Raw genomic sequence first — 121,896 nt, forward strand, 5'->3', positions numbered from 1 at the left:
AAAATACATGGTGTATTGCATGCAGTTATAGACACAAATATAGTTACCAGCTTGCACACCCTGGCTCTCCAAAACGTGTATTGCCCGGTGCTCGGCCGAGAGGGCTTCGGAAACCCACAAACTTCCAGCACGAATAATTCCACCGGCACACAGGTCTTTAGTTGCAAGCAGGGATAACCCTTGCTAAATTTTTATTTGCGTGATGCAACGTTTCGGGGTGATCCCCTTTGTCAAGCATCATGCTTGACAAAGGGGATCACCCCGAAACGTTGCATCACGCAAATAAAATTACCAGTACCAGAGTTTATAAAGGATATCTTTAAGGAACAAATAAAACATTATCCTAGAAGAGGTGCCTTTGTCCCACAGTGGATGTGATACTACAGGTCATGACATATCTGTTGTCACAGTGGGTGTTGTGTTACCAATACCAGAGAGAATGTATTGTTATTTCACAGCCTTCTATATAATTATTTCTATCCATTATTGTCAAATATAGATCAAATAAATGGTAATTTGTAATGGTAACGGTAATAAACATAACAGTTCCAGTAACATTTGTTCTAATTTTACTAAATGCACAGTTAAAAAAGGAGCATTTTTAAAGTCAAGTCTGCTTAAAAAGCCAGTGAAAATAAACAATTTAGTCACTCTGATGAAGACTATCTTATGTTTTTCCCAATTACATAAACTATACTCATTACTAATTTTCAAGGTGTAGAAAAAAAAACAAGAGCAACAGAAAAAAGAACAACAAAACTCACCAATTTTTTTCTTAAACACTAACTTATTTAAAGAAAAAAATTGATTAAATATTTTTGCGTGTTTTTTCCCAGAACAAAATTGCACACCAGCAAGAATATCATTGTTCAGTTCACTTTAATAAGGCTAAAAAAAACTATTTTTAATGAACTGGGAAAATAAATTTAGTTGTAAGAGACTATTCCTGTTGACTTCTTTTTATGTTGTATTACAACCCCGCTTTTCTACCTAGCATTAGTGTCTGTAATAAGTTTGATGGCATTGGTATCAAGTTATACTATGGTGTGTAGCTCTGCTCCTTAAACAGAAAAATCATAAGTCCAATTTATATAGGAAAAGAAAAGTACAGTGGTCTCATCCCAGACAACCCTCAGTCCAAGGTGTTATCAATGGTTTAGGAGAGTAAATGAAAAATCAAAATAGGAAGAGACCCACTACTAGTAAAGCAGTACTCAAAGTATAAAAAAGTTAAAAAAATCTTTATTAGGACATGCATTAGCCTAATGCGTTTCATACCAAAATGGGCACTTACTCATAGACTGTCGGTCTCCCCTCCATATATTTTGGCACGAAACATGTTACGCTAATGCATGTCCTAATAAAGATTTATTTAACTTGATTTTTAATTTATGGCATTGGTATCTCTCAAATAAGCAGAGTCAAATAAATTGACTAAATTTAAAGTGTTAAAGGAACAGTAACACCAAAAAAATAAAAGTGTCTTAAAGTACTTAAAATATAATGTACTGTTACTCTGCACTGGTAAAACTGGCAGGTTTGCTTCAGAAAGACTACTATAGTTTATATAAACAAGCTGCTGTATAGCAGTGGGGGCAGCCATTCAAACTTAAAAAAAAAAGAGAAAAGGTACAAGTCACACAGTAAATAACAGACATAACACCTACAGATTATGTTATCTGCTATATAACCTGTTCCTTTTCTCCTTTTCCATCTTAGATACCTGCCCCATGGCTACACAGCTGCTTGTTTATATAAACTATAGTAGTCTAACATACAGACACAAATTGAAGGGGCAAAAGTACACAAGGTAAAGGCATTGTCTAATAGGTGCATGATTAGACCCTTTATACCGGTTTGATGATTAGACAGGTAGCAAACTTTGCTCCTTTTATTACATATTCCTGTAAGTTTTTTCTTGAAGAGAATGGGAGAGCACTCCTAACGGAGGAATTTAGGGATGGAATTCCAGAGGTAAAGAGCAGCAAGATTGAAAGGTTTGAGATGAGAGCCGGCAGTGGATGGTGTGAAAAGAAGGTGGCTCTGAGAGGAGCGGAGAAGATGGCCAAGAACCTACAGTGAGACAAGTGAAGAAACATAGAGAGGAGCTGAGAAGTGAAGGGCTTTGAATGTTAGCAGAAGGAATTTATATGCTATCCTTTCCTCTTAGGAGATAGCTGGAGGATCCTAGTAGCAGAGGATATGGAAGTACCAAGGCAGGCCTTAAGAAATTTATAGTACGGGATTTCCTCCACATGTACTCTGCTATTTGCGTACAGGAACACAGAAATCACATCTGAAAGTTCATCCAGGAATGGGGATTGCGGGTCAAATTGCATTGTGGCTGGGCATGGGTAGTAGGTATTTACCATTACCATTACCACTGATGGATGAGAAGCTAGAACAGAGAGAATGTGACAGAGCAGTTATATCAACAATGCGGGCATTATGAACCAGAATTTTTGTCTGAGGGTTAGCAGAGGGGAAGACTGCGAAATAGAAAAAGATATAAGATGGTGATCTGAAAAAGGAAAAGGATCACCGTTGAATGCAAAAAGGTTTAGATTTTTAGTAAAGACCAGAACTATTTAATGGGCTTTTAAATAAAAAAACAAGGATTTATTCTGTCATCTGTGTTATAGTCCTACCAGTACCAGTGAATCATTTTGAAAATAAAAGTCTGTTTTTATAGTAGAACCACTTTCCATATGGTCTATAAAAAAAATTTAAAAAAAATGGTTTAAAATGCAGAAAAATGTAAAATTAGGGAAAAGTATTATGCAATATATATATATATATATATATATATATATATATATATATATATATATATATATATATATATATATATATATATAGAGGTGGGACCAGATGTAAAATGAGGGAAAACATAAATGAATGTCTCACTGTGCCAAAATTGATTTATGGTTATTTGTTTAAAAACTTGGAATTTATGTGATTTTAATAAAAACAAGTATGTATATACATACATACATACATACATATATATATATATATATATATATATATATATATATATATATATATATATATATATATATATATATGTGAGTATAAATTATTGGGGAATCCATCTAAATAAGGGATGGAAGAAAATCTGCCTTGGTGTGGATTTTACTATATCATTTCTATATATATAATGCAAGGCAGCGGCGACGGTGGGTCTTTGCTGTAGTGGGACGAGCTGAAGACATCAGGGGTGGGGCTATGACGTGGTGATTGGTTGATCACAACGTCAATCTCAGGGAATCCTGCCTGGTTTTCCTAATTTGGAAAACTGGGCAGGCAGTTTTGACGTAGACAGCCCTTCAAAAAATGTTGCAACTCTACTTGGTACTGCCCCCTGCACTACCTGTTGACCTTATACTGTACATTTTAATCTATAATTAAAACCATTTCTATATGGCTGGGGTTTACTTTGACTCTGTAAAAACATTGGAGCAATTTTAGACTTACAAAGTAAGAGACCTGGAAACAAGATATACTCTACAACTGAATAAGTTCAGCTCTTGCCTTTTTTACTACGATACTGACAAAGAAAAATGAGGCTCTATGTTTACACATAAAAAAGCAAATTGATGGGTGAAAAAAATGGGACTGTGCTGAAGTGAACTTGTATCTTGTCTGACAGTTTGCAGCTGAGATGCAGCCCAATGAACAGAAGGAGTGCATATTACCAATGTCAAAGAGACTTCATCCAGGCAACAACAACAACAAAAAGAAAGAAAGAAAAGAAGCAAATTTGCTACAAGCTTTATAATGACCACATATTTTCAGCCACAGCAGGTTTCTGTTGTTCCCTGCAGGAACATGACAAATGAGGGCTGTTCAATATTTTGCTTGAACAGTTTTTCCTTTCAGAAAACTATTTGCAATGCGATAATGAGAGCCACAGAACAGCAAAGGGTAGCATTTTGTAAGGCTGACTACCTTTCTAGGACATATCATCTGATACATATTTTGTTTATCTAAAGTAAATTCAGAGGTTATAATGATTAATTGAGCTTATTTTGTACTACCTTTTGAAGCTTTGCTAAGGAGGTGATTGCAGTTTTTTTTGTTGCTGTTGTTATAGTGATTCATACATAGACCTTTATAAATAATATCCTGGGTGGTTGAAAATGACACAGCTAAATCTAGCAGAAAATAGATCATAGAAAATGGCAGACATAAGAAGGAGTATTTCTTTCCTCTTTATAACCACAAATTGTGCTAACAAAATTATTTGCTTTCTTGAATTGGAGTTTTATAATACGTGCCAAAAGAATTTTAAGTAATAACTGTTGTACATTTGTAGCCTGAGAAACTGTTTCATATAAGTGCAAATACAATACAAAGTATATGCCAATCAGATTTCTGAAATACAAGAGGTGAAGCAGCATGGGGTCATTCAGGGAGGTCAGAAAACAGTGACAGAATTAGAAAAAGAAAAATCTGATTGGCATAATTTGTAGACAAAATGCTCTTTTTTTATTATTTTATAAGATAATGAATGTCAATCTGATTAAGAATCCACAGGTTAATCGGTTATTAGTAATAATACAAATGTTGTTAATATTAGAGAGGCAGCTTAGACACAACCTACAAAGCTTTCATAAAAAAAATAAAAAATGTACATTTTAAACATGTTAACCATTGATAACAGCCCTACAGCTAGAACATGTCATGCCATTATCAGTAGCCACAACAAATTAGTCCCTTTAATATTGGATTGACAACTACAATCACTGCCAAATTTCCAATACCTCTCTCACATTACAAATAGTAATCTTAAAACATATACATTCTATTATTGCAATCACAAATACATGTTTATGATAAATCCAGTATATTATACTCTTTAAGAATTTAAATATCAAGTATGAGTATGAACTTAAACAAATCCAACACGTGTCTAAATCACTATAATATCAGCTATAATTTCAATAACATAACTATACTCTTCTAGTTCTTTTTCTTCTACTTACTTTACATTTTCAAAATAGAAATGCAACAGCTGAAATAAATCTGCTATATTACTAACCAAAGCAAAATATAATAATAATAATAATAATAATAATAATAATAATAATAATAAAGTATCTCACCCTCTACCTCTACAGCAACAAGCCATCTCCATCACATGCCACAACAGAGGTTGGATGAAAAGTTCTTACTGCAGCACAAAGAAAATCTACAGTAGATTTGCAAAGAATAGTAAAGAATTCAAGTGGCACATAATCATAGATCTTTGGCTTGCCAAAATTGCAATGAAATTTGTCTAAAATGGAATCATAGCATTCAGATATCAAAGAATTATCCCTTGTCACAGCTATCACCATTTGCTTTTATAATGTGCAGGTGTATTAAGATAATGGTTAAAGAAAACAACTGAAGGGCAACTGAATCCTTAATTTCTTTTTATCATGTAAAGCTATATGGGTACTAGTATTGTTTATAAAAGTATACTCTCATACAGTATTTGCAAAAATAAATGGAACTTTCAGGCAAAAAACAGATTGCGTACATTACTATTGGCAAGAGAAAGTTTAACAGATTCCAGCTTTGATGTCTGGACCTGCAGGATATTTGATGGATGTTTACCCATGCTTCAGGACTATGTAGTAGCCCATGGCACAGTTGGGTGCTATCTTTGTTCTGCTTCTTTTGACCCAAACCAACTGATCTTATTTGTTGGTATATTTTATTCAGACACTATTTGCTTCGTCATCATTATGTTACCCGGGCCCGGTAAAAAAGCGATCCCAGCCGCAGCAGCGCGCAACCAAGTACGCCCGTGCGTAACCGTGCGCACCCGAGGACGCGCGTGCGTAACCGTGCGCACCCGAGGACGCGCGTGCGTAACCGCGCGTAACCGAGGACGCGCGCGCGCAGCAGACTACAGTTGTGCCCAAAGCACCTACTTTTCACTGAGGTAACACTTGCCTAGGACTAGGGGTAGACTGCATGTGAGGTACGTACCTGGCGCCCCCCAAGCTTTGCGCACTAGGCACGTGCCTCTTCTGGCTACCCCTAGTTCCAGCCCTGCCTACAATTCAGTTATTCTTGAATGTATGTATTCATGACCTCCATATTCCTGTTCTAACATGAATAAAATGCAACAAAAGCAAGCTTTCTGGAATCTTTGCTCCCCTCTGTCAGCACCAGAAATGTAAGCCAATGGCTTCTTCAGGGAATCCAAGTTATCTGTTTAACCAAGGTTCTTTTTTGCGAACCTCTGAAGACTTCTATGGGTTAAACAAAATACCTGTCAAATAAAGGTATCATCATCCTTGTTTGACCGAAAGTGACTACCAAATCTTACTTATGTGGGGCCTATGACCTCAAATAGATGGATGAATGGAACACAGCTTTTAACACTATGAAAATGCAATGATGCTCTTTAGAACTTTTAATGACTTGTCTACTTGGACAACATTGAATGATATAAAGAAGGTTCTGATCTGTATCAAGGAAAATGGACCCTCTATCAAACTGGACAAGTGCTAATTTGAGAAGAATAGCATTCTTGATTGTATCTTATTCACGGAAGTTATCGAGATAGAGTCTTTCAAACTTATTGCAGCTCACTGCACTTTAATTCTCATCATTATTTATTTACATAGCACCAAGAAATGCAACAGTGCTTTACATTAGTTTATAAAGATTGCGGATTTTAAAAACATATAACAGACAAGGCTTTACAGAGTATGACAGGATTAGAGGGCTCTATTTACAAGAATTTACAAACAAAGGGGTTAGGGTGCAATTAAAACATAAGGATTATAGAACAAATTTGTGATTTAAGATCCATTTATACCTGATTAATTAAGATACATTGAATAAGCTTCCTTAACAGGTGGGTCTTTAGGGACCATTTTAACATTTACAGGGGTGTCCAAAGTTTTTGCAACGAGGGCCAGATTTGGTGAGGTGAAAATGTGTGGGGCCCGACCATTCAGTCTTACATCCATTCTGAGGTAGCTAGCTTGTGATCAGGATCATTTACTCCTGGAGATGGACGAGTACACGTCGTTTAGGAAGTGGAGTCTGTTTGGACTTATTATCCGCGCCTCATTTAAACAAGGAATTGTGTAGCCGTGGCAGTAATATTTGGGCACATGATTAGTGAAATGATCTGCCACTTGGTCGATACTGCTGCCTGTTTGCTAAAAGTGTTAGCAATAGACGCGTACTGGAATTTAGTGACGTGCCGCTCTCACATACGTCTTTAGTTTACTGTACTGGCACATCAGTACGTCTATTGAACCTTCAGCCCTAAAGAAGTATGTGAGAGCAGCGCATCACTACATGCCAGTACGTGTCTATTGCTAACACCTTCAGCACACAGGCAGCAGTATAGACCAAGTGGCAGATCATTTCACTAATGTGCCCAAATATTACTGCAATGGCTAAGCAATTCCTGATTACACTGTACTAGCGGGCCACATTATTATTAATTTCATGTTGGAGGCTGAGGGCCGGTGTAAATGTGAAAACGGGCCGCAATCGACCCGCGGGCCGCACTTTGGACATGCCTGGTTTGGAAGGAAAGCAAAGGTCTGATTATTTGAGGCAGATAGTTCCAGAGAATAGCAGAAGCCAGAGAGATTCTTGTAAGACCAGGCTGAAGTGATGAAAGGAGAATAGAGGTAGTCAGAAACAGATCATAGGTTGTGTGAAGGAGCTGAAATATAAGGAGGGCCAGGAATGAGTTTTAGTAGTTTGAATTTAATTCTAGAGGAGATTCGGAGCCAGTGAAGGGGTCTGCATAGATGAGCAACTAATATTGAGTGGTGAAATAGTCTAGCAGCAGCATTTAGAACAGATTGGAATACCTGCGAGGAATAGGTTGCAGTAGTCAAGGCGGGAGATAATAAGAGACTGAATAAGTGTTTTGGTTGTATCTGAACTGAGATATGGTAATTTCCGGGCAATGTTGCTCAGCTTAATATGATAAGATTCGGAAAGTGTTTGGATGTGCAGTGAAAAGGACAGATGAGAGTCTAAGACATTTCCTAGGCAGTGTGCCTGTGTGGTCAATGGAAAGGTGATTTTATTAACTGTGAGATCTGAGAGACAGGTGAAGATGTTGGGGGAAATATAATGAGTTCTGGATATAAAGTGAAAGTAATTGTCTGCCCCGCCTTTATGCCTAAGGCATATATATAGGAGGGGCAGACAATATTTGATTGACAGCTGAGATTTTTAAAACAGCTATGAATGCTTTAATAAAAAATAGAAATTAGATTTCATGTTTTGCTTGAAAAGGACTTTTCTGGGTGACAGCTCCACTTTAAGCCCAAAAAAAAATTATGTGAAAAGTAAAATTTTAAGAACTGTATATTTCAGGAGTAACAGACACAAACATTTCAATACTCGTATTTTCTGTGTTCTTTGTAAAAGAATGTTCCATCAGATATCCTCCAGGACAGTATGACATCTCAGAATTATGACTCATCATACTTCCAAGGACTGAATAACACATAACATTCTCAAAAGTGCTAAACTGTTGCTATTTTAGTCTCAAAACCTACTTTCTGCAGAAATGCTTCTTAGATTTCTTAATAGTACTTTAGGGCATTGTCTTCCTTTTCTTCTTGTCCACAAAAACACTATAAGCAGAACATTAGCTACATCAGAACAAAGTCAGTTAGAAGATTTATGGGGAATATGTACAGTGAAAGGTACGTTGGGGAGGTGAAGGATGGTCTCTGCATCTGCTAACAATTGGGATGGGGGCCTTGAGGGGGTTTGAGGCCCCTGGTGGGCCCCCTGAACCCCAATCCAATGCTAGTTGTATATAGGGACCTGTGCTTAGGGGGCAGCTTTAAAGGGGTGGTTCACCTTCAAACAACTAGTTGTTTTCAGATAGATCACCAGAAATAAAGACTTTTTCCAAAGAATTTCTATTTTTTATGTGTCACCGTTTTTCTTATATTGAAGTGTGAAGTGTCATTTTTCACCTTCTGAAGCAGCCCTGGGAGGGGGGGTTGCCGACCCTGTAAACTGTTCTAAATGGATACATTTAGTTGATACATTTCTTATCTTTGTCTCTTCTGAGCAGAATCTCTGGGTTTCATTACAGGCAGCTGTTAGAATTGATACAATAGTTGCTAATACTCCAGAGATGCTGCTGAGAAATGTATCAACTAAATGTATCAACTAATTGTATCAACTATATGTTGCAAAATTGTAACAGTTTAGAGTCTGCACCTGAATTACTGAGCTGCCAGACTGAAACACCAGAGACAATATTCAACTTTAAACTTAGATTTTGGAAAAACAGTAAAAAATAAATAATGGAAAGTAATTGAAAAGTCTTTATTTCCCGGGAACAATCTAAAAACAACTGAATTGAAAAAAGTGCTTGGAAGGTGAACAGCCCCTTTAAGGGGTGGCCCTCGGGTGCCTATGTAATTGCTAATTTTTTTATACAAATAAAAAAACCCCTCCAGTCTTCGCTAGAGACTACCTGCATAAATCCAGTGGCGGAGCTGGGGGGATGAGGGGGTAATCCGGTTATTGCTGGGGGCATGAAGTCTGTAGACAGTGACGTCACACAGTAAAAATGACATCATGTGCATTGCACATATAACGTCATATCCGCTGGGGGCTCAGTTAGGAACAGTACCTAGGGTGGTACCTGGCCTAAATACAACACTGAAAGTGAGTAGTTCATTCTGATGATGCCAAGAGTTTGATAGGAGTAGAATAGTTAGCCGAGCAGCTAATGCTTGACTGAGGAGGAAGAAATATAAGTACACAAGCATAACTGGCCAGTAACTGACCGTAACCGTGAATTAGAATCCCAAGATTTCACCCTCCGCTATACCTTCTACTTTGCTGTCTTTTCATGAAGAGAGTATCTTTTCTACTATAACTTCAATATGTCTTGCCAATTTCAGAGTTTTACTTGTAGTAGTAAGCACATACTATTTTGTGACATTTCCAAGGCACATAGGAAATATATCACTATGAAGTACTACTGAAGCGGACTCTTGGAAGTCTGCTTATGGATACAATGATTGGGCTCTCCAATTCATTATGTACAATCATATATAGAACACAAACACAAACTACTAAGATTCATACAATATTTGACATTGTCTGCCAGGGACACCATTAGAAATCATGGGGCACCGTACAACAAAATGTTTATGGCCCCTTGGGCCCCACTCAGGGCCAGGGCCCCCCATAAAAGTATTTTTTTAAAAAATTGGTGGGCAGGGTCCCCCTACAAGTTAAAAAAATTGTTGGCACCAGGGACCCCCATAAAAGTATTTTTTTTAAAAATTGGCACCAGGGCCCCCCATAAACGTTTTTTTAAAAATCATTGATGGTCAGGGCTCTCCGTAAGTAAAAAAAAAAAATGTTAACACCAGGCCCCCCATAAAAAATGTTTTTAAAAAAACATTGATACCAGGCCCCCCTTACAAGTTAAAAAGAAACATTCAGGCCCCAGAGAATATTTTTTTAAAGAAACATTGGTGGCAGGGGCTTATAGAGTATTAACATAATACATTGGTGGCCAGGGGTTTAACAAAATAAAAACACAGGACATCAACTTCCGCTCCTTTTATTGGTTTTGGGTCTTTTCGTGGCTTCAGGACTTCAATTTCGGCTCCTTTCATGGCTTCGGGTCTTTTCGCAGCTTTGGGACTTCAACTTCGGCTGTTCGTGACTTCGGCTATTACGCTCTTCGGGTCTTCCGCTCTTTGAAAAGTGGATCAGGCCCCTTTTAGGCCTGGGTCTGGTATAGTAATACCCCCTGTACTCCCCTGATGGCGGCCCTGTTGTCTGCTGTTTGCTTTCATTGACAATAATTTTTGACTTTGCCATAGATGGCCATTATAAGAATTTTACCCTAATTTTCAGGATAAAAAAAGTTAGGGAAATTAAGAAACAATTCTCTATGCATTTAGTATGTGATTTGTGTGTGATTCTTGGCACACGTTCAGGGAGGCTGGAAGAAACGCTACTTAGAGCAACACTATAAAAGTGCACCACGGAGCGATCCTCTTCCAGCTTCTTCTTTTTTCTCACAGTTGTGCGTGTGCATTAAAGCGAAAAGCCGAACTTTAACAAAAAAGGTAAGTAAATACATTCACTTGGGGTGCCTAACATTTGGCTGCCCCAAATGGGATATGACTTTCCCTTTCCTTTATGCACAGTTTACATTTCGGCGTCCCTACAGACCCCACTAAATCTTAGCATATGGGGCATTAAATGGTCTGTTAGAAGCAAATACTAAAATAGCTTTGGTTTAAAGTGGGTGAAATCATAAAGTTTTGGTGGGTGAGGCTTATTATAACAGTGGGTGTGGCTTATATAACTTTCCTCCACTTTTTTCACCCCAATTCACACACTGATTAGCACAAATGCATTTTGCCCATGCAGTGTGTCACAGTGTGGTATCTCTCCCCATCTTTACTTCTGAGAGACCCAGCTCTTGTTGATGCACATAATAGGTGGCTCGACCTACATGTTAGTGGCAGAGCTCTGTTTAATGGGTAAGAAATCACTGGCACTCAAAGGGCAGGTGCAAGCAGGGACAATCCCTTGCGTTTATTAACAGAAAATGCAACGTTTTGGGGTCAGACCCCTGACCCCGAAACGTTGCATTTTCTGTTAATAAACGCAAGGGATTGTCCCTGCTTGCACCTGCCCTTTGAGTGCCAGTGATTTCTTACCCATTTGCTGTTGGAGGGTGCCGACCTCTTTGTAACCGTGCACCGGGCAATCAACACATAGGCCAGTGAGTGCGAGAAGAGCTTTTCATCAGAGCTCTGTTTAATACATTCATGCTTATTCCACATAGTACGTGCTGAGTTTGAGCTCCACATTGAATTTTGGTCACATGAAACAGATATAGTGGTGGTAAGCCATTGTCCATTAGGTTTACTTCCACATTGACGTCCGCTTCAGTGTGGCTGCAACAAAACAACAAAGAAACTAGAATGTATAGAGCACTTGTAAAGCCCCCATCTAGAATATGCCTTACAGTCTTAGTCTCCATCACTCAAACAGGACATTATTGTATTAGAGAGGGTACATAGAAGGCCAACTAACCTGGTAAAAGGTATGGGAAATCTTAGCTATGAGGAAAGACTGGCCAAATTGGCGATGTTCACGCTGGAGAAGAGGCGCTTAAGGGGTGATATGATAACTATGTATAAATATATCATATAATAATCTCTCTAATCCTTTATTTACCAGTAGGTCTTTCCAGCTGACACGAGGTCACCCATTCCGATTAGAAGAAAAGAGGTTCCACCTAAATATTCGGAAGGGGTTTTTTACAGTGAGAGCTGTGAAGATGTGGAATTTTCTCTCTGAATCAGTTGTACAGGCTGATACATTAGATAGCTTTAAGAAGGGGTTGGAAGGCTTTTCAGCAAGTGAGGGAATACAGGGTTATGGGAGATAGCTCATAGTACAAGTTGATCCAGGGACTAGGCCATTTTGGAGTCAGGAAGGAATTTTTTCCCCCTCTGAGGCAAATTTGAGAGGCTTCAGATGGGTTTTTTTTGCCTTCCTCTGGATCAACTAGCAGTTAGGCAGATTAAAAAAAACCTAAAAGGTTGAACTTGATGGACGTGTGTCTTTTTTCAACCTTACTGACTATGTTACTATGTTACTATGTCATTAAATGCTTCAAAAGAAGGGAGGCTAAACTACATTATACAGAGGCACTGGGAATGTTCTGCGTGAGCTATAAATCTCTGCAGGAATTGAGTTTTTTCAAGGACATTTTACCTTAACTCTGTGAATCACACTTTAGTAATAAGGAAAGAAAATGTTTGTATGATTTGTCATAAGTCTTAATAAAATGTTTGCTCAGACCTTTAATGTTCCTAACTTGTTTTTTTTTCTTTAAAACCATGTCCTCTTCCACTTCCAGAGAATACTTTGCTTCTACAGGTATAGAATCTATCAGGAATGTTTGGTAACTGAGGTTTTTATTTAATTAGGATCACGGTAAATTAACCCAATAGGTACATCTCATACCACTAATAAACCTTAATTTCTCTTTTTAAAGCAAAGAATACCAAGCCATTTATATTTTACTATCTGACAGTGCCGGGCCAGACCAGCCAGACTCTCTAAACAACCCAGCCGTAGCAGTGCGCAACCAAGTACGTGCGTCCTTAACCGCGCGCAACCAAGGACGAGCGTGCGTAACCGTGCGCAATCGAGGAAGCGCGTGCGTAACCGTGCGCCCACGAGGACGCGCGTGCGTAACCGTGCGCCCATGAGGACGCGCGTGCGTAACCGTGCGCACCCGAGGACGCGCGTGCGCACACGAGGACGCACGTGCGCTACCTCGCGCAGCAGAGTGCAGTTGTGGGCAAAGCACTTTGACTTCAGAGAGTGCACACACTTTTCACTGAGGTAATACTTCAGGGGACTAGGGGTAGGCTGCATGTGAGGTACGTGCCTGGCGCCCCCAAGCTTTGCGCCCTAGGCACGCGCCTCTTCTGCCTACCCTTAGTTCCATGCCTGCTATTTGATGTTACTGAGTTTACCTTTTACTCTGTACAGAAAAGTAATAATCCCTGTGCAAAATAACCTATCCTATTATTTCTTATCAATCAATTACAGCTTAGTAAGGCATGCTTGTAAATGAACAATATTTCTTCTTAACATATAGTAAAAAGGCAGGTATTTAAATAGACACAATACATTATGAAAAGCATGTATAAAAAGCACTTAGCTGAATGAATCATTCCTTTATTGTGATTAGGGGATCTTAGCAGCCATATAACTTGTTGAGGTTTTATTCAAAAGCAGAAACAAGAATAAATGTCAAGGGCAAGTCAACATCACATCTCCTTCATTTACTATTGCTATTGCATGTGCAATACATCTCAACATGTGTATTGTTAATTGATGTAATGCTACTCTGACTTTGGAAAGGATCCACTGTGTGCATCTATATAATCACCAGTATATTCACTAGTTCCTCTCTATGACCCAATGACAATTCATTTATCTCTAATGATTTTTAGACAGCTTAAGAGTTTGCAGAAAAAGAACTTATCTGGAAAACCCCAGATCCAAGCATTCTGGATAATTGATGATATACCTGTGACTGATTATCCAGTGAACTCTGAAAATTCTTCTGTTAATTTGATGGAACTGGCAGCTGTATCTACACTCTTACTCCTAACAGTGTTTCTAAAAGTGCTTTGTCATCTGGTTGTGGTTTAACTGTATTAAGGTAGCGGCGAGTTGGTATAAAGTTTTTGCTTACTGCCCAATTGAGAATAAATGTAACACATCCCAATAGTTCTAGGTGGTGTATAAGGCCACTGTACTGGGGCATTTCCATTACAATTACAATTAGCACTCAGAAAAATATAAACTTCATGATTAATTTATAAGTAATATGGAAAACTGGAGAGAAGGAGTAATTGCTTTTAATGAAAGCAACTGAATCAAGAGAACTTCAAAGAGCTATTTAAGGTTTGCTGTAAACTTAGAAGTCAGGACTATTAGTAAAAATAATAGCTATTTCATTTATTTATAGGTAAAGAAATGGCTGTTGGGTGACCTATGGCTTTACCAAAGTGTAAGGGTGATAGGAATTTTAGCGGTTCAGTTGTGCAAGGGTATGAATGGATGGTAAGGTTCTATGTGCTCCACTGTTCATAGGTTAACCAATTTCATATTTTCCACTAGGTTTGTACCTTTAGAAAGGGAGATCAATGCTAAATTCAATAAAATGTGTCTGGTTACATTTTTTATGGCGTTCAGCATTTATTTCTTTTTTCATGTGGGTACAAAGCCACTGAATAATATGAAATTGGTCAACCCATGCATTGCAATACTGTGGAATATACAGAACCACTCTGCATAACAATTATGTTTATTAAACCACACTGTGAATGCTGTGGGTACAAAGCCTTATAGATTTCAGACTCTCGCAGACCAAATTGCAGTTATCTGCCTCCCATTCTAATGAAGGCAGCGTTCTCTATAAAAAGACAAGAAAATCAACATCTTAGATTGATTATTTTTCTTCCAGTGCAACTCAAAAGAGGAACTATTTACACAGTTAAACATACCTCTGAAAGCCCATATCACGAGTTGAAGACAGAGAAAATAACCTGCACACATTTTTACACTGATATTGATATTATAAGAAGGTTAGGTAATTGTAAACACTTCTTCAGCTTCATAGCAACGAACACTTCATAGTAAGAATACAATTCAATATCTTTGTACCTCAGTCTAGTTGATCATATTTGGTAAAGTTACCAGAGCATATAATAATATAGCATTGGCTATTATGAGTGATTTGACATAAGAAAAGTAGCCTATTAGCTTATTCTGAAACTTCTTCCCATCATTACAGTATGTTCCATGCATTATAATGTATTTGCCTATTAAAGTGGTATTTCACTTAAGACCCCAATAGCCAAAATATTATTCCTTTGGATGTTTTATTATATTTGTATTACTTATCTTTCCACGTAGGCCATTTTTGAATAATCTGAACACAAAACAAAACAATTCAACAAGCACGAAAAATATTATATTTAGACTAACTGCAAAGCATCTCAGAATATCACTGTCTACATTATACTAAAAGTTAATTTAAAGGTAAACTACCCCTTTAAGCTGTGAGAGGGACATTTACAGTTCTCGGTGTACCTCTGTAATTGCTTGGCCTGAGGGAATAGGTATAGCTGTGAAGCGGTAATATTTGAAACTTCATCAGTGTGTAAAGTGTCTTCACAGGCAGTTTCAGTTTACAAAAGTGGTTCATTTTTACTTGGGACTGGAACAAGGATGAAGCAGAGCACACTCCTCACTTTTGTTAGAAGATAACCTGGTGCACAGAGTACAGGGTACGGCAATCCCCAAACGAATACTTCCAGGAAAGATACACTGACACACATGGTAAATTGCAGTGCAGGGTGACCCCTTGCTGTTTATTTGTGCGGACGTGCGACGTTTCGTGGCGAGCCCCTTTCTCAAGCTTGAGAAACACTGTGAGATACCAGTGTTTCTCAAGCTTGATGTGTGCCAGTGTATCTTTCCTGGAAGTATTCATTTGTACTTGGACAACGGGTCCCTGCAACCCCATTCATTGCTTGCAGCCTTTCTATTATTATTAATTCCAAAAAAGATTGTGCCTTTAGTTAACATGACATACATTACCCTAGAACTTCCAATAGATGGCAATGTTGCATAAACATTGTCTTACTGGTCAAAACATAAACATTTTCAAATATGCATATAATATATGCATGTGCTTGTGTCTATATGTGTGTGTTTACATGAACACAAACTATTGTCCTTATCAAGGATAAATTGCAAGTGATAAGGTGGTCATATAAATACAAAAAAACATTCAAAAAGGTGCCAAAATTACTTCATTAGCAACTAATTAAAGGAAAACTATACCCCCCAAACAATGTAGGTCTCTATTAAAAGATACTGAGTAAAACAGCTCATGTGTAAAACCCTGCTTCATGTAAATGAACCATTATCATAATAATATACTTTTTTAGTAGTATGTGCCATTGGGTAATCATAAATAGAAAATTGCCATTTTAAAAAATAAGGGCCGCCCCCTGAGATCGTAAGATTCACTGTGCACACATACAAACCACGTGTAAGGTCACATGAGCCAATTAACAGACAGAGTTCTGCCTTTTGCTTCCTCACTTCTTCCTGTTACAGTTAGTGTTGTAGTATTTCTGGTCAGGTGATCTCTGAGGCAGCACAGATGGTCACGAAATGGTGGCTCAAGGCAAGAGATGTAAAAGGGCAATATTTATGTAAATATATATTCCAGTTTGGTAAGATTCTTTAATATGTCATTCAATTTGATATAAACTATCTGTTGCTTAAGTATTCATTTTGGGGGTATAGTTTTCCTTTAATGCAGTGAGTGCAGTTTTAAATACAATAAATAATTGAATATGTGTCATGTTGAAATTTCACCACTAGGTGTCACTTACTTGTTACTTGTTACATCAGTTTTAGTTTTTCAAGGAGTCTCCCTATCCAATTATTATAGGGAGAGCAAAGTACTGTACCAAGGGGTTTCCGAATAAACAACACACCTACCCTGGGGAGGAACAACCCTGACTTCTGCAAGCGGTGGTGCCAGGTATTGGATCGGTTCTCCCTTGACTTGACGCTGCTTGTGATCGAAGAGGCAGACCGAGAGTTAAAGTTGATCCACAGTGATCTCTCCAGCTTTGAAAAAGTTCACCTCAAAACCCTTCAAAGCAATAAAGAGGTAGATTGGCAGGCGTGTCTGGAAGAACAAACCAACAGATACAGAAGGGTGCTCCTAGCATTCAAAGTGCCAAAATATAATCCAGGACTACAAGGAGAACTCTGTGCAACGTTAGCAACAGGGAACAAACGTAAGGAGACGCAGAGTGGAATGGAGATCACAGAGATCCCCAGCTCAATCAGCAGTGCTGGAAAGCGAAGGGGAGACAAGTGTGCAAGAATCACCACGCCTGCAAGCATCTTTTTTAGGGGAGCGCCAAAACAGCTGCAAAGATCCAGGAAGGAACCGCCCGTCGGAGGAACACCCATAGGCACCCAGTCATATTGACAACGGACACAGACAAAGAAGAGGAATTGTTATTCAACCTATCCTCGCATCGGCCAACAGACCCAGAGAAAACCCTGCTACGGAAAGGACTTAGATATGTACCGATGGTGAGTGGAAATTATTTTTCTCACACTATTGACAACTTTAAATTTATAAAACAACTTAGGTGTAGAGAACATTTTGGGGGCACAAGGGGTCCTATTAACATTGAAATAAACATTAATACAGCTATGGACAGTTTAAATATGGGTACCATGGAGGCCGAAACACACATATCAAATACATCTGGGGAAACTGTTTCAGATGCTGGGGAATTGGCTCAAAGTATAACCCACACCCTGGGTAAATTTAAATTGAGGAGCACCTACGACCCAGCAAGCACTAATGCATCAATTAAAACATATAATCGAATGTTGAATGTGGACATGTCCACTTATCACAGAATTAAGCACAATTGGAGGGGAAATCTTACAGCAGCTGATAGAGAGGCTATTAAATAAGGAGATTGTGATTAAGACTGCCGATAAGGGGGGTGGAATTGTGATCTTAGATTACAGCTATTATAAGCAGGAACTTTTATCTCAGCTAACAGACATATCAAAGTATGAAAAATTAATTTATGACCCCACAAATAAATTTAGCAATGAACTTAATGTCATTTTGAAGATTGCTGTAAATAATGGATGGATCACAAGGGATATGTACAATTATTTCTTGCCGCCACACCCCATTCAGCCAGTAATTTATATACAGCTCAAGATCCACAAGAACGCTTAGAGACCGCCGGGGCGGCCTATAATTTCATCAAATGGGTCACTCAATGAAGGCATAGCCAGGTATGTGGACTTTGTATTCAGAACATTTATGGTTATGTCCAATAATTTTTTGCGGGTGATACAGAGTATTGATTTGGAAACTACGCAAATGATTTTGGTGACAATGGATGTACAAAGCCTCTACACTTGCATCCCCCACGATGTGGGTTTGGAGGCGGTGCGTGAATTTGTCACCTGAAATCAGATTCATGGGGGACCTCCAATTGAGTTCTTGCACATTTTATTACCCCCTGTGTATGCAAATGCGTACATGTGCAAATTTGAAAATGATTACACATTGAGTCATCCACTCTTTGGACAATATGGGGCATTCTACAGGCGATACATCGATGATTTGTTCTTCCTGTGGTTGGGCCCCACTAAAGACTTGGACAAATTTGTGGAGCAATTGAACAAATTGGAAAGCCCTGGAAAGTTTACAGTTAAATACGATTCACACTGTATAGAATTTTTGGATGTTAAAGTGTATAAAGACAAGGGTAGCTTGCAAACATGTATTTATACAAAGCCCCCTTAGTGCATTATCACAGCAACCATCCCAGGCACTAATTGAATTCTCTCCCTAAATCACAGATGTTACGACTACTAAGAATAGACAGAATAGAGAAAAAAGGAAGATTTGGATAATATGCAAGAGAAACTTTTGAAGAGAGGATATCCTGAAAAACTATTGTCAGATACGAAAAATTGGGCACTTTCCCTTAATCGCACAGAGGTCATGTGTGAACAACTAAGGATAGACAAAGGCAGCAATACGAGTGCAGGAAATGATCTTCATTATGTTAGTCGATACGGAGCAGCATATCTGTAGAAAAAAGTGTGACAAAGCATTGGTCAATAATAACTTCTGATGAAACAATCTCTAAAAAATTGCAAGAGAAGCCCAGATTTAGTTACAAACGGGGTAGGAATTTAAAAAAAATTCTAAGCCCCTCTGAGCTAATATATATCAAAAGCTAAATGTACACTTTCTATCAGAGCGGCCAGGAGTGTACAAATTCACAGGGTGTGTAATATGTGGGACTTTGATACAGGGCACACATTTCACACATCCACATATAGTCAAGAGAAACACCATCCGGCAAAGAATGTCATGTGATACTTCGATGGTGGTGTATATAATCAAATGCCCTTGCTGGCTTTTATATTGCAGGAAAACTATCAGACAATTAAAAGAGCGCATTGCAATGCACAGGTCAAGCATAAGAGCAGCCCTAGATCCATTCAGGACAGAAAAAGTTTAACAAAGAAAACAGGACACTCCCAACAGCTGGTGGCCAAACACAGGGCAGAAGCCAGACATAAATTATTATTCAGCTGCTGCAGTCTATAAAGGCCTGTCAAAAAAGGGCCAAAAGATACTGGAATATAGCCCCCGACTCAAAAGGGCACCCAAGTCAAAAATCCAAAGATATATTCCAAATCATTCTCTCAAAGTTAAAAAATCAATCTTTATTCAGCATAAATATTAAAAAGTAGGCATACAGACCAATTGATGCTCCGCCTTGCATCAATTGGTCTGTATGCCTAATTTTTAATATTTATGCTGAATAAAGAGTGATTTTTTAACTTTGAGAGAATGATTTGGAATATATCTTTGGATTTTTGAGAAGCCAGACATAGTCCTGTGGCATTCAGATGTATGCCCATTGAGCAGATTTCTAAAAGATCTAGAGGTGGAGATTACATTATTAAAGAAAGAAGCATTTTGGATCCATGAGTTAGACTGTGTGATGCCCAGGGGATTGAATGGCCAGCTAGTTCTCAACTGTTTCCTAACTTAAAATTTTCCCAATTGGCAGTAAAATAGCAAAGCATTGTAGCAAAATGAACAAAGTAACAAAATTGGAAACTTGTTTCATTATGTATGGAAACATTGTTTATAATATTGGTATACATTTACTATTTTTAGATGATGTATCTGCCGTTTCGAGACAAAGTAAGCAATTATCAAGAGACTTATATTTACATCTTTTTGAATTTTTGTAATTTTATGTTTAATATATGTTTGATGGCCTTCACTACTTGAATTATGGACACGAATTTATCACATAGTGAAGTACTTGGACACTGATACACTACAATGTAACACCAGTGACACCTAGTGGTGAAATTGCAACATGACACATATTCAATTATTTATTGTATTTAAAACTGCACTCATTGCATTAATTAGTTGCTAATGACATAATTTTGGCACCTTTTTTGAGAGTTTTTTCAACTTATCACTTGCACTTTATCTTTGATAAAGGCCCCAAAGCGGGCCAAAACGTTGGACACACAAGTGATGTTTGAATAAAATTAATTGTTTGAAAAATTTTCCAGAGTGCTGGTCCATCTTGAAGTATATCCATAAAAATATATAAAACAGATTGGCGGCACTCACAGGATGTTTTACAAACAAGACAAGTTGAAAAAGAAGTGAGGGCTGTATTTATCAAATATTTTGGTTCTACACAGGGCCCAATGCGACATTAACTTTGGGATATTTTATATAGTGAATAAAGTCCCCCCTCTTGTAAAATATAAGGATGTTATAAGTTAAGGGGCATAGGAAGGAGGAGCTTTTTGCATTAACAGTGGTGGGAATATGATTCCAGGTCGACTCTACTTTATTTTTACAGAACTCAGCAAAGTCCTGATGTTTAATGTTTATGTGATTTTCTAGTTGACTTAAGGTATGAAGATCCAAATTATGAAAGAATCCATTACCCAGAAAACCTCAGGTTCCAAGCATTCTTGATAACAGGTCCCATATCTATACTAGCCTTGCAAAGTCCTCATCTTGTATTTCTCCCCATCATGAACCCCAAAACAGAAGAAAGGGGCTGCATACAATGCATCTCTCTTCTCTTTATTTGGACACAAATAAAAGCAACCTTATTTTTAACCAGGTATTTATATAGACCCATCATATTCTGCAGTGCATTTCAGAGATTATATATCATTCATATCAGTCTTTGACTGTGCAGTTTACAGTCTAAGTGTTCCTATCACATTCACACTATGGCCATTTTTATCAGGAACCAATTAATATGCCTGTATGTTTTTGGAGTGTGGGAGGAAAACATAGTACTCTAAGGAAACCGACACAGACACAAGCTGCTTGGAATAGAAACTCATAAAACAAATTTTTCTTACATTTAAGTTTCATCTGTCCAAAGCAAACCTACAAATTTACTATTTCTAGCAATAAATGTTACACTTTATGAAAAAGTTTTTCATTATATAGTTCTGTAATGAGCCATGAAGGCACTTGCCTTCTGTTTATTTACTATTCCTAGTACTAAATCCAACAGAAGAGCTTATCTGTTAGTCGCTATGTAAACATAGATAGTTAAAGGAACAGTAATATCAAAAAATTAAAGTGTTTTAAATAATACAAATATAATGTAGTGTCGTGCTGCACTGGTAAAACTGCTGTGTTTGCTTCAGAAACACTTCTATTGTTTATATAAATAAGCTGCAATGGGGGCAGCCATTCAAAGGAGAAAATGCTCAGTTACACAGCAGACAGTAGATAATCTCTGTAGAACATAATGGTGTTATCTGTTATCCACTATTTAACCTGTGCCAAATAGCTTTTTTCAGTTTCAGCCATTGCTACACAGCAGCTTGTTTATATGAACTTTAGTAGTGTTTCTAAAGCAAATCAGTTTTACCAGTGGAGGGCAACTGTACATATTAGTGTTACTGTTACTTTAATTTGGCTTGAAAAAAGACAGAAGTCCATCAAGTTCATCCCCATCAAAAGACAATGCATACAAAGTATATATATACATAGCTATACATAACTATTAATACACCCACATATATAAATACAGTACATATACATATACCCAGGGTCTCCATCGGGGGGGGGCAGTTGTCCCGGGCCCCACAGGTTTTTGTTTGTTAGGGGGGCCCGGCCATGCTTTACTTACTACTTGATTTGCAAATATATGTTCAAAGCCTTAATTTAATTAGTAGCCTTCTGTGAGGTAGTGTGTCAAATGCTTTAGCAAATCAGTGTCTTAAGTTCCTGCTCACCTCCTCATAGAAGGCCATTAAAGTCTGGCAATATTTATTATGCATAAGACCATGCGGACATATAGTAATTTGATTTGCACACTCCATTATTACCTCCTACCTGGAATAAATACCATCCGGTCCTGGATGTTTGTTTGATTTCACATGTTCTAGTCTCCACAGTAACATTATTAGAATTGGATCTAGAGAAGTCTTCATTAACTTGATCCTCAGTTGTGTAAACAGTCAAAAAGTAACAGTTCAAAATCACATTTCTTCCCTATTTTCATCAATCAATTTACCTTCCTTTGATACTAAGTGTCCCACCCCCTTCTTGCACTCTTTTATACTATTAACATCTTTTAAAAATGAATGTTTTGTGTGTGTCTTTAAAGAAACAATATACACTTCCCACGGAGCATTCTTATACTGTATGTAAAGGAAAATTTCAGTCACTGGGGGTGCCAAATGTTAGGGCCCTACAACATTCACACACCCTATAATTTACTTTTATAAGGAACCGTTTGTATGTTTTTGGAGTGAGAGAATAAAGCACCCTGAGGAAACCCATGCAGTCAAAGGGAGAAAACACAAACTAATTATATATAGTGTCCCCACTACTAGGACTACCATGCTGTCTCATATTCCCATGAGCTATTTTAGCCAATGTCACGTAATCCCTACTGTTCTACTTTTGAATAGGCATTAAACTAACAGCAGATATAAAGCTGCAGTGGCGCCTTTGTCAGATACTCCTGCCTCTGATTGGTGCAGATACCAGCCTTCCTGCTGTGTAAAAAAAGGCACAGTTTCCACAGTTGCATTAATCTATAATCTGAAGTAGCCAAAGTTGCTGCCATGTCTGAATTCATGATTTGTCGCACAATCTGGCAAATATTTTGGCATTGACAAACTTTCTTACTATTACCCAACTGCCTGCTTCATTGTCCTGAAATTGTTTCCCTCCCCTCATACTATCTGACTCATCTAGGTATTTCTTATTGAGCAAGATAATCCTCTCCAGATTCTCCATCACTGTTGGAATTGACTGTTCTAGATCTCTAATTTAAGAATCTACAGAGTTAAGCACCTTTGCATACATATGACAGACTGTGCACCCCACCCAGAATGGCAATCTGTAAATTCACTTTAGAATTAATTTATTTGTTGCTTTATTAATCCACCAGCCTCTTAGGAAGCCCAACTACCCTATTTATCTTAAATGGCCGCCCATGGCAATATAGAAACATTGCTATATAAACTATATTCAGGCATCTGAAGCAAACATGCAGTTTGTATCAGTTAAGAGTAACAGTAAATTAAATTTAAAACTCTCATTTTTGGTGTTACTGGTCTTTTAACTGGATGTACTTAATCCAAAGCACCTTGGGAAAACACTGATTATTTACAGGATATAATTTTCATATTGTAAATTTGCAAACCAACTTAAGCATGCTTTTGTTGCTAAAAATGTAATTGCTTGTGACCCCAGTGTATCATTGCCTAATTAATTGACGATTGACTCCAGGCTTTATCCTTGATTGGCTGTCTTTATTGCAAATAGCTCCTGCTGGGTAAAATTGCATTAATGGGAATGCATGCTGGAAACTTTAAATTATTTATCAAGAATCTGCAGGAAAGTAATGGCCTTTGTTCAAAAATCTCACAGTTTCACTCACAGGAAACTATACTTAAAATGCGTGTCAGAAAACTTAGATGGATAAATAGACTGATGGATATGGAAATGGAACTTTAATGCCCTGTGTATGTATCTAGTGTAGATGTAGTTTTTGAATTATATGTCTTCTTTTTCTCGCTCTTTTTCTAGCTTTCAAACGGGAGTCACTGACTTCATCTAAAAAACAAATGCTCTGGAAGGCTACAAATTTATTGTTGTTGCTACATTTTATTACTCATATATCTATTCAGGCCCTCTCTTATTTATCGTATTGTTTGTAGGGTAGGCACTAAAAGAGCTGAGTCTATGATTAAGTGTTGTGAGAACACGAAACGTGTAAAGGTGGCCATACGCTGGCCGATATAAGCTGCCGACAGACCGAGTCTGTTGGCCCATGTATGGGGCCCTCCGTTGGGCTTCCACGATCGATATCTGGCCAAAAGTCGGCCAAATGTAGATCGGACGGGATTAAAAATCCCGTCGGATCGCGGCCGCATCTGTTCGTTGATGTGGTCCCGCAATCCGACCGCCCGTTAGCCATCGTTATGATCCGATCATTCGGCCGTAGGGCCCACGATCGGATCCACCTGATATTGCCCACCTCAAGGTGGGCATATCGGGGACAGATCTGCTCATCCCCCGACGCTCATTTGGCGACATTGCCAAATGAGCGGATCTCTCCGTGTATGGCCACCTTAAGGCTGTTATCCACACCTGTACCTCAATAAGGACCAATTTTTACTACAACTGCACCTGGGCACCTGGGCCTCCTCGTTTATGTGGTGAGTCTCTTTAAAAAAAGATATGTTCTGATGAAGATAATATATGCTCTCCTATTTATATTCCAGTCTCTTGGACAAATGAATGCATGTTTGCTTTGGACCCTAGCAACTAGATTACTGAGATTGCCAATTGGAAAGCTGGCCACAAATAATAAAAAATGAAAAACAACTGCAAATTGTCTCAGAATTTCACTCTCTACATTATACTAAAAGTTAATCTAAAGGTGAACAACTCTGGCGTGAAGACCTAGAGGAAGAGATGTGGAAAGATGACCTAGCTTTAGTACCCCAACTCACTATCTCTAGTAGGGACAGGTACATACAAACCAAATTCCTTCATAGAATATACCTCACCCCACAACAATTAGCCAGGTTTTTCCGGAGTTTCAGACCAGTGTCCCAAGTGTCTCAATGCTGTGAGTACATTCTTTCATGTCTTCTGGGAATGCCCAATAATCCATGGTTTTTGGCAAGAGGTTCTTACGTATGCTGAAACTGCCATAGAGCTCCCCAATATACTGTCACCCAGCCTCTGTCTTCTGGGTTTCATGGACACATTGCCACTGAGACCCACAGCCAAATTGTGTTACTTGCAATTGCTTTATTATTCAAAAAAGGCAATACTGCTACATTGGATATCCACGGGGCCACCTGCGTTGAACTGTTGGAAAAAATTATCAATGATTCCTTACCCAAACAGAAACGGGTATATCTGGCCCGCATATGCCCAGATACATTCGAAGTCATTTGGGGAACATGGCTGGAAGTAAAAACATTGCCTTAGCAGCGCTCCAAGACTCAGTAAGAAAAGTACTATTGAAATGCTAAATAAAAACTTACAAAGTTACAAGCTGCATCCTGGTTCTTCTCCTACCTTTCCTTCTGCTCCTTCTCTGTTCCCTTCTCTGATCCTCTTCCCCAGTTCAGCTTAGTTTGGGTTTTGCCAGGTCTCTGTACTTCAACATACTGCCTAGGGGGTCAATGGAGTAACTACCAGGAGGGCAGGCGCATAAGCATAGTGCGGGTTGCAGGGCAGGGGAATTTTCTCACCACACAGTGGGGCGCTAGTCCAGGGTAGGGGACCTGTCTTTATTTCCTGCACTCGGGACTGGATGCTGCTAAAAAACCCTAAACATAAACTAGACGTTAGTGTGTATATTATTATGGCCCTTAAAAAAACAAAACCTTTGTCAAAAAGGGGTTAATACTGAGTGCAAGTTGCCTACAGGTAGCATTAGAAAATGTGACAACTTAGCTTTTCAGTGTAAAAATAAGATGTCATATTCATCAAGCAACAAGATTAGCCTGTGTCTGAAAACATGTCAGACAGATAATGGAAATAGTGCACTTAGCAATACATAAACGCTCTACAATTCAACCTATTGCTAAAGCAGAATATTTATAAGGAGAGAAGAAGAAAGTAAAAGGCACTTGCTATAACTTATACAAGTCAGTCCTATTTATAATGGACATGTATAACCCTACTGAATGTGCATATTACCCATTTCACTTAGTATACACTAAGAAAAAGGTAAGGAATGGCATTACACACATCCATTTCCAGAGATGGTATCCTTGTTATAAATAATCTGAAATGGCCCAAAGACATCTTGAGAAGGGTAGAAATGAGAGCATGAGTAAGTCAAAAAAGCACCAGGCCTTAATTCTTAGGGCAGTGGCCATCGGGGAGATTTGTTGCATGTGATTATTTTGCACGACTGCGAACGTCAAATTTGCCGAAAATGCATCTCCATTGGAAATAACCAAAATCATGGACAGTAAAACTAACATATTGCGAAGTCCCCCGAAGTTGCCTCTGGAGGAAACATTTTCTGGAGATTTGTTGTACGCAATTATTTATGTGTGACTGTGAGCAACAAATCTCATGAAAATGCCACTGCCCTTAACCTCTGTATACTACTACACCAAGGAAGGCACAACTTGGAGCTCATCTGCAATAATGTGTTAAATAATAATGACAACATGACAATAACATGACAATTTGTGTCCTATATTGCACTTATATTGTACTTATACTAGATATACCATGACCTGGATGAATGAAAATCTTCATAGTCATATATTGCACTTGTGTCCTATTTGCACACTCCATTTATTTTGTATACTTTTTGTACAGTTTTAGACATTTGTGCAGAACAAGTGATCGGACTACCTCATACCATGAATAGCTCTCTTTTCATCAATTGGGCAGGTCTAGAAATTTTCAGTCCATAAAACTCAAAGAGATCATAATATTTGTTTGTGTATAGCCCACCATCAGACATTTCAGCTGCTATAGGTTTAGAGTGAAGCATTTCCAGAGCTATCTCATTACCATCACATTCAGAAAAATCAAGTTACATTGGTGACTCCAAATAATCTTTTTCTTTTTTGCCAGTTTGTACCTTTAAATGAGAACTATACCCTAAAAATGAATATGGTTAAAAATGCCATATTTCAAATAATGACCTTAATGCGCCAGCATAAAGTTTTAGCATCTCAATAGCAGCAATGATCCAGGAATTTAAACCTGTCACAGGGAGTCACCATCTTGGAAAGTGTCTGCGACACTCACATGCTCAGTGGCCACTGAGCAGCTGTTGAGAAGCTAAACTTAGGGGTTGCTGCAAATTATCAAGCAGAAAATTAGGTTTATCTGTAATATAAGCTGATGCAACAGGGCTGATGATTAAATTCTGATGCACTGGTTTCTGTGCTGCCATGTAGTAATTATCTGTATTAAGTCCTAATTAGCCATATATTGTGATATTTATATTCTAAATAAACAGTATATTGTGACATTTCTATTCTATGTGAACTGTATATTGTGAGTAAGTCCCTAAGCTCAGTAAGTGACAGCAGCACAGAGCATGTGCAGAAAAGAAGATGGGTAGCTATTGGGGCATCTTTGAAGTCACATATCTTTACTGCTATAAGGCTGTGGTTGCCATGGGCTAGTATAGAAGCACAAAACATAATGTGCAGCATTTCTAACCTACTTCTATAGTGCAGCTTTAGTTCTCATGTAATTCAATTTACTGGCTAATTCTGCCCAAATTCTGTGGTTGCAGTTTGGAAATAAGCAAATTAGGTATGCCTTTTACAAAAAGTTACTATTTCTGCATTAGCTGAAAGCTACCTGTTTTTTGTTTGAAGTACATCCAAAGAGCAATGAAATCGGTGTGCAGAAGTAGCTCTGAATCTATTATGAGCACACTGTGTGCCTGATTGATTTAGGTCATGGTGTTTGTCAGTCTTTCAAAAAAAGGCAAGTCATTACCATGTACTGATCTGCCATAATATTGTAATATTTTACCTGATTACACTTGTGTGCTGCCTGCAATATGACTACCATTATCCCATGTATATTAAATGCAGGTGTTTTTTTAATCACAGAAATGGGAGTGTGGGCTGCTCTAAATATAAATGGGTATTTTATATCATTATCTTGCTCCCGAACCAGAAACCTTTCAACGTGATAATCAAGCTAAAGATAGGAGACAATAAAAAATAATTGTCTGCAGGGAGAAAGATACAAAAGCTACAAATTGCTAAAGAAGTATAATCTTTAAATCCAGTTTAGCTCTCTCTAAAGCTCTCTGGTAACTTTCTTATACCTCTGAAATGTTCCTAAGTCTATTAAATTACTTCTGAAAGTGGAAAAAGGACTGCGCTGATCATTTAAATTGGATAGCAGGAGTCTGTGCTGTTGTAGTGACAATAAAATAAAAGAGATCAAATATAAAGTATTTCTTCCAGCTTACAAAATTTTGACAATTCTTTCGAATAGACAATGACTTCCCATTCTGCAGAGCTGCTCGCATTCGTGTGCTGCTCCGAGGCATCATAGGGATTCTAATTTTAGTCGACTGTGCAAGAAAACTCCATTTTAAACAAAAGGGACACCTGAGGGCTTAGAAGATGAGGTTAAGATGCACTTTTATTTATCATTGAGGGAAATGGCAATAGAGAAAGTATTTGGTTATAGGAAAAAGTAGTATCATGGGTGGGTAAAAGTTTTTTTAAAACTAAACTTTACTGTACAGTTTATCTTCCATTTATTTGTACTGTATACAGGGCCAAAGTTAGAGACAAGGGTGCTCACAGCAGTAATGAAAAGCTGGGGCTCCCATCTAAAGATGTAAGATCTTCAGATATCTCTTGGGGGCCTATTTACTAAAACTCGTATTTTTCTATTATATTTTCATTAAAACAAATTTGACCTATCTCCAAACCATGAATTCCCTTATGCGGGAAATGTTTCAACATAATTATGAGACTATTCAAATCATGTGCCTTCTTTGAATTGTCACCCTCATCTGACATTGACTTTTACATGACTTTGATGGGTTTTAGCTGGAATAATTTTGTATTCGGATATTTAGCAGCTTTGGAGCATAATAAATCTCAAAAATTTGGATTTTTCCCCCTCAAATTATTTAAAATTTTTCATAAAAAGGGGAAGTAAAGTCTAGAATAGCATAAGGCTAAAAATGGTGTATTTTGTATACTAAACATATACAGGAACTTACTTGCACCACAAGCCTAATAATATCTACCAGAATACTGATAGCAATACTGATTATAATCAGAATAGACAGACTGCACTGGGTCCTGTGTTGTCATTTAGTGATAATGTGGATTTTATAGGTTTTGTATTATTTGATACAAACGTTCTCCAACTCTGCAGAACCAGTGGCTGCAGCAAAATAATCCTCCAAATTGAATCCCAGTTTATCTGTTTAAATCTGGCTCCATGATCTTTGTTCCTGCAGCTGGAATTGGAAACATTAAAGGTGATGTAAAGGCAAAAATAAAATCCAATATAAATCTCTACAGAGAAACAAACAAAGCTGTTTGAGTTCTGCATGGCTGGGAGGTAAAGCAGGGGCTCCCCCTGCTGTTCATAAGTATGATTGTTTCCATGCAAAACAGTTAGGGACCATCTGACAATTCCCATCCACAGCAGTAAATGAAGGGAGATTTTTCACTGCATACAGTCAGGTTTCTTATAAAAATGGTACACATTTTTTAATTAAAGTATATTGGTTTCTTTTTCATTAAAGAAAATAAACATGGGATTTTATTTTTTACCTTTACATGCCCTTTAAATCAAATAACCTCCCTTATTTTACAGTTTTTTTAATCGGAAGTGTTACTAGTTCATCCTGTATCAACAGTGTATCTTGATTGCAGTGACAAAGTCTTGCACATCACACACTACCCATGTAATTATCCCTAATTCTGTTTCCAGGCAGCTTCTTTCTTTACAGAGTTTCTCCAGATGAAGGCACCCCCTGATCTGTCACTGTCTGATCTCCAAATAATAATGATGGAGTTACACCCCTGGCCCAGCCTTATGGAGCCCCCTCTCAATGGCAGCCACTGAGAGGACAGAGAGAAGATATGTAGAAAGTTGGGGCAGGACTGCAAGAAACCATGGTATAAATCATAAAGAAAGGTATTGGCTTCATAAATTGTGTTAATCGCCAAAATGCCAATATAAAAATGCATCAATGTCCTTGTTTATAATGAATCTAGACTGATTTATTGAATTACATACTCATATTGGTCCTGATTTAGAAGAAATAGTGCCAAATCATAAAGGGTCTAAAGGGTCAGAGTTTGGTTAGACTGGGTGCATGTCTAACGGGTCAAGACAAGGGCAGATCATGCCGGAGAGGGTTTAAACTGTCTCTATCAAACTATTGGGCTTCAGATTTTTAAACTATGCTCTGATGGAGCTCCCTGTGTCCATGCATTTGTGGTGCATATATATGTGCAAGGTCATTTTGCCTGGCTATTTGCATTCAGAAAGAGCCAGTACTTTAGGATGGAACTGCTTTCTGGCAGGCTGCTCCTACTCAATGTAGCTGAATGTGTCTCAGTGGGACCTGGATTTTACTATTAAGTGTTGTTCTTAGATCATCTACCAGGCAGCTGTTATCTTGTGTTAGGGAGCTGCTATCTGCTTACCTTCTCCTTGTTCTGTTGTCAGGTTACTGGGGGGAAAGGGAGGGAGGTGATATCACTCCAACTTGCAGTACAGCATTAAAGAGTGACTTTATCAGAGCATGTCCCCAGTCACATGACTGGGGCAGCTGGGAAACTAACAATATGTCTAGCCCCATGTCAGATTTCAAAATTAAATATAAAAAAATCTGTTTGCTCTTTAGAGAAATGGATTAAATTGCAGAATTGCTCATAACTTACCCTGCCCACTGCTTATCACTTGTCCTGCCCAGGTCCCTGGCTTGTCACTGCGTGTTTGCTGGGTGGGGGCATGATCCAGGGCAGCTCTGCCTTAAAAGTTGGCCTGCTACCCAGAAGGGTTAATTCAACCAAGGGGCTTTCTAAATTGGGAGAGAGAAAGCTGTTTCCCTTTCCAGGGTAGTTCTTTAAATGGCCAGGGTGTCAGATTACTCTAATCTTTAAAATAGGAGTCACCATTTCTCCATTTGTAATACAGAGTACAGCACAGCAATTTAAAATAGCAATTATATATATATATATATATATATATATATATATATATAAACAAAAAGTGAGGTGCACACCAGGAACGTTTTTCAAATAGTTAAAAAGTTAAATTTTATTTAATGCATTTAAAAAAAGATCAACGTTTCGGTCTGTGTCTGAGACCTTTCTCAAGACCATACATGCAACAGTAAAAATGTTCTGTGAATAAATAGCTAAAACCAATTACACTTACCCAACCCCGTGCTCCCCATTAAAAAATCACACCCCTCTCACGGGGGTTAAAAACCACATGAAACATATCAATCAATGGACTATATTGAGACATGCAAAATCTTTATCTTGAAGGCAATTAAGTAACTAACCTTTTCCTATATCAAACATTGTATCCAATTAACTGGTAATGTATCCGAATATCCTGTCTAGGACAGTTTAAATAGCTGCAAAAAACTAATAATAACAAATAGCATCCTATTTGTTATTATTAGTTTTTTGTAGCTATTTAAACAGTGTCCTAGACAGGATATTTGGATACATTACCAGTACGTCTATTGACACCTTCAGCCCTAAAGAAGTATGCAAAACAGCGCGTCTCTACGTGCCAGATCATTTCACTAATGTGCCTTAATATTACTGCTATGGGATTCCTGATCGCACTGTGCTGGGGGGACTCATTATTATTAATTTCATGATTGAGGCTGAGGGCCGGTGTAAATTTGTAAATGGGCCACAATCTCCTAAATAATGATATTGGAAGCAAGGATGCCATGAAATACAATGTTTGCTGCTAAAATCATCCCTAAAAATACCTTGCCAACTTTGGCACCTTCTTTTTATATACAACTATAACTTCTGGCTGAACTTTTTCTCATTCTTTTTTCTTTTGATTTAATCATATCTTGCTTGTTAATGGATGTGCTTTGTTTTGTCCGCATCCCTCTACAACTCCATTGGAACATACTGCAGATATTAAATGTAAGCCGAATGTAATAATTTACCTTACTCTGCAATGTCCTGAAGAGCTCTCCATTCATTAGCTCTGTAGCTGTGTCTATTTATGTATTGCTATACCTAATGCAGTAAATTAAAAGGAATCTGTTTAAGAAATGAGAACAGTTTGAATTGTCACGCTATGAAATGCAGGCTAGCAGAGAAGAAGGCAATGAAAGGCAGAAGATGAATCACTGCAGTTTGAAAGCAATTTATTTAGTCACTCTGCCACTGCTGAGTTATTTATTACTGTCATTACACGCTGTTAGTTCAATTAAATGTAAGAAGACAATTTCTTTTCATTTTCTACACCATTCCCTTTTTCCCATCACACACAATTCAGAACAGGATGGTACGCATAAACTCAATGCTTTAGGCAATATCCTTTTATGTGGCTTTGGTTTAATTCCCCTGTTTTTAATGGTATTATGCTCTTGTCAACAAAATCAATAATAACAAAACCAACATTCACATCCTGTTATTTCTGGGGAAGATAGTAAATATCAAGTCCTTACATGAATACTTTGCCATCTGTGCCAAGGTGGAGCCCATACATATGCACATATGGATAGTACATGCGGGGCATACTTAAAAAGCTCTGATGTATAGTCTGAAATGACAGGTGGCACATAATAACAGGCCTCTCCAGTAACCCTCCATGGAACAGCAGTTTGGAAGGAATTCTGAAGTACATGTACAGGTTATAGTATCTAATCCATTATCCGGAAACTTGTTATACAGAAAGTTCTGAATTACTGGAAGGCCATCTACCATAGACTCCATTTTAAGATAATTACATTTTGTAAAAATGATTTCCCTTTTCTCTGTAATAATAAAACAGTACATTGTACTTGAGCCAAACAAAGATATAATTAACCCCTATTGGAGCCAAAACAATCCTATTGAGTTTATTTAATGCTTATATGATTTTTTTGTAGACTTACGTATGTTATAGAAATCCAAATTACCTGAAATCCCTTATCCAGATCTCTTACCCATAATACCCCAGACACATTTCCTGGCAGCATTACCACTGCCCTGATGACCTCCCATAAGGCCCCCTGGGGAGTATGCCCGAGACACTCACACTGCCTGTCCCCCAGTATTTAAGCCACTGCAGGGCAATATAATAATGCAAGGTTAGCCAAAGTAAAACAGCTCATTGCAACAAATCAAATGTGCATTCTACCAGCTGATTGGCTGCTGACCAATACATTTTATACCAGCTGATTGGCTGCTAGAGGTTACTAGAGGTTACTAGATTAGTAGCAAGCTTACACTGCTGGAATTGAACAATGGCGTCACACCACAATCGTGCATGTTGAGTATTTACAGCAGTACAAGGATGGCATATTTTAGACAACAGGCTATTTATCTTGGGCGCTGAACAGAAGCCCAAGCTGGCAGCATGAAAACACTGGCAATACATTTTTTAGAGTGACACCTTAAAAGTGTAATTATTGTTTGTTATTTGTCTAAGGTAAAAGAGTTTTTTTGTACCTCAAATGAACTTGAATGAACTCACAACTCAAATGGTAACTTATTTAAGAAAATAACTGAAATAGAAAAAACTTGATTCTGCGAGTTCAAGTTGTGAAATTCGAAAACTCAATTGAGTTTTCTGTGAAAAAAACCTCAAAACTTTTGAAACTCAAACATCATGCTGGCTATTAACATCTTAAAATTGTTCAAAGGACCTCTGACATTGACTCCTACATGACCTCGACAGGTTTTAGATGGTGTATTTTTGGATTCAAGCTATTTCCAGAGTCAGGGTAAAAAAAAAAACGAAAAAAATTTTTTTTTTTGTGGAAGACACAACTTAAACCTTAATAAATAACTCCCTATATGTGCGTGTACCACTTACCAGTTTGAATTAAGACAGTGAAATATATCCTTATACAGGTATAGGATCTATTTGTAAGGTCAATCCCAAGAGTTTACACTTAAAGTGTTGGAGTCCAACACCAATACATAGAAGAAAATGTAATTTATTAGCAGGGCATTTTGTACTCACGTTGGGACAGGCTTTCACATCGTTGGCACACACAGATTTTATACACATTCATTTTTCAGGCAGACTCAACAACAACCATGTAAAGCATTCCACTAGTGAAAAATACAACCCAGGTGTCGTATACAAATCCCTTTTCAGGACCTTGCACCATCTTCCAGTCCTAGCAGCCCGGCGTACACTCGACGGCCGCTGCCCTGCTCCGGATAGGATTTTTTTCTGGTCCCTGCTTCAGGATGTTCCCACTGGCTCTTATCTGTCACTTCCACCCTATCTTGGCTTAGCCATGGCCCCTAGGCCACTACCTGCTTGTTGGGGTCTGGGCTACCCATACTAGCTATCACCCTATCTAGCTGAAGTACCTAGTACTTCTTACTAGAGACCCTCACTCTACCTGATCCTGTCCAGCCGATATCCAGGAGAAGAACCCCGCCGGAGGTGTGTCCTCCCTTTTTATACTCTGTGCACTTTATCTCCCTCTAGTTACATAGTTAAATTGGGTTGAAAAAAGACAAAGTCCATCAAGTTCAACCCCTCTAAATGAAAACCCAGCATCCATACACACACCCCTCCCTACTTTTAATTAAATTCTATATACCCATACCTATACTAACTATAGAGCTTAGTATCACAGTAGCCTTTGATATTATGTCTGTCCAAAAAATAATCCAAGCCATTCTTAAAGGCATTAACTGAATCAGCCATCACAACATCACCCTGAAGTGCATTCCACAACCTCACTGTCCTGACTGTGAAGAACCCCCCACGTTGTTTCAAATGAAAGTTCTTTTCTTCTAGTCTAAAGGGGTGGCCTCTGGTACGGTGATCCACTTTATGGGTAAAAAGGTCCCCTGCTATTTGTCTATAATGTCCTATTATGTACTTGTAAAGTGTAATCATGTCCCCTCGCAAGCACCTTTTTTCCAGAGAAAACAACCCCAACCTTGACAGTCTACCCTCATAATTTAAATCTTCCGTCCCTCTAACCAATTTAGTTGCACGTCTCTGCACACTCTCCAGCTCATTTATATCCCTCTTAAGGACTGGAGTCCAAAACTGCACTGCATATTCCAGATGAGGCCTTACCAGGGACCTATAAAGAGGCATAATTATGTTTTCATCCCTTGAGTTAATGCCCTTTTTTATGCAAGACAGAAATTTATTTGCTTTAGTAGCCACAGAATGACACTGCCCAGAATGAGACAATGTGTTATCTACAAAGACCCCTAGATCCTTCTCATTTACAGAAACTCCAAACACACTGCCATTTAGTGTATAACTTGCATTTATATTATTTTTGCCAAAGTGCATAACCTTGCATTTATCAACATTGAACCTCATTTTCCAGTTTGCTGCCCAGTTTCCCAACTTAGACAAATCACTCTGCAAAGTGGCAGCATCCTGCATGGAACCTATAGTTCTGCACAATTTAGTATCATCTGCAAAAATAGAAACAGTACTAACAGAGTAGCTGCTGTAAGATGCCATAGACACTCAGTGTACTTGAAATGCCAGGGCCTATTTTGACTAACAGTCCAGACCTGTTACCCATTCTGCATTCATCAGAATGTGTGCTTTAAAAAAAATGTATGATTTGTATGCACAAAATGTTCTGATGGCCTTAATACATTAATATGGTATGTGCAGAGTATCTTGTGTCTTATCCTGCAGGCATTCAGTAGAAATAAGGACACATCTTTGATGCAAAAGTGTTCAGTAGACCCCTGGCATTCCTATTTAGGATGTTATCCTTTGTCATAACTAGAGTGTGCCTGGCCCCCCTGCAAAAAAATCTTCAGAGGGGCCCAGCGCACTCTGATGCTCATCATCCCGTCCACCTCCCCGCCCGTGTCCCGTCTCCACTCCGACTCTGCCCACAACTGCCCGACTTGAATCCCCCTTCAAGAGAGTGGCTGGGGAGGAGGGGTTTTTTTTATTAGAGGAAGCAGACCCCACATTCCGGGCCCCCTTGTTCCCCTGCGACTCCGGGGTCTGCTTCCACTTTAGTTATGCCACTGATGTTATCCCTTTGTATGTAAGAAATTGTGCACAATAAATTCAGCAAATTGCAATATTTTTTCTTGGTACCTCAGCCTGTGGGAGATGATATTTTGTAAAATTAAAGTTTGATTTTGTCTAATTGCAGGATCAAAATGTGCTTTGGGGGGTACTTTGTTTGCATAAAATGTGTTAAAGGAATGGTATCAGCAAAAAATACGTGTTTTAAAGTAATTTAAATATAATGTACTATTGCCCTATATTAGTACAATTGTGTTTGCTTCAGAAACTCTACTATAGTTTATATAAAAACGCTGCTTTGTAGCCATTCAAAGCTAAAAAAGGAACAAGTTATATAGCAGATAACAGATAAGCTCTGTAGTATACAATGGGATTCCACAGTGTTTATATGTTATCTACTGCTGTGTATCCTGTGCTTGAATGGCTGCCCCCATGGCTACACAGCAGCGTGTTTATATAAACTATAGTTGTGTTTCTGAAGCACCACCACACCAGTTTTATCAGTGTAGTGCAACAGTACATTATATTAAAATGACTTTAAATATAATGTACTTTAAAACACTATTAGCTTTTGGTGTTACTGTTCCTTTAATATTCTTTACTATAAGGATATGGTTGAATGCAGAAGATTTAGTAGTTTATCTACATTATTAGGTCACATCCTCCATCCTTGATTTTTTTTATCCATTCTATATAGTGATGATATTGGCAAGTCTAGGTTTAATATGCCCTTTATCCATTTATTTAGATATTATACTGGCATATCTGGGGTTTAATTTTCTGTTTATCCATTTTCTGTAGTAATTATACTGGCACATCTGTAGGTGTAAAATGGGTGTACAGGTATGTAGGGCCATGGCCACAAAGTAGATGTAGGCAAAATAATTTTGTCAACGCTATGAGCTGCTTTTTTTTGTCCTTCTTTCTGTGTTTTAACTGGAGGGATGTATGTTTAAAGGGGTTGTTCACCTTCAAACAACTAGTTGTTTTCAGATAGATCACCAGAAATAATAACTTTTTCCAATTACTTTCTATTTTCTATGTGTCACCGTTTTCTAATATTGAAGTGTAAAGTGTCATTTTTCACCTTCTGAAGCAGCTCTGGGAGGGGGGGGGTCACCGACCCTGTAAACTGTTCTAAATGGATAAATTTAGTTGATACATTTCTTATCCTTGTCCCTGCTGAGCAGAATCTCTGGGTTTCATTAAAGGCAGCTGTTACAATTGATACAATAGTTGCTAATACTCCAGAGATGCTGCTGAGAAACGCATGAACTAAATGTTGCAAAATTGTAACCGTTTAGATTGTTCACCTGAATTACAGACTCAAACACCAGAGACAGGGACATTCAACCTTAAACTTTGATTTCAGAAAACCAGTAAAAAATAAATAATGGAAAGTAATTGAAAAAAGTCTTTATTTCTGGGGAACAATTTGAAAACAACTGATCTGAAAAAAGTGTTTGGAAGGTGAACAACTCCTTTAAGGGGAACTTCATTACCCACCATGAACTGCACAGGAAGGCATAGGTGAAATTTCCCAATAAAGGCACATTATTATACCCTGAGAAAAAAAATGAAAACTAGAGAAGTGCTCTGCATAGAATTCCCAAGAAAATGCAAATACGAATACCCACCTCTTTAACCTACTTTCTGTAAGCAGGATGTTTAAGTTTTAGGCACTAGGAATAATAACAGGTAGAAAATCTTTTGGGAGACACAGTTTTCCACAGTGAAGCAACTATAAACATAGAAAATCAACATTTCCATTTAATGAAGCACATCCTTTAGAGAATCGTTCTGTATCTGACAAGGGATACAAAAGGCAAGCAACTGCTGTCACTACTTTTAAATGATGAAATGGTACAATCCCACAATAAAGGGAGCTAATATAAATAAATGACTTGCTGTACCAGAGTTCAAGCTGACTCTATTGCAGATATATTCTAATAAAAAAAGATTTTAATAAATGATTTTAACCTTGTAATGGTAATGCTGTGCCTAGAAGGCCTGTTTAAGAACATTTTGCTTGATAAGTTACAGATATATCTCATTAAAGTGAATGCATGTAAAACTAAAATAAAAGTACAACAGTTTTAAGACTTCTTGACATCGCCAGCCTTCATCAAGGCTTTGATTGCACGGGCCCTCATCTCTAATTCCAATAGATCAAGCTGTTGAGCTGATGGCTGAACATCCTCTGGGAGCACATTCACTACAGCAGGCGGAATTTCTTCAGATAATGGCTCTGCCAAGCCTAAAATCTCGCTCACACTTTTCTCGATGTCCATCACTAAATCATCAGGTTGATCGGCTGCTTTAATGGGTACCGCAGCAGATGCATCGGTATTCTCGCAACTTGCCCCTTCTATGTCACTGTCATATGTATCAGCATTTATACTGATGGCATCGAAGTCTTCTCCTCTGCCTGAAAATAAGTACATTTTGTGAGAAAGAATAATGCAATCTAAATGAAAGATCTAGGAAACAATGGCAAAAGCCAGTGCTATATAAATATAGAAAATAAAGGAAGTCCTTCTTATAGGAAGCATTGGTTAGTATAATTAGCCCAACACATGTGTACTTTTCTTAAAGGGACATTATAAAAAGCAAAATACATAACAGACTGGCCAATCAACCATTGTATCTTACCAACTAGTAATCTTTACTTTTTACCCATCTGCCCATTACCTGCTGTAATAGCACAGTGGCCTATACAATTTTCAGACAGGACAAATCACCTGCAATCTGACAGGATCACAAGATGATCTGTGGAGACTGACCCTGACCAGGTGGTACGGTAGAAATTGGCCAACCTGTACTCATGTTATGTTTGGTCACCTTAGGTCTCTCTTATCTGCATTTATCTGGCTTATTTATGCCAGTCTATGAATTTATAGGGATTGTTCACTTTTGAAATTAACTTTTAGTATTATGTAGAGAATGATATTCTAAGACAATTTCCAATTGGTTTTCATTTTTTATTATTTGTTTTTTTAGTTATTTAGCTTCATTTTCAGCAGCTCTCCAGTTTGAAATTTTAGCTAACAGCCATTCATTGATTTTAATAAGAGACTTGAATATGAATAGGAGTGGCCTAAATTAGAAATAGAAGTAATAAAAAGTAGCAACAACAATACATTTATAGCGTTACCGAGGAGGTCAGTGACAACAATTTAAAAGTCAGAAGAAGACGACAATTAAAAACGATAAAAAATAAAAAATGAAGGTCAATTGAAAACTTGTTTAGAATTTGCCAGTCTTTAACATACTAACCCCTTTAAAGTTGTGGTTCCCCTTTAGATTAACTTTTATAATGTATATTTTTTATTCTCTGTGCTTATTAAAGGAGAATTATCTCAAAAAACGAAAACCTAATATAAGCTTCGTCATACTAAAATAAGAAATTTTCGAAATTCTGACCAGTTTCTGAAATAATCAAGTAAACTCACTCTTCTTCTCTCAGTATTTGTTCCTCTTCTAACGAGGAAACTTCGGGCGACTTCGGAAAACGAATCGCCGCTTGTGCTTAGCATTGGCGATTTTGTATTTTAGCCAGTGCAAGAGTGAGGGAAGACATTCAGGGAGATTGGTCGCCGCAAAGACGAGGTGATTAGTCGCCAGGCGACTAAATCTCCCTGAAACTCCCAGTGTGATCTTACCCTTATGCAGGAGTGTGATTTTGAATGATAGTTAATCTGATACATCCTTTGGGCGAGGGGGGTCATTTTGCCTAGAAGATGTGCTAGAGTTCACTCTTTTAAAATCACCAGAAATCTTAAAACATCTGCTAGGAAAGGAACCCCCCCCTATAAGATATATTGGATCGAACAGTCAATGAAAATCTGACACCCAACTCCAGAATGAAAAGAAACAGATGCTGATAGAGAAGACAAACTTGAATATTTCAGAAACTGTACAGAATTTTGGATTGATCATATTCAGAAAGTGTCTTGTATCAAAACGATGAAGCTTATATTAAATTTTAATTTCCGTGATAGTTCCCCTTTAAGTTATTTCACTTTTTGTTACACATCTCCCCAATACTTCCCATACTATAAGTTAATGGAGATAAACTGTTCCCAGGTGCTGTTGCTTAGTCAGAAGGGATTGATAAGACAAATGACTATTAAAGGAAAAGTATACCCATGAACTTAGGTCTCTATAAAAATATACAGGCCATAAACAGCTCATATGTAAAACTCTGCTTCATGTAAATAAACCATTTTCATAATAATATAAATTTTTAGTAGTATGTGCAATTGGGTAATCATAAATAGAAAATTGCCATTTTAAGAATTAATGTCTCCCCCTGGGATCCTAGGATTCACAGTGCACACAAACAAACTGAACAAACCATACATGTTAGGTCACCAGTCAATTAATGGACAAAATTCTGTCTTTTACTCCCACACGTTTTCCTGTTACAGTTAGAGTTGTAGTATTTCTGGTCTGGTGATCTCTGAGGCAGCACACAGACTATTACAAAATGGTGGTTCAAGGTAACAGATCTAAAAGGGCAATATTTACTTAAATATATATTCCAGTTTGGAAAAATTATATATTGCTTAAGTATTTTTTTGGGGATACAGTTTTATTTTAATGACAAAAAGTGATTTAAAGGCAATGGGATGCTTTGTTGCCCATGGGAAATTTCCTCTCACATGAGAAACAAAGCACTCGAAAAAAAATGGTGTCTGGATCCATTTCATCGCTATAGAAGGGATTGGATGTTTTTTTAATACTGGCTACTCAATAACAGTTTAAATAAATATATTGTACTTGGTTGTCGTCTGCTTTAAAACATGTTTCAAATCACCATTATTATTTGTATATGTATATATAATTATAAGCTCTGCCATGAACATTCTTCTATTGGAAACCTCCCCAAACAAAGCTGTAACAGTCCTTCCTTGGCAAACTGTTTACAATATTTGGTTTTAAAAAAGTAACATGTTTTTATTACAACATAAATACCAGTTCACCAGGTGTTGTAGCATTTGAGCTGCCATAGCTCTATGGCACAATTTATATACAGAAGACGACAGCTATGATTACACATATGCACTCATTTCAATAATTATTCCACCCCTTTTAGAAGCCCGGTCAATTTCAAGGTAAACATAATATTACACACTACCAACATATAATTATTAGTTCATAATCAAAACATATTGCATGGAAACAGCATTATGGCAGGCCAACTACAAGCTACAATGGATTAACGGTAGGTTAAAAACATGCATTTAACCCTGTTCACTGAATAAAGGGAAAATGATTGCTCATTTATAATAGTATATACCAGAGATAGCTAATGCATTTTCCAACACTTTAGTTGAGATGAAATACAATGTAAGCTGCAAGGACATTGGCAGGGGAATCGCAACAAGATGGTCTGCTTCTTCTATTTAAGCTATTACAGGGAATTAGAAAGATAGTGAGAAGTAGATGCAGTTCATTTACTAACACTAAGCAGCTTTGTTCTAGTGCACTAACCCAAAGATGCATCTCCCTTGCCCTACTTGATTACAGGGAACTGCTGTTGCTATTGGTTACTGCACTGGTTCATATCTGAGCCTGGCTTGTGCAGTAGCAGAGATCTGCTGTCCAGAAACCCATTATCCAGAAAGCTACTAATTGTGGTAAGGCCATCTCCCATAGATTCAATTTTCCAATTTTCAAAATATATTTTCTTTTTTTCTGTAATAATAAAACAGCACCTTGTACTTGATCCCAACTGAGATATAATTACTCCTCATTAGAGGCAAAGCAATACCATTGGGGTTATTTACTGTTTAAATGATTCTTAAGTAGGCTTAAGGTGTAGAGATCCAAATTACGGAAAGATCGCTTATGCGGAATACCCCAGGTCCTGAGAATTCTGGATAATGGGCCCCATACCTGTATTTTAAATCCCCATATCCACTGGCTGTAATTCCAGATGTGCTGGCAATAATATAGAACATAATTTACCATCAGATAGACAAAAAAAAATAGTTGTAGTAGAACTATGTATGTATGTAGAGCCAGGTGGTGCAAGTAATTTGCCCAAGACAACAAAGAATTCAAGTAGACTTAAGGTATAGAGATCCAAATTACGGAAAGATCCCTTATGCGGAAAGCCCCAGGTCCCAAACATTCTGGATAATGGGTCCCATACCTGTATTTTAAATCCCCATATCCACTGGCTGTAATTCCAGATGTGCTGGCAATAATATAGAACACAATTTACCATCAGATATATAGAGGAATAGTTGTAGTACAATTATGGATGTATGTGGGGACAGGTGGTGCATGTAATCTGCCCAAGACAATAATGATAAAGAAAAACTGTTCAAGTGTGAGGAGGATTAATACTTTATTTACTATAATATATAAAAACAACATCCTCTGGGACTATAGTTATGCCACTGCGTGTCAGGAACTGATTTGCTATCAACAATATATAAATTAACCTTGCATAGCTATATCTAGCTGCATATTACGGTTCCATTTATGCGGTTTTAGTTCAGTTTAGTTACCTGTTTTTGTATCCGATTCTTCCACCCCAGCAATATCCCTTAAAGAAGAAGTAGAATCTACATTGTTGTCTTGTCTGCAAGAGGAGGATTAAAAATAAGCTTTAAATAATAGGCTGCATTCATAGTAGAGGCAAATAAGGTTGCAGGATTTCACATGAATTTATCTAGTTTGAAACTTTAGCGTCAGAACAGGTGCAAGGTAGGGCTGTAGCACGGAAGTTCTCAAAAGGTACATTGGCATCTTAAACAATAATCACAGCAGCCTGCCACAGCTCAATTAGATCACACTTTTAAGTACACTCAAACTTATTCATTTAAATACAGTATTAATGGTTTCCTCCTAGTACAATGCATGGCAATGTCCCACTTGAGGTGGTTACCCTAATATAATTCCTCCACAAAAAGAAGACCCCCACATGAGTGAAGTCATGGATCACTGCCCATGTCCTATAATCCATACTGACAAAAAAGAAGTTTTCTTTAATAACTAGTGAGCTTTTTAGAAAATGCTGCTGCTATTGTGGTTAAGGGAAGTAAGAAATCTAATTCTTATTTGCTAACACAAATGTACTTTTGCACTTGTGCAGTTAGAATAATCAAGGTAAATTTCTACTGCAGAGAATCTAAGGTACACTAACATTAAAGGGAGAATCTATCCCCCTTATTCAGTTGGCCTTATGTAGAAAAGGTCAATACATCTGGAAAAACACATCTAGACTTCCAAACGTATACATTTGTTACACAAATATACCCGAATCCATAGATTAAAAGGAAACCATGATGAAAGGAAAACATGATACTCAAGCATTTTTCCAACTCCCATTAGACTCAGTGTTATGCAAGCCCTCCCTCACCCTGTTCCATTAATGGATGGGTTCTGGGACATAAATCTGCTTTCCATAGTGGGTAGTCCATAGATTCTTGGAAAGCTTGGAGACTTCAAGTCCCAGAATCAATCACTTTACAATGGAACAAGGTGAGAAAGGGGTTGGATCCATGATCTGTGAGAGGGGTGTGGGAAAGGTCTCTACTACAGAGTCAGATTATAATTTCAATCTTTGGAATCAGGTATGCCTGTTTAAAAGTTCAAATAGTGTCTATGCACATTTCCAGTATGAAAGAGTTTAAGTCGAGAAGTGGGGTTTATGTTCCATTTAATAAATAAGGGTGTTAATGCCTACATTTCCTTTACTTAGAAATAAACCTAAACTATAAAACTGATGAAAGCAAACCTGGAAACTTTATGTAAGTTTTAACCACCTATCGGGACAACTAGTATTCTCCACAAAGGAAGAAGGCTGCCAGTTTTACGATGCCATAGATAAACTCCTGAGGATACACAGAGTCTTCATTTCTACTACCACAAACATCATATATTCGATTACTGGAAAAATGGACAACTGTGCAAGATGCTATTACTTGCACACAAACTTAGACAGGAGAGAGAAAACAGGAGCATCTGCTTTTCTGGTCCTCGGAGTGTTATTTTCAGAGAACAATTCTGTTCTGATAAGTCTGCATTAGCCATGTAATTTACTGTACAGTGCTCTATAAGCAAAAATAAGGTTTGCAGAGCCATCTAGTGACAGTTCTTTGGTACAATCAGACTTGTTCTTTTACAATGTACCTATGAAAGCATTCAGAAACAAAGAAATATATCAGAATAAGCAAAATAGGATAGTATATACAAAGAATGCTTTAGAAGGCAATCTTCCGAGGCTACAATGTTGTTTGTAGACAGTGAACATTGTTGTGAAAATCTTCTATCCACACTACATTTCTGCTTACTAAGATACATGCTACAGACTATGAAGATGCCAAATTCTGGGAGTGGTTACAAAAAGCTTGGTACATAGGGAATAGAAGTGGGATGAGGTCTTGCGAATTCCTAGGCAATAACAGTGCCATTTGAAGTAAATACAATGAAAAGCCTTGGATATCGCATAAATGGAAATATGGATGTTTTTTTCCCAGTTCTGGCATCTCTGCAATATAAAACAGATTTGCATTTAAATAAAATACTGCATGGCAAGGCTAATATAAATTATAAAGCACATTATCTGGCTACGCTTCAAAGTAATGTGGCTGAATAAGTATGCCTGAGTGTATGCACAAAGAACTGAACATTCTGTACAAGAGATAAGATCAATCGCAGACAGGAACAGCAGTGACTAGGGATTTCGCAGAAAAATGACAGTATGAAAAGGCGAAGCCTTTTTCACAAGGGGACACTGTTTAATTCAAGAAGCCTAGTGAATACACATTTGTTCTTCAACCACAGCTTGAGGTAAAAAAACAGAAAGGAAGTAGATATTGTAAGAACATCGATGCCCAGTACAAGATACTACATATGTTGTTAAGATAGAAATCAGTATACTGTGATAACAAAGAGTGTTGGGCTTTATAGTTCTGAGTAACTAAGTAAAGACTCCCTTCTAAAAGCAAGTTTTTTTTAAAGTGTAATGAATTTACTAAATTTTACCATATAAGATTTGAGAAAGGAGGCTACTTCATGAATCAGCCCCTCCTCTGTGTTTATCTTCAGGCTGATTTATTAATGCTCACGCCTCCAGCCTCATGAGTTCTGAGTGGTTTCAAAAACCGGAGGCTCAAGCATTAAGAAATTAGCCCCTGACTAAAGCTGATGCACTGATTGTATACCAGCTCTACATAAGTTATCAACACCCATTTTTAATCAAGCAAGTTTTTAATTCCAAGCTATGTGAAGTAACTAACAAATCACAGTATGTTACATCACATGAACAAGCCAAGTGGCATTTTTGCCACTTATTATTCCTTTGTGTGTACTGTTAGGGGCACATTTACAAAGCTCGAGTGAAGGATTCGAATTTAAAAAACTTCGAATTTCGAAGTGTTTTTTTGGCTACTTCGACCATCGAATGGGCTACTTCGACCTTCGACTACGACTTCGAATCGAACGATTCGAACTAAAAATCGTTCGACTATTCGACCATTCGATAATCGAAGTACTGTCTCTTTAAGAAAAACTTCGACCCCCTAGTTCGGCAGCTAAAAGCTACCGAACTCAATGTTAGTCTATGGGGAAGGTCCCCATAGGCTTGCCTGCGTTTTTTTGATCGAAGGATATTCCTTCGATCGTTGGATTAAAATCCTTCGAATCGTTCGATCGAACTAATAATCCTTTGATCGTTCGATTGCAGGATTTGCGCTAAATCGTTCGACTTCTATATTCGAAGTCGAACGATTTTAGTTCCTGGTCGAATATCGAGGGTTAATTAACCCTCGATATTCGACCCTTAGTAAATCTGCCCCTTAATCTTATATTTCCAAACTGTAAAAGTTATTTTGTGTTCAGACAACTGCAGTGGTAAACAATGCAAGCCAAAAGTCCTAAAAACAATAATGTTGTTTTCATACTCACGGAGTAATTAGCTCTGATCTTCTTACATGCCCTTCAGTTTCCTCCTCTGTGGCAGAATCATTTCCTTGCTCACCTAGAACATAAGAGTGTTTCAAACAGAGAAACTAACCCCATTCATTTGCTTTACATGTTTAAGGATGTATTAGCTTGATTTAAAGCTGTTTATTAGCATTTTCTGTCTAATATTTGTATATAGAACATCAGTGACAGAAGACTGCACAAGAGGGAACACATTTGAAATAAAAAATATAATAAATGCTACATATTCCTGAAATGTAATTAACACTACTTTAATGCTTCTTTAATCTCTACCTGAACACTACCTCAGGGTATTTTCTGCATCTTCTCCTTATGGAATTCCACAATGCATAGACCCCCATCAAAACGTAGCCAATGAACCATTACAGAAAATGTCTACACAAACATTATCAGTGGAAACACTAACCAATGCGTTCTACAACCTATCTGCTCGCTGTAGGCAAACACAACCAGGGCCAGACTGGGAGTAAAAAGCAGCCCTGGCAAAAAAAATCAAAGCAGCCCACAAATGCGTGCTAGTCTTTTACCTATACACATGCATATATATATATATATATATATATATATATATATAAAACAAAAACCCCTGACTTCTAATATCCTTATCATTTACAGTAGGGGGTACATTATCCCTTATAATACATGAGTGATACTCAGAGTTCCCTGTATAACTCAGCCTGCAGCCTTGTGCATTTATATGGTCACAGAACCCCTCAGAGACTTCTAATATCCTTATCATTTACAGTAGGGGGTACATTATCCCTTATAATACATGAGTGATACTCAGAGTTCCCTGTATAAGTCAGCCTGCAGCATTGTGCCTTTATATGGTCACAGTACCCCTCAGTGAATTCTAATATCCATATCATTTACAGTAGGGGGTACATTATCCCTTATAATACATGAGTGATACTCAGAGTTCCCTGTATAACTCAGCCTGCAGCCTTGTGTCTTTATATGGTCACAGAACCCCTCAGTGAATTCTAATATCCTTATATATACCTCCCATCCCCCATATACACTCTGTGCTGCACTTACCTACACTATCCCCCGATATTTACCTCCCATATACACCCACATATACAGCAAGCAACAATAGGATAGTTTCCTGCCTCAATACCCTATAATGTAACAGTTAATTTTAAAACAGCAGAATAGGGAACAATACTATTGTCTTCTGTCTCTACTCCCCTGAAACAGTTAATTATAAACAGCAGCAAGCATAGCCAACAATACCATCTGTCCTGTGTCCTTAAAGCCCCCCTTTCCAGCAGCCAGTATGCCTAGAGAATTTACGATCCTTCTTGTGACCCACGTTACCTTTAAACAGCAGCCTTCCAATAAGAGTGTGCACTTCTCCAGAGCAGCAGAGAACAGGCGCTCAGTACAGGCCAATCCTCCCACATTCTTTTATTGAGAGACGTGCAAACTCTTATCTGCCCCGTGCTGTTTAAAGTTAAATGGTACAGCAGATCAAAGCCACAAGACGGATCATAATGTATTGCTGCATATGATCAGAAGAGGCTGCCCACAGATCTTCTTCCAGTCTCCACCCTCGTGGCTCAGCCCTCCCCTGTCCTAAAATGCTTGCCGTATACCTAAAGTAGACGGCAGGCATTCTTTCTAAAATAAGCGCCACATGTAATAAGGCAGCGTGCGGCCCACTTTGACACAGGATAGAGCGGCCTCTCGGGCATTTGCCGAATGGATACATTACCAGTCCAGGCCTGAACACAACCCACAGAGGACTAATAATAAGTACCATGTTCAGATATATTTCTTCTCAATTTCTCTATATGTGCTCTGACATAACTTTAAAACACTGAACTGGATATCAGAAATGTTTCTTTAAAGGGGCAGTTCACCTTTATTTCACAGTAGCTCTCAGTTAGCCAAATAAAAATAAGTGCTTTTCTAAAATGGTACAATGGTACAATTTGTTATATTTGCTGATACACAGCTCAATAGTAGAAATTATAATCAAGAGCCTCTGTAGCCTTCTTCCTGAGCTCTACTAAAATCACAGTCACAAAGCACCTGTTACAATTTTATACATTATTTTGTTGCCATATCTCTGACACTGATAAAAATGTTTGATACATGTGTAGATATAATTATTAGACAACCATACCATCAAGTATCCTCAGAAGCTTATTTTCAGAAAGCAACTCCAACTGTTCCAGGCACATCTGTTTGATCTCTTCAGTAGAATATGCCTATAACATAAATAAAACATTTCAACTTTTATGTAGTGCATGCTAAAATTCTATGCCATGGATTTTTCTACTATAGTTGAAAAGATTAATTCCTGTAATTTTAAAAGGTTTTTTGTTAAAATAGTTTTGATACAGATAGAGCACATACAAACATGGGCACATCTATTCTGGCCCCTATGCAATGTCTACCCACTGGGATTATTGGAGTATTTCAACCTGAGAAACACAGGTCCATGTGTAATTTCAGCAGCCCTAACTTTAGCAGGCTCAAGACCATTATATACATCTAAAGATCAGACTCGAGAACAAACACTGGTATTAAAGAATTTTTTCAGTTACATTCTTAAAGGAGTACACCCAAAGATGGCTGATTTGACCATGACTATTCAATTCATATAAACTTTTTGGTCCATACTGTGCACATGTATGTTTTTTTTTAATGAATTATGCTAAGAACTTGAATTAGAAGCAATGCTAGAATGCCACAAAATTTTCAATATATAAAAATGGTTACAGATGACTCCAAATGGCAGCACTGGATCCATTACCATCCCTACTGTTCTACACTTTCCAGGACAAAATGACATTTGAATTCAATGTTAAAAGTCTGTTTGAATTGACTCATGGCACAGTCCTATCAGGAAACAGGCAAACTATACGCCTTCAAAAAACAGCATATATAATCCATAACATCAAAAGTGGACATTCCTTTTTTTTTTCTTTTAACTGTATGAAGTAAGTGTGCATGCTTTTCACACAAGCATTTCTTACAGTGGTGTACATGCATGGCATATTATGCACAGTAAACAAGACTCGGGGCTCATTTATTAATGGAGATCAGAGTGCTCCATGCCAAACATCCATCCTCCCACATGCCTGGCAAGAGTGCTACAATTGCCTATCCACTTTTATGTAGCACTTCTTATGAATGTTAATGTAGGTTACAGGGAGTATTAAATATATTTTATAAAGCAAAAGGCCAGAATCCATCAGCCAATGTGAGCAAAAGTTGCCCTGTAATTTACTTTGACGCTAGGGCCCTTGGTTAAATTCTGTAAGGGTACTATCTACAAGAAGTTTGTAAATTATCCCCATGCTTACGTGGGTACTCCAATTTCCTGAAAAAAAACAGGTAGGTTAACTGGCCACTAATAAAACTCACCACAGTGTGTCAATGTAATAGTGTTTAAGACTACCCTGGAGCAGGGAATGATGTATAACGGAAAATATGGAAATATGCAAACTTGAAGCATATCTAGTCCTGGCTTCATCTGGGCATGCCCCTAGTCACAGTCATCATTGAATTCAATTGGGTGATGGGGGTGCAGGGTAACCAATCATTGACTTGAGGGGAGCCATATTGGTCATAGTCGTTTGTTTCTGAATCTGACCTGCATGCTTAGGATCAATTGCAAACTCACTGAACAGTTATTTCCCATTAGGCCCCCCTTAAAGTCAATGACTAGTTAAAAGTTAGAGAGATGTAAAGCAGGAAGTAGTGTTCTGGCTATTATGGTAGACATCCAGTGACTCCAGCCTTTATAGATGACATTTTTGGCTAACTAACTATATTAGAAACATTTTTTATTTTGAACAGCCTAACTATTTATCCAGTTTTTTATTTTAAGCAGTTTGGCAACTAGTTCCATTTGTCATAAGAATGTATATTTGCTTCTGGTGCTACCTAAAAATCTTCACAGCTAGGATGAGTAAAATATAACCATGTCTCCATGATGGAGTTTGGTGCTCAGAGTAGCGGCTTTCCAGAATCTTCAAATTACGGATGCACCATTCAGTTCGGGATTCGGCCTTTTTCAGCAGGATTCGTCCGAATCCTTCTGTCCAGCTGAACCGAATCCAAATTTGCATGTGCAAATTAGGGGAGGAGAGGGAAATTGTGTGACTTTTTGTCACAAAACAAGGAAGTAAAACATTTTTCCCCTTCCCATCCCTAATTTGCATATGAAAATTAGGGTCCGGGTTTGGTATTTGGCCGAATCCTTCGTGAAGGATTCGGGGGTTCGGCCGAATCCAAAGTAGTGGATTCGGTGCATCTCTACTTCAAATATGGAACGTGGGACAGCAGTAGTGCTAAATTAATAATATCTATAAAAAAACAATCTTACAGACATACAAATGGTAATGTGCAACTCAGGTCTAACCAGACTCTTGTTGTAGATAAGATATTTTTTAACTTGTGACGACATTGATGAATGGCCCACATCATTTATTAGGTTATGTTAAAATAGTAATTGCAATAATTCCAAGTACATAGAAATATTACCTTCAATAAGTCAGGAAGCATTTTCTGCAGTTTTCTCTCCCCTACCACTCTAAAGCACTGCTGGAGCATTTCCTTTTTGTCAGAAATATAGAAGCTAATTGGTTTAAGAGGAACATTTAGGTCTAGGCCTCCTTCTTCTATGTCACTTGGCTCATCATCTTCCTCTTCCTTGCTGGCAGCAGGTAACAGAGAAAAATCAGATTCCTACAAAACATTATAGCAATTCTATTAACAAAGGATGGCAAAGATGAATCCTGTAGACACAGGTACACTAATTGCGAAAGCTGGAGTGAGCTGCAATTCCATACATTTTTATTGGCCACAGTGATACCAGTGAGTCACCTCATGGATCCCCGTGGACTTTCTGTATCCAGTCATACTATATGAACACAAAAAAGTCTTCTTGTCAGATTGTAATTTAATATACTGCAAGCTTACATTACATGAGACTTACAAGTAAACAATACTTCTTATAAACTGCCTTAGGCAGCCAGCATGAAGTCCCATATGCTACCATAAATAATATATATAACAACAGAAATGCAGTACTTAGCACCGCGACATTGCATCTCTGAAAATCTGCAGTAACTGCCTCCTACAGTTTAAAACAAATAAAGGATCAGGTTTGCTTTTTTTCATTTTGTGAAATACAGTGAGAAATCTCTGCCCCAGTAAACGATCGACTTTGTGGCCTTTTCACAAATCGGAGCCTTATCATATATCCACTATAATATCTCACAAGAAAATGGTAACAATCAGGAATAACATTATTGATGATAACCCACACCAGCTTGAGAACCCTTATTAATCAAGAAGTATAAACTGCTTTGCTGATGCAAACATTTGATTGGTTGCTATGGGTTACTAGACCTGACGCTAACCCCAACTTGCAAGATTATGTTGCATAACTCATATTTGTTCATCTTTGTTATACAACAGACAAGTCATCATACAAAAAAAAACAAACAAACGTTTTTTATGCTCATGGGAAGCAAAAGGAGACCGAATAGCTCAGTCGTTCAATGGTAGTCCTTTCTCTTGTTTCGTAAGGAATTTGAGAAACATAACTCCCCTTTAAAAATAGAATTGTCTTCCAAATGGGAGGTGAAAGGATAGGATATGCAGAATGTTCTGAACACAGGGCACAGCTGACTCACTTGCTGAGTGTGACTGACATCCGCGGACCTTCTCTTCCTTTCCACTTGGGTTCCACCTTCGCAAGACCTTCGCCTTTTCTTTTTTTCTTTAGAGCTTTTCTTGTCACCAGCCATAACCACTGTAAAACAATTCTATTTAAATTCAAAAGGAAATGAGCACTGAGACGGGAAAGGACACAAAGAACGATGTACAGCTAGCTACCAGGCAGGTAAACACATTATACACGGAGGAGAAAATCTTTGCTCGAGTGTATTATTATCTTTTCTCTAGGGTCCAAGCTATACAGCATCAATCCTGTTGGGATAACTTGCATATTCTGCCGCTGCAAGCTTCCGCTTATCGTTTCCGGAAGTTTGAAGTTGCGGCAGCCATGATTAGCGAGGGAATAGAATCTAAAATGAAGCCAGCTCTTTTGCGACTGCGCACTGTACTGCGAGAGTTCTAGGCTCCATTTTTATTTAGGGCGATTCGTGGCTGTCAGCTTTCTTTAAAACTACAGAGCTTATACACCCACCACATTTAATGAAGCTTGTATCTTATACTTGTCTAGGTTTCCACCGGTGGTGGTACGTTTTCACTTGAGTAAATCACAAACAATATTTCTCATTTAATTGCAGTTTACATTTCAATACAAACATATTTATCATTCCCGGGTAGGTGTATTTTTCTATTAAAGAATACAGTGCCGGGCCAGGCAAGCCAGGCGCTATAGGCAACCGAGCAGCAGCAGTGCGCAACCAAGTACGTGCGTGCGTAACCGCGCGCAACCAAGTATGCGCGTTCGTTACCGTGCGCACCCGAGGACGCGCGTGCGTAATCGCGCGTAACCGAGGACGCACGTGCGCAACCGAGGACGCACGTGCGCAGCCGAGTGCAGTTGTGCGCAAAGCACTTTGACTTCTACTTTTCACTGAGGTAACACTTGCTGGACTAGGGGTAAGCTGCATGTGAGGTATGTGCCTGGCGCCCTAGACACGTGCCTCTTGTGCCTACCCCTAGTTCCAGCCCTGAAAGTACATTTGAATTCTGATAGATTATAAAAAAAAAAAGTAGAGTTGGCTCTAAAACAGTAGAGATTTGCTTGAGAGGGGGTACGTGGAAAGTAATGTGATAATTTCAGAAACAGTGAAGAGGTATTGTTTTGTCTTTCATGATAGTTCTTTAATGTTCACAGACTAAAGGTGGCCATACACTGAGAGATCGCCAAACGAGTGGATCTCTCCCCGATATGCCCATCTTGAGGTGGGCGATATCTGGCTGATCCAATCGTGGGCCCTACGGCCCAACGATTGGATCATAACGAAGAGTAAATAGCTGGCCATAGACGCAAAGATTTGATCATACAAATCTCTGCTTCATATGATTTTCGGGCCGTGTGTGGAGTGTCCCCTCATTTTTAGTGAGATGACGTTCAGTTGATCAGACAGGTTAGAAAATTTCTGTCGGCTACCGATATTGTCTCTGCCGACCTGCTGATAGTGGGAGAGTGTCACCAGCTTTTGTCGGACATAACTTTCGTACGATTGCTGTCAGGGGCAGAACATCATCTGATCTGTTCTTTTACTACTTTATTTGATCTGAATGCTTAGTGGCAGGTCGGGAGATGGCACCGATATGAAGGTAAATCTGCATATGTCCACCTTAAACTGGCGACTTTCGGCAAGATATCGATTGGGGAAGCCCGTTGGAGGGCCCCATACACAGGCCAATAAGCTGCTGTCTCCGTCTGTCGGCAGTTTTATCTGCCAGTGTATGGCCACTGTTTAAAGGATCAGTAACATTTTTAAAAAAAATTTGTTTCTTTTGTTCGGCAGCTCTCCAGTTTAGAATGTCAGCAGCTATCTGGTTGCTACAGTCCAAATTACACAAGCAGCCAGGCATTATTTTGAATTTAAAAATGGAATATGAGTAAGAGAGGAATCCGTGAGCTGGACTACTGGATCGGAGTACCTGGTTTGCCTGTTCTTTCCAGAATACTCCAGCTTCCAGTACCTGGCCACCACAGCCTTTAAAGAGGAAAAACTTCTCAGTTTATTACCACCCTTCCTGGTGCCTACATCATCAAAGGAAAAAACACCCTTTTTTAACCAATTCCTCGGTCACTCTACCACAATATGGCCTGCATACAAATGCATTAAGTAAATATTACTAATTAAATATAGTGTTGTACATAGTTATTAAGGCACATTATTTCCTTCCCCTTAAAGTGCACGGCCTAAGGTGAGGAAGATGAAGAAAGAAGTGATGAGCAAATCAGGCCTTTCTCCAAAAATTTCACAAACATGTATTGAAGGCAACGGGTGTTTTTTCGCAACTTGTCCAACGACTGCATTAACTAGAGTGTGTGCGGATCCGTTTCTATACATATGCGTTGTTAAGGGACCCGGCCAGGTCAACGGAAGAACGAACCACCATTTGCAGGACTGGTGAACTACAGGTGCGCGGTAGGAAAAATTACATTGATAAAAAGTTCACTCATCACTAGAAGCGAGTCGATATACTTTGTTTGATGTTACAAATCAATAATCAAGCACCTGAGCAGAGGAAAGCATCAATAATCTTACACCTCCATTGCACACAAACATCGCCTATTTGTTTGTTTTCATGAAAACAGAAAGTGATTGGGATGGTCAGTTCATTGATTTTTATCTTGTTCAGTTTTGCTTGAATCACAATTATTTCATATTGCATGAGAAATTCAATTTAAAAACATGTAGGGTGGCAATGGGGGCTGTGTCTGCACTTTTGTACAACAAGCTTTTCATGGACTGGTGGGAGGCTGATAAGAGTTTTTAGAGACACAATGGTGAAATACACCAGCCATATTATGTTCTGGTTTCTGGTTACATCAATGATCTGCCTTTTTTTGGACTGGAGAAGCCATATTACAAGTCCTCAATGATTATGTGCCACACTCAAACCACAGCAACTAACTCTTCATTATGAGAGCCATCACCCCAATTCCACCAAATGGGGCATCCCAATTTGTATTTAAGACCAGGGCCAAGGAACTAATGAATGGACTCACACAGAGAGAGCCTATACACATACTGTACTACATAAAGCATATCATCGTGCAAGCAAAACTCCAAGGGGAACTTCTTAAAGGAGAATTCAACCCGTAATAAAAAAAAAAAACCTACCCCCCTACCATGGGTAGACCCCCAGCCTACCTGCCCCCCAGGCAAATGCCCCTAATTTTTTACTCGCAGATTCTGGCCTCGGAATTCACGTCAGCCATCTTCTTTCTTCTGTCTTTTTCTGAAGTTTCGGAGCATTCACGGGTTGTAGTAAATTTCTGGTCCTGAATCACTGAGCATGCCCGAAACTCATGAATATGTCCGAAACTTTTTCCAAATTTCTCATGACTTCCGGTGCACGCGCAGTTGTTCTGACAACTGGAGGTACAAAACATTTTATAAAGGGTTTACATACCTGTGATTCAAATGGCATAATTTATTGTTTAAAATGCCCGTGGCCTGACTTATATTGGTCAAACGAGTAGACCTGTTAAAATTGGCTTAAATGAGCATAAAGTGGCCATTAGAAATTACAAACCACCCCCAAAAGAAGCAAACAAGGAAGCTGATAAGAAAAGGAGAAAACAAGAAACCCTTTTGTACAAACATTTTTTTTGAGGAAGGCCATAGAACTTCCCAATTAAGGAGGCAGGTACTGGAGAAGGTAATGACTGCTGATTATGACCTAAAATTAAAATTAGCCCAGCATGAAAATTACTGGATCTGGTTGTTGCAGACACAGTCACCTAGAGGGTTAAAGGAGTTATTTAGTCTGGCTAGTTACTTGTAACATTTTTCAGTTACAATGTTTCTAATTTGTTTCCTTAATCCTTCACAGATTCTTCTAATTGTTCAATAGAATCTAGTAGCAGGGGAAGCTATGGCTAATCTTTCTTTATTTAAAAGGGGTTTGTTACATTTTTTAACAATGCATTGTTGCTTAATTGAACTCTATAACAGTTCTTGTTTAACTACAAATACCTGTATGGTACTTTTCACCTTAATGTGTAAATTTATTCCTAACAGCATTCAAGTCATCAACCTTACGGACTTTGCTTGGACTATTTTAAAACAAAACACTATTTCTCCGTTTCATGGACTTATGCTCAAACATAATATATTGTAGATTTGCATAATTGGAAGGGTGGATACTTGAATTTAACTTATTTAAGGATGGTGGCGGTTGTTACAGTGCACCTGACGAAGGGGTACGCCCCTGAAATGTTGTTACTGTTGGTTTGACATTAAACACGGGAGGAATCCCTTGAGCATACGTGTGCTGGAGTTACTTGTGATAAGTAAAAATATATAAATACAATGGAAGCATACAAAAGATATGGCATTGATCAATGTACATTCCCTGGTCCCGTTTCAGTAGTAATCTAGTATCAAGGCAAGTGAATTTATTTTCAAAAACGGGTTTTTAGTTGCAAAGTTATGATCATAAAATTGGTAAGCCACCATACCACGTCAAGGTAAACCCCATATGGTGGTCCCTAATCAATTAACCTCCTGTCATATTTTTCCATAGGCTGGCACCTCCCTGCATGGCAGCATTTTTTCAGATAGGTGTCTCCTGACCTAATCATTGGTTTCAATCAGAGGGCTTAGTCCTCCCCCACCATTAGCTTTTAAAGGAGTGAGCTCACAGCATAGGTTCCGCAGCCTTTATCCCCCCCTCCCCACTTGCAGCTTTTAAGAGAGAAAGAGAGAGAAAAAGACTGTCCAGACCAACACCCATTTTTATAGGCATGGGACCACCATTTGGATGGATGTGGGGGTGCTACAACCACATGGTAGTCTGGCCTACAGAATAACAGCTTAATTTCCAGCAGAATAACTCTGCCAAAGCTATGGAAGTGTGACTGATCTGGCCAAATTAGCTACAGGCAAAAGTAAGGGGATTGATCACTGCACATTCCCTGGTCCCGTTGTGCATGATTTTTCAAAAACGGGTTATTAGTTACAAAGTTAGGATCATAAAATAGGTAAGCCATTTTGACAAGACTGTGACAGGCTGTAGAGTACAAGCTGCCCGTTTGTCTGTGGTAAATGTAAAGCCTGTCCAGATATGCATAATCAGTGTATGGTGGTGGATAGATTTGGCAAGGTGCATTATATTAAAAAATTATATACATATAAGATGGAAGCCGTGATATATATATATGCTATTATGTCATACCTAGATCTATGCTACACATAAAACTAAACTTGAAAGGCAAATGCCAAAGGGGTTAAGGCCAAAGGGGCACAGGCTTGAGCATGCTCAGTTTAAGCGAGCAGGGAGAGACTGAGGCTGGAAGTGATGGCACACCAAGCTAATATGGCAGCTGCTATCCTAAACAGAGAGCTTCTAGAGCCGTTTTCTCAGGTATGGTAAAGTATTCTGCAGAATAAATATAGCATTCTAGCTTGCACTATTGGGGCTAATCTATTGGCAATAAACTGCCTTGGTGGCTTTCGTTTTCCTTTAATTTGCCTAAATTAACAATGTACAATTTTTTTTCCCCGAACTAACCCTCCCCCTAATATTGCACCCACACAATCACAAGCACACTCTCTATATTCACACTCCCTTTATTATAGCCAATTACAAAACACACAAGGTGTTATCTTCTCTCCCTTCCTCACCCACACACCCACTGATCATTTCTAGCAAGCTATAACTAGGTGCAGAACCAAAGGGAATAACACAGTCTGAGTTTTGAGGAAAAGTGACCTGATGAGCAAGGCGAAGAAGGCTCTGGCCCAGGAAAATTCTTTGTGCAGTTTACAGCAAAGTAAAATGGATAAATAAGTGAAAAGGCCATGGTGGTGAGAGAAATAGACAGCACAAAAGAAGAAAAGGTAGACAAAACAGAAGTGAATGCAAGAAGGGTGAGATTATAAAAAAAAGGAAAAAATGGTGAGAGCCAAGAAATAGAAATCTTTCTGCTCTCTATTCAATGAACAGGCACTATTACAATTAAAAGTACTAGTCAGTGCAAAATTTTTATTCAGGCCAATTTGCTTTTTTGCTACAAACTTTCTTTAAATCAGCATTCAATCCACAGCATGTCATTTTCAATGTATTTATAGTACAGTGTAATAAGAAAACACTACACATTGGGAATATATGGTCTTCCACAAGTAAAAATAAAATAGTTACAGAATATTTAAAAGGAGCCTGCAGCACTGGTTAACTTTGGCTGGTTCAGTGACAGACATGTATTTTTTGATCTGAGAATCAACACCCAGGGACTTTGCTAACTGCACGGCATTGGTGTCATCACTGATTAATGTCCCAAGAGCTACCAACAGTCTGAAAATTGCTTCAAGGTCTTGAACAACTTCTATAACAGAACTGATGGCTGATAGACACTGAGCCTTTCCTTCTATATCACTAACTTTATGTAAACAGATTGCGTAGTTAAGCATCAGTGTTGCCAGGGCTATGTGGATATTCTTATTGTTGACAGTTTTAAGTTCTGACGCTTTTGATAGGACAGTGTCCCTCTCTGACATCAGAAGGCAAGTTCCTGGATCACAGAAGAAGGAATTGCAAACTGTCCTTAGTGCAAGCAGCTGATTTGCTTGTTTGCCACTGGGACTCATGAGCTGGAGGAGGTAGCTGCTAAACTGACTGCCTTCTTTTTCATTGTAGAACATTTCATTGACAGTAGGATTCTTTACCGACAAACGAAGAACATCTAAGGCCGGAAACACAATATCTAGGATTTAAAAAAAAGGGGGGGTTAAGATGAGTTTAGGTTACCTAGAGTATCTTTAAAGGGGAACTATGGCAAAAATGAAAATTTATTCCTTTCTCAGAATCTGTTTCTCTTCATTCTGTCTTCATGCAGGAGTTGGGTGTCAGATATTCATTGACAGTTGCATCCATTATATCTTATAGGGGGGGAGCTTCCTTTCCTAGCAGATTTATCAGAGCTCAGTCAAATAACCGATTCCAGTACAAACAAAATCTAACAAAATAACTTCCTTTTGCACAAATCCTGCATGTAGAGACATTATGTCTGGTGATTTTAATATATTTAGCTCCAATACATCTTCTAGGCAAAGGGAGCCCATCTATAATATATATTGGATCATTCATCTGACACCCAACTCCTGAATGAAGACAGAATGAAGAGAATCAGATGCTGAGAGAGGAATAGTGAAAATAAACTTGATTATTTCAGACACGGTACAGAATTTTTAATTGATTGCATTCAGAAAGTTTCTTATTTCAGTATGCTAATATTACATTTTCGCAAAAGTTCCCCTTTAAAAATGAATACATTTCGTTAGATTAAAGACATTAGATTTCAGTTCTCAGTTCAAAACTGCTACATAAAATATTAATTGTAAAATACTAAAGTTATGTTGGGAGATTGGCATGCAGTTATGCAAGAACTCATTTAATGCTTGCTTATTCTGCTGCTATAATGCTTATGATAACTGGGACTTCGTGCAGCCGGCGATTTGCAGTATGCAGAAGCTTTTTCAGTGCAAAGAAAATGAAGAGTCTCAAACATGACATACATAGGATAGGATAGCGAGGATTAGGTATTACTTGTAACACTTTTATGCTTTCTCTTAACTGCCTTTAATTAAAATTGGATTGCAATATCAGCACTGGTTTTTGCAGTCCATACTCCTCATTTAGACAAGCCCAAAACTTGCACAGAAAAGCCCAACACCACATTTAAAAAAAAAAAAACTGAGAAAAGTGCAATTTTAAGCAGTGAAATGGAAACCTCTTTGCAGCTGACATGCAATTGTAGAGAGAGGATGAAATTATGCTTAATGAAAGTTTTACATGTGGTCTCCAGTATAAAATGTTGGTGGTGGCGGCTTGGGGCTTGAGGAATGCTTGCGAGCCACTGGTTAGGGATCACTGCTCTACACAAATACATTTTATAATGGACAAGGGACCTTTTAAAACTAACAGTGAAGGTAAGAAGGTGACAAAGAATTCTCTGGTACTGACTTGGTTTCAGTATATTCACTTAATTGTAACGTTGAATTTGTATTTTATTATGAATTACCCATTCACATCACAGGGTTGCTATAGTAATGTTGTCAAGGAGTACTAGATTAAGTGGAATAAGCTAAATACATGCTGACAGTAGCAAATGGGGAAGAAGCCCTCAATAATTGTTTTTCAGCAGAACATATCCAGTACTCAATGGTCGATTTAAAAAGATACACCCAATAAGACAGCCTATGCAGTTAATCAGAAAAATAAAATAACATATCATGAGTTGTGACTAGGGGGGCAAGTGCAGAATGCTTTAAATGCTTTATGTTCACCTTCCAACACTTTTTTTCAGTTCAGTTGGTTTCAGATAGTTCATCAGAAATAAAGACTTTTTTAAATTACTTTCTATCTTCTATTTTATAATATTAAAGTGTAAGGTTTAATTTTTCACCTTCTAAAGCAGCTCTGGGGGGAGGGGGTCGCTGACCCTGTAAACTGTTCTAAATTGATATATTTAGTTCATTTCTTATTTGTCCCTGCTGAGCAGAACACCAGAAACATTAAACTTTAAGCTTAGATTTTGAAAAAAAATTGAAAAAATAAGAAGTAATTGAAAAAAAGTCTTTATTCCTGGGCAAAAATCTGAAAACAATTGAACTGAAAAAAGTGTTTGGAAGGTGAACAACCCCTTTAAGCCAGTAAAGCAGAAATAAAAAACTTAAAGGAGAAATCAACCTGTGGGGAAAAAACCCCATACCCCCCCACCACAGGTAGACCTCCCTCCTCCCCGCAGGCTAAAATCCCCCCCCCGGGGAAATGGCCCATACTCACCCATCGGCGCAGATTCTTCCAGCGAAGTTCCACGCATCCATCTTCCGCGTCCTCTGTAAGCTGACTGGGAGATTGGTATTTCTGCACATGCGCAGTTGGTGCAGTTTGCAACATGGAATTTGACGATCTCTCAGTCAGCTTACAGGGGAGCCGGAAGATGGACGCTTGGAACTTTGCTGGAAGAATCTGCGCCGAGGGGGGGGGGGTAGTTAGCCTGGGGGGAGGGAGGTCTACTTGGGGTGGGGGGGGGTAGGGTTTTTTTTTCCCCACAGGTTGATTTCTCCTTTAAAAGAAAGATTCCCTTGACTGAATTGGTTACCCAAGCTATGGGGCTGATTGGCCGATTGGAACATAATAGAGATCTGATTGGAACATGATGGAGATGTAACAGACCTGTCGTGAGAGGGGCGATGCAGTCTTTGTCTGATGGGATTTTTACATTTGCCTGATTTTTATCCCCAGCCATTGATTTGTGCCAATAAAGTACTGACCAGCAAGTTGCTGGCTAACTGTTTTGAACCATAGTTCAATGTAATTTTTGTCCTAACATTAACAATTAAAGGGGACCAGTCAACATGACGTGAATCTAGATGTAGTACAGTCAATGGCTCCTGCGATCAGTCTACTTGTAGCAAAAGTGATGAGCTTGCAGCACAAAAAAAATGTTACGAATGTGATCATTAATGTATCAAAAATTTCTCAAGAAAAATATAAAGAAAAATAAAAAGAACTTGTTTTGAAACTGATTTACTAACCATCCACTGCGTTTTTTTAATGTAATGATAATTCTTCTTAAGAGTTGCCTTTGTACTTGACAAAACGTAAAATTAGGACAAAATCCTTACCTTCGGGCCAGTTTACAGCTCTCCACAAGGTATCCAGCTGCTGAGTTGTTACTGTTCCTCCTGAAGGATTGCCAGCTACAGATAACAGTTTGTCAAGCTGCATTAAATCTTCCTCTGGTATTTTCCGTTCTACAGGAGCCGACTCATTCAGTTCTTTAAGTTTTCCTAAAATGTGATTTGCACAGTAAATTGTGAAGCTGTTAAGGCTTTCAGGTTGTACCCTTTCAAGAAACTAAAAGCAGCTTCTATTTGATCTCCTATACTTTTGTCAGGAACAAGAGCTTAGACATGTTTTCAGATAAACATCAGTACCACGACTACCTGCATTCAAGAAAAAAACTATAATTATAGAATTATCTTTCGGCATAAGCTGAAAAATAGTACTGTGTAGCCCTGCTTCAAACTAATGTATGCCAGATTTTATAAAAGGTTATTTAAGAATTTCTTTACTCAAAATACATTTTTCCTTTAGTTTGTTAAAAACATTTCTAAAAGCATTTATTTTCTTTATCTTTCTAAAGATCTACCAATTTGACTGGCATTTAACTATGCATCATCATCCTTTATTTACATAGCACCAAAAAGTTATTAATTTATAATGAACAGAGTAAAATAGAATCAGAGGGCTCTATTTGCAAGAACACACAACCAGTTGGTTTGAAATAGTTGAATTGTATTCTTTAAGTATTTCTTACAGGGGTGGTTCACCTTTAAGTTAATATTTAGTATGTTGTAGAATGGCCAACTCTAATCAATTTTCAATTGGTCTTCATTATTTATAGGTTTTTTTTCTTTTTAATTATTTGCCTTCTTCAGATGTTTGCAGCTTTCAACTGGGGGTCACTGACTCCCATCTAAAAACAAATGCTCTGTAAGGCTACACATTTATTGATATTGCTACTTTTTATTACTCATCTTTCTATGGAGGACCTCTCATTCGTATTCCCAGTGTCGGACTGGCCCGGCGGGACACCAGGAAAAAACCCGCTGCGCCCGACCCTCATGGGCCCCCGCCGGGCCCCCCTCCCTCGTTTTTTTTTTTTTTTTTTTTTTAAAAATGTATTTTTGGCGACGCATAGCACCTTGTGCGCATACGTGCCACAGGGTCACCGTTATCTTATGCGCAAGGGGGACGAGGGGACCGAAGGGGGGCCCTGGTCAGCAGTCCAGGTGGGCCCAGGGCCCCCCAGTCCGGCCCTGCAAATTCCAGTGTCTTATTCAATTCAATGCATGGTTGCTATGGTAATTTGAGCCCTAGTAACCAGACTGCTGAACTTGCAAACTGCTTAATAAAAAGCTTGATAAAAAGCTAAATAAGTAAAAAAACCACAAATAATAAAAATGAAAACCAATTGCAAATTGTCTCAGAATATTACTGTCTAAACCATTCTAAAAGTTAATTTAAAGATGAACATACCCTTTAAATGGACACTAAGGGGCTGATTTACTAAGGTTTATATTTCATCCATTTCCCCTGAACCCCCATTTTACATCCCCTGATTGTAAGTTTTCCCTAATTTCACATTGTTGTTTTGTGGTCCCACCTATATATTATGCATAATACATTTCCCTGATTTTACACCATTTTTTTCTGGTCCCATGAAAAACGTAAAATGGGGGTTCTACTGTAATTACTTTATACCACTTAAGATTTCTCATTTATTAAATGTAAAAACCACAAAAAACTAATACAAATCTTTGCCATCTAAAAGCTGTCAAGGTCAGGTAAAGTCAATGGGATTTGTTCTTTTACATTTGTAAAATCTTACTTTAATTCAAGCTTTTAGAGGTTTGTAATTGAACGAACAATTACAGTATTTCCAGGTATTCACTCTGCATTTATATTTGTCTGTGCTTTTTATATTAGGCTGTCTTAATAAATTACTTGGCATTCAAGGTATTTAATCGTAGTTTCTAAAACCTCTAAAATCAAAATGTTGACAAACTTGCCTCCCCGGCTGTCATATATAAAAAGACTGGCATATTTGTCCTGTTGCAGGATTAATGCATCTACAACAGCATCAAATTATAGATTTGATTTAATTAGTGGTATTGCATTTATTGGAAGGTGTAGTTAATTATGCATGGGGAACTTTTTAAAAATCACAACACACCACTCAACCTTTAACTTATTTAATTTGTCAAATAGTATATGACATTCTAATTGTAAAATTTTGTATATCGGTATTCAGATGGTCCCACAAAGGACAGATTTATAAACAATTCTTAAATAGGACTCAATAATCCATTCCTATATGATTTGGCTACAAAAGCAAATATGTTGCACGAAAATTACAGGTGTTCAACTACATAGTTATAATCACACAGGAAGTAGAAGGAAGCTGTGGCCTCCAGCTTCCTGTCAGAGATTGAAATATTGAGTCCTGCCTCCCCCTAAGTGTGTTTCAAATATAGATTACTATAGGAAGCAGTTATATTAAAACATTAGTTTTTTGACCACTTCTGTTTTCCGTTTGATAGCAGCGGTTATAATATTAGATTTAAGGTGGCCCATACACTGGCCTGTCCTCCATGGTATGTAACCAGTTACTTGTGGAATGAACAAAGTATACTGCAAAGTTGTCAAACATGCACGGCTTCCTTCCATTGTTCCATTTCATTGTGATCAGAAGTGCCATGCATGAAATACTTGCTGAAAAGGTGCACTGGCAAATGAAACTTGTAAACAAAACAGATTGAGTTCTGAAATTGGCCAAACTGCCTGAGCACATCTGGGCATGTATGGTCAGCTTACAGACCACAGTATGTGGCAGAAGACTCCACATAAAAAATTACCTAGCTGCAGTTCATACAGATTGATAGGCTACGGCCTAGCCAAGGCTTTCACCCTTCAAACAAGAACTATATAGCTTAAACAGAAAAGAAGGGTATTTTTCATATGCTCATAGACCAATTGAATGGATGCTTGAACTTTGACCACTTGACTAACAAAAAGATATCTTTTTAACAATGCAGTTTATTTTTAACCACTAAATAGAGCTGTATTTGCTGCATTAAAAAAATGATAATTTTGAGTGTGTTGAAAAAAATGTAATGTAATGTAATTTAATATATGGAATCATATCTTTTCCAGGGAAAATATACACAGAACTTGCAGAAATTAAGACACTATATCGGTATGAAATGTTTACCTAGAATTTGTGATGGATTTGCTTGATCAAATGTGACCGGTTCTTTCTTGGGAAAGTAAGTATTTGGGGTTGGTGCAGTTGATGATCGGTATGCGTTCTTTCCTAGAGAGAGTGAAAGGAAATATGTAAAGCTATATAGCAGAACTGATTTAGAAAAAACAACACAACTGCTAATATCCTGCTAATTTAATAGTGGATGTGTGGGTTTTTTCAGAAGGCATATTTACATATAACGGAAAATATTTTGTCACTGAAATTCTGTTTGTACATTTTTTTTGCATGTTTTACAGTTGAATTGTGCCTGCTTTACAACAGAAAAGAAGCATAAATAAACTTAGAATGACCCTCATAAAAAGATTAACACAAGGTTACTTATTAGGCACCTATTTAACACAACTATAGTGTGGGGTTAAAAAGTAGGATGATACATCATAATGCTAATATTCCTGAACATATGTTTAAAATAAATAGCAACTGTGCAGTAGCACCCCATCCTCCAGCAGCTTACATTACCAGGTTTCTCATTCCCTTGCATATATATTTTAAATACAATTTTTCTTTTATTTTCATATTTATTTCATTTTTATACAATTAACCCTGGCACCCTGAATCCTAACTGGCACACTCAAACCTGAATATAAAGGGATCATCACATTCAAGACCTTTTTTGGTTACAAAGCTAAGAGGAAGATAAACCCACTTGTTTAAATAAAGATCTCTAAGCTCTGTTTTTCACCTGTAAATGGGTCAGCTGCAGCTGTGGAATAGTCTGACTGCAATGATGAACCAGGTACATACCGATTTCCACCTGCAATGTAACAAAATCAATAATATGTAAATGCAGTGCTTTATTTGTGTTGTGTTATGACTTAACACACAAATAGGATATAATTTAGCAAACAAGTATAAAAATAAACAGTACAGAGATCATAAAAAGTATAATAACATTGTTTGTTACTTTTCATTTAAAGGAGAAGGAATTTTACCAATAGATTAACCATAATAGTGAAAGCTAGAAAGCTATATTTATTCTGTAGAATGCTCAAACATAACCGAGGTATAAGTTTGTTTAGGATAGCAGCTGCCATATCAGTTCTGTGGGATGAAACTTCCCTGCCTGCGTCTAGCTGCTGGCTCCACTCTGGGCTCAGATTACAGCAAGGAAAGGGAGAGGAGGCAGGGGAGAAGTGGGGGAACGAGGGAGCTGCAAAGGCACAGCTGCCAGGTGCAGAGGTTCTGAGCAGCGAGGAGTAAATCTGATAGCAAACCCATGTGTAAAAAAAAAAAGGAGAAAAGGAACGCAATGTCTCTTTTCACAGAGGACTCAGAGCACCAATATTGTGAGTGTTTATGGTTGTATTTACCTAGACCTTTCTGATAAAGTTTAATTATTTTTAACATATCCTTCTCCTTTAATCTGTGCAGTTAGTCTATATTGAACAGTAATGACACTTGCATTGTGTTTTGAATTTGAGGAAGTACCTGTAAATGGATCAGCCCCTATATTATCAGTAGAAGAACTTCCTGGAATGTACCGCCCACTACCTAAAGAGTCATTAAAAAAGAAGAAAGATTGTAAAATCTTATATTTTAAATGTATACTTCTAATCAGTGTCATTTTATTTTTGTTTATTGCTGGTCATGTTTTCAGATGTGGTGAAGAGAAAGCTCTGCCCTTCACAAATGCACTCATTTGATTTTACTCTGCTTTACTCAGCCTACACAGCTAGGTGATTAAGACTTTAAGAGTGGATAAATATAGTTTTCTATTTTACATTTAAATGCAGCGGTTAAAAACTAAATCTATATATTAAGTGGCAACAAACTCTAAAGCTGAATATATTTCACTTTTAATAAGGGAAGCCTAAAAAAAACAAAAAAAACCCCAACAACAATCATACTAAAGTGTCCATTACCTGTGAACGGATCTGCAAAGCCCACGTTTGTAGACTGTGTCTGACCAGCAGTGTTATCGATGATAAATTTGGCTACTTGATCTAAGAACATGGGATTCAGATCATTTTTCTGCAGAAAATTGTATGCAACAAGCCAAGGGTCCTCTGTCAGGTTATATGGTAACTTGAAGGATGGTCCACTTTCATTCACATCAATTGTGAACACAAAATCATATTCCTGGAAATGAAACAAAATAAAATATTTGAGTTCTTGCCACAGATTTCATAAAACTTTGGGCAGGGCAGATTGGGTTATTTTCAATAACCGTGCAATACAACAGAAGAGCATCTTATGTCTTATATTGCCTTCTCTTTTTAGAGCATTAACCCAGTATGACCCACATGTATGTCAGTATTAGTAAGAATCTTTATGCTTAATATACTCACCTATACACACACAAATGATTCTAGTATCAACAATGCTATAAACCTAACAACTTTGGCTTTTGTGTAACTAAAATGCTTCCACCTACTTTCCCTTCAAACAAGACTCTTCCAGATGTTTGTTGTGTTGCACCAGATGAGCCCACTACATCTCCAATTTTCATCCAGCGTCCTTCACCAGTGCTCCACTGGTAGGCTTCAACCTTCCCATCTTCTTTGATTAGCCGGGTCTGCCCATCCCTGGTGCCTGAAAAGTTAACCAAGTAATAGTAAGTTAAAAAAAAACACAACTACAGAATGGTAAGGGCTTGTTTACAAGGAAAACCGCAATTGTGGTCACACAAATTTGCCCACAGTAACTGCAGAAAAAAAGCATATTCCTTAAAGGTACTTGTGTCAAAAAATATGCTTGTATACTTTTGGTGCTCAGCACTGCTCAGTCCATCCTGCCTCTTTTTCTAAAGTGAGCGCAGAGCCCTGGAGCTACATGGTTCCCACTGCAGTCTGTATTAATGGACACAGCAAACCTGCACCTAAAAATTGGGCGCACACATCACATTTTGATAGCATCAGGACTTATTTTGTTGTAATTTTAAGGCACTGACCACAATAGAGTCAGGTGCAACAACTGCAACCTGTATTACTCTGGTTGTATGGCGGAAAAAACAGCTGCATTATAAGTAAAAGCATAACGTTGGAGTCTGAACGTGCACTTTGCAGACTGTGCTAATCGTTATAACTGACCATTTATTTTATACACTCATTTGTTATAGAAGCATATTTACTCACAATTTGCACCTTAAAATTAATGTTGAGTAAGACTGCAACAGAATGTGGCCTTGTATGTTACAATGCAAGTCACTCTGAAAGGGGTAGTTTCTTAAAGTTAACTTTCGGTACAATGTATTATCATGATTATTTGCGGTCAGGCTTGGAACTTTTAGGGTTTTGGCCTTTTGACCACCGCTGCACTCTAGTGGAGAATGGAAGCAGTCAACACACCATTACTACTGATAATGGTAAATTTAAACACATACTGAGCATTAACAGAAAGACCTCAGCACTAAAACGTTCAATCGAAGGTTATGGTGCCACAGTCCTACTGTCCTACATCACGTGGGTCCAATATAGTGGTCAGCACACATATTTAATTGGAGGCTGGGGTGGATGCAGGGTTTTAGTATTCAGCCATTAGAACAGTGGCAGGACATTTTCGAAAGCAATATTGACATGTACATATGAAATTCTGCATCATGTCAGTAACACTTCCAGCTTTGTTTTCTAAAGAACAAAATTACAAAAGTGCATCTATTAAGATACTTCCAGCTCTTTTTAACACCAAAAAATAGTAGGATGAGCATTTTCAACCAAATCCATTAGATAGCAGGATTTCACAGTATGAGTATGTTGAAGTGCTGGATTTGTTTTTTTGATCACAGACATTCATTTATATAGAATTTAAATATCTGGTGGCATGAAAATAGTCTTTTGATATACAAAGTGAAGACATATATAAAGTGCTGAAAAGATGTGCCAGAAAATATGCTTGGCACAATTGGTTTCAATATCCAACACTAAAAACGGCTATGTGCCCCTTTAGGGAAAGTTATTGGATGTGAATATTAAATATTTAAAAATTTTTTGCTAAAACAAATGATACATTTTGTATTATTCTCCCCGCAGGGATACAGAGTATACAGGTGTCTGTTCAGGATTCGCTTGAATCCCAGCACTATCTGCAGGACTTGGCTGAATCCCTAATGCCTTTCCAATAGAATACAAACCATTAAAGGTAACAGTTAATCCCATAGCATGCAAACAATGTTGAATCAACATCACTGACATGAAATTTACAGAATGCTAAGCAACAAGAGTCAAGTGTTTGCTTATAACACTTGAATAAACTCAACCACATCATTTTGCTGCTCTCCTCATTTTTAAATGAACTAATGTTTGCTTATAACACGTATATTTCTTAGCAAGCTAGACAAAAGTAAGCTAGACAGAACAGGTAGGCTTTACCTGGCTCATTCAAATGATCTCTGCCTGGAAGGTCCTCTATTTTAATATCTCCAAGGTCACCAGTTTTAGGATCAATTGTTGCTTTGGACAGTTCATTTTCAAAGGCCTGAATTTCCTCTGGGCTGGCTATGCGGTCTGGAGACTCTGTGAACACTCTTATAATGCCATCGCTTTAAACAAAAAAAAATGTTTCTTTCACAGTAAACGAATTATAAATCTATCAATTCCTATGCACCAACAGATAATAAAAACAGTGTGGCAGTTAGGACTTTTCATTAGTTATTTAGTTTTACACTGATGCCAACAGCCTTGCATCTGTATTGTTTTTTTTTTTTAATAAAGAATACAATGCAAATAAAGAACAATGCAGTACAACACACATGCAAAAAACCCTATGATTATTATTATGGAATATATTATCCAGCAAACAACCCTTTATTTTTGTAGCTGATTTGCAAGACTGTAGCTTGCACTAAGCTAGCTTAAATCAATGTTGATTGAAATAGGTTCTCAGCATTCCATATAACTGATCCCATACTTGTATAATGTTTTTCCATATACATTTTAGAATCTAAATCTCCATGCCAGCCCAAGATGCATAAAGTACCAAATACCTTGCACCAACAACAATGTCTCCATTGTCAAGAACACAGCAAGACCACACAGACTGAGCAGGAAGACGAATGGTCTGAGTACACTCTCCTTTTCTCCAGATTCGAATGGATCTGTCCTCTGAGGTAGTCACAAAATCTGCAACAGAGTTTTACAAAATATAAGACAAAGCTGTAGAAAATTAAGAGACAATGAAAAGTAATTTTATGAAGTTTAATGAACTCTAAACTCTAAAACAAGAAGGTAGAAGCAAACAAACATACATGAGTTGATTAAAAAGATCAATTCAAGTTACCTGGTAAACATAGTTGTTTTCTGGTATAATTGCACTCTACATAAATAACTAACAAATTTATTCCAAATGGACACCACTATTCACTAAGTAGGTTTGTAAGCAATATTTTCACTGGATCTACTGGATTTCTCAAAAAGTATTGCAATTAAAGGTACTGTGAGCCATTAATTGTTCTTGTATAGATCTGATACATGGTCATTTTTATTAAGTACATGTTGCATATTCTGCGCCTGGGCCTAAGATTGGAATTGCAGGGAAATACAACGGCATATAACTGGAAAAATAAATTTGAAAGTTGTTTTGAGGAATGGTAATGTTTTTTTACACTATATGAAATAATTTTTATTTGTAAATCTCGAGTTGGGATTGAGAAGCATATAATAATTCTAAACTTTATAAGTATCCACCTTCCCTCGGTGCTAAGGTGTCTAATGCACTTTGTGGTGATTTAAAGGGCAAATTAACCTTAGCCTTTCCGTGTGTATAAGAAAAAAAGGGGTATGTCACGTGGTGAAAGTGACATGGTTTACACCTAATAAGGCAGCTTGAAACACAGAATGGTGGTTTAAAAAATTGTGAAAAACTACTACTTTATATTATTACTCTCTCTTGCGGTCTCTCCCTGAGCTTTGGAAAACAATGTTTCACAGTAATTTTTGCACACATTAACCAGTTTACAGGCACACTTTTTATGCTGATAAAAATAACACATATATATTATACCTTGAGAATTTGGAAAGAGACAAATGCTATAGATATAATTGGTATGTCCATAGTATATTTGCAGGCACTCTCCGGTGATCAGCCATCTTCTGACACTGGCATCATTGGAACAAGAGAGAAATTCAGTATCATTTATAGCAGCAAGCCCTCGAACACAATCTTCATGCCCTTTCAAATCAGGAAAAAGAAAAACAGATTAGTTAAAGCAAATATGAAAAACAACGTTCCTCATTTAACTTTATACATTAATATACAAGAACTTAGCATGACGGAAATCATTTGGGGCTTGTAGGATAACTTTCTACTCTTGTGCAATTAAAAAAAAAATAAAAAATAATATATATATATATATACACACACATACATACATACATACACATACATACACACATACACACACGCAATAGCATTTTTAGGCTCAGCAGGATACAAGAAAGCCATACCAAGAAAAGTCCTTTCACATCTGCCTGCTTTCCAGAGCTTGATAGATTTATCAGCTGATGCAGTGAGCATTAAGCCCTGCTCAGGCAGTATTTTCACTGACCAAACTGCAGCTGTGTGACCCTTCAAATCAATAAAACATAAGGATATTAGTTAACCTATGTGAAAAAGAAACCAGAAAGCATTGCTGTTTTTTAAGATCGCAAAATAGTTGAGATTAGTGAAGTAAATTAACAATTTATAAAACTAACAATTAAACATTAATGATATTTAATCACATTTAATGTATCATTATATTATACTCAGTCTGCTGTACAGTGCTGCATGCATGCACACTATGTAAATATATATATATTATTTTTATTTTTTTAGTTATTTAGCTTTTTATTCAGAAGCTCTCCAGTTTGCAATTTCAGCAATCTGGTTGCTATGGTCCAAATTACCCTAGCAACCATGCACTGATTTAATTTACAGACATATATGTGTCGGAGAGGGCTTGAATAGAAACATAAGTAATAAAAAGTAGCGATAATACATTTGTAGCCTTACAGAGCATTTGTTTCTTAGATGGGAGTCAGTGACCCCCATTTGAAAGTTGGAAAGGGTCAGAAGAAAAAGGCGATAACTTAAAAAGTATAACATATAAATAATGAAGACCAAATGCAAAGTTGCTAGGCATTGTACATTCTATAATATACTAAGTGTTACCTGAAAGGTGAACCACCCCTTTAAAGGAATTGTATGAAAGTTATAACTGGGTAAATAGATAGGCTGCACAAAATAAAAAATGTTTTCAATATCGTTAGTTAGCCAAAAATGTATTCTATAAAGGCTGGTATGACTGAATGTCTAACATAATAGCAAAAACACTACTTCCTGCTTTGCAGCCTTCTTGCTTTCCACTGATTGGTTACCAGGCAGTAACCAATCAGTGACATGAGGGGGATCACATGGGTCATAACTGCTTTTGAATCTGAGCTGCATGCTAAGGATGAATTGCAAACTGACAGAAAAGTTATGTCCCATGTGGCTTCCCTTCAAGTCGCCGAGTAACAGAGTTAGAGAGCTGCAAAGCTGGAAGTTGTGTTCTGTTCTGTTCGACATCCAGTCATTCCAGCCTTTATAGATAACATTTTTGGCAAATAAACTTTATTAGAAACATTTTTTATTTTGCACAGTTTTTACCCAGCTTTTATTTTTGCACTGAACTGTTCCTTTAAGCATTTTTAATATTAAGAACAAGAAATAAAACTATTTCGTGTTTTTTATGTAAAATATCAGTTCATTCATAATGGCATACTATACTCATCTGTAATTTTCCACAATCAACTAAAGGGCTGCCACCAACTCCAAGATATAGAAGTTGGAGCGGGCTTTGATATTCCTGAACCTATAATAGAATGGCTTACATGCTTACTAAAATATGTATTATGAAAGGATACTTGAACCCAGTCAATTTGAAAACCAACAGCTTTGTATCCGTCATTAAAAAAGAAAGACAGATACACATCAATCTGGTATTATAATAATATTTATAATAAATATTTTGAACTCTACAGTGTTTTCCTCAATCATGCAACCCTTTTTATAATCAGTGATCCTTTATCCCCTGCTATGCCTCTTCCAACATTTAACATGTACACCTGAGTTTCATCATTAAAAATGGTGGCTGCAAAGGCTGCTGAAAGTAAGATTTCGGCACCCTGTTCTGATAACTATGCTTAAAATATTGGTGTTTGGGAAAAAGCTGGGGGGGGGGGGTACTAAAAAACAAGCCAAATTCAGGACACAGCTAATGGTATGGTAAAATCATGGTCCTGCTTCAATGAAACCAGAGAGGGTCTAATATAGTACTAATACTAATACAGTACTTTCCATATTATAAGGTTAATTGGGGCAGAGACTGTTGAATAATCTCTGTAAAGTGAAATTATACATCATTTATATTTATCAGTGTTGATATACACTAAGGGCTCTTACCTGTAATGTCATCATACACTTATCATTTAGCCACACCTTTCCTGTAGTGTCCCATGATCCACTCAGCAAGGTCCCAAATTTTCCAGAAGATAGACTGCATACTGGGAAAAAATGAAACACGACTGATATTTCTTATTTGCCAAACACTGAGGTTTAAAACCTCTTATAAAATATTTTCTGCATGTTTTAAAGGACAAGGAAAGCCTCAGATACAGACCCCTTTGTTGCAAATAATCACCAAGTTTAAATTCCTGAAAAGCACCTCTCTCACTTACAGCATGATATTTGTGAATGTCTCCTCCTTTCCAGGCTTCCATGATTTATGTGCGGACATCCTCAAGATGGTGTATGTGCCGTTTGTGCCCATGTGCCATCATAACCCACCCTCTCTCCTGCACTGTAATCTGAACCTGCACATTGCCATGGTAACCGGATGCAAAATTTGCTATTGGCTGTTGGCACACTAGGGAGGTTACGCATTCCTTCTACTCTGCCACTCAATCTTCTCTGCTTCCCTGGGAGATACTACTACGCAGAATCACGGGTCTTCGTCTTGTCTGAAACTGCAGCTTCATGGTAGATTCAGAAAAGACAAATCAGCATTATTTTTCTCAAAATGATAGTGCTGCTTGAAAATGACTGCTGTTGCAGGGGATTATAAAGCGCTGCTAAAGTTAAATGAAGTATTTTCATATAAGAAGACATGTTCAGTAAGAATTCCTTGTCATTTAGACATTTAAGAGACGTTTTCAATTAGAGATGAATCTATTTCTCTCATATCAACCGGGGATGGCTCATATGAACCAGGGGCTTGAGCTCATTCAGCTAGGGAAGTTTTTGAAACCAAAGCTAAATACTCTTCATATACTCATTTTTTTAGCTTCCATTTATATCACTGTTAAAAAGTAGAGAGTATAATTTTCTAACCATCTAATAAATTTAAATACTATTAGGAAGAAAACCGTGTCCCTAAAACAACATCTATATCAAGCAGTATCAGTATCTTTTATGTTACTGTAAAAAGCACCACTGTGAAAACACTCATTGTCCACACTGCTAACATATGGTCTATCAAGTTTCACTGTCAGCCAGAAACTTTAGCATCAAGTAGGAAGATCACAAATTATGCAAAACATAAGAATGTTACATTGCTAATTTTTGTATCCAATATACGGTCACCTAAAGTAACAGTGTTACCTCCTTTATGCATCTGTGACATAAATTCATATTCAAAATATAATTTGGAGTATCCCATTTAAAGGAGTGCACAATATAGTATCAAAAAAACAAATGACTGCAAGCCATATTTTGAATAATTTAATGAGCTCAATGTTACAGTTATGTGATAAAGGTTCTATGTCTGCTACTCCTCTGAGAGCTAGGAATTAAAAAGATGTTCTGAACAGTACATCAAATAAAATAGTACACATACACTTAAATGCATTGATATGCTACCAGGTTAGGGATTTAACAGTTCCAATCCATAAAGGTATAGAAATCAACCAAAGTTTAATGATTTGCTTGTAATTGGTATGCTTACCAGTATTCGTATGACCTTTTAGTGTATATAGAGGCTTCTCACTGTCCAAACTGAATACACATATGTTATGGTCATTCCCTCCAGTAGCAATCAGTCCTCTTGGGTATAGGTCACTTGGAGGTAAAATACAAACAGACGAGACAAAGTTGGAGTGGCCACTCATACATTGCAATTCAATGAATCCTCTGTTAGGACTAAAGAGAAAAAGATACATAAACATGAGTAAATCTTAACACTGAAACAAATAAATCTTGTACTTACTCTCATTTATCTACCCATTTTGCTGCTGATAAATGCAAGGTTATTTTACCTGAGCTAAGAATATCGGACCCATGAAGTAGACCCAGAATCAGTGCTGGGCAGGAAGGAATCATCTTCTTTCCTCCAGCTGTCAGTACAGGAATAAAATTCCCATGGACCAAGCGAGCAATATGCAGAGTGGAGATGCCACCTTCATATTCAATTACAGTGAAAGTTCAGATTTGACTTAACTTGTACTATTGTTAGGTCAAGAGCTGAATCTGGGCAATTTCCTTAGTGTTAATATAAAGACATTCGGGTACAAAAAGATACTCACAAGCGGTATCAACAAGAATTAAAAAAACTGAAGACCTCAGTATACACAGGAAGGACAAATAATAGTAAACAAATAAGTATAGATAAAAAAATTGTATAAATTATTAATAAGTATAAATATACAGCATATATGTGCCACATGGTAAAAGAGAGAGTATGAAAAAAGTACCTAATAGTAAGGGGCACATTTACTAAGGATCGAACATCGAGGGTTAATTAACCCTCGATATTCGACTGTCGAAGTTAAATCCCTCGACTTCGAATATCGAAGTCGAAGGATTTGGCGCAATTCGTTCGATCTAATGATTTTAATCCATCGATCGAACGATTTTTCTTTGACCAAAAAAAGCTAAGAAAGCCTAGGAGGACCTTCCCCATAGGTTAACATTGAGGTTCGGTAGGTTTTAGGTGGCGAAGTAGGGGGTCGAAGTTTTTTTTAAAGAGACAGTACTTTGACTATCGAATGGTCGAATAGTCGAACGATTTTTAGTTCGAATGTGCCCCTAAATGTTAAATTATAATCAATTCCTTAACTTACATATTACAGGTATGGGATCCGTTATCCGGGAACCCGTTATCCAGAAAGTTCAGAATTACAGAAAGGCCGTCTCCCATAGACTCCATTATAATCAAATAATCCAATTTTTTTAAATGATTTTCTTTTTATTTACAATAATAAAACAGTAGCTTGTACTTGATCCAAACTAATATATATTTAATCCTTATTGGAAGTAGAATGAGCCAATTATTTACTGTTTACATGATTTTCTAGTAGTCTTAAGGTGTGAAGATCCAAATTACGGAAAGACCCATTATCTGGAAAGCCCCAGTTCCCGAGCATTCTGGATAATAGGTCCCATACCTGTATATGTATTTCTGAATAAAATAATAGCATGGGTGATGTCATCTTTCTATATAAAGTCATATTTCACACTGTGACAGAATTCTGCAAAATGCATGCTTTGCACATAATAAACTAGTAAATAATTTAATGCAGTGCTAAATCATAACTGGGTTTAGTTACAATTTAGCCATGCTTTGCTACAATGTGCATAACTTTTGAAACCTTTTAAAATACTAACGTTAATATTATTCATTTTTCCTTTTATTTTAAATTTGATGGTGTGTGTGTGTATAGAAAAACTAGCATATTACATTTTGGGGTCAGAAACGTTGTGTAATATCTAGTCAGACAACCAACAGCAATAAGTAAATTGTGCATGGCTGTAGGAGGCGCACACTAATTGGAATTTGCTATTTACATATAGAACCAGGACAAAATAGGAATCTGGTTATTATTTTGAATTTATTAATTTTGCTAAAAATAATATTCACAGAGGGATGCATTTATTTTTTTGGAAAATCAGAACAAGATTTTGGTGTAAACTCAGGAACACATGGTGCACAATCTGGTAAAATTACCCACTAAAATGCATTATAAATTGGTGGGACCACAAAAAAGGAATGTGAGGTATATTTTCCATTTACCCTCTGGATTACCATGGCAACCTTTCACATTACGGTTTACATGTTATTTTTTTTTTTTATCATTTTAACCACGGACACGTCTGTATTGTGTATGTTTTTTTGCTATTTTCAGCTTTTTTTTTTTTTAAACATGGTTACGCTGGCAACTACAAGGTTACTGGGGTGTCTAATGTATAGCAGTTTGCCTTTGCCTTGCAAATAAATATAATACATTTCTCTGCAGGGAGGATCGCTAATCACCTCTGATGCAATATGTACTTATATATATATATATATATAGCCAAGTTGTGAATGAAATAATCCTTCCTGTAGCATACAGATTTAATAGGTGTTTTGTTTTAAAACAAACAGGATGTATGGCCAGTTCAGTTTTTTAGCTGTGAATAAAATGGTTACATAGTATCCAGTGCAGTATATACTAAGCATCTGGATTGTGAAAAAGCAGAATTTGGAAACCTAAAGCTGGGCATAGACACAAAGATTTGATCGTACGAATCTCCGTTTCGTACATTTTTCGGACATTTGTGGAGTGTCCCGACATTTTTCGTGAGATGGCGATCGGTTGTTCAGTTAATCAGACAGGTTAGAAAATTTCTGTCGGCTACCGATAATATCTCTGCATGTATTGCCGATCTGACAATATCTGTGGGAGAGTGTCACCAGCTTTTGTCGGACATAACTTTCGTACTTTGCGGTCAGGGCAGAACATCGTCTAATTTGTTCTTTTACTACTTTATTTGATCTGAATGGTTAGTTGCAGGTCGGGAGATGGCACGAACGATTGTTCCTCTGATATAAGGTAAATCTATGACCACCTTAAGTCACCAGATACATACAAGGTCATAAATACATAAAAAAAATCAGTGTCAACTAAAGGTTTCTAAAAAATCAAAGTACATTTGCAAAAGGTGCACCACTTAAAACTTTTGGAATTAGCATGCCATTTTCAAAAGGCAGGAAGGTCACAGGAGCTGATTCCCTATCCAGGACAATACTCTGGTTAGAAGTCTTTTCACATGATGAAGGCAATTTTGAAATGATGAAGTAACGTTCCTAAGGCCAGGGCAGTGATGTGGCATCCTCATTGGTCCCCTTACACTATGTCCCTATCAGTAATCGGACATGTTCAATCACTTTTTTGCAATGCAATTTACTTTTTACATACTTGGACCAAAAACATTTTTTTTACTGCTAGGAGGTTCTTGTCCCTTTTCTCTGAGAAAGGTGGACAGCAATGTGACATAAAGAAAAACAACAAGAAGAGACATAATACAATGAAGGAAAGAACATTAGGAAAAGGGAGAAAGAAGAATACTGAAGGGGAGAAGCGCAAATACAATGAACAGAAAAGGGACAAACAAGTTGATGAAAGCAGAAAAGAAAGCATACGACGACAAACTGATGGAAGTATTAATACGGTGTCAAATCCACCTGACATAGGCGGTGTACTGGTAACGAACAATGAATGAGCCGGTGTAAAACAGCTTTTACACTAATAAGAACATTAATTAGATGCGTAGAATATATTGTTGTTACTAGTAACATACTGGCATAGTGAATCTAGGATTGCCCAACTGTGCGATAGTGTTTGGTGGACTCAGAGGCCCTCTCACCTGTCTGGTACCCAGAGGCGTGCGCTCCTGTCACGTGACACGGACACGAACCCCTCACCTGGCCAAAGGGGGCAGCGTGCCACCCCTCGAACGTCCAACTCGTGCCGCAGAAGGGAGCAGCGCAGCCGGTAACAGCTGTCACCACCATCTCTTCCTGCCTGAGACATGACACAGCAGCCTGCTGCACCAGCACAGCCGGAAATGATGAGACGGGACTCTGAATACTGGGCACCAGAGGAAGTGACGGCATTGTGCCCTCCCCAAGACCTCAGGTAGCCTTCACTCAGTTAAAACACACAATGGTAACAGGATTGGTCTTTCTTTGCACGTAGTTTAGTTTACACCCGCACACTAATCCTTTTCTTGAACTATAATCTGACATATATTCCTGAAAGCGATTAAAGTTACCCAACACGTGGGCTACATCCAGAGCCGGGCTAGGACAGCCAGGCGCTGTAGGCAACCCAGGCGCATCAGTGCGCAACCAAGTACGTGCGTAACCGTGCGCAACCGAGGACGCGCGTGCGTAACTGTGCGCAAACAATGACGCGCATGCGTAACCGTGCGCACCCGAGGACGCGCGTGCGTAACCGAGGACGCACGTGCGCAACCGCGCGTAATCGAGGACGCACCGTGCGTAACTAGTGAAGTTGTGCGCAAAGCACTTTGACTTCAGAGAGCGCACCCACTTTTTTTTTTACTGAGGTAGCACTTGCCGGGGTAGGCTGCATGTGAGGTACGTGCCTGGCGCCCCTTAATCTTTGCGCCCTAGGCACGTGCCTCTTCTGCCTACTCCCAGTTCCTACATCTGTGCAGTTGCCCCGCACCATCAACAAAAAAATGTCACGCTGGCCTGTCAAAGCTAAGCCGCGACCCCTGCCCTTCTTAATCACGTCACTATGGGCTTGCCCGATTCATTCTCTCACGATAGTTCTGTACTCAGAACTGTTGTTCGTTGGATAGCGTGAATCACTTGATATAGTTACTAAGCAACCACGGTACAGGCAGAAGCTGGGAAAGCGACTTATGATGTGCGTATTATATTACAGTATTGACGTTATTTTCTATTTATGTTTTTTTTCATCTTATTATAATTAACTTATGGGGTCATTGGGAATGTACTTTAATACGCGTTTAAAGTATATAATTTTCTTTCAGCAGAAAATACATCTTGGAAATGATTTTGAGCTAACAATCTGTTCTTTAAAGCAAATAAAGACAGTCCTTTTTTATTTTACAGCAGCAGCAAAGGTTTCCTCTTAGGGATCCACATTCAGTGGCTGTTCGGTTGATACTGAAATGCAGCTCATAATATTTTAAATATGTTTGAATAGCGGAATCCTCTAAAAGAATGCAGGTTAAGGGAATGTAATAAAGGCACAAAGTTTGCAATAACCCGTAGCAAGCAACCAATAAAATGTTTGCTTTTAATCAAGTGAACAGTAAATGCTTCCTGCTGAGTGGTTACTATAGGTAACTAGACCTGTCCCAAACTTTTCCCACATTTAATAATAATAATAATAATAATAATATAATAATAATAATATTACTAATATTAGTAGTATTGTGTGGCATAGATATGCTAGTTTTCTATGTGGGATGGATATATTGTGGAGAACAGTATGGTTAGAACACTAAAACTATTTAATTGCACTTCAATTTTTGAATTAAATTGGCAAGATTCCTGCCATTACTCCGAATACATCATTCATGTCATGAACAGGGGCAGATTTGGTTGTGCAAAGCCCACTGGCGCTGCTACCCCAGGGCTCCAGCCCCACACACCCACTCTGGGCCCCTGCTGCTCCCCTGCTCACCCACTGCCAGCCCCTTCTCTCCCCCCCCCACCCCCACATGCACCTTATATTTACTTTTGCCTCAATCAGGGGAGGGAAGGCAGCAGGGAGCAACGGCAGAGGGCATGTGTGTATGTATGTATATATATATATGTACACGCACAAAAACAGAGGGAAAAAATAGAATGCAAATTACCTCAATGATGCATTCTGACATGGACATGTGAAATGAAAAGTAGATAACAGGTCTTGGCCATCACTTGTTCTGTAGGAATATTTCACAGGAGCTAATGCAGTGGCTGTTTAATTCTGGTAGGCCTGTATTAGGCACCTAACACAGAAAGAAATTGCCATCGCTCAGTCTAACTCACGCTCTGGCGTTGACCAGCTTCTTTAAACATCATTGTGCCAGCGCTCGGTCTAACCCACATTCTGGAGTTGACCAGCTGCTATAAACAATGAAAAGCCAATATTTGTATACAAAGAGAAAGTGAAAATTTGTCAGCACACAGTTTTAAGCCTTTAAAAATAATTATTACAAAAAATTAGGTGTTAGTACCAAACATACCAAACATACACCTATGATGTAGAAAGGTGATTATTCACAGATTAGATATGCTTAACAGCTCCCTGCTTTCCCACTAGAGCTCCTGAGCTAAGGGTAAGTGCGCAATAATCTTACTACTCCGTCACATTGGTAAATGCTCTACAAACTTATAATGCTCACAGTGTAGGACTCGCGGACAATGAGGGGCCTTGACGTGGCACGTGCGCTTACATATTTTGACCAAAGTGTGGTACTAACACCTAATTTTTTGTAATAATTATTTTTAAAGCAAACCATGTGCTGGCAAATTTTGTCTCTCTCTCTCTCTCTCTTTGTGTACAAATATTGGCTTTTTATTGTTAATAGCAGCTGATCAACTCCAGAATGTGGGTTAGACCGAGCGCTGGCACAGTGGCGTTTATAGTAGCTGGTCAACGCCACACCATGAGTTAGACCGCTGATGATTTCTTTCGGTATAAGGCACCTACCTAGGAATTTGGGTGGCTACTGTATATGAAAAAAAAATGCTGTTTTTTTTTGTTTTTTAAAGCCTGCCGCCAGACACTTGTGGGTAAAACCAGGGAAGACACAAAGGAGACAAGGGGGTACCCCTCTTTTATACAATTGCACCTATTGAATTTGTGTCCATGTTCAACATCATGGTTCAGTTGGTTGAAAAGTCTCTTGGAGAAATATCACCTGGAGGTTACAGCTTATAACTGCTCATGAAGCTTTTAACTTTATTTAAGCCACTGTGCATGGACAAATCTATGATGGTTTGCTCCCATACTTTTCTTTACCTCTGTGATGTCAAGCTCCTCATCAGTACTCTGACCCTGTAGGTGGCTCCAATGAAATGTTCCCCCATTAGACGCCTTTTCCTGTTGTTAACAATTAATCTGTGTCCTCTAGTTCTCACAGTTTATCAGACTATGTTTTATGAATTACAAGAGCAGGTAGTATACTGTATTCAGGATTCCGTTTGAAAATGTTTTAGCAGTACCCTCTCTTTGCTGTACATGTGGGTACAGGTCCCTACAAGGGGATGTACCACCATCTTCTCGGGCCTTCAAGTTTGAGTATTATTTGAGATACAACCATCTGTACTTGCCATTAATATCCTTTGCTGAATTCTATTTAGTCTTCTCAGTCAACAATTAGCATGGCAAACAATCAAAGACCACCATCAGCTCAACCTAGCACCAGAGGAGGTATTGGGCACATACAAAACAGGCCACCAAGTGGAATGCGACCACCTCCTACTGCAAGCAGGCTGACAACAGCTGTAAGTAATTGGAAACGATATAATTGAATGTTAAAATTAATATTTGTGGAGATTCACTTAATTGGGTAACTGCGTTATTCCCCCTCTCTCTTCACCGTTTAATTGTGTAACCAGGGCATGGGGATGGACAGTGGGTCCCCCATTCTGGTGCACAAACAAGATTCTGAGATGATGCAAGGCTTGTCTTAATAACACAATGGCTCCTGCCTGCTTGTTATAATTATGAGTTGTCAGACTGAAGGAAACAAGATTCAAATAATTTATATAGTGTATAATAAAATAGGATTTTGAATATTTTTTTTGGGGTGACTGGTCCCCTTTAACTCCTACCTCAAGAGAGACGGATTGCTGAGATGATGAAACTGAAAAGTAACTTAATTATTTCAGAAATGATTCAGAATTATTAACTGGTTATATTTAAAAAGTTTCTTATTTGCATGATATGAAGCATATATTAAATTGTATTTTTCACAATAGTTCCCATGTAATAGCAAGTAGCAGATATGTTTTTATTATGGAGAAAAAGCAAATACATCAAAAAATTAATAGGTTTTGTAAATTGAGCCCTATTAGATTTGATATTGCCTATATTCTTATATACTGTACTTCCTAGGAACATCTAGATATGGGACAATGTCATTGATGAAGACCATCTAAGTCTGACTGAAACATTGCAATTGTACTTTTTCTGTTAATGAACTGCATCCTAATTGTTATATTCTAATGGGTGCAGTACATTTTTCCTATGTTATGTTGTATTTTGTACTGTCAGTATTATTAGTAGCACAAGGAACACTCCTCTTTGGACTTATACGTAAATAAATACAGTGTTTGTATGAAATTTGTATTACCTGTATTACGGTATTCATTTCTTGCAATAATGTAACAGCAATACAGTTTTAACTGCTGAAGCTATATAGTTAAAACTCACTCAAGCTTCAGGTATTAAGTTATTTGTTTCTCTTTAGATGGTACCTGGCAGTGCAAGACCAGGAACTAGGGGGGTTCCCATGGGCACAGGAGGAGTTCTGTCAGCACAGATAAAAGTAGCAGACAGACCAGTTACCCAGCAGGGTCTGAGTGGAATGAAAACTGCAATGAAAGGTAAGTGCCTGTTCCAACAAAATTAGAAGGTTTGTTCACAAATTGTTAAACAATGCCATGTAGCCATGTATTTTTTGCACTTTCCAACTTATCCCAGTGCAAAAGTGTCTATAGGTGCATCAGGTGCATCGCATAGGAGTGCAAAGAGTAGCTCCTCTATTTGTATTCAGTGGGCCTGTGCTGCATTCAGGAGCTGCTAGGGGTGGCCAGCTCTTAAGTATTCCTGCACTTACTGTATCTCTGAGATGTTAAAAGGAAATTGTATTCAGTTCTGTTTATAACATATGAATGCAATTACAAAATAATGAGACCTCAAGAAAGTTACAAATGGTTTTATGTACACAGGAATACAAATAATGATTTTGACTACTGATTAGCTTGAATTTTTTCAGTTTTCATGAAGTGATCTGTTTTAAAGGTGCACAGTCACTTATTTTTAAATCAGTGTAGCATAGATGCCCCTTAAGTGGGCAGTAAAACTTTTAAAGGAAAATGCATTAAAGCATTTTCTAGTGCTCTTCACTTTATATTATGTTTTAGAATTATCTTTGATGACATTCTGTTCCCTCAATCCCTGAGTTTAAAATGCTGTTTTGTTGTTAGGGTCTTTTGTGTTAGCAACCTTAAATGCACATAAAGCCAGACTTGTTGTTATCATTGGTTAGTGTTCATTTCAGATAATCTGTAGTCATCTTCCAGTCTGTCACTTAAACCAGTTCCTGCTTGGTGGGATCTGTACCTTAGAAACAAAATAATAGTTTAAACACACAGTACACAAACAAATGATGAGTGAGTGCATCTTACAGGACCATGTTCTGTATCATACTTTTTTTGAAGGGGGACGGTCAGTATTGCACTTTAACTGAGAAGGGTGAATACATTTCTGTGTAGTTGTCAGAATTAAAAAAAACTGTTAAATGCCTTCGGCAATAATCATATTGAACCAAGAATATAACATCATGTGTAAACAAAACAGGCAATATTCTTATTTTAGAATACTCTTGCTTCTGTCCCAGGGGGGTTGCCCTGTCAGAATCATTCCTTGCAAAACTCCCTTTTAAGGGAACATCTCCATAAGCAAGCACTTTGGGGCAGAAATATTTATTTTCGCTGTTGCCCACTAGTAGCAATATAAAAAAATGCCTCTTTATGTCATTGTGGGGGTAATTTATTAAGGTTAGAGTTGTGTTTTCCACGAAAATTGGAGTTTTCAAGATTTTTTTGGTCAAAACTCACATTTTCGGGTTAAAAAACACACTCAAATTTTTTCGAGTTTTTTTAAACGTAATTTATTATACCTCAACCCTGGAAGTAGCTTGAATCCCGAAATACACCATCTAAAACCTGTTGAGGTCATGTAGAAGTCAATGGCAGAGGTCCCTTGAACCATTTGAAGATGTTAATAGCCTTCATGATGTCTGAGGGATTTTCAGAGGGATTATCCCTGAAAAATCTATAAATTCAAGTGATTTGAGTTTTTTTAAACGAAAACTCAATTAATAAGCTGAATCGAGTTTTTTCCATTGAAGTTTTTTCTTAAATAAGAAACCATTCGAGTTGTGAGTTCATTCATCAATTAAAAAACTCTAACATACCGACCTTTTATAAATAACCCCCTGTATGCCTGTCACAGAATGCTAACAATTTTGGTTAGCACGGAGCAGAAGCTTTGGAACTCAAGATATCATGTTTCAAATGTAAAATAATTATCATTTAAAGAAAAAATAGATATTGTACCAACTGAATTCAAGATACCAAAGAGAAGCCCAAACAACAGACTAACGTTCTCAGAAGTCAGATTAACTTGAGCATTAGTATTATAATAATAGCACTTTCAAACGGACTTTCATGGAATATGTGATGTAAGTCTTTATTTTACAAGATGGTGCTAGAGAGTAAGAAATTTTATATTTGTAGACAGTTCACCATTAGTAACCTTTAAAAACAAAGATTGCAGATCTAATATAGCAAAAGAACTTGCATTGTATGAGTCTTTGACATGAATTTGGTTTTTGACATGCCAGTCACTTAATAACAAATGAATTAGACTTTTTTTTTGGATTCTTTGTATAGCATTTATTGAAGATAGCTATTTATGTTTTGTTTTTTTTTAAATTAAGAACTTAATTTCTTTCCTTAGGTCCCCAGAGACAGATTATGGATAAGTCTTACTTTCTCGGACTCCTAAGGTAAATTGTAGGTACCAAATACTAATTATTTAGGGATACAAGAGAAATGCCACTCGACCTAGAACTGGCACTGACCCTTATCCACGGTCAGCCCGTGTCTATAGACCACAGGCTATCGGCCAAATTGTAGAACCAAGAAATTGTTATTCCATAGTGAATAGCTGAAAATAGCAAAGGTCACTCACTGCTGGTGGATGGTGGCCCAGGTGCTGTGCCCCGGACTCGTAGTTTCAAACGAACACAAAGAGTATATAAATAAACAAACAAACAAATAAGTAAATAAACAGTAATTCAAAAAGGTAAAGAGCAAAAAGTAAATATGCAAATGGGTTGCTACATGATTTTATATGCCACAAATTCATACTGCTGGCATAGACGGCGCACAAAAGCAATTCGTACTAAAGAACGCACTCAATTGTGCAATTAAAGTAAGGAACCAGGGACGTCACTTCCTTAATGTCTCTCCCCTCTATTTAACGTTTTTTCTAATTCAATGTGTTCTAGCCTATGAATATGTGTCTAGCGATACGAAATACGTTTTTTTTTAATGATGTGAAATAAAAGTCTTATTTTCTACATTTGTCTGAAGTGATCCCGTTGGAGTGCATGCCTCTTTGTCTTCGTTTGAGACCAATTACTAAGTAACTTTATTTTTGAACAATTATGTATTTTTAAGGGAAAGCTTTTATTACAGAGGGTATAACAGACAAACCTATTTAGAGCAGCAGTTCTCATCCTTTTTTCACCAAGGTTTAAGATTTTTTTAATTTGTCCCCAAAAATGTTGCATATGAAACAATTGCAGTGCATGTTTTTAATTCCCAATAGGCTTTAGGAAGATGTATTATAGCATATGAAAAATCAACAACTACTCCACTTGGTCTCACTATTTTTGTAGCGGAACTATGCTGAGCTGAGGTAGTAGTACAGTAGTAGGTGCCATATAATCATGCCCAGCAGAGCTAAGCAGGTGCATTGCATATTTCGGCGGTGTTAAATTTTTTTCACTGTTAGTAATGCCTACCAACCATTTATCTTATGTTTTGTAGGCCATGTGATCAAATTAAAAAAGTTTGTGCTCAAAATGGTGGGTAGGTTCTAAAAATAATATATTACGTGTGTTAACACTTTTGTGCTCATGCATAAGCGCAGAGCTTATAGGGATCCAGCTGGCCAAACACTTGAAGCAGAGGTATCTGGTCCTGCTTTTACATAATAAATCATGGCTTGTCCAGTGTGGATCTTCCTGTGCTTCTGTGCTTGTTGAAATTTGCATTGTGTACATTAAGTTAATGATGGAATGAACTGTAGCACACCATAGGACAAATTTGGGTTCAAATATGAGGAAAAATTCTTGTTTGTGCCACAACATAAATTTACAGACTATGTTAGAGTTCAAGGTGATACTATGTTGCCTATTCTTGGGTGCATTTCATGCTAATTTGTCAAAATATGATGTGTTTCTTTAACAGGAGTAAAGTCAGTGAGCTAACCACAGAAATGGCCAAACTGAAAAAAGAGATTGACACATATAACCAGGAGAACTCTGTCTACCTGTCTTATGAGAAAAGGCAAGTTGTCTAGTTTTTTACTTTAGAAATGAAATATGGCTTAAAAAGCTGTCTTTAGTTGAATGCATTTAAAATATAAGTTGTCCTCAATGCCTTAGTTGAAAGCATTTAAAATATACAGTAAGTTATTAAATAATGACACTGAGAATCAAGCAATTTTCTGAATCTTCATTTGCAGCCCCTTGTTCACCAAATCACCACAATCAAGTGACCCTTGTAGATCATCATCATCATCATTTATTTATATAGCGCCGTCAAGATACGCAGTGCTTTACTTGTAGATGGATGTTCTCTTTGCCATATCTTGATTCAGTTGCTGTACAGTGCAACTAAACTAGAAACAGGAAGGGCACCAAGATGCCATTCTTTACTATGGCTGCTACACCTGCACCTACCACACACTTATTAGAGCAGTCTGTTGTGTAATTTTCCTTGTTTTAGGAAGGATATGATGAAATTAACCTTTGTGGTATAGGTTCAGAAAGGATCTTAAACCTTCCTGCACTGTGCAGTATATTTACAATATGCATATTCCTGCTCCTATTCCCTAAGTTGACCCAAAACAAACTTTCTTTTATTGAAAAAGGTGTATGTTGGGTTAATGTTGGGTTAATTTACTTACACTGAGCTAAGCTTGTCTAGTGCTGTAACTCATAGCAACCAATCATCAATGATCAGTCTGTTACAGGTATAGTAGATTAGTGAAAGCACATTTCTGATTTGTTGCTATTGGTTATTGCACAGGCACTTATTTTCCAAGTGTTAGTAAATGAGACCCAAGGCCATGAGTAAATGAGACCCATGTTTGTTTGACACCAGCATTATAGACCTAAAGGTAAGACCAATACATTTTTCTATTGTAATCTTATTGTTTGTTTTCAACTTCTTTTCAGAGCCGAAGCCCTCGCTGTTGAAATCAAGGAATTTCAGGGGCAACTTGCAGACTACAATATGGTATTTTGTTTTTTTTGTTGTCATCAAAAATGTAGTAAAAGTATGTACATAACTGCAAAATAAGTAGAAACTTACTGAAATTACTTAGTTGATAACTTAGTTGTGTAAACAACAAACAACAATGTATGATTAGTTTATTACAGCCATTCACAGCTATATAATCCTGGTTGTTCATATTCTGTATATATATAATTTTTTTTTTTGGCAAGCGTTTATGATATGTATCTTTTTTGACTTCACGAGTTTCTGTTCTGCCACTTATTATTGGAAACGATATATGGGAAATGTGTGATAAATTAAATATTTAATCTATTTGGGATTCTAAAACCATATACTCTTTTTTTTTTTTTTAACAGTTGGTTGATAAGCTGAATACTAACACAGATATGGAAGAAGTGCTGAATGACTACAGTATGGTGAGTTAGAAGTCTGCTACCTACATCCTGTAGGTTTGCAATAAAATTTAGTTGTGAATGTATGTCAACTATAGAAACACAATGGTTTCATCCAGTTTTTATTTCTTTTTTTTCTTTTTATGCCTATTGGTCATCTCCTGGAGTATAAATAATTCAGCAATTGTTTCCTTGGAGAGTTTATCACTGTATATTATATACAATTAATAACAGTGCAATCCATAATCCTTGTGTTTTTTATAATAGGCAGCAACATATAAACTAAATGGAATATAATAAGAATAATTTTACAGTATCATATGTAAAAGCAGACCTTAAAAGCATACATTGTTTGAAAGGGGTGGTAAGCCTTTAAGTTAATGTTTAGTATGTTTTAGAATAGCTAATTCTAAGCAACTTTTCTGAATTATTTGCTACCTCCTTCTGACAAAAAACAAATGCACTGTAAGGCTATAAATGTACAGTATTGTTATTGCTGCTTTGAATTACTTATTATTCTATTCAGGACCTCTCTATTCATATTCCAGTCTCTTATTCAAATCAGTGCATGGGTTTGAGGATATTTTGGGCCCTAGTAAGCAGATTGCTGAAATTGCAAACTAGAGAGCAGCTGAATAAAAAAGCTAAATAACTCAAAAACCAAAAATAATAAATGAAAACCATTTATAAATTGTCTCAGAATATCACTCTCTACATAATACTAAAAGTTCATTTAAAGGTGAAAAACCCCTTTAACAATTTCATATTGATTTTAAACACAGGTCAAGTAATTAATGCTTTTTGTTATGACTATTATGCAGTAAAAATGAGTTTTATGAGATGAGTCAATACACTGCTCACATTCCTTTTTTGTTTTTAAAATAATGACATCACTGTTAAACACAGAACAAAAATGGGAAGTCTTTAAAATGATGCTTAATAAATATACTTGTCAGTATATTCCACTTGTAAGCAAGGAACGTCGTTGCAAAGCAAAACCTTTTTGGTTCAATAGAAGTGTTGGTGTTGAGGTGGGTAAGAAAAGACGTGCTTTTAAGGCTTTCAAGTTAGCTGGTACAGCCGAAACATTTATAAGGTACAAGGAGGCCAATAAATCATGCAAAGAAGCTATAAGGCAAGCTACAATTAATATAGAAAAGGATATTGCAGCAAGCAGTAAAAAAAAATCCAAAATTATTTTTTAAATATGTTAATAGTAAAAAAATGAAGCAGGAACGGGTGTGACCCTTACTATCAGAGGGGGGTCAGCTGGTTGATGAAAACAAAATAAAAGTGCAGATTCTGAACTCATATTTTTCATCTGTCTACACAAATGAGGAACCAGTAAGTGAAGGTTTCCTTCTTAATAGTACCAATTCTAGTAATACAACTAATGATGCATGGTTCACACATGAAGAAATTCAAAAGAGACTAGAACATGTTAAGATTAACAAAGGTCCCGGGCCAGATGGTATTCATCCCAGGGTAATTAGCGAGCTTAGCTCTCTGATTGCCAAATCTCTTTACTTAATTTTTCAGGATTCATTGAGATCTGGCATAGTGCCGAGAGACTGGCGAATTGCTAATGTGGTGCCTCTATTCAAAAAAGGATCCCGTTCTCAGCCTCAAAACTATAGCCCAGTTAGTCTGACGTCAGTGATAGGAAAACTTTTCGAAGGGTTAATAAAGGATAAGATACTGGACTTCATAGCAAATCATAATACTATGAGTTTGTGCCAGCATGGTTTTATGTGTAATAGATCTTGCCAGACTAACTTAATTTCTTTTTACGAGAAGGTAAGTAGAGACCTTGATTCTGGGATGGCAGTGGATGTGATTTACTTAGACTTTGCTAAAGCATTTGATACAGTGCCACACAAAAGGTTACTGGTTAAATTAAGGAATGTTGGCCTGGAACATACTATTTGGAACATACTATTTGTTCCTGGATAGAGAACTGGCTAAAAGATAGACACAAAGAGTGGTGGTAAATGGAACATTTTCTAATTGGACCAGTGTTGTTAGTGGAGTACCTCAGGGCTCTGTACTAGGTCCCTTGCTTTTCAAGGTTGGGGTTGTTTTCTCTGGAAAAAAGGCGCTTGCGAGGGGACATGATTACACTTTACAAGTACATTAGAGGACATTATTGTCAGGGAGCCGGGAGGTCCCTCCAGGGAGGTAGTCAGGATCGAGGAGGAAGCCCTCTTGAGGGAGCAAGGTCGCGGTGTCCAAAGGGTTAATCAAAAGAGTAGTCGGGATCCAGGCAAGAGTTCAAAGGCAGGCAGAATATTAGCAAAGTCCAAAAGTCCAGGCAAGAGGTCAGCAACAAACAGGAACAAGATAAGTCTTCAGCAAAGCAGACAGGAAACCCAGGAAACTTCACAGGAATGAATCCTATACTTGGGTGCCATTCTGGCGTCTTGGTAAGGCTTTTATTTTTGAATTTGGCGCCATTCTGACGTCATCGGCGTCCTTGCGTCGACGTCGACGCGCTGACGTCATTGCGCCGGCGCCGCTACCCACATGGCGGCAATGGGCGCCACCATTTTGGGAGCGACGCCGGCAGGGAAGGACGCGCCGCCCGGAGCTCCTGGACCTGCTCCGGGCGGCGATCATGACAATTATAGACAAATAGCAGGGGACCTTTTTACCCATAAAGTGGATCACTGTACCAGAGGCCACCACTTTAGACTAGAAGAAAATAACTTTCATTTGAAGCAATGTAGGGGGTTCTTCACAGTCAGGAGAGTGAAGTTGTGGAATGCACTGCCGGGTGATGTTGTGATGGCTGATTCAGTTAATGCCTTTAAGAATGGCTTGGATGATTTTTTGGACAGACATAATATCAAAGGCTATTGTGATACTAAGCTCTATAGTTAGTATAGGTATGGGTATATAGAATTTAATTAAAAGTAGGGAGGTGTGTGTGTATGGATGCTGGGTTTTCATTTGGAGGGGTTGTACTTGATGGACTTTGTCTTTTTTCAACCCAATTTAACTATGTAACTATATAACTATCCTTTCAGCTAAAATCTCAGAATGACCGGGAAGCCCAAAGCATTGATCTCATTTTTACTGAGCGTCAGTCGTAAGTATTTACTAAGAAATATATATTTGAAATTTATTATCAATACTTTTGCATCATTTATCTGAGAAAGATGAGTTTTTTGATCTAAATAATTTTGGACCTAATTTTAATTAGATGTTGAAAAATTAATTTTTTTTGTAAATCTGTTTTCTGTATGTTTGCAAATGATATTTTTGTCAGTTTTGATCACATACCATTTAAAATGATAAAATTATCAGAACAGAAGTAAAAAGTTAAAGGGGTTGTTCACCTTTAAATTAACTTTGGGTATGAGGAAGAGAGTGATATTCTGAGACAATTTGCAATTGGTTTGAGTTTTTTGTTATTTGTGGTTTTTCAGTTATTTAGCTTGCACCTGTCATTTATAAAAAAGTTTTTGTACCCAGTGAATATTTAAAAATATAAAGTACATTTCAGTTTGGAGAAATAGTCTACAGCTGTATAAATGTTATCAAATAATCATGCGCCAAATCATTTTGCAAAATACATTTTATAAATAATACTTATACTGATCACAACTAATAGCAACTTTATTTTGAAAAGAATGGTATGGTATATACAGTATGGTAAGTTTAGCCAAAAGCCTGGTATTAGCAGTCTAAATTTGTTAATATCTTAGTGTTTTGTGCAGTTTAAATAAAATATCTTCTCGACTTTTATTTGGCATGGGGCATATTTTATCAAAGATCAGTAAAATCACCAGTAAAAAAAAATTAGTTGACTGGAAATGTTACTATATTAATTAATTAATTAATTCTTTCATGAGTGAAAGGATGTGAAATATTCTGCAAGTGGGGAAATGCTTTGGTGAATGAGCCAGTTTGTTAAAATGTTGAAACTTTGGAAGTAGATTTGTGAAGCTTATAAAGCTTAGTACATTGTAATGTTTTTTTATTACTGAGAAAAAGGGAATATTGTTAAACAAATGTACTTATTTGGTTAAAATTTAGTGTGTGGGACATGACCTCACAATAATTTGGATCTTTCTGGATTTGGCATATATGTACAAAGTTACTTATATACAAAGTTGTTTGTTATTCATGTTAACTCTCCACTCTTAAATCACGTTCATCAATGTACTTGTCTTCGATAAATCCATCCTCTTCAGGCACAAAAGAATGCATTTGTTCAAATACTATTACTGTTTCTTCTTCCTCCATGATTTGTCCATTGTTGCTCAGGTCAATATCCACATTAAATTCTTCCTCAAACAAATCTGGTGTCTCTTCCTTCAGACGATGATGGTTGTAACTAAGCAGGTAGTCATACCACCTTGGGAACTTCACAGCAAATAATATCACTAATGATGTAACAATTCCAACAACTATCACTCCTACCAAGAAGGTCCAGCTATTTCCTGTACCAGAGAAATAGTAAAAACATTAGGTGAAAAGGACAATATTATTTGTTGCTAATTTTAAACAAAATTGACAGTTATTTGATATTCATGGTAACCTTACTGTCAAAATTACGGTTGTTCTTTGTTTATTATTCCCCTACAAGGGGATGCCTTTATCCCCTTGCACCCTAGATTTATTTGGTTTAGTTTCTGTAAAACCAGAATTTTTCTCTCTGTTTCTGCACTGCTAGTTCTGGCCTTTGAAACAATGTATCAGAATTAAACCTTGCATGCTTAACATGTCTGTTAATCAGCTGACTTCTACATTGTTTCAAAAGCCAGAACCACTAGGGACAGACTGATAACTCTTCATAACCTTCATTATGCCCATCTATTACAATTACGTGTAAACTACTAATTATTTTTGAATAACTAGTAATTATTTTGTTTAATTTAAGTAACCCATGAAGATTTTCTTTTGCAATTACACAAAGATTTGTGGCACCTGATTATATTCTGTATTGAGGGGGATATACTGTATATGTAGCGATGGAAGAGACATGCAAGTGCAGTAAAAGTAATGTGCCTCAGATACTCTTGTTTCCCAGTGCATTTGATGATGAATCCTGCCCACAGCATGCTGTTGCCATGTAGCCAGCTTTATCATCATCTGAATTCATCAGATGAAGCCCTTTAAAGGAATTGTTTGGTGTAAAAATAAAAACTGGGTAAATAGTTAGGCTGTGCAAAATAAAAAATGTTATCAATATAGTTAGTCAGCCAAAAATGTGATGTATAAAGGCTGGATGTGTAACATAATAGCCAGAACACTGCCTTTTGCCTGGTAACCAATCAGTGATTTGAGGGGGGCCATGTGGGTCATTTCTGTTGCTTTTCAATCTGAGCTGAATGCTGAGGATCAATTGATAACTCCCTGAACAGTTATGACCTATGTGGCCCCCCTTCAAGTAGCTGACTAAATGAGAGTTAGTAAGCTGAAAAGCAGGAAGTTGAGTTCAGGCTATTATGTTAGACATCCAGTCACTCCAGCCTTTATACATTACATTTTGGCTAACTAACTATATTAGAAACATTTTTTATTTTGCACAGCCTATCAATTTACCCAGTTTTTATTTTCACACTGAACTGTTCCTTTAACCAGAGTCTTTATTTGGCAATCCATGGAAGTTTTTTCATGCTTGTGTTGCTTTCCAACTGAATTTTTATTCAAGTGTGTTTCATGGGTACAAAAGGTTGGGAACCCTATGTCTAGAGCAATAGAGGGCATATCATTTTAAAATAAATATAAAATAATTTAATGGTTTCCCATAAACTGACACCTAAGATATTTGAAGCTCAAAATACAGGTGGGATGTGTTGGATGGAGGAGATAATTGAAAAATCAACTATAGTGGTAATTTTTGGTCCAGGGACACGAGTGCCCCTTGCTCATTTGCGAGCTCCCTGCCTGCTGTGGTCTGCATTGAGCACCTGATGAAAAATATGACAGTTAGGGAGAAGTGCCTCTCAACACCCACACCCTCATGAATCAAGCACTGCCTAATGCAGGCAGTGCTTTACTTAAGACGCATTCCGAAAGGGAGTGCAGAGTGCCACACGCAGTGGGCAAAATGCAAAAAATGGCCAATTGCACCCTTTCTTTGAGCTTTGCATACTCCAGAGAACATTGTAAATGAGCTCTTATGTCTCCTTAAGTCTCCATAAGTCTCCATAAGTCTCCATAAGTCTGTGTGAATACTTCTTGTGGGTATCACTGACTGACCAAATGCTACCTTAGCTTAATGGTTTACCTTTTCTAGGTGCGCTGGTAGTCCCATTGAAAGATTCAGGCTGAAAAACTGTTGTATTTTTCGTTTTATCCAAAGCTGTTGTAGAAACAATAACTTTTGTAGAACCTGTGTCACTGCAATTCAGTCTTTTAAATATATCCACAATTGTTGTATTCTTAGGAGAGGCACAATAGGTAACATGTTTATCTTCTGAAAAACATAACGAAAATACATACACATGTTATGAGTTAACAATAATGTATTTCCACAAAAGCCTCACCCTGCTAGAGTGTAAATGGTTTGTTTGTCTTTAGTCACTATGCCTTTTACTCTTGATGAAGAAAATCTGAGATCTATAACCTATAAAATAGTCAATATCTACCAAGACTACTTGTTATGAAACATCTAGGGGCCGATTCACTAAGGGTCGAATTTCGAAGTTAAAAATACTTCGAAATTCGACCCTCGGATTGAAATCCTTCGACTTCGAATATCGAAGTCGAAGGATTTAGCGCTAATCCTGCGATCGATCGATCGAAGGATTTTTCGTTCGATCGAACGATTAAATCCTTCGAATCGAACGATTCGAACGATTTGAATCCAACGATCGAACGAAAATCCTTCGATCAAAAAAAGGTTAGCAAGCCTATGGGGACCTTCCCCATAGGCTAACATTGACTTCGGTAGGTTTTACCTGCCGAAGTAGGGGGTCGAAGTTTTTTTTAAAGGGCAAGTACTTCGACTATCGAATGGTCGAATAGTCGAACGATTTTTCGTTCGATTCGTTCGATTTCGTTCGAATTCGAACGAATTTAACCAATTCGATGGTCGAAGTACCAAAAAAATACTTCGAAATTCAAAGTATTTTTCATTCGAATCCTTCACTCGAGCTTAGTGAATCTGCCCCTTACTGTTGCTTTGAGATAAACTGCATCATCAGTGTGTCTTTTTTTTAATGATTGTGCCCCTTTGAAAGGGTAAATGAGAGTAATTACTGTCCCACAAACCCTCTATATGTATTTCTAACACATGGGGAGGCCCATCTATCAAAGGTCGAATTTTGAATTCATGTGAGTTTTTTAAAATTCGAATATACTCACAATTCGACTGGGAGTTTATTTAAGAAAAAATTCAAATGGCTGATATTCGATCGATTGTTTCCAACCTGATTCGTATTCGATTATTACGAATCGAATTTTTCTTCTGAAAAAAAATCTCGAATGTCAGGAAAGCTATTACCATCTCTAAATTGCTCAATGGACCTCTGCCATTGACTTTAAAATGAACTCGGCAGGTTTTAGATGGAGAATATTTGAATTAGGACTCTTTCCATGGTCGAGGTGTGATAAATCTCACATTCGAACTTACATTCAAATAGGGGAATTAAAATTCGAATGTGTGAATTTTTAAACTCGAAAATTAGAATTCTTATTGACTATTCGACCCTTGATAAATCTGCCCCTTAATTCGATTTTCACTTGCAACCAATTTTTGCATGAGATTAAACAAGATTCAGCCTCAAGTTATTTTCTTAAATTTACTGCCATTTGTGAAAAATTAGTAAAGCTGCTTCCACCAACAAGAACTGTTACTTCATTTTACAAAACTCAAATATAAACTGTAAAATTTGTTTGTAGGTAGAGGTATGGGACCTGTTAAACAGAATGCTCGGTATAACAGGTTTCCAGATAACACAGATTGCGTACCTGTACTACCGTTCTTTTGGGTGAATCTGCCGAGTCCACCATTTGAATCACCCTTTGTTTTCTGTCTGTCACTGAGTTTTTGCAGAATCCATATTATACTATAATTAATAATATCCTGACGAGCTTGTGTGTGTGTGTCTGTGAACATGATTTGGACTTTCAGTAGTACATTCTGTTGGGGCAGGGACTGATGTGATCTGATATGTAATATTTGTACAGCACTGCAGATTATGACAGCACTATATAAATAAAGGATAACTGTAATAAATAATGACAATTTAATAACTTACCAAGTTTGACTGTAATGTTGTTGAGCCCGTTTTCCAGGGAGCAGGTACAATTCAAAGGATTTCCACTTATTGTTAAATTTAGAGAGTTTTGCAAATCTTTTAAAGTTTCTTTTATATCCAGGCTTTTGTTGCTGAGATCTAAAATCTTCTGGTATTGCAGGCATTCAAATGAAGATTCATTTATAGTTTGAATAGAGTTGTGGCTGAGATTTAAAATTTCTAGTTTTTTTAGTACACAAAAGTAATTGATTGGTAAACTGGTAATGTTATTCATAATTATGCGGAGTATAGTGCAGTTTGAATACTTTTCTAGGTCTGTACATTTAAGTGTGTCTGTGCAAAACGCTGTTCCATTAGATATTGGCTCTGCAGTACTCTGTATAAAAAACACATGAATATTTAATCCAGTTTGCATTTGAATAAAGTAATTAACTTCTAGCATATTAGAAAAAGCACAGTAGGGTTCAAAGATTCTATACTGCTAAATATTCTTATAAAAGCTATAGTAGACACAGACAATGCACAATTGAAGCCGAGTCTGGCTGCGGGCGGAAAAACTTGCCGTGTGCCACTGCCCTTAGAAGCAAGTACAAATTGGTGAACATCATATATATCATATATCCAAATTACTAGCAACAATGCACTGATGTGAATAAGAGACTGGAATATAAATATGAGAGGAATGAATAGAAAGATGCATAATAAAAAGTAGCAATAACAATATATTTGTAGCCTTACAGAGCATTTGTTTTAAATGGGGTCAGTGACCCCCCCCCATTTGAAAGCTGGAAAGAATCAGAAGAAAAAGGCAAGTCATTGAAAAAAACTATACATAATAAGACCAATTGAAATGATGCTTAGATTTGGTCATTCTATAACATACTAGAAGTTAACTGAAAGGTGAACCTCCCATTGAGGTTAAGTTTAATTTTATCCATCTCATCTAACTTTAAAGGGCAACTATCATAGTACTGTATCTGGTTGGGGGGAAACAATACTATTTTTTGCCAGAAAATTCTCCTAGCAAATGCTATACTGCCTGCACCAGGAGGGACTTTCTGGTTGGGATGGCTATATTGGAACTCCATGCATTTGAATGATGAGTGTCCAAGATCTCTCATTATGTGCATGTGTGTGAAATAGGATTCCTCCTAATTTACATTGCATATACGTGGCCAAAATAGCAGAGCTAAAGATAAGAAGTGTATCAACTAATATATACAAAAGTTTACAGTTTGATGACCTCCCATCTATGAAGTGCTTCAGGGACACATGAGTGCAAAATTAAACTTTAAGCTTCAATATTAGAAAAACAGTAAAAAAATAAAAATAAATAGAAAGCAGTTCTAGAAAATAGAAAGCTATTTGCTGCCTCTGTTTACCTGCAGGGCTCTGCTGCCTTAGTCAATTTTCTCACATTGACTCTCTGCAACATGCAAGAATATGCTTATATTAAATTCAACTGGAAATTGATAGGATTGGAAGGATGACCTTTTCCACTTACCCAGCTCTCATAATCCAGCTGTACTTCCAACCACTTAAACCAAACTCATTTATATACTTAAAGGAACAGTAACGTCAAAAAATAAGTGTTTTAAAGTAAAATGAAAATATAATGCAGTGTTGCCCTGCACTGGTACACTACTATTGTTTATATAAATAAGCTGCTGTGTAGCCATGGGGGCAGCCATTCAAAGGAGAAAAGGCTCAGGTTACAAAGCAGACAGCAAATAAGCTCTGTCTGTCTAATGGTGTTATCTGTTATCCATTAGTTAACCTGTGCCATATAGCCGTTTTTCAATTTCCGCCATTGCTCCACAGCAGCTTGTTTATATGAACTATAGTAGTGTTTCTGAAGCAACCAGATCAGTTTTACCAGTGCAGGGCAACACTACATGATATTTTCATTACTTTAAAGCACTTTCATTTTTTGGTGTTACTGTTCCTTTAAGTAAAAGTACACAGGGTATCTTGTTTGATATTTTCCCCTTCAAAATAACAAATTACAAAATACAAGGAAATACCTCTGAGAAAGGCATATGCTGTTATAATCAAACATTCCTGTGTAGGAATTTACAATGTGGGACAGCACTTTTGATATCTGACCTTGTAATTCTAAAGTAGCTAGGGTGGGGTGTTGATGCACATCATAACATCTATTGTCTTAAAAATGTATTATATTTACTAATATTTTTAGATTTTGGTTTAAATACATACTTGCTGTGCATTTACAACAGTGATGATTCCACTCCATATCATCAGCAAAAGTATTTTCATTTTCACAGCCTAAAAAGAACAATATGACATTTATCATTCTAAGAGGCATATTTATACCTACATGTAAAACTGCTACGGACAAAAATATTCCTAAAAGAGATTCTGATTTTTATGGTTTAAAATTACACTATTTACACTACAAATAATTCACTCTACCATATAAAAAAGTGTACGTTTTAGCTGTAATATTCATGTGGAGGTAGCCATATAAGGACATTGTGCCTGATCCTGTGCTTTCAGCATTTCATTTCTGAACTACTTTCAGATAAGCTGTTGTTTCTCCAACTCAATGTAACTGAAGGAATCACAGTGGGATTTGGATTTTTACTATTCAGTGCTATTTTCATATTTACCAGGGAGCTGTTATCTTGCTACATTCTCATTGTTCTGTTGATAGGCTGCTGGGGGGGGGGGGGAGATGATATCACTCCAACTTGCAATGCAGCAGTAAACAGTGACTGAAGTTTATCAGAACACAAGTCACATGACTAACGGCACCTAGGAAACTAACAACATATATAGTCCCATGTCAGATTTCAAAATGAAATATACAAAAATCTGTTTGCTCTTTTGAAAAATTAATTTCAGTGTTTTACCAAGCAGTAACAATGTTTACCATTTAGTAACAAAAATAATAATGCTTTCAGACTGAACTTTTTCCCTGCTGGAACACACTGAAGCAATGAACAGATTTGTCTGAATCATTAACCTTACCATTAATCTTTGGAGGCAGATAGATATGCCAAAAAGTCAAAATATTTTTGACTGCTTTATAGCAGACCAAGACACCATTCTGTTGTATGGGGTATTAGAGCTCAGCTTAAAGGGGTTGTTCACCTTTAAACAACTAGTTGTTTTCAGATAGATTACCAGAAATAACGACTTTTTCCAATTACTTTCTATTTTCTATGTGTTTCTGTTTTTTTAATATTCAATTGTAAAGTTTCATTTTTCACCTTCTAAAGCAGCTCTGGGAGGGGGGGGTCGCTGACCCTGTAAAATGTTCTAAATTGATACATTTCGTTGATACATTTCGTTGATACATTTCTTATCTTTTTCCCTGCTGATCAGAATTTCTGGGTTTCATTACAGGCAGCTGTTAGAATTGATACAATAGTTGCTAATACTGCAAAATGGTAACAGTTTAGAGTCTGCACTTGAAATTACTGAGCTGCCAGACTCAAACACCAGAAACACGAATATTCAACTTTAATCTTAGATTTTGGAAAAACAGTAGAAAATAAATAACGGAAAGTAATTGAAAAAAGTCTTTATTTCTGGGCAATAATCTAAAAACAACTGAACTGGAAAACAGTGTTTGGAAGGTGAACAACCCCTTTAAGTTCATAAGAAGATTGTTGCTTTCCTGTCCACACATGTTTGCAGAACAAATAGGAGGCACTCTTGAAGCCATGTTTTTCAGTGAATGGCACAGGTATGGGATCTTTATCCAGGAACCCATTATCCAGAAAGCTCGGAATTATAGAAATTCCGCCTCCCATAGACTCCATTTTATCAAAATAATCCACATTTTTCAAAATGATTCCCTTTTCTCTGTAATAAAACAATACCTTGTACTAAGATATAATTAATCCTTATTGGAAGCAAAACCAGCCTATTAGGTTTCTTTAATGTTAACATGATTTTCTAGTAGACTTAAAGGAGAATTCAACCCTTTAACAAAAAAACCCATACCCCCCACCCCATATTAGTATTATTATTATTATTATTATTATTATTAACATGTATTTATAGATTGAAAACATATTGCACTGCTGATTACAAAATTAACTTTATTTGTAAATGTAATTGGCATGGAAAGCAATATTTAACGCTCTCCTTATATTCTGTTTTGGTTCTGGCTACATTTCAATAAATTCAATAAAATGTTAATGCCAACAGTTCTGTACGTGTTATGTGACTGAAAGAGTTGTAAAGAAGAGCGAAGTACAGAAATTTGTAAGGCATTATGGGAATTGGAGTCCTGATCGGAGAAGACTGCAACAGTTTTTAAATGGCAGGTGTAGTCAGAACTAAAAATGCAGAAAGTAGCGAAGGACAATCAGATACTGATTTTAATTACTTTTTCAAATAAATTAAAGATAATGTGTAACTGATGCATTATGGAACCTTGCTTAGAATAACAGTTCCTTTCATTAAGAAAAAAAATATTTTTGGTTTTCAATATTAACTGGATTTGGATTAATTTATACATAGATATGTGCTTGACCTTTATAACAAAAAGGGAAAAGGCTACACAAACAGTGCTTTGTTTAGGGGATTCATTTTCTCATTAAAGGATCAAGCCTTTAAAATGTCACAGCATGTCTTGCCAGGCTAGACGTCTTAAACTATTTATACTTTTAAATTGAATAGCCATGATTATAAATGCAAAATTCACATATTGTCAGAGGTTAATTAACTATAAAGTACAAGTGGAGAATTCTTACCTATACACCTGTTTATGCCGATTACAGCTCTACCTTTCACATGGATAAGGAGCAGTGCAGCAACCAGGAACACCTTGTTCTTATTTAACCTTTGGACTCAGAAACAGGTGTTAACTTCTTTAGCAAAAGATTGACTAGTTACTCCTACCCATATATAAAGCCCAGTCTTTAACCAATAAGGTATAAGTATTGGTGAAGACTTGATTAGATCTTTTGCTTGCTTACGTCACTTAACAAATCAGGCAGGTTATAGCTCTATTTTTTTTATCTGATCCCTGAGTCTTGTTTCTACTTAAAGATGTTCCATTTTTGCTGACTGAGCTTCAGGGTGCTGAGTTCCCTGTGTGCAATATTCATTTATACGCGTGCATATTCATTGGTAAAAATTGTGTTTAATTAGCTATTACATGACTGCAGTTATTCAAATCTAAGGCTCTGCTTAGAAAAACTAATAAAGGATTAAAAAAGTATTGTAATATAATGACTGAATTGTAATTATGATTTTTATATACAAAAAGCTCTGAAGTAAGGCAATATCTTCAGTTTTTACTGATTTGCTGTAACTACTTTGTTCTGATGTTATCTGTGCTAGCATGAATTCTTGCTGATAGTCCTTCTGGATGTCACGGTCAGCACCCAACCCTCGGCTCGTGTTTCACCTTTAGTGTGACCGCCTTTGGTCTCGGGAGGAGCCCTCAGCTACTTGGATGCCACCAGGACTTAAACAAGAGGTGCAAGGCTAGAGGTTCTGGATAGACAGAGGGGCACGACTGTTTAGCAAAGTCTTTGGGCAGAAGGTCGTGGTACAAGACATTAGGCAAAAGAGTAGTCAGATCAGGCCGGGTCGGGGCAGGCAGAGAATAAACGTAGTCAGGCAGGCAAGGGTCAAACCAGGAAGTCAATCAGAGGGGTTACGCAGAAGAGGTAGTCGGTATTCAGGCAAGGGTCAGGATCCAGAGGTCAGAATAGTCAAAAGTCAGGCAGGGGTCACAACAAGAATCAAATACAGAATAATCAGAAGTTCTAAAGCACAGAAGCACCAGGAACAAGATCCTATAACGGGCAATGTGTAGAAATGCTTTGTGGCTTTAAATACTTTTAAATTTTGCGCCACTGCGTGCTGACGTCACACGCCAGTGCGCATGCGCAAACAAATCAGGAAGCGGTGCGCCACACGCGCCCTAACTCATACTCTTTTGCAGCCCAGAGGAGCGGCAGCATGGCGGGTGTCCCCGCCAAGGAGGCTGCAGGCGTCCCTGCAGACCTCCTCCCACTAGACCACCAGGGTGAGTTATCACACTGGGTTTTTTTAAATAGCCTTAAGACATGGAAATACACTTATTTACAAAAAGCATGCAATATTCTGATGCAGAGCACTCTGTTGCATCTAATAAGTAGTGCCTACTGCAACTTGAGTGCAGTTCACTAACATGGATGCAAATTAGCATCAGGTTTAGCAAATAAAATGCAAGTTGCAGTGCACATTTTTCTTGCATTTATGTAAAAATGGCTCACGTGTTGACTCACGTGGAGCAAGTTAGTTGCAGCTATAAATCCAAGCCGCAAGGAACCCTGATGCTGATAATTCCAGGGTTCCCTTGCATCCAAACTTTTCACAATACAATACATTTTTTCCAGATCTCTAGTATAGGTATACACCATGCTGATCATTGTAAACCTCATTTCTCTTGTTGTTATGCCACACTATTGTTCTAATATAGATGTAATTCTTTTTTTTCATCTTATTAAAGGAAAGAAGAATTTATTCGAAGTGTAGAAAAAGACATCGAACTTGAGAAACAAGCAGCTGATGGTATCATTAGAAATATGTCAGAGGAAAAGCAAGCCATCTACTTGGAGATGAAAGTAAAGAACGATCAGCTGCTAAAGGTAAGGGCCATAATAATAAATAACAAGGTATATATTTTTGTACTCACATATACCTCATAGTACTCTCATGCCTTTTATGTACACAGTCCATTATGTACTAATATTATAACTTTTATATGCCCTTTACTTGCCCATGTTTGTACAGTGTTTTCATTATTTTTATACAGACCATTTTTCATGTTTTGCTGATTACTACCCCATGGTGCTTACCTAGAGAGATTTCATTGTCTTTATTAGTTTTCTTTTTTCAGTTTATAGTTTTAGTCTTTATAAAATGGTTTGCTTTTTTCCTTTTATTTAGGACCTAGATATTCATCAACAAGAACTTGATGCACTGAATGCAAAGAAAGAGTCTTTAGAGGCTGTAAGTATTTGTGAAAAACCCTTTTTTATTTAAAAAAAAAAAAAAAGTTTAACAGATTATCACCTGGACCAGAATGCTATGTAGTTGTATCCTTGTGGTCTCCCCCCAACTATTTAAAAATGTATCTAATTTAAAAATAGACCAGAGCCCTCTTGGTCTACTAATTGGCTTATGTAGACAGTGAAAGAACATTTTAGAATACATATTAATTTTGGGATTATTGCATTTATTTCCATTCTGGGCTTAGTCCCTCATCTTCTCCTTCCCAATTTAGAGTAAGAAAACCTTAATTGCATGTATGGATGCAGCTAAGGAGTGTTGCAAAAACAGTGCAAGAAAACACACTTCATGCACTCAGAGCGTAACAAAAATTTATGTTGTTGGTCCAAAATAATATGAAAGAATTTGCCAATTTTCAGCCTTCTTTATATAGCCTAGACAGCAGAGTGACATAAGAGAGTAAAGGTGGCCATACGCTATAAGATCCGCTCGTTTGGCAAGGTTGCCAAACTAGCGGATCTTAACCCGATATGTCCACTAACGGCTGGGTGATAGATGAATGCCGAATGATCGGATTACAATACTACGAATGGGCTCCGACAGGTCGCAGGACCGCATCAACTAGCCGATGCAGTCCTGGATCGTACAAAAAATCAAACTTGACCGATCGATATCTGGACGATTTCTGGCCTGATATCGATCGGGAGGACCCATCGGGAGCCCCCACACATGGGCAGATAAGCTGCCGAATCGGTCTAAAGGACAGATATCGGCAGCTTTAATCTGCCTGTGTATGGCCACCTTTAGAAGTAAGAGAGTTACATCATGTTTTCTGCTTTTGCTCTCCATTTATGTTGTTTCTCCTTCCCTTGTCTGCAAGCTTAGCTCACTGTGTGCCAGTTTGATCCATAACTTTGGCAAAAAAGCCATAACTGTGTTTTAGAAATGAGTGGTATTACAACCAGTGTTCATTTTATACTGCTGACCAATTTGCCATTTCACTTTTCCTAGGGTCACTAACATTAGAAACCAATCTTGATGATGAATAGCAGAGGGCTAGCATAGAAACACAATTTCATACAAATAATACAGATTACAACAAGAGTCATTGAAATATTCCTCTTTTGTGGTTATCACCTATAAAGTACACTGTATTTCACCTTTGCCACATTTAGAACAGAATAAGTCATGTATTATGTGAGAAATAGCTTCTTGTGTGTAAATGCAAAACACTATAAACTTCACTTTTTTTTATAGCAAACTATATATGGATAAACGTTAACAAATCTATTGATATAAAAGCATGAGAAAACATGAAGTACAATTGTTGTTGTTTTTTTCCTTGCTTCTCAATTTTTCTAAATACAAACCATATGACTTTACTTCTACCCTGTAATTAATTCTTACTTATTGTATCCTATCAGACTTTTGTTATGTTACATATAATTTGTACATATTAAAAAAAAAGGATTCAGTAGTTCAAAAAAATTAGTTAATAAATAAGAAATCTGCTTTTATACTTATGTATATGTTTGCATTCACCAAATTAAGTCACTGTCGTGAAGCAGACCACAACATTTTTGTACCCCAGTTGGAATGGATTGGCAAAGCACTCCACAATTTAGGTTTTAGTGTTTCAATGCTTGTATTAGTATATGACTTCTTATTGCTTCTCCACCAAGCGAGCATATTCAGTTTATTATAGGTCTGGCCCTACTCTGTTTTTTGTCTTCTTCAGGATATTGCCCATTCTCAAGTTAAGCAGGAAGCCGTAAAGTTGAATGAGAAGCTTCATGAACTGGAGTCTCGCAGAGATCAAACAATAGCAGAGGATAAAAGCATGGGCTCACCACAAGAAGAAAGAGAAAGATTACTGAAGCAGGTGATATAAGGAGTCTATACTGCTGTATAGATCAGACATTCTTCGAACGTTTGTTATTATGCATGATAATAGATTATCATAGCATTTTTCCCTTATGTTTACATGTAGGAAAGGTTTAATAAATGGAAACCATGAATGAACCTAATGAAATAATGCACATTTCTAGTCATAAGTTCATGTACACATCATATTTTTATTCTTCCTCATTAAAACACACAAAGCTCAAAGAAGCCTGAGTTTTTAGTATGTAGCTGTTCTTTTTTGAGATTGTTCATAATGTTTAAATTGTAAAAGAGATCCTGTGTACTAGACTAATTTTTTACTTGAATACACTTGTTGTTTGTCAATACTATAGTGTTAAAGCTTATAGTCTTAATTTAATTGCCAAAGGCTAGTTGTATATGGGAAAATGTGTACTTTAAAAAATGTGTTTGACCACCTTTTTGTTTTTAATAGGTGAAGGAAGACAATCAAGAAATTGCAAGCATGGAGAGACAGTAAGTATCTTAAAAAATCATGTACAAATTAAAGGCACAGGTCTCAGACCTGCTATCCCTGCACAAGTTATTGCATACAGAAATTAAAGGTATTGTTTAATTGCCATAGAAAAATTGTTCTAATAGGGCATGACCTCTGGTTGGGCTAAACAATACTGTTTGGTGTGGACTATGTTGGGGCAGACACATGTGCATAATGGATTCCCCAACTCACTTATTATGTACATGCCTGTAGTGATAGATCAGTGGAAGTGCCACAACAGCTGGCATGTTAGGTGATTCATATGCTCATGCAACATGCATACGTTGCCAGCTGCTGTATATACTATTTTTATGATAGCTTTAAATTGATATATTTCTTCTTTGTAATCAGCAACCTTGTTGCAAGTTGTTACCGTGATTTAAAAAAAAAAATCCACTTTGCCACACTAGATGGCACTAGTTGGATTACATAGTTTGTTTGCTGCTATTTGTTGTGTAAAAACCACAGAAGTGCAGATTAAACCTATGCCCAGGAAAAAAAACAAGATAAATGGCTTGACGGTGACAGACACAATTTTTAAAAGCTTGGAGTGTCTTGTATGTTTATTTTTGTCTTGCAAAGTGTGTCTGTTTATTGTTATGTCTAGTAACCCTAATCCTGCCACTGAAAATCTGGAATGATGGGAACCTTGGGTTTTCCAGATGAGGGATCTTTCTGTTATTGGAATCTCCATACCTTAAGTCTGCTAAATATCATTTAAACATTACATAAACTCAATAGGATTGTATTGGCACCAATATGGATTTATGCAGCTTAGTTGGGATCAAGTATAAGATAAGATACTGCTTTATTATTAACAGAGAATAATTTGTTTGTGTTACTGTTTACAGATTATCTGACATAAAGGAAAGGGCTAAACAGCTCAGTGAAGAACAAGGAAGGCTAGATATGGATTTGGAGGAACACCAAGGTACATTTTTTACTTTCATTACATTTCATTTGATTTTAATTGTATTTCATTTTCAGAAAATGCAGGGGCAAGATAGGAGTAGATCATGTTTTCAACTATTGTGTTGTCAGTAGAATATGTACTTAAATATTATTGCATATAGTGGGTTGAAGTGCATACTTAAAAGAAAAGGAAAGCCTGATTCATTGGGGGTGCAAATACGTTATGCACCTCCCAGTGGATCCAATCACAATAAGTTTTTTCCCCTGGCTGGGGCTCCTTCAAGTAAAAAACATTATCAGGAAAAACATATTTACCTTTCTCAGGTGATGTAGAGTAAAATAGGAAATGTTTCAGTCGACTGCATATGAGCAAGCCCAAGCAGGGTGATGTCTAGTAGTATGGTAAGATGATGGCACAATGTTCTGTTTTTTTTTGTTTTTTAACAGTCGTAGTATGTACTTTTGTTTCTGCAAAGTAGCAATGGCCCACGGAAAAAACTTTTATTTATTGTGTGCCATTTCCTTTAAGGTGAATGGGTAATAACTTGTCAGCACTAAGATGTGAAATATTTTTACAAAAAAATACTCTGCCCTACTTACAGTTTGTGTATATAGGAAATGCTGGGTGCATAAACAGAGGGCTTCAGACCTTCAATTCCTTGTACTGTATTATTAGATTGTACTGTATTACTGTATTGTACTGTATTATTGTAATTATACATCGTGCACATTTTCTGTCATATTATGTCATTGTTAGTGTGCTTAATATTAAGGGGCTTAATTATTAAACCTCAATTTTTTTCTGGTCAACTTTGTAGATGGGAAAACTCGAATTTTTAGAGGAGAATAAAAAAAATTATAATTTTTAGAGATTTATTATACCCCAAAGCTGCTAAAAATCCGAACTCCAGCTAAAACCTGTGGAAGTCATGTAGAAGTCAATGGCAGATGTCCCTGAAGGTGTTCCTTGACATTGTGATCTGTGCTGATTTTTGTTCCATAATCTGATAAATTTGTTGTCGCGGTGACAGTTCGGTAAAGTCGAGTTTTCAGAGCGTCAGTTCGAAAGAGTTGCATGATTCGAATTGAAGCACAATTTTGTCACAACGTTTTTTCATACTTACTTTTTCAAGAATTATTGGTAAATTAAGGGGATTTTTTTTTTTATTAGAGTTATAAAAAGTCGAATTATAGTAGCTCCAGTGTGTAGATGAACACAAAATTCAACTACAGTTGTTAGGCCACAGCAAGTCAATATATTAATAGGTAAAGTGCCAGGCCATGGCTTTGGTAACTGCATGCACAAGAATACATACTGTATCATCCATAGGGAATTCAGCAGCTGCAGAGTTTAATGCATAATGCTCTAAATTCTGTAAATTGAGATTTAGTAACTTTGTTGCAAAAAAACAAAAGGTACAGTGTAGCTTTAAACACTGCATCACTCCTATATACTAAGTGTGAGTATTTTCTATGAAGGGGTAACAAAGGTTAAATGCTTTTACCATGCTTTTTCTGCGCTGGAACAGGTCTTTCTAACACAGAAATTATTCAATTTCTTTTATGTCATTTATGATCCACATTGATGCAAATGCTAGAGCAATAGAGGTTGCAAATTTGCATCATATTGTACTCATTAAAGAGATACTGACACCAGAAATTAAAACTTTTTTACATCTATCATAACATTGTCTTTGCATGTGATGTATAATTTTGCCATAAAAGTATTTGCAGATGCTTTTACAATACACGTCTGATCCCCCATGTTCCTCTATGAGGTTGTTGCCATATTTGAGCTTCAGTAGTCTGTTAGCATTAGAAATTGTAACTGACATGTTGAGAAGGAACAGTCAGGTTTAGGAACTTCAATTAGCAATTACTTACAAAAACAGATCAGTGAAAAACGATCAACATAAGCTATAGGTAACTTTTAATGTACATTAATATTTTGAAGAATATTTTTTTTACTGTCAGTATCATTTTGAAGATGCACCTGTGCATGGGGCATGCTTTGCTCCTCGTGCAAAAATAAAAAATCCAGTTTGAGGTGCGGAGAGATGTGCTGGTGGTTGTAAGCAAAAGACAGAGGAAAGAACCCTGGGGTACTCCACTAACAACACTGGTCTAATTGTTCCATTTACCACCACTCTTTGTAATATATCCTTCGGCCAGTTCTCCATCCAAGCACAAACACTGTGTTCAACTATTTTGACAAAATTTTAAAAGATTTTTCTGACTGTCAAGCAAGTCTTTAGTAAATTAGAGGTCATTCTAACTGCTGATCCTTCCTTTTAGTAACTCTGCCCCTGTGAATTTATGTTTGTGCAACTTGTGTAACTTATTACTCCTGTTTCCTGTGAGGCCTTTTTTGTCTATTTTCTATTGCTTCTTTCTCGTGTGGAAATGCTTTGCAGACGGTAAGAATATCTAATACAAATGTCATAACTAAAAATCTTCTGCATTCTAGTCTAGCTGATGCCATGATAATAAACACTGTAAAAAATTGTCTAATTATTAACTAGGGAAAATATTATTAGCAATCATTTCTTCAGAGCAAAAACTTGTTTAAAATTATTGGGCATATGTACCAAAGAACGAAACAGAGCTTACCACAGTCTGTCAGATGGAAAATTCTGCCACTTTATTAATTTCTAGGGGCATGCATAGCAATCAGTGAAAGGCCAACCTTTAATAAATGCTCCTGAAAAGTTCCATAGAAATGAGAGCAGTTTCCTTTCCTTTTTGCAGACTGCGTTGAGCTCTTTTAATGCTTTGTTTAAAATGCCCCACATTTTTTAGCTATACATTATGAGTATTTTCACTTGCATGAAAAAATATTTGGGTAGGTTTTTGATTTAATCAACTGAAATGAATTCTGGGTAAACTTGAAACAGTTTTGGAGACGGGTTATAAACCATCACTTTTACTGAAAGAAAACTTCTTCCCTTAAAGGAAAACTATACCCCCAAAATGAATACTTAAGCAACAGATAGTTTATATCAAATTGAATGACATATTAAAGAATCTTACCAAACTGGAATATATATTTACATAAATATTGCCCTTTTACATCTCTAGCCTTGAGCCACCATTTCGTGATGGTCTCTGTGCTGTCTCAGAGATCACATGACCAGAAATACTACAACTCTAACTGTAACAGGAAGAAGTGAGGAAGCAAAAGGCAGAACTCTGTCTGTTAATTGGCTCATGTGACCTTACATGTGGTTTGTATGTGTGCTCAGTGAATCTTACGATCTCAGGGGGCGGCCCTTATTTTTTAAAATGGCAATTTTCTATTTATGATTACCCAATGGCACATACTACTAAAAAAGTATATTATTATGATAATGGTTCATTTACATGAAGCAGGGTTTTACACATGAGCTGTTTTACACAGTATCTTTTAATAGAGACCTACATTGTTTGGGGGGTATAGTTTTCCTTTAATAATTTTTCAGTATGGTCTTATGTTATTACTCTCCATAAGAAACTGACCAGAGTTGGGAGTAGCTAATTACTTGGCAGAAGATTTATCAATGGTCGAGTTTGCGAGGTTTTTTTTATACCTCGAATGAACTCACAACTCGAATGTTTTCTAATTTATGAATTTGGGGTGAAAAACCCATATAATGCTGCCAAATCCTTTGTTTTTACTAATTTGAACTGATCTTCATACAGAAAACCGATTAGCCAACTCATGATTTTAGCTACCCTGATCTTAGTTTTACCATTAGAGACCACATGTAAAATTCTAATAATTTTTTTAAGGAGGAAAGGGAGCAGAAGGAATATTCTGTAGACTATAGGGGAAGCCAGTAAGACATCCTACAGCTGCAAGGAAACCCTTGCTGGCTGTCCCAATGGACATTTCTTATTGTTTCATTTCACCACATTAAGGAAAGAGGATGCGGATACAGATGAATTAAGTAAAAATGCATCCTCAGCAATCATCATCTTATTCATACATCAGCATGAGATACTTACACATGTTAAAGGAGAATTGTCAAGGAAATAAATGCTACTTTGTAAACTAAGTGGTTTTTAAGATATAATGCTTTTGGAGACAAGTGCCCTGTTTGTTTTAAAAATCTGGCCAAAATTTGACTTTAGCTCAAGTTAAAGGGTTTTGTGCTGTCAGATTAAGTTTCATTATAGATATCCAAAATGTAGAACATAATACATTGGTAGATCTTGAGCTGGTGATCAGTAAATCTCAGCTGACCACACTATAGACAATTCAAAAAATTACTTCACAAATTAGTGTTTTTCATTTAAATACAAAATTGCATTTGCCACTGAGCCCTGATGTGAAAAGTATGCCTCACATTGTCAAAGTCTGGGCATCCATGCATAACATTGTAACTTCTTTTTTGTAGGCGAGAAGAAGCAAAAGTATAAAGAACTGAAGAAGAGAGAAGAAAGCATGGACAGTAAGTGCCAACAATAATTTGTGTATTAGCATGTAAGCAATGTCATTCGTATGGTCTGTGAATTAATGAATTGCATAAGGTTATTGAGACAGATGTGTCTGTTTAGTGCCTGTTAACTTTTTGCACTGTACTGACCAGCTTCTATTTATTTATGAAAGGAACAAAGGAAGTTACAAATTCATTTAGAGATTAACCAAAGACATTTTTTTTACATGTTAATGTTATATGAATTAATCCAGTAATTTTTCTTATTCCCAAACACATATTTACTTGTAGTAAAATACCTTAAACCAACACATGCTGACTTATTGCACAATTATAATACATAAAAACTGCCAAGAAAATGTAATACAATGTGACTTATTCTTACTAGGAATATTTCTCCAGCTCAGTATGGAGTAACGAAGAATTTGTCTGCAGCTCAGTATGTTTGTTTATCTATATTGCTTCCTTTAAGACTTGTGTTTTCTCCTTAAGGCACATATAGCTTAACAGGAAATTTCAGTTTCTTAGTTTCCTGCCTTTTCGTACATCCTGCAGTCACAGTGAATGGATTTTTTTTAAGATATCAGGAAAAGTGAATGGTATTTAACTCATATTTATATGCTGGCTATACAATTCTTAAAATCCAGCACAAAAGAAAAAAAAGTGTTTGGGATGTGCTGAGGTTAGGGATTCATCCAGGATTTAGGTCAGTATTTGGCCAAATCCTAGCACTTTTTCTGGATTTGGCTGTCAGCTAGATGACTGCGCAATTGATCTAGGCAGGCTGGATGCAAATAAAATATGGCACCTATTTTTTGCATTCCTACGGTTGATGTCATAAATGGACCCATATGTTTCACACTTTAATAAATATGTGCCATTATTTCTGTATTCTGGGAAGCTAAAAAAGGAATAGCAAAGGATAGAAACTACTTTTAAAGGCTTTGAGATAACTTTTAGTATGATGTAGACAGTTATATACTGAGATAATTTGCAATTTGTTTTCATTTTTTTATTATTAAAGGTTTTTGAGTTATTTAGCTTTTTATTCAGCAGCTCTTCAATTTGCATTTTAAGCAATCTGGTAACTAGGGCGCAAATTACCCTAGCAACCATGCATTGATTTGAATAGGATATGAATAGGAGAGAGTCTAAATAGAAGGACAGCGACGTCCATTTGAAAGCTGCAAGGAATCAGAAGAAAAAGACAAATAACTATAAAACTATAAAAAATAAATAATGAAAACCAATTGAAAAGTTGCTTAGAATTGGTCGTTCTATAACATAATTTATAAGTTACTTTAAAGGTGAACCACCCCTTTAACTGCAACTTCATTTACAAATAACAGTGCATTTTAGAAAGTTGCTTAGACTGAAAATCTCTCATTATGCCCCACAAAATTGTTGCTGAGTAACAGTTTAAACAGAAAATCCATAAACAGGCTTACTGAGCTGCTACTAGAAATAAGTGTGGGACATTTTAGAAAAAATAAACCAAGAAATGGGCAAGAATAAAATCAATGAGACATTATTGTATGATTTATCATGTGAAAACTTATGGGAGAGTTTCAGTTTGAGGAGGAAAAGACTTAAATAGTTTTCATATGAGCTCTGCATATAACTCTATGGGACAATCTGAAATTGAATAAGGAGATACCACTTTATCTAATTGAGTCAAGCCCAATTTTGGCTATATTGTATGTCCATAGAAGATATATTTATGCATACTTCATAAAGTTTGTAACATGAAATAATCTTAGGCTGTTAGTCACTGTTTTTTTCTATAAGGCCAGATTGAAATCAATGAGAAAACTTTATTGTATGGTTTATCCTGTGAAAACAGAGATTCAATTTGAAGAGGTAAAACTTTTTTCTCCTATTTCAGTACATTTTTTTTCCTGTAGACTTCAGTAGAGTTTTATGTAGTAAACAGTCAGATAAGTTTTTCTGATTGAATTGTATCTGGCTCTATGGAACAATCTGAAGTTAGGAGATAAGTCTTTCTCATCTATATGAATTTGGCCCAATATTTGTATATGAGGTATATAAGATGAATGCACAGCCTGTTTCGTAAAAAAAAGTTTGCCCTGATTGCAGCAAGGGAGTTTGACAAAACTCCCAAAGACAAAATCCCAAAGGATAGATGTCATTAGAGTCAATTAAAAATTTTGTTTTTTTTTTCCATTTAGAATTTCTCTCCAACTTTGAGGAAAGTAAGAATCAAGACCATGAACGTAAATCAGAAATAGAAGCAAATATTGTCATCGTTTTGGAACATACCAGCAGGGTAAGTTTCTAAATGCTCTGTGTATTACAGGCCCAGAGACTGAACAGACCTAAGAAGCATATCTATAAAAATGTGTACAAAACTGGAATTAGTGAAAAAAGTGTAAAATCGGGAGTAAAGTACAATACACAGCTTTATAAATACAGTACAACATCTATACAAATATTTTATACACCTGTATAATTACACTGCCTATGTGTGTTCTGTCAAGGTCTTGCAAGGAGCTTATCCCACTAAGTTTTATTAGGATATCAGTATTGACTTCCTTGGGGTTCTATCAATGACATGCCTTGCACTGTTGAATGTATCCTGCTATATACAAGAACACACAGGCAATATCAAATATGGTAACATTGAAAACATTTGACTGTATGCAGAACAGGTAGGATTCCTATTGAAAATAGCCTTTGTGTTGCTGAACTACAGCTCTTAGAGGCTTTAACTGTTCATGATTTTATAGAGCAAATTGTTGTGTATTTGAGTATACTATACTTATTGTGTACAGTGTGTGTGAGTTTTTTTTTACATTGTGTGCTTTTTAACATTGTTAAAGCTTCCATTAAGAATTTTCCATTTTACCCCAGAACATGAACAGAATGAAGCAGATATCAACTGTTACTTCTGAAGAACTTCGTATTATGCAGGAAGACCTTAACTTTAAAGAAACTGAAATGCATAAATCACAAAGTACAGCCAAAAATCTGACCGTTGGTGAGTACCAAATAATTTTAATTATAATAACGCGGGGGGGGGGGAAGTTGCCAAATTGTTAGCAGTGGTCTGGAGGTTCTCAAGTTAGCAGTTATAATTAATGGGGGGGGGGTTCATTGATTATAATCGCTAACTTGAGGCCCTCCAGACCAGTCCTCCCTCTCACTGAAAACTGAAGCGGCTTCATTTCATTTTCATTTGGCATAATATTAGTCCACTGGTACTGTAGTATTGTTCTTGAATATGTCCCAAGGAGACCACACCTCATTATGCAAAGCTAATGTTTCTTCCAGTCTTCTTTAAGTCTCTGGTATAGTTGGGGGACTAACTAGTTGAGGGCAATAACCCAAAGTGCTGCAGCCAATATTTAGGATAAAAGGTCCTGTGAGTACTTGAAAGGCAAGTGCAAGGTAGGCATATCAGCTCTATTTATGGGGAAGGTGTTATTTTAGTAAGGGGTATGTTTAAGGTTATTTGAAATACTCGAGTCCAGAATGTTTGAATTATCTTGCAGTGCCACCAGGCATGTATATAATCCCCTGGTAATTGACAGCCACGAAAGCACATGGGTGATGCTATTGGAATGACTGTATGTTTAGAGAAAGGAGTAATGTACCACCTGGAGAGTACTTTATAGGCCATTTCCTTTATGTTGACATTGAAGATTACTTTTTGTAAGTTCACATTTTTGGCTGTGTATTGTCCTATATAAGCTAAAAGGAGAGCAAACACGGGGTTTCAATTTCAATGTGGCTCCCCCTAGTAATTATGACTTCCATGAGTCGACCCATTGGATCACTTGCCAGAGATGGGCCAGAACATCTGAAACCCTTCATGGAACAGAAATAATCATCATTCAGTATACGTTTTTATTTGAATTGGTGAGCATTGATCTGTTCAGATATTTATCTGTTCAATAGATTGTTCAATGATCCAAACAAACATGAGATGAGTTTACCATAATGTATGAATACAGATTTATACTGAAGGTTTGTTTATTTAGAACGTTTTACGGTGTTTCCATTGGACAGTCAGTGATTTATTTACATTCCAGTCATCTGTATTTTTTGGCTTATTTTGATAATTTTATTGCACCCAATTTCCCAGCTGTAATCTTAGTTGCTGTGGATATGTGGTTTGGAGTTCATAGAGTTACTGTAGCTGTGTGCTTTTTGTGTGCCTTGGGTGATCAAGAAGACTTTCATATGCATACACAGCTTTTTTGCTCACCGTATGATATGTGCTTTGTGGGCACTTAAAAAGGGACATTTATTTACTGAATACAAATCTGTAAATATACAAGGTTTAATTTGAATCTGTTTGAGAGGATTGTTTTGTGGATCGTATGCATCCAGAAAAGCATGATACCCCAAAGTACACTATACCTAGCACTCTGTTTCCCCCTTAGCACATACAAGAATTACACCCAAAACTGGCTGCACAGCCAATGTCAAAGGCAGTTTCATAACTGTCACCTATTGGCCGAAAGTAGTTATAAGAACATATTCACTTTGTTTACAGTCTATGATCTGATATTGGTGCTCAGGTGGGTTTATTGCTTCCCTCATGCCTTGGCTTCTGTTGAAGGCAAATGTGAGTTCTCAGTATGTAGTTTGACACATTCACTCCAAAGTTGTAGCATGAATTAAAGTCTAGTGTATACTTTTAACTTCCCCCATCTCATGTACTTTTACCTCATACACTAATATGTGGCCCCCTTCCAGATAGTTATTGGAACTGCCATGCTATTTATAATCAAAGCAGCTTGTTAAATTGTCTAGTGGGCAAGTCATTGCAAACCAATATACTGTAGAATGATTACTGTTAACAAGCGCCTAGACTAGAAATAGTTTTTCTCAAGAAACAAAAAAGTATAAAATGCATGTTAATGTTCACAAAATTCATAATGGATGAATAGAATATCCCTTGAATCACTACTTTTTAAATTGCTTCCAGTATCCTTTAAATCTGTAGCATAGCTGAAGATTTTAAAAATAAAATAAAAGACATTAGGGCTGTAGAAGAAAAAGGAAACTGAGAAGAGTAAACAAATTCACTGTTGCTATTGTTTCCAAGATATTTTTCCTTCGGTCACGAAGCTTGGTCGCAGGCAAGATTGCTTTGTACACACCTTCTGCTACTTCAGTGCATATCTAAAGGAACTGGGTTGTATCCTCTTCCTGACTGCCATTATTTATTTATTAAAAAGAAATGTGTAACTGCAGAGTTTTCACTGTGATTAGAAAAAATGATAAATTAAACCCTTGGCATTTTGATTTAAAGGAAAACTATACCCCCGAACAATGTAGGTCTCTATAAAAAGATATTGCATAAAACAGCTCATATGTAAAACCCTGCTTCATGTAAATAAACCATTTTCATAATAATATACTTTTCTAGTAGTATGTGCCATTGGGTAATCATAAATAGAAAACTGCCATTTTAAAAAATAAGGGCCACCACTTGGGATTGCATGATTCCCGGTGCACACAAACATACCAAACAAACTATACTTGTTAGGTCACATGAGCCAATTAACAGACAGAGTTTTGTCTTTTGCTTCCACACTTCCTGTTACAGTTAGAGCTGCAGTATTTCTGGTCAGGTGATATCTGAGGCAGCACACAGACCATTATGAAATGGTGGTTCAAGGCAAGAGATGTAAAAGGACAATATTTACTTAAATATATATACCAGTTTGGTAAGATCTGTTGCTTAAGTGTTCATTTTGGGGGTATAATTTTCCTTTAACTATTGCTGTAAACTCTAGTATGAAAGTCAAAGCAAAAGAGTAAGCCTAATGGCTTCAGTCACAGGACATTCCATGAACTCATATTCAGGGTGGTGACAGGCAGACAAGGATGTTTTATCTCCTGCTGACCACTGTTTTCTGCTGGATGGTATCGAGTTGTGGGGACACAGTATACTGTATGATGATTGGGGCTATAACTGCTAGGGTCAGTGCTACCAATATTACAAAGTTTAATATCAAAGCACAGCAAAGGAGAGTGTGTGCAGAACATGAAATAGATTTTATGTTAAATAAAAAAATATCTATTGTCTCTCAGAGAGTCAGCGACTACAGCAAGACTTAATGAAAGTGGAACAGCTGGAGTCCAAAATAAACAGCGAGCTGTCGTCTCTGAAGGAAAAAATTCAACATATGACTGAAGATGTAAAGACATATAGTAACTTGGATGCATTGAGAACCTCTGCAGAAGAAAAGAAAAACGTAAAGCATTTCTTTTTTAAGGTTCTTTTGTTGGGTCAACATCATGTTGCTATTTAGCTGCACTAGTAGAAGGGCATATTGCTAATTTCCTTGTAGGTTCCACAAATCTGCCAGTCAACCAACATAATTTTCAGATCAGGTTTTTTGGCTGAAATGGATATAGAACAAATGTCAGACTCTATTGCCAGCCTGTAGCACTTCTGTTTGCCATGAGCCTTGCAGTGTCCAGTACAATACTGTATGCACACAGAAAGCCCACAGTGATGATCCCCATTACCCACCACATTAAATAATTTTATGTAACATGCTTTATTTCTCTACTAGCATGAATTTGTAATTGCTCCAAGACACCAACACACTGCACACAAAAGAACGTTTTTACACACAAGTCCTTTAAAGGAATTCTTCAGTATGGATAGGCTGTGCAAAATAAAAAATGTTTTCAATATATTTAGGTTGACAAAAATGTAATCTGTAAAGGCTGGAGTGACTGGATGTCTAACATAATAGTCAGAACACTACTTCCTGCTTTGCAGCTCTCTTGGTTTCCACTGATTGGATACCAGACAATAAACAATCTGTGACTTGAGGGGGGGCACATGGGTCATAACTGTTTGCTTTTGAATCTGAGCTGCATGCTAAGTATCAATTGCAAACTCGTGGCACTTCAATTTCCGAAATCGAAGCGCCGCGAGTGCATTGGTGCTGGCGTTTTCTCATTATTGTAGGGGGAAGGCAGTTTGGGGAGATTGTTGCCCCGCAGAAGAGGCGATTAGTCGCCAGACGACTAAATCTCCCCAAATCTGCCCGTGTGCTAGCTCCCTTAAAGTCACTGACTAACTCAGAGTTAGAGCTGAAAAACAGGAAGTTGTGTTTTGTTCTGTTATATAAGTCACTCCAGCCTTTATACATTACATTTTTGGCTAACTAACTATATTAGAATTTTTTTTTCATTTTGCACACCCTATCTATTTACCCAGTTTTTATTTTTACACTGAACTGTTCCTTTAAAGGTTTACAAGGGGCATTGCAAAGAACCACAAGCACCAATACTTAATGGATCCTGATGTTTGCCATAGGGCTAGATTTTCTTTCCATTAAATTAATCCTACAGATTTCCAGCAATTCCTGCAACAATGTGGTTCTGTGGATTCATTTCTCTCTGCTGACATCTTTCTTTCCCCGTCTGTTCTTCCCATTCTTAGAAACTCCAAGAAGACAAGGTAATATTATCCAAGTGCAGAGATACTTTTAAGAAAACAATGGAGCAGCTGAATTCTGAATATGACAGGCTGAAGTCTCAGTTGCAAGAGAATGAGACACACTCTCAGGTACTGTTTAAAAGGCTCTTTCTCAGATTGCATGCCGCCATTAATTCATTAGAAGCATGGGTTCACTAGACAATTTATTAAATAAACCCCAGTTACCAAGAATAGACATATGCTAGTATATATAATTTGCTACCTCACAAGAATTTTGATGGATCTGTGGAATAGACGTATGTCAATTCCCCTCAGTATTACGAATGCAGCTTTGTGTATTCTGCTTAGGAGCACAAGTAATAAAGAAGGAAGGGGAGGTTATACAGAGACATTCAGTGGAATCATGCCTTTTCTTCAAAAACTTTTGGATGGCAAGAAAATTAAAATCTTGTAGAAATGCATCCTGGATCATTGTGTTTTCAGTTTGAGTGTCATAATACAAATTGAAGTTACCATAAACACATGTTTATATACAGGTATATTGTTTCTAGAATAAAAAAGTTTTTCAGGACAACAAAACTATTTTCATTAGTAATACCCTCATAATTATACGAGAAATTTGTACCAATTTAGGTATAAAAAAAGGTATAAAAGAAACAAAAACAGCATATAAAATAGGGCTGCACTGAATGCATTTTGTTTGCAATTCGGGTAGATCCCAAATATTTCCCAAAGAATTCATTTAACTCCTGGACCAAATCTGAACCCCAAATTTGCATATGCAGGATGTTAATCTCAACATTGTTTTAGAGTTTTCTTTAAATAATCACTTTTCTTGGCTTTCAGCTCACAAATTTGGAAAGGAAATGGCAACACCATGAGCAAAATAACTTTGTGATGAAAGAATGTATCCTTTCCATATAATTATCCACTAATGAAGAAAGTGTCACAATATTTAAATTCATTCAATTTGAGATCATGAGTTATTTCTTTTTACATAGGGGCAGATTTATCACAAAAGTGAGTTTAGATCTTAATAAATAAAAACTCACTCACATTCTATTCATTCCTACACGATTTTTAGAACATATTTATCAAATGGTAAGTTCTAACTTTCACCTATTGATGAATACAATTCTAAAAACTAGAACGTGGGTGAGTTTTTATTAATTAACCTCACATTTTGATAAATCTGCCCATATAATATGAATGCATCTTGTTTTTTTGAAGGGACAATGTGACTTTTTTATTGTAGTGCTTAAGTGTAGTATTATTATTCATTTAACATAAAACATATATACAGGTATGGGCCCTTTTTTTAGATAAGGGATCTTTCCGTAATTTGGTTACGATACCTTAAGTCTACCAAAAAGTCAGTTAAACCTTAATTAAACCGAATATGATTGATTTGCCTCCAATATGGATTAATTACTTCTTAGTTTGGATCAAGTACAAAGAAAATCATTTTTAAAAATGTCTATTTTTTGCTTATATTTTTTGCTTTGGATAACAGGTTTCCAGATAATAGATCCTATACTTGTATACATATTTAATAAGCACTCTGGATAGCTATGCTGTACTTTTCCTTTGCTGAGGGGTTTATAGGCTCAACATGTATGGGCAACAGTATTCTGACTTTATCATGTGATACATTTGCTTCATTGTCTTGTAGTTAACTACAAATGGTGAAAGGGAGGATTTCAGTGATGTCTGGAGGCTTTGTAGCTAAGCCATTATACAGGAATTTTGCATGCTTCACCCAAGAATTAGGGGGGGCTGCACCAATGAGGCGAGTTGGGCGTTGTTGGTGATGGGGTCAGGATCGCCCCTGCCAAGAATCATTCCGTGTGCCTAGGTATGATGTTGTATTTTGAATAATGAGTAAGTGAAATACAAATACAGGTATGGCATCTGTTATCCGGAAATCCATTATCCAGAAAGTTCTGAATTACGGAAAGGAAGGCTCCAATAGACTCCATTATAATTTAATAATTCAGATTTTTAAAAATGATTTCCTTTTTCTCTGTAATAATAAAACAGTACCTTGTACTCAGATCCAAACTAAGATATGATGGAAGCAGAACCAGCCTATTGGGTTTAATTCATATTTACATGATTTTAAGACTTAAGATATGAAAATCCAAATTACAGAAATATCCATTATCCGGAAAACCCCTAGTCCAGAGCATTCTGAATAACAGGTGCCATACCTGTACTTAGCATAGTTATTATGTTATTATACAGGAGGTGATCTGGCACTCCACCCTGGCACTCCACCCACTTTAATAACATTCCTTTTGATTCCCAAGTGATATCTTTGCCATGGACTAATCAGAAAGTCCAACTGTCACTGGGAATTGGAATTTGATAACTGCACATTGCATTCTTTTTTGTTTCTATTTTCCTTAAACCACGTTTATTTAGTTATTGCTACAAAAAGCCAAGAGAGCAACTATGGGAATGTGATGAAGACTGTAACTAAACAAATTGCTGAATATAATAAAATTCTCACAGAATCCCTACAGAACTCCAGGAACTAAACCCAAGCTCTTCCTTCCTGCAAACAAGCACGTTCAGCAGATCAGCTGTTGGCCAAAAGATCATCACGAAAGTTTCCAATTGTAACACTAAAATAATGAATTCATATATGCATACAAATAAATTCTTTACCAATTATTTAGACTTGTGGCTAGAACTCCATTCGTGGTCATCTGCTGTAGGAAAGCAAAGGTGATCAGATGTTATTCGCTGCCTTAATAATTGTGATTTTTTTTTTTAGAACCTAGAAAAATATCAGCACAGTTGTACTTTACACAGGTATGTACTCTGCCTAAGTTACATATTAGGCATATCCAAAAATGATATTTTCATGAAGAAAAGAACTTTCATTTGAAGCAACGTAGGGGGTTCTTCACAGTCAGGACAGTGAGGTTGTGGAATGTACTGCTGGGTGATGTTGTGATGGCTGATTCAGTTAATGTCTTTAAGAATGGCTTGGATGATTTTTTGGACAGACATAATATCAAAGGCTATTGTGATACTAAACTCTATAGTTAGTATAGGTATGGGTATATAGAATTTAATTAAAAGTAGGGAGGGGTGTGTGTATGGATGCTGGGTTTTCATTTGGAGGGGTTGAACTTGATGGACTTTGTCTTTTTTCAACCCAATTTAACTATGTAACGAACTATGTAACTATGTAACTATGTAACTATGTTAGCATGTTAGACAACACAAAAATATTTGATTACTATTA

The 121,896-nt window shown here is 37.1% G+C and overlaps 4 protein-coding genes across 7 annotated transcripts; 1 reads left to right on the plus strand and 3 right to left on the minus strand.

The window, feature by feature from the left end:
* Positions 1 to 38,333: 38,333 nt before the first annotated feature.
* caap1.L (caspase activity and apoptosis inhibitor 1 L homeolog) lies at positions 38,334 to 52,313 on the minus strand. The gene is given in 6 exon segments (NM_001095890.1): positions 38,334 to 38,819; positions 42,913 to 42,986; positions 46,316 to 46,388; positions 48,486 to 48,570; positions 50,855 to 51,058; positions 52,012 to 52,313. Coding segments are annotated over 6 exon segments (882 nt in total). The 5' UTR covers positions 52,126 to 52,313; the 3' UTR covers positions 38,334 to 38,487.
* Positions 52,314 to 58,004: 5,691 nt separating this feature from the next.
* Positions 58,005 to 78,905, minus strand: plaa.L (phospholipase A2-activating protein L homeolog). 2 transcript variants are annotated; one of them, NM_001127781.1, is made up of 14 exons: positions 78,450 to 78,905; positions 74,773 to 74,966; positions 73,233 to 73,333; positions 71,255 to 71,375; positions 70,812 to 70,979; positions 69,796 to 69,931; positions 69,182 to 69,351; positions 67,249 to 67,406; positions 66,737 to 66,953; positions 66,303 to 66,365; positions 65,557 to 65,628; positions 64,821 to 64,922; positions 61,669 to 61,833; positions 58,011 to 58,742 (listed from the first exon to the last, which is right to left on the minus strand). In NM_001127781.1, the coding sequence occupies exons 1-14, from the start codon at positions 78,614 to 78,616 to the stop codon at positions 58,177 to 58,179; spliced, it is 2,400 nt and encodes a 799-aa protein (NP_001121253.1). In that variant the 5' UTR covers positions 78,617 to 78,905; the 3' UTR covers positions 58,011 to 58,176. The 2 variants fall into 2 exon arrangements, with proteins under 2 accessions (XP_018103722.1, NP_001121253.1); XM_018248233.2 differs by lacking the exon at positions 66,303 to 66,365 and having other exon boundaries at positions 58,005 to 58,742; positions 78,450 to 78,616.
* Positions 78,587 to 121,316, plus strand: ift74.L (intraflagellar transport 74 L homeolog). 3 transcript variants are annotated; one of them, XM_041582716.1, is made up of 21 exons: positions 78,587 to 78,721; positions 81,934 to 82,077; positions 83,046 to 83,181; positions 85,322 to 85,370; positions 86,842 to 86,940; positions 87,834 to 87,894; positions 88,251 to 88,310; positions 91,313 to 91,374; positions 102,978 to 103,116; positions 103,418 to 103,480; positions 105,219 to 105,362; positions 105,819 to 105,859; positions 106,733 to 106,812; positions 109,208 to 109,210; positions 111,170 to 111,223; positions 113,398 to 113,495; positions 114,080 to 114,206; positions 117,275 to 117,438; positions 118,644 to 118,769; positions 119,487 to 119,547; positions 121,065 to 121,316. In XM_041582716.1, the coding sequence occupies exons 2-21, from the start codon at positions 81,955 to 81,957 to the stop codon at positions 121,178 to 121,180; spliced, it is 1,806 nt and encodes a 601-aa protein (XP_041438650.1). In that variant the 5' UTR covers positions 78,587 to 78,721; positions 81,934 to 81,954; the 3' UTR covers positions 121,181 to 121,316. The 3 variants fall into 3 exon arrangements, with proteins under 3 accessions (XP_041438650.1, NP_001089269.1, XP_041438643.1); XM_041582709.1 differs by lacking the exon at positions 78,587 to 78,721 and adding an exon at positions 79,217 to 79,480; NM_001095800.1 differs by lacking the exons at positions 78,587 to 78,721; positions 109,208 to 109,210 and adding an exon at positions 79,161 to 79,480.
* Positions 91,887 to 101,361, minus strand: LOC108713937 (leucine-rich repeat-containing protein 19). Its single transcript, XM_018257683.2, has 5 exons — positions 101,227 to 101,361; positions 98,717 to 98,785; positions 96,500 to 96,875; positions 94,525 to 94,713; positions 91,887 to 92,731 (listed from the first exon to the last, which is right to left on the minus strand). The coding sequence occupies exons 2-5, from the start codon at positions 98,774 to 98,776 to the stop codon at positions 92,418 to 92,420; spliced, it is 939 nt and encodes a 312-aa protein (XP_018113172.1). The 5' UTR covers positions 98,777 to 98,785; positions 101,227 to 101,361; the 3' UTR covers positions 91,887 to 92,417.
* Positions 121,317 to 121,896: the final 580 nt, after the last annotated feature.

This window comes from Xenopus laevis, chromosome 1L (assembly GCF_017654675.1).
Source record: "Xenopus laevis strain J_2021 chromosome 1L, Xenopus_laevis_v10.1, whole genome shotgun sequence".
NCBI classification, from domain to species: domain Eukaryota; kingdom Metazoa; phylum Chordata; class Amphibia; order Anura; family Pipidae; genus Xenopus; species Xenopus laevis.

Bases quoted from the DNA above. Each gene is read 5' to 3' on its own strand.
- plaa.L (NM_001127781.1), bottom strand. From the start codon at position 78,616: ATGTCTCAGGCAGGAAGAGATGGTGGTGACAGCTGTTACCGGCTGCGC. The intron at 67,407-69,181 runs GTAAAGCCTACC...TTAACTTTTCAG, and splicing joins AGATCATTTGAATGAGCCAG to GCACCAGGGATGGGCAGACC. The intron at 61,834-64,820 runs GTAAACATTTCA...ATCACATTTTAG, and splicing joins AAATCCATCACAAATTCTAG to GAAAACTTAAAGAACTGAAT.
- ift74.L (XM_041582716.1), top strand. From the start codon at position 81,955: ATGGCAAACAATCAAAGACCACCATCAGCTCAACCTAGCACCAGAGGA. The intron at 114,207-117,274 runs GTGAGTACCAAA...ATTGTCTCTCAG, and splicing joins AGCCAAAAATCTGACCGTTG to AGAGTCAGCGACTACAGCAA. The intron at 119,548-121,064 runs GTATCCTTTCCA...ACGTTTATTTAG, and splicing joins TAACTTTGTGATGAAAGAAT to TTATTGCTACAAAAAGCCAA.
- LOC108713937 (XM_018257683.2), bottom strand. From the start codon at position 98,776: ATGAAAATACTTTTGCTGATGATATGGAGTGGAATCATCACTGTTGTA. The intron at 96,876-98,716 runs GTATGTATTTAA...TTTTTTATACAG, and splicing joins CTGTTGTAAATGCACAGCAA to AGTACTGCAGAGCCAATATC. The intron at 94,714-96,499 runs GTAAGTTATTAA...TATGTTTTTCAG, and splicing joins CAACATTACAGTCAAACTTG to AAGATAAACATGTTACCTAT.